The 144179-nt window shown below is 37.5% G+C and overlaps 1 long non-coding RNA gene across 2 annotated transcripts; it reads left to right on the top strand.

Moving 5' to 3' along the window:
- Window positions 1-27730: 27730 nt before the first annotated feature.
- Window positions 27731-137311, top strand: LOC144379666 (uncharacterized). 2 transcript variants are annotated; one of them, XR_013442995.1, is made up of 4 exons: window positions 27731-27841; window positions 32160-32211; window positions 65892-65963; window positions 136402-137311. It is a non-coding gene; the product is annotated as an uncharacterized LOC144379666 (long non-coding RNA). The 2 variants fall into 2 exon arrangements; XR_013442994.1 differs by lacking the exon at window positions 27731-27841 and having other exon boundaries at window positions 32059-32211.
- The last annotated feature ends 6868 nt before the right edge of the window (window positions 137312-144179 follow it).

Here is a 144179-nt window from a genome sequence, read left to right as displayed (position 1 = left end):
TCTGCTTGTACAGAAACTAGAGTAGATGGTTTCTAAGGAATCTTCCAGTTCTTCAGTCATGTACAGTTTATGATTCTTCTCAATGGAGGTGGGGATAAAGGGGAATAATATGTATTCAAGGCAATATACAATCAATATGAATGGTTGTGAATTGTGTAAAATTGTTGAATCATAGACCTATACCTCTGAAACAAATAATACATTATATGTTAAAAAAAAAAAAAAAAAGAAGAAGATAGTAGGAAGGGTAAAATGAAGGGGGGGAAATCGGAGGGGGAGATGAACCATGAGAGACTATGGACTCTGAGAAACAAACTGAGGGTTCTAGAGGGGAGGGGGTGGGGGGGATGGGTTAGCCTGGTGATGGGTATTAAAGAGGGCACGTACTGAATGGAGCACTGGGTGTTACACGCAAACAATGAATCATGGAACACTACATCAAAAACTAATGATGTAGGGGCACCTGGGTGGCTCAGTCGTTAAGCGTCTGCCTTCGGCTCAGGTCATGATCCCAGGGTCCTGGGATTGAGCCCCGCATCGGGCTCCCTGCTCAGCAGGAAGCCTGCTTCTCCCTCTCCCACTCCCCCTGATTGTGTTCCCTCTCTTGCTGTGTCTCTCTCTGTCAAATAAATAAATAAAATCTTTAAAAAAAAAAAAAAAACAACCAAACTAATGATGTAATGTATGGTGATTAACATAATAAAAAAAATTCCATCTTGATAGAGGTTTTGGTTACACAGGTGAATATATTTGTCAAAATTCATCAAACAGCACATTTAAGATCTGCATTTTATGGTATGGAAATTTTACCTCAAAAAAAAAAAAGAAACTATTGAACTCAGAGATATTAATGCTGAGGTGTTCAGTGGTAAAATGTACTAACTTTCTTTGAAATGCATCAACATAAAGATGGATTGATGAACAGATAGAGATTTAAAGATGGATAGGAATGAAATAATAAATATTTATTAGTCTCTGCCCCCTGGTTCCTGGCACAGAGCTCCTAAACCCTTGTAAACAGGGGTGCTAGGACAATCTTTTGTTCTAATATTTGGTCTCACCCCAGTTCCTCATACAGAAGCTCCAAGACCTTTGCAGTTTCATAAGTGATAAAAGTGTCTGACACAGAGCTCCTAAATCCCTTGCTATTCCCTGGGTGACAGAAGTATCTTTTGTTCTAATGAGGCAACTTTTGGTGGGCTCCTGGCTGGGGGCTGGTCATAAGAAAGACCAAGTCATGATCAGAAACTTGGAAGTTTCAGCTCCATGTCCCCCTCTCCCCTGCCTTGCCTTCACGATGAAGCCTCCATAAAAATCCCAAAACTCTGGGGTTCGGAGAACTTTTCCAGTTTGGTCAACACATCTACATGCTGGGAAGGTAACATACTCCAGTTCCACAGGGATAGAAGCTCCTGTGCTCCAGGACCCTCCCAGGCCTCACTCTGTATCTTCAACTGGGTATTCATCTGTATCCTTTGTCATATCCTTTATTATATAATAAACTTATAAACATAAAAAAAATGAATAGTTCTAACTTAATGTAGATGGATTATTTACTTTTGAAGTGGAAAGTGGATATTAATTTACTACTTGTGATATTCTTCTTCCTGTAAATTTTCTCCCTACTTGGTATGAGTGGTTGGGCTGAGCAAACAAAGGGTTTACCAGCTCATATCATCTCATAAAAGGCAGGGTAAGAAAGCTTCAAAATTCTTGGCATGTAGGAATATAGAATGTACAAATATAAACAATGAGATTATTATTTACCATTAGCATGAGAGAAATAATCCAAGGGGATACATATCATTTGAGACACCCAGTAATATCATTGTCACTTAAAACATTGTGTTGTATTATAAGAACATATTATGAGCAACTCTATGCCAGCAAATTAGATAACCTGGAAGAAATGGATGCATTCCTAGAGATGTATCAACTACCAAAACTGAACCAGGAAGAAATAGAACACCTGAACAGACCTATGACCACTAAGGTAATTGAAGCAGTCATCAAAAATCTCCCAAAAAACAAAAGCCCAGGGCCAGATGGCTTCCCAGGGGAATTCTACCAAACATTTAAAGAAGAATTAATACCTATTCTTCTGAAACTGTTCCAAAAAATAGAAATGGAAGGAAAACTTCCAAACTCATTTTATGAGGCCACCATCACCTTGATCCCCAAACCAGACAAAGACCCCATCAAAAAGGAGAATTACAGACCAATATCCCTGATGAACATGGATGCAAAAATTCTCACCAAAATACTAGCCAATAGGATCCAACAGTACATTAAAAGGATTATTCACCACGACCAAGTGGGATTTATCCCTGGGCTGCAAGGTTGGTTCAACATCCGCAAATCAATCAACCTGATACAATACATTAACAAAAGAAAGAACAAGAACCATATGATCCTCTCAATAGATGCAGAAAAAGCATTTGACAAAGTACAGCATCCTTTCTTGATCAAAACTCTTCAGAGTATAGGCATAGAGGGTACATACCTCAATATCATAAAAGCCATCTATGAAAAACCTACAGCGAATATCATTCTCAATGGGGAAAAACTGAGAGCTTTCCCCCTAAGGTCAGGAACGCGGCAGGGATGTCCACTATCACCAGTGCTATTCAACATAGTATTAGAAGTCCTAGCCACAGCAATCAGACAACAAAAAGAAATCAAAGGCATCCAAATCGGCAAAGAAGAAGTCAAACTCTCACTCTTTGCAGATGATATGATACTTTATGTGGAAAACCCAAAAGACTCCACCCCAAAACTGCTAGAACTCATACAGGAATTCAGTAAAGTGGCAGGATATAAAATCAATGCACAGAAATCAGTGGCATTCCTATACACCAACAACAAGACAGAAGAAAGAGAAATTAAGGAGTCGATCCCATTTACAATTGCACCCAAAACCATAAGATACCTAGGCATAAATCTAACCAAAGAGGCAAAGGATCTGTACTCAGAAAACTATAAAATACTCATGAAAGAAATTGAGGAAGACACAAAGAAATGGAAAAACGTTCCATGCTCATGGATTGGAAGAACAAATATTGTGAAGATGTCAATGCTACCTAGAGCAATCTACACATTCAATGCAATCCCCATCAAAATACCATCCACTTTCTTCAAAGAAATGGAACAAATAATCCTAAAATTTGTATGGAACCAGAAAAGACCCTGAATAGCCAGAGGAATGTTGAAAAAGAAAAGCAAAGCTGGTGGCATCACAATTCCGGACTTCCAGCTCTATTACAAAGCTGTCATCATCAAGACAGTATGGTACTGGCACAAAAACAGACACATAGATCAATGGAACAGAATAGAGAGCCCAGAAATGGACCCTCAACTCTATGGTCAACTAATCTTTGACAAAGCAGGAAAGAATGTCCAATGGAAAAAAGACAGTCTCTTCAACAAATGGTGTTGGGAAAATTGGATAGCCACATGCAGAAGAATGAAACTGGACCATTTCCTTACACCACACACAAAAATAGACTCCAAATGGTTGAAAGACCTCAATGTGAGACAGGAGTCCATCAAAATCCTAAAGGAGAACACAGGCAGCAACCTCTTCGACCTCAGCCACAGCAACTTCTTCCTAGAAACATCGCCAAAGGCAAGGGAAGCAAGGGCAAAAATGAACTATTGGGACTTCATCAAGATAAAAAGCTTCTGCAAAGCAAATGAAACAGTCCACAAAACCAAAAGACAACCGACAGAATGGGAGAAGATATTTGCAAATGACATATCAGATAAAGGGCTAGTATCCAAAATCTATAAAGAACTTATCAAACTCAACACCCAAAGAACAAATGATCCAATCAAGAAATGGGCAGAAGACATGAACAGACATTTTTCTAAAGAAGACATCCAAATGGCCAACAGACACATGAAAAAGTGCTCAATATCGCTCGGCATCAGGGAAATCCAAATCAAAACCTCAATGAGATACCACCTCACACCAGTCAGAATGGCTAAAATTAACAAGTCAGGAAATGACAGAAGTTGGTGGGGATGCGGAGAAAGGGGAACCCTCCTACACTGTTGGTGGGAATGCAAGCTGGTGCAGCCACTCTGGAAAACAGTATGGAGGTTCCTCAAAAAGTTGAAAATAGAGCTACCATATGATCCAGCAATTGCACTACTGGGTATTTACCCCAAAGATACAAAAGTAGGGATCCGAAAGGGTACGTGCACCCCGATGTTTATAGCAGCAATGTCCACAATAGCCAAACTGTGGAAAGAGCCAAGATGTCCATCGACAGATGAATGGATAAAGAAGTGGTATATATATACAATGGAATGAGATCTTGCCATTTGCAACGACGTGGATGGAACTGGAGGGTATTATGCTGAGCGAAATAAGTCAAACAGAGAAAGACATGTATCATATGACCTCACTGATATGAGGAATTCTTAATCTCAGGAAACAAACTGAGGGTTGCTGGAGTGGGGGGTGGGGTGGGAGGGATGGGGTGACTGGGTGATACACACTGGGGAGGGTATGTGCTCTGGTAAGCGCTGTGAATTGTGCAAGACTGTTGAATCTCAGATCTGTACCTCTGAAACAAATAATGCAATATATGTTAAGAAAAAAAAAAAGAAGATAGCAGGAGGGGAAGAATGAAGGGGGGGAAATCGGAGGGGTAGACGAACCATGAGAGACGATGGACTCTGAAAAACAAACTGAGGGTTCTAGAGGGGAGGGGGGTGGGAGGATGGGTTAGCCTGGTGATGGGTATTAAAGAGGGCACGTTCTGCATGGAGCACTGGGTGTTATGCACAAACAATGAATCATGGAAGACTACATCTAAAACTAATGATGTAATGTATGGGGATTAACATAACAAAAAAAATAAAAAAAAACATTGTGTTGTGAGATAATCATTTGATTGACCATTTTTTCTAGAATGTTGTAGAGAGAATTGATACATTAAGTAGAGGATTGGAATAGAGAAACTTGTATGTCCTTCCAGCTCTTACTATTTATGTTTTTATGATCTTGTCTTCAGAACACTGAATCTGGATTTACTCACAGTGCGATGTCCTCATTTGAGATTAGGTGAGTCATTTCATCATGGGACTGGGGGTCAGGGCCAGCCCCAAACATGGGCAGCAGACTTCTCCCTCTGTATCCTAAGTTAATCCCTCTGAGGCCAACTGTAACTGTAACTGTTACTTTAAAATTTGGCTCTAAATATGTGTTCTTTCAGATCATAGCATGATTCTTTTCTTCTATATATGTAGCTTTATTAGAAAAAGGTTATCAAAACCTGGCTAAAGGTTGAGTAGGTTAGGTGTACTTTTGCATGAAATCAGGGATTTTTTTTTTCCCATTTTGTATCTAGCTTGGCACAAAAAAGAGTTATACCAGAGGGATTTTTTTTTTTTATCTCAAGTATCAGGAATTAGCTGGCTGCCACCCAAGGCTTTGAATCAGGCTGGGGTCTCCTTAAAAGATTTGATGCTTCATTTGTACTGTTATGATTATGTGGGTGTATGCTTGAAGTTAAAGGCATGAGTGTGAGTGGGGGAGGGTTATCTAGAGGCTAAGGAATGGGCGTTAGGAGCAGCTCTTTTTTACCCTGAACCTGCCAGAATGAAACTCAGTCATTTTGAAAGGGCTAGGATACTGTAAATTTACCATTGATTGATTAAGAAATAGGATTTGGTTCCAACCATTAATAAATGATTAAGGACAACAATTTAGGTGATATAATAAACTTTATTTAACAGTTCATGAAATGAACAGTCTCTATTCAGAGAACTACAAAATGGGGTGGAAGGCAAGAAGCTTTTAAAGGATAAAGAATAAAGAAACAAAGAAAAATAGAAAATATCTGGTTGTCTGGGGCCATATAGTCAACCTTGTTTGGACTGAGAAGGAACAAAAAAATAAGTATAGAGCCCAGAGTTGGTTTGGCGTTTGGGGATTGGTTGGCTGGATATTCTGCATTTCTGGTCAAGCAGAGCATTTACAGAGACACAAAAGTTATCTAAGTTTTAGTTTGGTGATGTGGCCTCCCAGGCAGGAGTGGCTAATTTGGGTCCAGAAAGTTATTTTGACATATTTGATGCATTAAAAATTGGAGTGTTGGGTTCTATTTCTTTATATTATTCTAGGTGCTCTAAAAATTGAAAGGTGTGGAATTGGGTGGCACTTTTCCCCCAGTGAAGGGTTAGTGTGTCCAAATGGGGAGGGGTATGGGAAAGGGCAAGAATCAGAGAAGAGGCCCAGGATTGGAGAGGGGGCTTGCTTCTCAGGGCCTGGCACATTGTCTACCTGCTATATGGTGGCCTCTTGGTAGAGGTTTGTTGATGAATGAATGAATGTATGAAATCTGAATTAATCTGGACAGACAAGTTGGGTTCACTCCAAATCTTTCCTCTCTTTCTTGGGAAAGCTGAATTAAATCCAGCTGTTCTTTAGATTGCCAAGCCACTTTTGAGCAAGTTCCTTTCTATTTCTTCCATTTCTATTTATTTTCCCCTTGGGTGCTGAAGAAATAAATGCTTCACCAATTATTTATTTTTTATAAGGGTTGGCCCTTTGTACTTGACATTTTCTTAATTGTTCACATTCTGCACATTTCCTTGTTTTTCCTATTGCTGTTCCATTCCCAGTAACATCTCCTGATGAGACTCTAGTGATGACATGCAAAGGGATTTCCTATCTGAGCCTTCTTATGTCCTTTCCATGTGTCTCTGCTCCACATTTTTCCTAATAGCAATTTCCTTATCGAAGGCTGACCACACCGCTGACTATAAATGTGACTTTGAAGTTTCAAATGACTCGAGGTGTTTTATCTCCTGCAGAACAAAATTTTTCAAAAACAGAGATGTGCAATTTAGCTCTTTCTCAGAAATACTACGAGGCTTTTAGAATGTGTGCATATCAGCCAGATTCACTGACCTGATATGACACTTGACCAACTGGGTGAGAACATATTTCAAATTTATACAACACAAGCAGCAACAACATGAGCAGCCTCCTGGCACCACTAGGACATGATTATAGGAACTAATATGGAGGAACTCAGAATGGGAGCAGCCCCAGGCAGTACAACCTTTAGTCAGCGTAACTTAAAAAGAAAATCCATTAGCATGAGTCAATTTTAAGAAAAAGAATAAAACTCCCCATTGTAGATTACTCTAGAATGCTATTTTATCATTTCTTCCAGTTCTTGTTCACATACTACTATTTTAAAAATACTAATGATTATAAGATACATGCAACTTTATATTCCATTATGTTTTTTTCCCAAGTTTGTTTAAATTCCAGTTAGTTAACACCGTGTAATATTAGTTTCAGGAGTAGAATTTAGTGATTTATCACTTATATATAATCCCTGGTGTCATCATAAGTGCACTGCTTAATCCCCATCACCTATTTAACCCATCCCCCCACCGACTTCCCCTCCAGTAACCCTCAGTTTGTTCCCCATAGTTAAGAGTCTGTTTTTTGGTTTTTCTTTTTTCCCCGCCCTATGTTCATTTGTTTTGTTTCTTAAATTCTGCATATGAGTGAAATCATATGGCATTTGTCTTTCTCTGACTTATTTTGCATAGCGTAATACTCTCTAGTTCCCTCCATGTCATTGCAAATGGCAGGATTTCATTCTTTTTCATGGCTGAGTAATATTCCTGTGTGTGTGTGTGTGTGTGTGTGTGTGTGTGTGTGTGTGTGTGTGTGTGTGTGTATACCACATCTTCTCTATCTATTCATCAGTTGATGGACATTTGGGTGCTCTCCATAGTTTGGCTATTGTTGATAATGCTGCTTTAAATATTGAGATGCATGTACTCCTTCAAATCTATATTTTTGTATCCTTTGGGTAAATACCTAGTAGTGTAATTGCTGGATTATAGGGTATTCTTTTCTTTTCTTGACCTTTATACCATTACATTTTCTTTGTTGTTATAGTTTACCTTGTTTTTGCCCTCATTTACCATATCTTCACCTTTCTTCTTAAATATACTAGCTAATATCATTATTACTACAGCCTAACTTCTGAATCACTGTGCAATACAATGGACAAAACCAACCAAAGCACAGCCATAGGCAAACTTCTGCTATTGGTCCTTCTCTTCCTTGTTCTTCTTTGTCCTCCTCCCCACCACTGCACCACTAGACACCACTAGTGCATTTTACTGTCTCCCTTTTTCTTTCTGGTGCACAGACTTGGATTGATTTAATGAGCCACACTCCTCAGTTTCTAATAAAATATCATAATTCATCTAGGCATGGCCCTATTTTATGACCTTTCTTTACCTTGTCCTGACACTTGGGTCCCATTCACAAAATATCTTTACATTCAGGTGGTCATTTTGTGTATTCCTTGACTAATCAGATATTTCAATGTTTCTCAGGCAAGTCTTTCCTCTTTTTGGGAAAGAAAATTTCCTCATATTTTCCATTTCCATGGGATTGGGCTAGTTAGTGATTAATACAGTAGAACAATGGTTCTGAAATTTTAGTGTGCTTGCTGTCACCTGAAGGGCTTGTTAAAACAGGTTGCTGGGCCGCACCCTCAGAATCTCTCATTTAGTAGGTCTTGGGTGGGACACAACGACCAGCATTCCAGGTCATATGGATAGTGATGATCGACTACTCTTTGAGAACTGCTTCATTAGAGAATTTCTGACTTTTTAATCAAGGCACAGGTGAAAGAGAATTAGAGATAATTTAAGGAAAAGTGATATTCCTGGGGTAAAAAACACAAGGATTTACTCAGTATATATATACTGTTCTAAAGCTGGAAGTCACCGCTGCTATCAGCCATATTCCATCCATCCAGGGAGGAAGTATGTGCTTTCATTGTTTATTAGCCATGACGCCAGGTTTTTCCTTTCATTTGAGTTATAAGTAAAATCCTACCTAATCCTATAAGAAAGTCCAAAAACTTAATTGCATAATGTCTAGAATTTTACTATTTCCATGTTAATGAGAGCTGTGGAGAGCTAAATGGTAGGATAAGAGTGTGTAGCCAATGGCCTCATAGCTAGATGTGTGTTAATTGCAGGCCAATTATCTGTGGGCTCCACTGTAGCATTTAGTTATATTTAATCCTGGGGCCCTTCAGACTGGGGCAATCAAAAACTAAAACTTTTTAGATGTGGCATGCAAAAATCAGCTGATTTGGGCTAGCCCTGAAAAACAGAGGGAGGGGCAGTATCTCTGTAAGATGCTGTTTGGGGAAAGTTAAAGAGATCTTCACTTACCTCTCTTCTGCTTTTTGTAGTTCTTTCTTGCTATAGATATTTATTGCAAAGATGAAAAGTGCACCTAAAGTTAGCCCAGGGCCAGGTACATAGCAGATGTTCAGTAAGTATTTGCTGCATAAGTGAAAAAACGAACAAAAAAGAGGTAGATGCGAAGCTCTGTGGGACTGGAGAGTGGGGTGATGACATCACTCCTGAGTGTCTTTGTCAACACCCGAGGGGTCCTCGGGCAGTGACATCCTGCCTCGGATATCACTGCAGTCACCATTTCCCCCAACCCAGACATGGGCAGTGATTAGATCTAAGTGTACAATGCAAATCTGCCTGAGAGCATGACGTAGTAAGGTAAGCTGTTAACAATCGTTAACATCTTGGTGGGAATTTGAGTTCCCCACCAAATGGGGTCAGAGCATTTTATGGCAAAAGGGAGATTTGGGGCCTGATGCACTTCCTAGGCAGGCTGCCACCCATAGACCCCCAGTGTCCAGGCTCCTGGAGGAAAGATGGGATGCTCAGAGAGGGTGCCCTGGTTGGGGCGGGAGCAATAAAATTTGCCCACTTCTCAGGGATCAGCCCTGCTGTTAGGATTCTTTATGCAGGAGTCCTCAAATCACCTAGAGGGCTTTTGTTAAAACACAGATTACCGGCCTCCATCCTCAGGGATTTTGATTCAGTACATGTGGGTGGAATCCCTGAATTTGTTTTTCTAACAAGTTCCCAGGTGATGTTGATGCTCCCAGTCTGGGGACCACAATTTGAGGCCGATCAATTTAGTCATTTCTGAGTGAAATGCAAACTTTTCAGTTAACATTTTATCTTTAGTGATGAGGGTAAAAAGATTAGAAGTTGCTGCAATATTGTATTTTAAAGAATGGGTTTAATTGATTCAAATTTACTAAAAATGTGTTAAAGACCTCCTGTTCCTTCCTGCAAGGCATATAATTAAATTTTTAAAATTATGATCAGGTCCAAATAACAAATTAAAAACTAGAGTTGTTTTAATTAAGAAAGAAGATTAACATTTGTTACATAGTTGGGGGGCAGAGAATCCGTGGCTGTGTATTTTGGAGCTTTATTATCTTTCAGGTTTAGTATATAATGATTTTCTCACTCCATTGAATTTCATTAGAAAAGGAAAACCAGTCTCCCTAATCATAGCTAAAAACATAATGTGGCCAGTCCATTTGTGTGTGTGTGTGTGTGTGTGTGTGCGCACACATGTGTGCACACATAATCACAGAGGCAAAGGAGACCTGTTGTAATATTTGAATAGCACAGATGTTTTAGATAAGTGTGAGTCAAGGTAAATATTTAAAATTTCCATCTTAGCTTGGGAAATCCAGCACACAATAACCAGAAGTTTTCTGTAATAGTAAGCATCTTATCGTTTACATCCCTTTTATGTTTTAACGACAGTTGCTTTAATGTACGTTGACCCTGATTTTAATCTAAGTAGACTCGGTCTTATATTTATTTTCCTTTTGATAAACAGCTATGAGGAGAGGATGCTTTACATGAGTTTTATGACAGTGATAGTAACAGTAGTCATAATTTATATTAGCTATCTATTTGTTCAGGATATAGTTTTGTACAAAACTATTGTTTTTTTCTGAGTACTATAAATAAATCAAGTGCTGCTATCAGCTCACTAAAGTTATAAAGTCACTTTGAAGTACTCACAGAACAAATATTATTATTTCTATGTTATGTATTGGATCCAGGGATCCTGGACAATAAAGCTGGTTCCCTATATTCACTCAGGCTGGATTAATTATAAATCCAAGAAGAGTTGATCCAATAATTTTAGCCAGTTTCATGACCAAAACACATTGGCTGCATGGGTGATCAATATGCAGAAGTAGGTAAGAAACGGCCTAAGAAGCCAAATCAATTGAACACTATTCTAAGCAAAAAGATCAGTTCAAGCCAAATTAATTGAACATTATTGTGGAAAAAGTAAAAATCAACTTAGGGTATTATAAAGTCATCCTAAGTCTCTCTCTGGTATACTCTTCACTACACAAATACTTAGATATGTTAAGGGCTACAGGTTTTTTAGGATCATATTTACTTTTCAAAAAGGGAATTGTGGAATTACTTAATTGGGGAATTTCCCTAATGGTATATGTTTTAATACAGAATACAGTCATTCAGCTGCTTCTGTTGTGGAAGGAACATAAGAGAGTTGAACTTATCATAGATTTGAAAGATTAAATAACACCCATTGATAAAAATAAACTTCCAGATTTTTAAATTTGTATGTTTTATGTATTTTATTTTTATTTTCAGAAATGAAGCAAAATCTAAGATAGAAAACCAACTCAATGCTAACTTATTTGAAACAGACTAGGAATTTTAGAGAAGTTTAGCGATGAGGGAAGGAAGCGAGAAGGTTGTGGGGTGGGGTGGGGAGTGAGCTATCCACCTGGCTTTAGAGGAAGGTACTTTTTGGATCAGTGTTGAGGAGGGAAGAATATTTCTACAACTGTCCCCCAGGATAGGCACACACCCGAAGACCTCCACAGTCTCTTCGGCCCCTGTGGACAATTGTGAGATTGTGAGGTCATTATTATTATTGCCATTGTTGCTGTTCCTTTGGTTGTTACTGTTCTTCGTCTGCCTAGCAAGCTCTCCCGCTGTCTTGTCTCTAGCTACAAGAGTATGTGAGCCAGCCACTTACATTACCCCAGCCCCGGGCTCAACACCAGTCTCAGTGGAATGTGTGATACAAGGGAAGTTCAAGAGCATCCTGCCCTGTTGCCAATGGGCACGTGAAGCTAGGGCTGCTACTAGCCACACCTCCTGCCAACACAGACCACCAACTTCCAGAAAAAGAGAGTGAAGCCAGCATATGAGAAGTAGTAATGAGCAGATATGAGAGATGAATGGAGAGAGAATCCAGGAGACAAAGAGTCCTTGGTGTGTTGTTTTTCCTCAATCTTGAGCCTACCCCAGTAAACATCAACAACTTCCTTTTTTGCTTAAGTTAGAGTTGGGTCTCTGTCACTTAAATGAAAACAGGTCCTAACCCAGGTGTCCTTCCTAACTCATACCTCTCACCTGTCATTTCAACTACCAAACTGGTACTGGAAAATAGGTTTTAAATGCTAGTTTCTGAATATTCTTTCTTTTCACAAAAATTTCTTTGGCACTATTTTCTCCTGTATTGAGCCTATATTTCTTTGGCTTAATTTTAAATCAAAAAGAATATTACTGGTTAGCTTCCAGACTTTCAAAACACCAAATGATCCAGGGCATAACCTAGGAATAACTAAACGTTGAGTGCCCTAATCCATTTTGAAAGCTGTAAAGAGTTAGTCTTTGAGAGTGACAGAATTCTTAATGTTGTCTAGTAGGAGGTGATTACCATCATTCATGACATCTGGGCTGAATCTAAATTTAAATTTTGGACTCATATGAGCTCAACCTGTAGGACTTTTCTTGGGGAGAATGGGGGCTTTCAGAAAAACTGAAAGTTTTTCAACTTTAAGCTGTTGCAGACCAGAAAATGGACTAATTTGATAAATGCCAGAGTTTACTGTTTTGACATTTCCCAGGTGGTTCAGGTAGCTCTTTTGGAGAACTTTGCTATTCCCTGGATTTCTTTAGAGCAGTTTCCAAATCTTCATCTGGTTTTCAGGGGCTTGGTTGGTGAGCACTCATGGAAATGCCTTCTTTAAAGAATAGAGATAGACCGATCCAGCATGTGTTGGGCTATCATGATTTATTGCTTAAGTATCTGGGAGTTGGTAGAGTGCTTTCTGCTAAGCAGATTTTCCTTTTTTTTGAACCAATTAGTTTCATTTGAATATATTCAAATTCATGTGTTTTTCATTAATTTGCAATTAACTCATATCAAGATGTTATTTTACAAGAGCAATTTAACATCCATCAAACCATCTGAGTATTGTTTTTTTAATATGCTCAAAGATCGGGCACCTGGGTGGCTCAGTCGTTAAGCATCTGCCTTCGGCTCAGGTCATGATCCCAGGGTCCTGGGATCGAGTCCCACATCAGGCTCCCTGCTCAGCGGGAAGCCTGCTTCTTCCTCTCCCACTCCCCCTGATTGTGTTCCCTCTCTCGCTGTCTCTCTCTCTCTGTTGAAAAATAAATAAAATCTTAAAAAAAAAAAAATATGCTCAAAGATCCTTTCTGACCTTAGAAGACATTAGGCATGTTATCAAAGGCAGGGATGCACAGGTGAAGACGTTGATTTGGCTCAAAGATGAGAGTGGAAGATCACAGTAAGCACTGAATGAAGAGCCACTAAAGTTTAACCGAAGAAGTAGTGAACTAGAAATGAAAACCTGGGATCCAATTTAGCTAGTTGTGAGATGATGAGCTTTCTTTGCCTTGATTTTCTTTTCTATATAATGGGAGTCACAGGGTTTTTTTCAGAATATAAAATTATAAAAACCTCTTGAAAGGTGGGACATAGTTCAGTAACAGTAAACATGATGATTCTTGGTCCATCAAACCTTTCTTCTTCAATGGTGATGGCAGCCTTACATGAAGTTGACAAGATTGCTTGCCCCTACCATGTACTCCCCAAGTTACAAGCTAACATGGGTCATGTTTCCCACTTCCCAGTACCTTTTTTTTATATGGCCATTAATGCACATTTTGTGGTTCAATTGGATAAGTACAAGATTTTGAGTCAAAGAATTGCATATGTTTGAGACCTAGAATTGAAGGCAGGCAAGTCAGTTATCGTGTTCATTTGATGCTTGTAGGAACCTTCTTGGAGGAACATGGGGGCAGATAGGGGGTGATATGAACATGTGGGGAATTTGCTTATGACGCATAGCTATTACCTGTCAGAATCAGAAAAATGGGAATATTTTTCTTTTCAGAGCCATATATTCAATATATAAATATTGACATATATTGAAATATATGAATATTTAAATCTAACAAATGCATTGAGATAATTTTTACTGGATATTGTTAGAGCAGTCATCATTTATCCTACTTTGGTTTTATCCTTATTACTCGGTTGAAAAAGAGCATCCTTTTTCTTATTAAACTAGGAAGAGTCTCATGATGTCTTTTTACCCAGAAGAATCTTGAGAGTGGAGGAGAAGGTGTGTGCGGCTGCAGGGAAGCCTAGGCCTTCCTAACCTAGGGACCCCCACAGGGTTACACCTCACTGTTTTTCACTTGGGCTCCTACATGAGCCTCGAATTTTCCTGGCCTTCCTCTCCTTGTTCCCAATGAGCCTACAGGCTGCCTCCAGAATTTTCCTTCTAAATTACAACTTTGATTATGTAATTCTACAGAACATAAATTTTCATGACTCCACAGTGACTATTCAATTAAATAGGAATGTATCAAACTGACATTCTGAATTCTCTAAAATATGATTTAAACTTTTTTAGACGTTTGATAAGATGCTTTAGTTTTTTTATGCTCTGTCAAATTAGATTACTTGCTCTTCCCCATATATTGTCAGCTTTCTTTCTTCCGAAAGCCATTTTACTCAAATACTTCCTATTGAATATATTATATAAGTCTTATCTCAAAAAGCCACTGCCTTCATTAGTCTGCCATGTTCTCCTAACAGCTTTCAGTGTAAATGAGGAAGAGCCGGGCTCTGGTGTGATGTAGTATGAGCCTTTCAGAGACAGGTCTGGGGCCTGTCATCTTTGTTATTGATAACTTCAGCCTTGATCATGTAGTAGGCCTACAATGAATATTTCTTGAACTGAAAATTGAGCGTTAATGCTCTCTTCACCTTTTCTTTACTCACATCATTATTGCTATTCCCTAGGATCGACCTCAGTCCTCCACAAATTCTTCATTAAGCTCAGCCAATAGCTTCCCTCCTGGAAGTTGAAGTTTGACTTCAGACTCTTATATCCTGCCTTTTGTTCCTCTTACCTGTTTTCTCATATGTTCACTCCACTCCTCAAATTGCATTTTAAATTTCCTAAAAACACAGACTAGGTTGAATTCGAAGCACCTGGAGAGTACCTTGTTATAACAGGTGCTCAATTACTGGTTATTGATTGATTCATCCCAATGGTAGGAGAAATGTCCTAAAAGGAAGAGACCAATTTTGTCACTTGCTATGGCTGGATCTCCCAGAAAGTACAGATGCTGTAGACCGTTGGTAAAGAAGCACTAATGACCTGAAGACCAGAGTGTAGGCTTGATTAATTTATAACAAATCATTATTGAGCAAATTCTATTTCTCATTTTTGGAAAGATTCAGGATACATTTAGGCTACTTAATTTAAACTAATGTGAGTTAAAATTGTCTGGGCTAATTTGCCAGAGATTAGTAAGTGAAACAATGGAAAGTTCTCAGCTTTATCAGGAGTGAAGGATTATACTGTTGGATTAATTCTTCCTTGGTGGATGGTGCCTACAATTTGGGTAGCTGCCACCAGTTGAATGGTGATGGCTGGTAGTTAGAATGGGAGGTGCATATCAGTATCCCTGGGGACTTAACATGTTCTAATACACATTCCTGGGCCCTACCCACTCTTGAAGTTTCTAATTCATATGGTTTGAATCGGGAAACAAACATGAGCTTGTGTGGAAAAGTTCCCAGCTGATTTTGATGTACATCTTCAGAGGGTATTATGCTAAGCAAACTAAGTCAATCAGAGAAAGACAAGTATCCTATGATCTCACTGATATGAGGAATTCTTAATCTCGGGAAACAAACTGAGGGTTGCCGGAGTGGTGGGGAGGGGGTGGGAGGGATGGGGTGGCTGGGTGATAGACATTGGGGAGGGTATGTGCTATGATGAGCCCTGTGAATTCTGTAAGACTGATGAATCACAGACCTGTACTTCTGAAACAAATAACACAGTATATGTTAAAAAAAAAAAAAAAAAGGAAGATAGTAGGATGGGAAAAATAAAGGGGGGGGGGAATCAGAGGGGAAGATGAACCATGAGAAACTAACTCTGAAAAAGAAACTGAGGGTTTTAGAGGGGAGGGGGTGGGGGGATGGGTTAGCCCAGTGATGGGTATTAGAGTGCATGTACTGCATGGAGCACTGGGTGTTATATGCAAACAATGAATCATGGAACACTACATCAAAAACTAATGATGTAATATATGGGGATTAACATAACAATAAAAAATTTAAATAAAAAAAACTAATGATGTAATGTATGATGACTAACAACATAATAAAATAAAATTTAAAAAAAAGCCATTGATTTGGAGCGTTGGTGCACAAGGATAGGTTTTCTTCAGGTAAGGATACCTGGAACCAAAGATAGAAAGCAAGAAGCACTTGATTTTGCTATTTCTATATAGTTATTTATGAAGAAATTATAGGTATATTGATGAGCTTCTTTTGCTTTCTTATAATACCTAAGTTAAAGTCAAAGAAATGCACATTCCTAAGTATAGAACATAGGAAATATTTTGTAAGTAATAACGGATGTAAGTTCTGAGTATTTAAGAGTTTTTCTTTTATCCTAAATGAAGGTCTTTAGTATTTGTTTTCAGTTATTGGAGACTTTTATGGCTTCAAGGTGCCTTTCCAGCTATTCCTAACTTCTATTCAAAGGAGAGGTGTGATTTTTCTTCCAGAAGGCTCCCTGTTGCTCTGCAACCCTTAATCATTCTTGCTGTGGCCTGCTGCATGGTTCCTAAGCCCTTGGATTCATTCTCTCTCTCTCTCCCCCCACCTCCAGCTCTGAATTGCCTTCTAAAAAGAAAAGTGGTAGTTTTGGACCTAGACTTGTTACTAATTCCCTCATTCAGGCCCCATTCAGTTTATTTTACTGTCTTCTTTAAATGGGCTACACATTTTTAAATCTGAATGCTTAAGAATCATCAAACAAAGCTGTTTTTAAACAACATTATATAGATGATATATGGCTGTTATTAGTATGAACTGTGCTTAAAATTTTCTCAGGAAACCACAAGCATTCATCTGGAGGGAGGTACGGCACTGAGTATTCTCCACATCTGTGCCATATGGATGCTTCTCTGTGAAACAGTCTTTCACTCAAGTCCTTTCGGTTCTTATGCCCACTTAAATGGGAGCTTCTGAGTAGAGTTTTATTCTACGAGTGTTTTATCAAGACTGAAATTCCATGAACATTGATTGAGTGGGTCATATGCCAGCCATTGTGGGTGGATGTCATTCAAATATTTTCATATCTTCATATGTTGCGGGAGATCAGCATCACTGCTTGGTGAGCATTTCCTCTCTCATTCAGCTAAGTCAGCATCTGTTTGGCTTGCTAGTCCATGGCACTGTGGCTTACACCACAGACCCTGTAAAGGAGCCAGATTCAGGGCATCTGTCCATAATTCCTTCATTCGCTGTGCAGGGTGCTACGATGGCACACCAATGCTGTTGCTACATTTACTAAATAACACCAACTGCTGTGACATTTGGTAAACATACCCATTTACTTGCACACAAATGCACTGCCTCTGGAAACATCGGCATGCGCTTGCAAATCCAACAGGTGTAGTTAGGAGTCAAAACTCAGTTGAGAAGTCATATGATTTTTTTTTTTCTTTCAATTCTGCCTTCACCTTTGTTGATTGGAAGACTTTTGACTTCAACCAACATCCTGGGTGGATTCTATACATTTCTGGTCCATTTTGATTATTGTAACTCAGCCCACTTTTCCAATTTTCAAGCTCACATCTAAGCCAAACTCCACATTTTTTTTGTTCCATCTCTCAGGCCAGAGGACCCCCAGTGTCCTAGAACAGGAGGAGGGAGAGGGGAAGGGACCCTATTTTAGATTTCTCCCACTTGGTTGATGATGTTTCTGTACTGGCCTTTGGTGCCCTTTGGAGTAGCATCTCACGGGCAGCCTTCTCCTGGGGCACAGGCGTGTGGTCTCCTCACTACCTCACTCTCTGATGTTGGAATCCCATCTTTTCCAGCTCCCCTATTCCCCCACCCCCTACCCAGCAGTCTAGCCCCAGTCACCTGCTGCGATAATCCAGCCTTCAGCCAGGACTTGGTAAACAGCTTTCTTGGAAGTTTCCATGAAAGACAGCTGGAGCACAGCTAATATCTGCATGGTCCATTTGGCGCTGAGGAAATCAAGTATCTTTTTTACTTCAACAGTGTCCTCCTTCCACCATAATGCCATTCTCATTTTTTTTTTCCTTGCTCAAATAGGCAGAGGCTAAGCTTACCTACAAATAGCCATCCCTTCTTGTAGGAAAGTCCTCTTGGAGTTGTTCCTAACCACCTTCTTAACCTTCAGAGAAGAAAAGCAACCTCCACTTGGAAGAGGGGCATTCCTTCTCACTTTGTATTCAAGGCCAATGTCTTCACCTCCTCCTTTGTTTCTTGTTCTTGTTCCAACCTTGCCTGCAATTAGAACCACACGGGGAGCTTAAAAAAAAGCCAATTGCCTAGGGTGTTGCCACAGCCCAATAAGTAATTTTCTCTATGGGAGGCATCCAGGCACCAGATTTGCAAGCTTCCAGGTGATTCTAATGTGTAGCCAATGTTGAGCACCCCGGTGCACAGACTAGAAGTGGGGGTGAGCCTGAGTGTTCTAAGCCTGGTTTTGCCACCTCTTCATAAGACCTGGCAAGGGTTGCGGGTGTTGCAGGAGTCTGGAGGTGTTGATGTTCCTTTTAGAATGTGGCTAACTTCTCTTCTGTTTCTGGCTGTGGAGCCTAGCAAACCACTCTGGAAAAAATTCCCCTCAACTTCTTGTTGAGCAGGATGAAATGACATCCTTGAGTATAGAAAGTGAAATGGAAAAGGGCCTTGCTCCTTTCTTCAGCTCTGGCCCCTATAAGGGAGGGGACCAGAACCTGAAAGGGCACCAAGTATTTGTGCTGTGAGTGAGTTATACGGACGGGTGTGGGCAGCTTGCTTTCTCCTCCTTCATTTCCAGGACAAATAAAAGCAGACACTGCATGTGGCTATTTTTGCTTGTTTAAGGAATGCACAACACTGAGGCTTTTTTGTTGTGGCTTTAACTAGGCATTGTTTGCTTGTAGTGAGAGGCAGAGTGCGTGTGGCTGAGGAGAGGGAAAATTCCATCTGTGAAAATGAGGAACACAATCAACTCTAAGATTTGTGGAGCAAAGGAAGCATTTTGATACAGAGATAGCAAAAAACCTCAGTGACTGGGATCTGGAAAACCTGTCTTGGCTGTGTAAGAATAGAAATTTTAAAGTGGAAAGGAAATGGGACTGAGAGTCAGCAATCGCCTTGACCCTGCCGCTGTGGTTAGTAACCTAACATGTAGAGTCTACCTGAGCCAGCCTGGAAACTGATTTTGGCTTTGTCGCTGAAAAGGAGAAGTCTCTGAACTTCTCTGTGCCTCAGTTTCCTCATCTGTAAAATGGGGATCACAGTGGCACCTACGTCAAGTTTGTTATGAGGATTAAATGAATGGATATTCTAAAATGTTCTATGTAAGCAGTTGTTAAGTAAAAAAGAATAATTAAATTTGAGCAACTGATTGGATCTTTCCATTTCCTTATCTCTAAAATGCAAAGCTGACTGTCTCTGAGTTCCATCCTTCCAATACAATCCAATGATCCTATACAAGTTTGGTGCTTTTCCCTTTCCTAGGTTTTTTAAAAATGCAATTGCAGTGGATTAAATGTTTGTGTCCCCTAAAATTCATGTGTTGAAATTCTACTCCCCAGTGATGGTATTGGGAGGTGGGGCCTTTGGGGGGTAATTAGGTCATGAAGGTATAATCTCATGAATGGAATTAGTGCCCCCTGGTAATGAGACCCCAGAGAGCTCTTTGGTCCTCTTGCTGCTATGTGAGAACTCAGCAGTCCACAGCCTGGAAGAGGACATCACCAGAGCATCCTGGCCCCAATCTCAAACTTCCATCCTCCAGAACCGTGAGAAATAAATTTCTGACTAAGACAACAATTAACAGGCAAAAATAGCTTTGAAACTAAATAGGGCAAAAGCCTCACCAATGGGATTAATAATAATATACCAGAACTTTGATTTATTTAAGAAAGTATTATGATAATTATCACATAACACTGATTTGCTATTCAGGGAAATTGGTTTTTGAGATAGAAACAGTTTATTATAATGGATATACCATGCAGTGATAGAATTGGATGCTGATGAGGACAGGTCCCCGGTGTGTCCTCCACATCTAACCGTCAGCTCAGGCCATTTGGCCTCATGTGGTTGTTCTCAACGTTCTTCCTGCCTGGAATGTCCTTTGTCTCCAACAGCACTTAAGAGAGAGGACTATCCTTCTCTGACGAGCTCCCATGCCTGCTTTGCCACATAGTTGCCTTGATTTCTTTAGTTGGCAATGACAGCTACCCTTTCTGAGCTCCTTCTGTCACATGTATTGACCTCTCTTGTGGAAATCTGCAGATTGTAGGGCTGCATGGTACATGCGTGGTGACTACATCATAACAGATGGACTTCAAATGAAAGAATTTGGGAGGAACAATTTGTATTCTTTCAACTTACATTGAGTAACAGTGGCTTTTTTCTTGGTAATGAAGATGCTCCTTTTCTACTGATTGTGGTGTTCCTGCTTTATAAGTAGGTACTTCAGAATGTTCAAAATTATTTGATTGCAGGTTCTGTGGTAAATAGTTTTTACAAGTAGTTCAACTCGTTTGAAGTACCTTGTATAATATACCTAACAAAATATAATACCCCTGTAGTATATGTATATTATATATTTTAATGATATCTGGTAGAGTATGATTTTTACATGCTTTTCCCCTCTCATTTTCCTTACAAATTAGAAAATATATTTATGCTTGGGTCAGGAAGTTGTAGCAAATTTCTTATGTTTACAAAAAAACATTCTGTCTTTAAAAAAAATTTTGACCACATTGGTTTTGTTATTTGATCCAATTTTTCTAGTATGCCAAAGTGATGTCAGTTGAATCATGCACAAAGTTATTTTTTGTCTTATTAGTCATAGACACCAGGATGAAACTTTTTTTTTTTAATCAATAGAGTTCTATTGCAAGGGAGAGTGAATGTAGACACCAAAAAATTTTGGAGATTCTGAAAAAAGCACAGACCTTTTTTTTCTGCTGCTGAGTTACTTATAGATCTTTGGGGAAGCAGGGAGAAAATTCTATAACATTGATCCTCCAAGTAGTTCCAATCTTAGGTGTGAAGATTCAGTTTCTGGCTGTGAAGAATCATTTATCTGTCCAGGAACAATAAATAGTTATTTTTTTCCTCTGTAATTCATTGTTGCGAAGATGACTTTAGGACCCTGAGCTCAATAGCTTGGCAAGCCCTTTGGATTCTGTTACATTTTCCAGAATGCCTATGTTTAATATGTATTTCTTAATTTAACTTGGCTTTTTTTTTTTTACATTTGTAAAAAAGATTTATTTATTCCAGAGAGAAAGAGAGAGAGAGCAAGAGAGAACATGAGAGTGAGTGAGGTAAGGGGGGAGAGGGACAGAGAGAGTCCTAAGCAGACTCCTTGCTGAGCTCGGAGCCCTATCTGGGGCTTCATCTCAGGACCCTGAGATCATGACCTGAGCAGAAACCAAAAGTCAGATGTTTAACCAACTGTGCCACCCAGGTGCCCCTTAATTTGCCTTACTAAAAGAAAAATTTATCTAGACATATGGCAAATATTTAAACACTATATAATAGGATACACAATAAAATATGTCTGTTGTCCTCCTGGGTTGTCATTTACCCCTAAGCTCCTAGTCCCTCCTTGTACCTTCTCCCATCCCAGCGGACAACTGCTGTTACTGATGCCTCAGGACTCGATTTAAATTAGAGGATTTTCTGGCTACCTGACTTAAAGTGCTCCCCCAAGTCACTCTGTCTTTAGAACACATTATTTTATTATGACACTTTTCACTACCTGACATTTTCTTGTTTATTTTGAGTATTTGTTTATAATCTGCTCCCACTTCTCTAAAATGTGAATTCCATGAGAGGAGGGACTTTCTCTGCTTAGTGCTGCATGTTTTTCTCCTAGAAGTTCACAGGGATCATGGATGCCAGGGAAACTTCTCTTTCCTAAAGAGAGACCATTCCCATGATTTCTGCAGGTCAGAGAAAAATCATAAAGCTGGGGAAATTTGCAGAGAGCTATTTGGGACCTTGTTCCTGACAAGATGGTAAGATGAACACAGGATACTAACCCCCTCAGTGATTTGCTCATCATAGACACTCAGTAAATATCCACATGCTTCTTTAATAAAGGAATAAAAAATTACTGTTGGCCCTCACACTCACACACACACACACACATACACACACACACACACACACACACACACGAAGTGTGCCTAAAAAAATAAGTGTGCCTGTTAAGTGTTTGCTGAACATTAATATCCTTTTTGTAAGCTTTATTAAGGTGTAATTGATGTACAGTTATAATCACCACCACAGGGTATGATTTGATGAATTTTGACAAAAGTATATAGTTATGTAACACCTATGATGGTGATAAACACCATTTCCATCACCCTGAAAACTGTGCCCCTTAGCAGTCAGTCCTCCTGGTGACCACTCCTCTGCTTTTCCTCACTGTATTACCTTGTGTGAATTCACCTAGATAGAATTACATAGTATGTATTCTGTTCTGTTTTCCTGTCACTTAGCATATATGCTTTTAACATTCATCCACGTTGGTACATGTATCAGTTTGCTCTATTTTATCATCAACTAAGATTACATTTCATGGATATACCACATTTTGGTAGCTATTTGGGTTGTTTCTAAGGTCAAGAGTTGTGAATGGTTAACCCTCCCCGTCAAGCTAACCAGTTGCTGCCACAGTTTCATGAATCCTTTATTTATAGTAAAAACATGAGATTCCTGGTCCACCAAACAAGGGCAATGTATTCTGGCAACAGCACAGTCAGAATCTTAACATTTATGCCTGTTTCCTGAGCCGCTATTTGCAGAGGTTGAGATGTAGAGGGCCCGGCGATGGTTGCTTCACAGAAGAGAACTGAGCTTAGGGAACTCGAGTCTTTTCTTTTATGGGCAGTAAGCCTGTCTTTTGATGCAGAGGCAGACATTATCTTTATTGTATTGTGTAGCAAAATATACCCATCCTTTCCTTAGAGGGGGAAACTCTATCTTCCAAGCCTGTTTGTTCTATATGAGTCTATATGTGTCTTATATGTTTGTTCTACATGTTCTAGAGATCACTGGAAACAAAGGCAGTCACTGCCTCAATTTGCAAGAACACAGGAGGTTCCAGGGGGAATTTAGTGCCCAACATCCTGGTTTTGTCTACTATGAATAAAGCTGCTGTAGACTTTAGCATATACATTTGGTTTGAAGGTGGCAAAAACAGAGGCACAAAGGCCGGTTCTGTTTGTAGCCCAGGAAAACCTGTGTCCCCTACTCCAGCATTTAAAAAAAAAAAAAGCCTGGGGCTTCACTGTTGAGTCAGCTGGTCCACAGGCAAGGACTGCACTATCATTGGCAAACAGATGAAATAATGAGTTGGAAGGACTCATGGCATTTGTGTGGACATACATTTGTATTTATCTTGGTGAGATAGCTGGGAGTGAAATTGAATCGAGTGGTCAGGATGTGTTTGACTTTATAAGAAAATGCCAGGTTATTTTCCAAAGTATCATCTTGCATTACTAACAGCAGTGTTTGAGATTTCCAGTTGCCCCATGTCCTCACCAGTGCTTGCTATTTAAAACTTTTAGCTCTTCTAAAAGGTGGGTTGGGATTTTGCATTTTGAGTTTTAATGTATATTTTTCTAATGACTAATGATGTTGAATAGTTTTCATATGCTTTTTTCCCCATCTATATATCTTTTGAGTGAAGTGTCTGTTCAATTATTTTGCTAAAATTGTGAGTTGTTGGTCTTATTATTGAATTTTGAGAACTCTTTATATGCTCTGGACATACTTTCTTCATTGGATACTGTTGGGAGAGAATTCTCTTTGGAATTCTCATGTTTCTGCAGATTTTATCAGCAGAGACACTGACGCCTATTATTCCAGACTCTCTTTTTAAAGGTGGTTGTATAGCAAAAAAGCCTTGGACAATTGAGATAGTGTCTTCCTTTGGGGAAGGGAAAATGTGTTTGCTAAGGTAACAAAGAGTATCTCCCAGGTTTGCTTGCTGCTCTTGAAAAAAATGGGCTTTTCTAAGCTTGGAGTTACTGAGGGGTGATGCAAATCCTCTCCATGTGCAGTGTCTGCTGGGGCTCAGCTGCACGTCACCACTATAGGTTTTGTTCTGCTGTGAGTAATGAAGTCCTTTTTTATGATGCAGGAGTCTCAGGTCCTCTGTTAGAATCGTTTTGCTGTGAGTATAAAATCTCAGACCCCTTCATAGCTCTTGACAGATACAGGTTTTCCCAAACATTTTTCTCTCCATCTATGGCTTGCATTTACATTTTCTTAACAGTGGCTTTTAAATATTTAAATTTTGATGAAATCAAATTCATTCTTTTTTTTTTTTTTTCTGTTATAGTTCTTGTTTCTTGTGCCCTGTAAGAATAAATCTTTGTTTAACTCAAGGACAGAAAGAACTTTTTCCTCTGTTTTCTTCTCGAAGTTTTATAACTTTAGGCTTTACATGTAGGCCTGTGAGTTACTTTAAGTTAATTTTTATGTATGTTGTGAGGTTTGTTATTATTTTTGCATAGGGAGTCAATTGTTCCAGCACCATTTGTTGAGAAGATTATCCCCTCTCTATTGAATTTCCCTGACATCTTTATAAAAATGAATTGGCCAAATATGACCTACCTGTATTTATGTATTTTCTGTTCTGTTTCATTCATGCGTATGTATATATTTAAGTCATACTATCTTGATTATTGAAGCTTTGTAATAAAGTCTTGAAATCAGGTAGTATAAGTTCTACAACTTTGATCTTTTTGAAAAATATATGTTCTAGATCATTTGCATTTCTATAGAAATTTGAGAATCTGCTTAATAGTTTCTATAAAAAAAAAGGTTTCTGGAGTTTTAATTGGGATTGTGTTGAATCTTTAGATCTACTTGAGAAGAAATGCTATTGTGAAATTCAGTTCACAATACTGAATCTTTTGCTTTATTAACACAATATATTTCTTAATTTCTTTAGGTCTTTAATTTCTCTCAGCAGCAATGTTTTATATTTGCCACTTATATATCTTATACATATTTAAGGTTATCCCTAAATATTTAATATTTTCTGGTGCTATGGTAAGTGGTAATGCTTTATCTTAAATTTTAATTCCCAATTGTTTGTTGCTAGCATAGAGAAATACAATGGATTTTTATAGATTGACCCTATATCTTGCAATCTTGGTAAACTCACTGATTTTAATAACATTTCTTTATGAGTAGATCCCACAGGTTTTTCTACATAGACTATCATATTTTCTGGGAATAAAAAGAAGTATAATTTCCCCCCTATACATATACATTTGATTTATTTTTCTTGCCTTATTATCCTGGATAGGACCTCCACAACAGTGTTGAATAGAAATAGAGTGGACATCCTTGTCTTGTTTCTGAACTTAGGAGGAATGCACTCAGTCTGTCAGTATTTAGTGTGATATTAGTAGTAAGTTTTTCATAGATGCTCTTTCTTAGTTTCAAGAAGTTCTCTTTGTAGTTTGCTGAGAGTTTTTAAAATGAAGGGATGTTAAATTTGGTCAAGGTCCTTTTTTGTATCTGTTGATTTAATTATATGGTCTTTCCTTTTGTAGGCTCTAGAATTAATGAATTGCATTGATTGATTTTTGAACGTTAAAACAGCCTTGTGTTTCTGGAGTAAAACCAAAATATACAGTGTTTTATTCTTTTTATATATAGTTGGATTAAATTTGCTAAAACTTTGCTGAAGAATTTTATGTCTTTGTTCATGAGATATATTGGTCTTTACTTTTTTTAATGGGATGTCTTTATCTGGTTTTGGTATTAGGGTAATGATGCCCTCATAGAATGAATGGGGATGTGCCTACAGTGAGTGCCCCTCCCCCCACTTTATTTTTTTCCATGAGAATTTGTGTATACATGGCATTTTTTTCTTTCTTAAGTGTTTGATAAAATCAACAAGTAAAACTATCTGGGTCCGGGCTTTTCTTTTGTAGGAAGTTTTGAAACTATAAATTCATTTTCCATGATATAGGACTATTTGGGTTATCTCTTTTTAGTGAGTTTTGGTAGATCATATTTTTCAAGGAATTTAACCATTTCATTAAAGTTGTCAAATTATTATCATAAAGTTGTTTATAATTTTTCCTTGTTGTCCTTTTACTGTCTCTAGGTTATATTCCCCACTCATACTGATTTGGTAGTTTGTGTTTCTTTCTTTCTTCCTTCCTCCCTAACTTCTTCACCCCTTTCCTCTGTCTCTCTATATTATTTCCTGTGTTCCTCATTCTTTTTTTTTTTATTTTTTTAGATTTATTTATTTGAGAGAGAGAGAATGCAGGGGGTAGGGCAGAGGGAGAGAGAGAATCTCAAGCAGATTCCCACTGAGCATGGAGCCTGACCCAGGGCTTGATCTCAAGACTCTGAGATCATAACCTGAGCCAAAATCAAGAGTTGGAAGCTTAACAGACTCTTAGGTGACCTGGAAAGAAACATTTTAATACACTGTTATGTGCATTACTTTAAAATTTACTGGCAATTTCCTCAACATCTTATGAGGTATTGGTAATTTCCTTAACATTTTATGTGTAAACAGCAAGAATTATTATTATGTATATTTAGTATTTAGGGCATTAAGAATTTAGGTAATTTTCCAAGTCTGTGCAAGTAATCAGGATTAGAAGATAGCTTTTGGGTTTTCCAGGTAAATTCATTCTCTCAATCCTGATCTCTGATGAGTTACATGGGTGAAAAACTGTGTTTAAGAGATCTTTACTCTCTTGTGCTAGTCTGTGGGTATCTCATTTTGGTTAATTTGGAACTAAGTTTGCTCACACCTCCTTAATTTGAACACAGTTGATTTAAATGGTCAGTTTACTGTTCCTTAAAAAAAAAAAAAAAAAGCAAGGGCATTGGGCTAGTCATGGGAATTAAAGTATGTTAGAATAATCTCCTATGCAGTCAAAAAACCCTATTGCTCACATTATCATCACTTTTCCAAACATTCAAAACTATGTTTTAAAGAGAATGGAATTATTCAGAGAAGTTGAGTATATATTATGTGTATATTATGAACACATATATATTTGAGAGAGATGGAAAGACAAGCTGTTGATATGGCAGTAAGGACTGTAGTGGTCTGAGGTAATAGAGTTTGTTTTTAATGCCAGGGGTCTGGAAGGAAAATGAGGGCAACCGTGAAATTGGGTTTGAAATGTCTTTCCTAATGATTGATTTGTTATGAAAAACTATTTCTCACTCACAGATGAAATGTTACTATCTTATGAATTTTATAGGGAGAAGATATTATGCTTCATAATATTTCATACATGGAAATTGTGGTTTTCTTCTAAGTAATTTTTCACATATAATAAAAAGTCTGCAATAGGTGTTTGCTGGCATTGATTCATCTCCTGATGATTCCATCAAAGATCCAGGATCTTTTTATCTTTCAGCTCCATGGTTCTTATTTTGTTATCTTTTGTTCTTAGGATTGCTGCCTTATGGTCACAAGATGGCTTCTGAAGCTTCAGTCAACTAAGGATACCTTATTCAAATCAGAAAGCTGGAGGAAAGAGCCATGCCTCAGTGTCTGTTCCTTTTTAACAGGTACACAAAAATGTCAGAAGTCTACTGGCAGACTTCCCTCTACATTTCATGGCCAGAATTAGATCATGTGACTATTCCTAGTTGTAAGGAAGGCTGGGAAATAAAGGAACAAAATTGTTACGATTGACTCAGTCTAATCATAAACTATCACTTGAGTCTTGGCACATTTCGACCCTAAGGAATAAAGTGTAGGAACTAAATATTGGGTAGCAACTAACAGTTTCTGTCACATAGGGTCATACTTTTATCCTTTATTACTATGATTTAAGGAGTGCTCTTCTATAAAATGCAGCATTTTATTTATTCACTAAGAAAGAATTACCCTGGGGGGCACCTGGGTGGCTCAGTCAGTTAAGTGTCTGCCTTTGGCTCAGGTCATGATCTTGGGGTCCCGGGACCGAGCCCCATGTCAGACTTTCTGCTCAGTGGGGAGTGTGCTTCTGCTTCTCCCCTGCTCTCTGTGCTCTCTCTCTCTCTCTCGCTCTCGCTCTCGCCAAGAAAGAATTACCCTGTACTCTAAAATTCTTTACAAATGACAAAATGCCTCTGTGAAGTATCTTTATTTGTTGGCTTTCTGTTTCTTCTACATTCATGGAAGAAAATCTCACTAATTTGTCAAAGATTTGATTACAGATCCAGAATAGAAAGGAAATAAAATCTACCCCTCAAAATATAGAAATACAGATTTTCATAAAACTTTCATGAAAGCAAAAAAATACTCTGAAATGTAAGCTATATGGTAGCACAGGAAATATTGGTGCTTTCACTTGCTTGATTCTAGAATCTTTGACAGTGAGCAGATACCAAGGGTTGGGGTCATATGTCTGTGTTTCATCATTTAATCATTGGGATACTGAAGTAAGTCTTTGGAAATAAATTTAACAGATATATAGTAAACATCCACTTTATTTGAGGAACTGTGGTAGCACAATGGAGATAAAAGAGATGCAAATTCAATTCTTCCTTCAACCTTACAACAAAATGACATGAATTTCTTAGTAATACAGGGTACACAGTATTTGAAGTCTAAACAGTAAGTCGGAGTTTTTTTGTTACCAAGACTACCAACTTTGATATAAAGCCATAAGTATAGGGCTAGCTGGTCGGTTTTAAACAAAATAGATAAAATTAACAAACATCACATCAAAAACATTTTTTTCTAATTTGGGAATATAGAGACAGAACAAATATTAGGTGATAGTATTTTCCCACTTTCAAGCCAGTAATTTGGGTATTCTAAAGCCATAATTTAAGTTACAGAGGCAAAAGGGAGCCTGGGTGGCTCAGTCGGTTAAGCGACTGCCTTCGGCTCAGGTCATGATCCCAGGGTCCTGGGATCGAGTCCCACATCGGGCTCCCGGCTCTGCGGGGAGCCTGCTTCTCCCTCTCCCACTCCCCCTGCTGTGTTCCCTCTCTCGCTGTGTCTCTCTCTGTCAAATAAATAAATAAAATCTTTAAAAAAAAAAAAAAAGAAATAATGTTGTTACATCTAAGAGATAATGTTCACATACAAGTTATATTCTCTGTTCATTCTGGAGGCATATGATTGAAGAAAAATAAAGTGTCTAGGCTCATAGACATTTATTTTGAAAATATGATGATCTGAGCCCCATGCTAAAGCACATGCCTGAAAGCTCTTCTCCTCTCCATTTTAGAGATGTGGCAACTGCGTCTCAGGCGTCACTTGGCCAACTACTCCCAGGTGATAGTCATGATGGCAGTTCTGGCAGCCCTAAGGGGTGGGGATAAACTTTCTAAATTCATTTTGTACTGTTAGTATAGTAGGGCTCAACCCTGGCTCACAATGAGTCACCTAGAAAGCTTTACAAAAATATCAGAGCCTGGCCCCCGCCCTATACCAATTAATCCAAATGTCTGGTGTTGGAGCCCAGGTATCAGTGTTGTTTAAAAACAAAAAAACCTCTTCAGGTGATTCTGTTGTGTGGCTCAAGTAGAGAACCACAGATTATGCTGTAGAGCTGAAGATAGGATTAATTGAGTTGTTGAATCCGGGTGATCCAGAGCCAGCTGGTTCTCAAACATTCAGCTCATGTGGTATTTCCTGACCTGAATGTGAATATAGACAAGTTTTTGTGTCTTATTTGAAGTATTCTTGTCCTGAAGCATTACCTTTTCTAGCCATTCTTCTTCTTTCTGTTTGCAAATGACTCACGCTGAACAGTATACTTATTTCATGTTGCAACATAGTCCTTCACATGGTTGTCCCAATGCCCCATTTATCTTTGTGGTCTTGGGCACAGCTTGGAAACTTAGAACAATGCAAGTCATTTAGACATTGAAAACATGATATCTGGTAACGCTTCAGGAAGTATTTTAAAGTTAATTTTCATTTTCACAGTGCCCTGGACTCCTTTATGAAATAGACTGGTTATTGGCAAGGAGAGAGGAAAACTAGGTGGAAGGGACTCGGGCTAATACTGAACTCTGTGTGATTGGTCTTGATTTAAATGCTGGAAATGACAATTGTGTCACTTACGGCTTTTCTAATTCTGAATCTTTCTTTCCTGGAATATTTATTTTAACAGTATCTGGGTAAAAACTTGTAAGAGAGTTTAACTCATTCTTTTTCAAGGAAGTAAGAGTCTAGTGTCCGTCCGTCCTTCCTTCCTTCCTTCCTTCCTTCCTTCCTTCCTTTCTCTCTCTCTCTCACACACACACACACACACACTTCTTCCTTTTAGATAAAATGGGGAAAAGGGCAGAGAGTAATTCTATTAGATATAGTCTGACTTAGGATAAATTGTCCAAATATTATGGTCATTTCCAGGCTGTCTTTACTCAAATCTTAGGTAGACTGCTTTTCATGGTCTGCGATTCATCACCCCTAGTCCTCACTAGTTTGAGCTTTTGTGCTAAAATGACTTATTTGAATACCAAACATACTATTTACCAGGCATGGGACTTTGGACAAACTTCTTAATTCCTCTGAGACTTAGTTCATTCATCTCTAAAGTGAAGGTAGTGTTATCTATAGCTTACCATGGCTGCAGGAATGAAAATGAAACAATTTATGTAAAGCACCTAGTACAAAGTTTGGGACATGATATTTCCTTAATAAGTGTAATTTATCCTCTCTTCATTCCCCTTCCCTCTATCAAAACATATTTTCAGGAAGAATCTGATGCCATTCATTTTTACATGAGTAATAATTTTTTCATTTCCTACAGTATTGTATAGAGTCATTTTTTTTCATTTCCTAGAGTATTTTATAGAAGTAGAATTCTAATAATAATAATAATAGTAATAATAAATAGATAGTTACCATGCTTACCACGTACTTTGCTATGAGAGTTTTTGGTGAAATGACTTACCCTCTATATAGAAATTTAGTACCAGTAAGTGGGGAAAGGTTACTTGTGTGTGTGGCTGGTTGGAGAAGTCACTCCATGTAGGCAGCTTTCTACTCCGTATACAAGACCAATGTACCCCAAGTCCCGTTCAGTGATGTGTTTGTGCAGGTGGCAGTTAATGACCATCACAGGATGACCTATCATCAGAGTTCTATTCCAGCTAATTCAGGGTAAGATTAATCATGAAAATCAGGATCTATACGACACAGTCTCTGGGAAAGAAATTAGGCTGGACTTCTATGAAGATTGTTACAAAGAAGTAAGGATAATCAGAAAAATGGAAAACACGATCTTCAGCCATGGGTGCCCTGATAGATGTACGACAACACAGGCTAGAGGATATGGGAAAATGTGTGCAAAGGAGCCTTAAACTGTCATTGAAATATTTCTCAAAGACATTCCTGCTGGGGTACTTGTCAGAAGTGCCCGAAGTCTATTTTTCTGGAGACATGAAACCCTTTATTCAAGGACCTGTAGAGAGAATGCAGACAAGGCTTTAGATTCTGCACTCTCATCCTCTTGAGGGCATACCTTATTTACAAAAGGAGATTTAGATTACACGATCCCATAAAACTTGGCATAGAGAAATCGAAAACAAATATTTATTCTACCAAGGACGGGTTAGCAGTGTTAAGGTAGTGAGACTTACCTTGCACAACCTTAAAGAAGTTTATTGAGTTGTTAATGGAATGATGTTATCTGTGATTAACAAATGTTAAGAAACGGCTGTCAGATTTCTGGTAAATATTTAACAGCACTTGTGAATCAGACAACAGAAATGGAATAAATTCCTCCCCACTTTGCTTCCCCACCCTCTGCTCCCCCCCTCCCCCCCCAGCCCAAAGCCACATTTTTCTTTTGGCTCAAAGTCAGTTATAATAAGATGTTATTCAAAATAAGACTTTTGCCCCATGGAATTGGTTTCTTTGTTACTGTGTATCCTCCAGGTTTTTGGGTCAGCACGATGGGGAAAGTGACAGAACCTCAAAGTACCCTCAGGTAAGTTTGCTCTATTTTGTTGATTCCTATAAAGAAATATAATATCCAGTTTTTACTGAGAATATCCTAAATAATGCTTTAATCCTGATTTGGACTACGGAAAACTGAAAGTCTTTTTGTTTCTTCCTTTTTCTCTCTCTATAATGTGTATGTATATATAGGTGTCTGTGTGTGTGTTTGTATACATTTAAAAAAAATATTTGCAACTTTATTGAGCTTCCTGAACACCTAGACAAATCTTCCGTCAACACATGAGTGTGTTGTACTGAAACTTCTCTTGGTGTCAATTCTACCTGGTTAGTTTCAGCTCTTTAATAGCCTGCAGGTGGTGATAGTTGATGTCACAGGGGTCCAAAATATTGGCACATGACTTCAAACAAGAGATCAAAGCAGATTTCCAGAGAAGTTCCAAGTGTGTTCTGTAACTGCTGGCAAAGAGTATCACACATTCATGATTCATTAACTGTATCTACACCGCATAAAACAAAGTAGAGATTTCGTACTTGCCTAGTCATTAATTTGTTACCTACCTACATTGAGAGAAAACATTAATTAGACTAATTGGTTAATTGACAGATGTCTACTTTGCTTTTTGTTTTATAGATGGTCCTAGTATGTAGATGCCAAAAGGGTTGTTCTATCCATGTGCACAATTCTTAGGGTGACTTTTGGCTTGTCTAAACATTGCCTAGGAATTGTTTATCATGGATGATTTAATACTCCTGAAGCATGTATACTATTAATTTCTGCTTAAGAATCTCCAACAAAGCAAACATTTACACAAAGAGGGTGATTCCCTTCTGGATGGGGGGATAGACCAAGCCAGCAGTACCAAAATAGATATGACTCTGTCTGGGTCCCTAAGACTTTAATCACTTTTAATGACTGTACAAGTTGTGTCAGGAGGAAGGAAGATGTGATGTCCCCCTGTGGCTATGCAATATATCTTGCTTTTTATTTACATGGCTACAATAGAGGGACTATACTGTGGCTTTTCCCCTAACTCCATTTACCAGCTCTTAGTAGAAAGCCATATCTGGTGTATTTAAAAACATTGAGAATAGGGCAAGGCAAAGGAAGAGGAAGGATGTTTGGACAAAAGAAAATTTCCCACAGGAATTACCAAGAATTCGTTCCAGAGAGGAAGTCTTTCTCATTTGCTTCTTGCTCATGGAAATCTTTTTACCTGCCTTGCCAAGTTCTTGATCCTGATATCTGGGAGGTATTAAGCAATACAGAAAATTTATTTATCAGCTGTGATTCATCTTAATTATGAAAGAGCAGAGAAATCAAAGTTATTTTCCTCTCCTGAAGGTTCAGGATATGTAATGCTTAATGGCCTGTTCCCTACTTAGAGCAAACACATCTATCAAATGTGATATACTAATTGATAAATCACACACTAGGGCCAAACATATTCTGAGAAATTAAGATTCTCTCTTGACACTATAACTTGGCTCTGATTTGAACCAGATAGACATCAGTTTTTGCTTAAATGCCACATTTGGAAAGTAAATAGAAATATACAGGCAATAAGTGATCTCTTCGACTCTCACAGATATCACTGGATTTAGGGTAAGAAGCCTTGTGCATTTGGGGCCCCTCTCTAAAATCAGTGCCCTTCCAAAGGGCTTCTGACCCAGTGAGTTTGAATTTGATGGTGGGGTATCTGGCTGTTGCAAGGAAACAAGAGAAAGGCATGGAGTCTGCCTTCCAGAGGTAGCTCCTAGTCCAGTGTGAGGCATCCTTGCTGCATGGAATTAAACCTACACCCTAACACCTCAGAGACCACCACACTTGAACTGTTGGAACTAAACCTTAAGAGCCAGGATAAATATAATACACACGATCCGCAGTCATGTTATTTATTTTAGTAACCATGAATCAGCAATGATAGAAATACTCTTTTTTTAACCTCTTTGAGATCTGAAGAAAGAGCTAACAGCTGACTCATGTCGCTAATGGAAGGCTTCAAACAAGTTACCTAATGAAGACAATGTATTGCGTGGTTTTCTATAGGAAAAACAAAACATCTGGTACTTTTTAATTAATAATAAACTAAATTTAAAAGCAGAGTTTTCTTTTTTTAATTTAAATTCAATTAGCCAACATATAGTACATCATTAGTTTCAGATGTAGAGTTCAATAATTCATCAGTTGCGTATAACACCCAGTGCTCATCACATCACGTGCCCTCCTTAATGCCCACCACCCAGTTACCCCAACCCCCAAACACCTCCCCTTCTGCAACCCTGAGTTTGTTTCCCAGAGTTAAGAGTCTCTCATGGTTTGTCTGTCCCTGATTTCTTCCCATTCAGTTTTCTCTCCTGTCCCTTATGATCCTCTGCCCTGTTTCTTATATTCCACATATGGGTGAAACCATATGATAATTGTCTTTCTCTGATTGACTTATTTCATTTAGCATAATACCTTCCAGTTCCATCCATGTCGATTTAAATGTAAGTATTCATCCTTCCTGATGGCTGAGTAACAGTCCATTGTATATATGAACCACATCTTCTTTATCCATTCATCTATTGAAGGACATCTCGGCTCCTTCCACGGTTTGGCTAAAAGTAGAGTTTTCTTTCTCTCCAAATCCTTGAAGTTATGAGGATATTGTATTAATCTCATTTCTTTGTGGGAATTTAAGATTTTAGCTATCTTTAAAGATAGCTTTTGATATATTTATAGAGTTTTTCTAAATAGAAATATTTCCAACTTTTGTAAATGTCAAAGCCACACTCAGCTGTCTCCTACGTCCTTAGAGGTGCTTGTCCCTTGCTTACCACCTCATTTTTCCTACAGGGTCTGGCTGACCTTTGTGTGATGAAACCAATGAAAGCCAGACCCTGGTTAAGAGCAGCTAGACCCTGTGAGCAGTTAGCATGTGATAGCAGACCATGCTTGCCAGGGATAGGAAGCAAGAACTTAGGGATTATGGCCATACATTTGATGAAGCTGATTAAATCTGGAAATCAATGAATAATGTATCTATTGAGTAATTCAATTTTTTTTTAGCATGAGCATCTACTATGTGTCAAGCACAGTTCTATGCTATCTCTTAGTGCCCTTGACCTCATACACTATAATATACCCTGAGTCCTTCCTTTATCACCTATATTGACAAGAGCATAGTCTTAATGAAAATAGGAGGACTTTAAGGCAAGAGTTCCAAGTTCATATTTGAACACTGGTCCTCGCTTGTGTGACCTTTTGCTACTCATGTTACCTGAATCTCAGAATCCTGATTGATTGATTGATTGATTGATTGATTTAAAAGATTTTATTTATTTATTTGACAGAGAGAGACACAGCGAGAGAGGGAACACAAGCAGGGGGAGTGGGAGAGGGAGAAGCAGGCTTCCCGCTGAGCAGGGAGCCCGATGCGGGGCTTGATCCCTGGACCCTGGGATCATGACCGGAGCCAAAGGCAGACGCTTAACGACTGAGCCACCCAGGTGCCCCTCAGAGTCCTGATTTATAACAAAAGAATAAAAATCTCATATTTAAATAGTTGGCAAGCTCAGTAACTTTTTCTGGAGTTCTCATTTTATACATGAGGAAAGTAAGGGAAATGGGAAATGGCAGAGTAAAAAAGAAAGAAAGAAATGGAGGTAAGTCTAGAAAATACTATTTATGAGGGGGAACGAAAGCTTGATTATGACAACTGTGGCTTATGAACCAAGGTGGGATGGCTCACCTGGGAAAGGACTTTGAAGGCAGACTGCTAAATGAGCCAGTTGTAGCCCAGCACTGGGGTCCAGACTTTCCTGACAGTGTGTGTGGTCTGATTGATAATAAAAGGGCCATTCTATTTGCCAGAACCATCTGTCACAGGACAGAGCTCGTCCTTTGTGTATCTGGAAGAGTAGGCCTGTGTTCTTGGTGAGAGAACAGGTCGTTGGTACAGAACGTTGCCCTATGCCAAGTAGGGAGTTTTATATCTACGGTCTGTGGGACCTGAATCATAGTTGGGAAGTATGCTGCAAAATAGTCTTGGGCATGACCTTTCCTTTCTGCCAAGGCCACATGAGTTTATATAAAACTGAGAGAAACAGAAGGTGCTAGATAGGCAGGTTCTTGGAAGGGGAAGAGATCACTTGTTAAATGCTTTTTGTTTTTCCAGTTTTTATCTCTCTTCATGTGACATAATGCTTCTTAATTTGTTTTGAAAAGTGGACATACTCTGCTTAGCTGTCACAGGGTTAGCACTGATCTGGCAGGAGTCCAGCCAAGGATGAACAATAGCAGTGAGTCAAGTCAGGGCACTGTTGGTTAAAGCAGAGTGAGTGTGGTAGTCTCTGGGGTCCACGGAGATGGTTAGGGCCCAGAGTTTCTGAGGTCAGAATGCCTGCTTCATAAATGGGGTTAAATAATGATCCCAGCACAGAATCTGTTCATATTCTACCGCTTTGTTATGGCCCTTAGGGATGGATGCCGAGATGCAGCCTGCAGCCAGAAAGTTAAATATCTACAGGTGCAATTTAACCCTGATCACCAAAACACTAAAATTGCTTCCATTGGCAGGCCAGGGAGGAGTGGAAACTATGGGGAGGGAGATGGTCCGAATGAAGAGAAGGAATGCATAAAGTGTGTAATCTATGCAGAGGAAATTGAAAATTGATTATGTTCAGATGGTTCATGAAATGTTGATTAATTCCAACAATGATAGTAGCCAGTTGCAAGAATGATGTCCTTCAGCACATGCTAAAAACTAGTTCCCATGCCCTGTGCTAAAAACTAATTGAACTAGTTTCAACTGGAGGGGTGGGCTTAGAATAGTAGATTATCTGGAAGAACAGCAGGGAAGGGAGAGTACACAGGCAAAGACAGAGTTAGGTGGGTAGACCAGTGGTTGGAGAATAAGGAAGTTCTTTTCCGATTGTTTCTAATTTTAGTGAAATAGGAAACCAGGTCATCAACTGATGGTGAGAGGGGGAAGGGTCATGGGAAGTATGACCAGGAAATGAGTGGCAGAGAGAACAAGATCATTGGAGGTGAGGTGGTCAAGGAACTGCAACTTTTTTGGTCCTGAAATCAGGCAGTGTGAGCACTCGCTCAGTATTTGGTATTCCATTACCTGAATATGGTATATATCTCCATTTATTTAGGTCTTATTTCATTTCCTTCATCAGATCTTGTAATTTTTAACATATAGACATTGATCATCTTTTGTTAGATGTATACACCATAATTTCATGCTTTTTGGTTCTATTCTCAATGTACTTTAGAAAAAATTTTACCATAGTAATTTAATTTCCAGTTGTTTATTGTAAATATATCAAAATGAAATTGAATTTATATATTGGCCTAGATCTGTGACACTCCACTAGAGTTTTTGTAGACTCTTACAGGATTTTCTTTGTTTTCTCCAAATAGTAGCTTTGTTTATTTTTTTTCTGTTCTAATTCTTATACCTTTTATTCATTTATTTTTCCTTATTTCACTAACTACAACTTCCAGTATGGTGTTAAATAGAAGTGGTGAGAGTAGTTACTTTTGACTTTTTCATGATCTCTTTTTTTTAAAGATTTTATTTATTTATTTGACAGAGAGACAGCGAGAGAGGGAACACAAGCAGGGGGAGTGGGAGAGGGAGAAGCAGGTTTCCCGCTGAGCAGGGAGCCCGATGCTGGGCTCGATCCCAGGACCCTGGGATCATGACCTGAGCCGAAGGCAGACGCTTGACCACTGAGCCACCCAGGCGCCCCGACTTTTTCATGATCTTAGGGGGAAAACATTCAGTCTTTCTATATTAAGTATCATTTAGCTGTACTCTTTTCATGGGTGTACTTTGTCAGACTCAGGAATTCTCTTTTATTCCCAGATGTCTGAGAATTTTCATGATTAATGGATGATTAATTTTATCAAATTATTTTTCTGCATCAATTAAGATAGTCGTATGGTTTTCTTCTTAAGTCTGTTCACGTAATGAATCACACTGATTGATTTTCTAATGTTGAACCAGCTCTGTATTCCCAGAATCACCTCACTTGGTCATGATACATTATCATGATACATTATCATCGTTTGTATATAGTCCTGAATTTTATTAGCTAAGATTTTGTTGAGGATTTTTATGTCTATGTTGATGAAAGATAATGGTTTGTAGTTTTTGACTCATTTCAATTTCTTCATCTGCTTTTGGTATCAAGATAATGCTGGGCTCATAACATGAATTAGAAAATGCCCTTCTTCTCTAGTGTTTGGGAGATTTGGGGTATAATTCATATTATTTCTTCCTTAAGTATTTGGCAGAACTGATTGCCAATCAGTTCATCTGGTCCTAGAGTTTTTCTTGTTGGAAACTTTTAACTACAAATTTAATTTCTGTAAGAGATGTATAATTATTTAGATTGTCTGTTCTTGAATAAATGTTGGCAGTTGGTCTTTCAAAGAATTTGTCCCTTCCTTTTCAGTTGTTGAATTACTGCTATTTATATCTTCTCCCTGACTTGCTATTACTTTCTCCCTCTTTTTTTTTTTTTGGTCAATCTGCTTAGAGATTTATTAATTTTATTCATCTTTTTAAAAACCCAGTCTCATTGATTCTATTATTTTCCTTTCAATATTTAATTGATTTTTCTCTTTTTTTAAAAAAGATTTATTTATTTGAGACAGAGACAGAGAGCATGAGCAGAGGCAGACGGAAAGGGAGAAGCAGGCTCCCCACTGATCCAGGAGCCCAATGTGGGGCTCAATCCCAGGACCCTGGGATCACGACCTGAGCCGTAGGCAGACGCTTAACCATCTGAGCCACCCAGGTGCCACTGATTTTTTTCTTCTAATTTTTATAATTTTCTTCTACTTACTTTGGGTTTAATTTGTACTCTTTCTAGTTTCTTTTTTTTAAAGGACTTTATTTATTTATTTGAGACAGAGAGATACAGAGAGAGAGAGCATGAGTGGGGGAGAGGCAGAGGGAGAGGGAGAAGCAGACTCCCCGCTGAGCTGGGAGCCTGAGGACACTGGGATCATGACCTGAGCAGATGCTTAAGCATCTGAGCCACCCAGGCACCCCACTTTCTAGTTTCTTAAGGTAAAAGCTAAATAACTGATTTGAGCCCTTTTTTTCTTTTCTAATATAAATATTTAATGCTGTAAATTCTCTTATGATGTTCTCTTTGACCCATGAGTTATTTATAATATTTATGTCTGTTTAATTTCCAAATGTGTGGGAATTTTCAATATCTTTTCATTACTGATATCTAGATTAATTACTTTAGTATCATAGAACAGACTTTGTATGATTTTAGTTGTTATTAATTGGTTGAGATTTGTTTCATGAGCCCAAATATGGTCTATTTTGTTGAACGTTCCTTATGAACTTGAAAAGAATGGATATTGTGCTGTTGTTGGATACTTTGTTTTATAAATACTGATTACCTCAAGTAGGGTGCTAGTTTTGTCCAGGTCCCATATTCTCACTGATTTTCTTGCTACTCATTTTATCAATTACAGAGACAGAGGAACATTTAAATTTCCAGCTCTAATTGTGGATTTGTCCATTTCTGCTCTCAGGTCTATCAGTTTTTGCGCTTGCATTTTGAATCTTTGTTTTTAGGCACAAATACTTTCAGGATTGTAATGTCACTCTTTAACCCTAGAAATGTTCCTTGTTCTGAAATCCATTTTGTCTGACATTAATAGAGTCACTATATCTTTCTTTTGGTTGGTGTTTTTATGGTATATCTTTCCCATACTTCTGCTTTTAACCTATTTGAGTCTTTAAATTTAAACTGGTTTTATTGTAATCAGCATATATTTACATCTAGCTTTTTTTCTCTTTTAATCTAAGAATCTGATTTTTATTTAGTTTGTTTTGACCACTTCCCTTTAATATGATTATTGGCGTGGTTGGATTAAAATCTACCATCTTGCTTTTGTTTCCTTTTTCCTTTTTTCTTTGTTTCCTTTTTCTTCTTTTTCTGCGTGTTTTTGGATTATTACTATTATTATTTTTTTTAGAGAGAGAGAGAGAGAGAGCGCACCTGCACACAAGCAGGGTGGGGAGGGTGGGTGTTGCACAGAGGGGCAGAGGAAGAAGGAGAGAGAGAATCTCAAGCAGGCTCCAAGCTCAGTGTGGAGCCTGAAGCAGGGCTTGATATCATGACCCTGAGAATTTTTAAAATTTCCATTTTACTTATCTCCATTATTGAATTACTATTTTTGCTACTTTTTATCTCGTTCCATAGCATTGGCAATATACCTCTCTAATTAATTGCAGTCTATATTCATGTAATGTTATACCTCTTAATGTATAGGTTTGAGAACCTTACCAACAATAGTATACTTTCACTTCTATCCTCCCAGCCTTTGAGTCATTGTTGCCATAGATTTTACTTTCATATATTTTATAAACACACAATAAATTTGTACTATTTTTGCTTTAGACAGTCAATTTTCTTTTAGTGGCATTAAAGATAAGAAAAATCTGAGGCGCCTGGGTGGCTCAATTGGTTAAGTGGCTGCCTTCGGCTCAGGTCGTGATCCTGGGGTCCTGGGATCGAGCCCCACATTGGGCTCCTTGCTCAGGGGGGGAGCCTACTTCTTCCTCTTTCTCTGCCTGCAGCTCCCCCTGCTTGTGCTCTCTTTCTCACTATCTCTATCTCTCTCTGTCAAATAAATAAATAAAATCTTTAAAAAAAAAGATAAGAAAAATCTTTTGTATTTACTTTCATTTTAACCATTTCCATTTCTGTCTTACACTTATTCTGCCTGAAGAACTTCTTTTTACATTTGATAATGCTTTGTGTACTGGTAATTAATTTGCTTATCTTCATCTGAAAAACTCTTTAATTTGGCTTCATTTTTGAAGGATATTTTCATTGTGTATAGAATTCTCAGTTGCAATTTTTTTCTTTCAACATGTCTTCTTGTTCTCATACTTTCAGATGAGAAATCTGTTGGCAGTTTTACCTTTGTTCCTCTATATGTAATGTGGCATTTTCATTCTTGTTTCATGATTTTCTTTTTCTTTTTGTTTTTGGTTTTTTTTTTAAAGATTTTATTTATTTATTTGACAGAGACAGCGAGAGCAGGAACACAAGCAGGGGGAGTGGGAGAGGGAGAAGCAGGCTTCCTGCTGAGCAGGGAGCCCGATGTGGGACTCGATCCCAGGACTCTGGGATCATGACCTGAGCCGAAGGCAGCCGCTTAACGACTGAGCCACCCAGGCGCCCATTTTCTTTTTGGTTTTTAACACCTTGTATATATGTCTGGCTTTTTAAAAAATTGTGTTTATTCTGCTTGGAGGCCTCTGAACTTCTGGGATCTGCACATTGGATATTCTTCATTATTTTTGGAAAATTCTTGACCATGATCTCTTCAAATATTTATTCTGTCCCAGTCTCTCTTGTCTTCTTCTGGGATTTCAGTTGGTTTTGTTAGACCATTTGATAACATCTTGTAGCCTGGGATGCTCTCACTGGTTTTATTCATTCTCTATCTCTTTGTGTTTCGGTTTATGTAATTTCTAATGAATTATCTTAACACTTGCCGAGTTTTTTCTTCAGCTGCAAGATGTCTATGTCAGTGACAGTGGAGGACTTTCTTCATTTCTGTTTCTGTGAATTTGTTTCTAGCATTTCTATTTGACTCCTCTAGTTTTCATTATCTCCATTGAAATTCAGTATCTGTTCATGCATGTTGACCACCTTTCCTGATAGAGTCTTTAATATGTTTATTACAGTGATTTTAAATTCACTATATTATGGTCCAACATATAGGTCATCTCTGGTTCTGTCACTTGCTTTTCCTCATATCAGTGGGTTGTTTTGTCCTTGTTTTTTGTATGTCTCATAAGTTTTCATTGAATAGTGGGTATCGTGTGAAGACTAGAGAGTGAGATAACTAGTATTTATTCTTGGAAATGGGCTTATCTGTGTTCTGCTAGGCTGTTATTGTGGGGTGGTAGGTCAGCCTACTCAGAAGTGAGCTGGGTGTGAGTTTGGTTGTTGCTATGGGTTCACTGACTGTGTCAATGGCTCCAAATTCCTCTTGCATTACCTTGTGTTTAGGGTGGGGTCCTGTTTGCCCGTGAGTTCTTAATGTTACTGTTCCACCCTTAGCAATAGACCTTCTCTGTGTACCTAGACTTCAGAGAGGGTTTCTCTTCATTCTTGACAATCCCACAGTGGTAGACTGCTGTTGCTGTTTATTTGGTTCTTGCTACCCTTGGCAAGAAAGGTATTCTTTGTTTTATTAGTAGAGAATCACAGAGTCATGGAGAAGAATAACTGAGATGGTATAAATTCTCCTTACATCTGTAATTTCCAGGGGTTCCATATTTTCATATGGCCCACTCTTGGATTTTAGGAATTTATTAAAAATTTTAACTGGATGTTTCTTACCCACTTGTATGGCAGTCCTGGCTTTTTCTCTTCTCACTAGTAAGCCCATACTTATATTCCCTCTCTCCTTAAAGATATCTTTCTCTTCTTAGGCTTTAGACTAGCTGGATACCATGTAAACTTACTTCTTTAGGCTCAAGAAAAATCAAGATCTGTAGTTTATCCAGCTTCTTCTATTTGATAGAGAAGTGACACTCTCCACATTTCTATATCCAAGGCAGAAGCCAAAGGTCAGTTATATAAGCCTTTAAGTAAAGGATTTTTTTAGCATTCGTACCAGAAAGGATGTTGAAATGTTTTGAACTTGATTATTTTGAATTTATACTGATAAAAAAATAGAGTTTAGCTTATGAAACTCTGAGCCCAGGCTGTACAGTTTCAAAAAGGAGACAACTGTACATTCTACAAAAGGTGATTACACATGAAAGAACCACATCCTTGGGTAATGAGTTGTCTCCATAGCCACTGGGATAATCTGCCTCTATTTACTGCCAAATTATGGGCATAATGAGTCACAGGCGCATTTCTAAATATATCAACAGCCCTGCAAAGTGTTTCAGGGGCACATCCATCAATTATGGTCATGAGAAAGGTCATAATAGTACAGGCTTTCATCATAATTCAGCTTTCCCTACCCAGTTTGCCTTGGGTATGTTGAAATACTGTGATTGTTCAGTTAGAAGCAGTGTTCATTTTTTAGGAGGATTTACTGGAAATGAGCAAAATATCTGAGAGAGGCCATCCCATTTAAAGGCCTACTTCCTCATTCAAAAGCTTTTTGTGTAATAAAAGTTTCTCAAAAACTCTTCTGTGAGATTCACCAATCTCATTCCTTCTGAGCCACTGATTAGAATCCACAACTTCAACTGAAGAAAAGATTAGCTGTATACTTGGATGCCAGCCATTTTCACTGAATTCCCCTCTTATATATTCCTGTTAATAACAAAAGTATTGTTAATAACACTGCTGTGTCCCTTCTTCCCACCATGGTGGGTATTTCTGTATCTTTGGCATCATTGGGCAATCCATAAAGTCCGTTGACATTTTAATGTGACTACAAAATAGGATGGAACTTTATAGAAAGCTACCCAAAAAATTAACCTTGGATAAAAGAAAATTGTTCTAAATTCTATTACTTTGAATAGTGTTCCCTTCCTACCAAAAACAATTATCCTGGCAATTCCCCACAGCCTGTATAAACAAACTCAGGTAACAGGAATCAGGAAATCAGAAAACATTTCACAATTAAATATTAAAGGATCTTCTAGAGCCAGTACACTTAACCCAGCATTTTTTTCATCTTACTGTCTTCTGGTAAACTGTAACGTAAAGCAGTTCATGCTTTGCTTTGCTAACTTTTAGTCCAAAATCAGATGGATTTGTCAAACCTCAGGAGATTATACATCAGAGTGGTTAATTTCAATAACCTGTTTCCATGTTTTGCTCACGTTATGGCCTATCAGTTTCCCCCTGAAGATGGAGGGTCATATTTTCCATGGACTATTTAGATAAAGAATTCCAAAAAGAAGTCACACTTCTTTCTTGTCTGCTTATCATTTGCAATGCATACATTTTCCCTTCCAATTAATTTGGAGTTCTGTTCTTTTCTTTCTTTCTTTCTTTCTTTCTTTCTTTCTTTCTTTCTTTCTTTCTTTCTTTCTTCTCTCTCTCTTTTTTTTCAGTACTTCATCACTTATAGTTATTCATTCTCAATGTATTTACACTAACAATGAATGGTGAAGTTCTTAAACCACTAAGTTTGTGATCATGCACAACTCTGTAAAGGTCTGGAACCACATCAGAAGTCTTTTGACACAAAAGTAGAACCTATTTATTTTGGAAGGGAAGCAACATCAGTGAAGAACAAACCATTTGGACATATTTTTGTTTGTGCTAGAACTAAATTAATCAAACCAGAAAAAATCGCCTAGCAACATCTGACATTAAAAAGATTCCATAATAAAAACTAAACCACATGGAGGATAAGATAGAAGACAGCCCACGCCTCTTCTAGATAACTGTCACAGTCTATAAATGGAGCTGATTTAACCTTAAAAAGAGAAGATAGAAAAGAAATTAGAATTAGATACAGAAGAAGAACTATGTTAATGTAAGTTAGCATATCTTGAGTGCTTGCTAGATTTCATATCCTGTGTGAGGAGTATTAGATAATTCTCATTTAATTCTCACAAAACTGATTATCTTCATTTACAAAGAAGCAGACCAGTTTAGTTAAAGACTGATTAACTCTTAAAGACCAACATCTATCTGTTTAGATTCTTGCTACATTGTCGTCACTTATAAAGGAAACTAGGCAAATTAATTATCTTCATATTGTAGCCAGAAAGTAGTATTTTTTTTTTGAAATACATTTAAAGGATTAAAGTAGAAAGAGTTACTCAGAAAGTTAACTAGAACGTCCAACTTTTCAAACTTTCTAATTGAGTTCTTTCTATTGAAACAGACACATTGGTGGTGGGCCATATTTAGGCAGACTGCCACAGAAGTAGCACTGATGCACAAAGCTGGCCATGGCTACTGTCTCACTTAGTAGGGAGGGTGATTTTGAGAGTGAGAACTAAGAAGTGATATTTAGTGCCAGGATTGGAGAGTCTTGCCAACCATAAACTTTAAATCTTGTAAATAACAGAATTAAAGTTATTTTTTTTTTTTTGTATTGAAAAAAGCATAGAGAGAGATCAATGTAATGTTGTAGCAGAGGAAGGAAGATAGCAACTGAAAATAAATGAAGGGATTTTTAAGATGCAGCATTCTACTAGGGCAGGGGGTGGGGAACATATATGGACTAACATGAAGGCAGTGTCAGTAGTAGATAGAAACTCAGCAGGGATCAATACTTGGTGGCATAGATGACCTGGTTTCTGGGACATCTGCCTATAGGACATTGATTTCTCTTCCATTTTGTGTGAGCCATGGGGAAAGTAGGCATAAGTGAAAAATGGGAATTTTGTGAGAATTGTGCAGTGCTGGGTAATCTTCATATTCAATATTTGTCACTTTATTGTTAATGAATCCTTTGTTATTTTGCTTCAAGAATGATTTGGCAAGCTGTATGGTGTTGTCCATATGGCAACATTTCTGAGAATGCTAATAGAATATGCCAGAGAAGGAAGTACTAACCTGTTTAGGACTTTCTGAATCTTTGACTATGATTGGCTTTTAACATATGATCTACCATGTTGTGGTTCGCATAATTTTGATATTTACATGGCTTTCTTGGTTAGTTACACTTTTGGTTAGTGGATGCATGTATTTGTGTGTGTGTAGTTGTTTTTTTTTTTTTCCCCTCTGTGCCATGATCTAAGCCACCAGCACCCGATACATTTTTACCTTGCTGGTCTCAAGGAATTATGAGGCTCTGAACAAATTAAGAAGGAGTAGACAGCTCTACAAAGTTACAGCCTTCCTGGTATACTTGGTTCTTCTCTATCACCCCCAACCTCTCTCCTAACAGGTTACCGTATTTTCCATGGAGTAAAACTAGGCTTCCCTTCAAACTCTTTATCCAATGTACATGGAGCTGTCAAGAAGGTCATTTTATCCAGGCAAGGAAGCAAAGTCAGAAGGAGAGAGGAGTGGGATCTTAGAAATGCTTAATGAGTTTAATTCTGTTCTTCAAACTTGGCAGGGGAAATATTTTGTCTCTTTTGGCAAATGAGGAGAACATTCTCTGTTCATCTTCATACTGAATTCATCAAGAATGAACAGACTAATGAATTGGCTCCCCTGAGAAACACTTGGCCTCACTTCTAACAGTATTATGAAAAAAATCTATTCTTTCTACTAAGTCTCCTCAGCTTTGGTCTTTCCTCATCCTGCTTTGCACTTTCTCTCCTCTCAAAACATACCCAAAGACATATCCCTCATAGGTAAAACATTTCACGCTGGGTCAGTGGACCTAGGGACGCAATTCTCCCCTCCCTATATCACTCAGAATTATCTAGAAGTACCCCCGGCAAGCTTCCTAGATGCTTTGTTTGGAACTAGCCTCAAGGAGTCTGTAATTCTCAAATCCACCCTAAGAATATTACACAGCAGTCTTCAAGGTTTATCAAGATTTGCCTTCCAAGAGAAATCTAGTAGTTATGATAGTCTTCTAGCACGTTTTCTAAAAATTACACAGGATTTAAAACACACATATTATCCTCATGGGTAAAAAATATTTTTACTTTTATATGCATAAGTAAAAATTGTTTTCTGCAATCAGAGATCCAGAGAAAGTTTGCCTTTAAAAAGGAAAAAACGACAACACTGGAAAATGTTCAGTCATGTTGTATAAATCCTGGATTGTTTCTTTTTCTCCCACTTTATTTATTTGTTTATATTATTTTGTGATAATAACACTTAACATAAGATCTATAGTTAGCAACATTTTGAACGTACAATACAGTATTGCTAACTATGGGCACTAGGCTGTACAGTAGGTCTCTAGAACTTGTTCATCTTTTATAACTGAAACTTTATACCTTTGACTAGTACTTCCTATTTGTCCTTCCCTCCAGGCCCTGGCAACCTTTCTTATTCACACCCACCTCTTCCACCTCTGGTAATAAGTGGCCTTATTACCAAGTAAAGATTTCTCTGGAACTGTGTTTGTGTGTGTCTGTGCACACATGTGTGCATACAAATGAGAAAATTGAAGCATGGGAAATGTGAGGAAATGGACTGGTGCCTGTGATCTTCACACCCGAATGTTTCATAAGTGACTATGACTTCCTTTCTTCTCGCATTCTTCACACACAAACACTCATGGAGAGTAAATTTGTTAAGCACAGCATCATAGGAATGTTGGTTTTCTGTTTACTTATTGCAAATTGATTTAGGGGCTAATTCTACTTGGAATCCTAAATTTTCAAACAGCATTGAGCAGGTAGGCTGATGGCTTGGTTTGGTGAGGAGGACATGCCCAACAAGGAAGACCCATTCTCCCTGTCTCCAGACCTTCCTTAATCCTTGCAGCTGAGGACTCTTTTGGAAAATGTTTCAATAATTACATTGCATTCCTTCATCATTGACAATCCTTTGTTTTGGAAACAGACACACTGTCATGTTTAAAGAGATGCTTATAAAGGCTACTCATTTTATTCTTTGTTATAAAAAGGAATAAAACTCAACTCCAAAAATTTAGATAACACTGAAGAATGGAAAGAGAGACAGACAGATAGACAGACTATAATCTCACCATGCAGAAATAATTTTTATTAATACTTTGGTGACTATCCTTCCAGTCCTTTTTTTTTTTTTTTTTTTGGAAAAATAAAAAGGGTCTCTCTTTTTCTTCCTTTCTGTGTGTGTGTGTGTGTGTGTGTGTGTGTGTTTGTGTATGTATGTGTGTGTAAAGAGAAATATTTGTGACAGTGCTTTATAGACTCCTTCTTTCATCTTTAGCTCATTATGGATATTTTCCCATGACCATAAATATTGCTCTATAACAGTGATTCCCAGCCAGGCAGTTTTTACCCCCTGAGGACATTTGGTAGCATCTGAAAACAATTTTTGCTTCTAGCATCTACTGGGTAGAAGATAGGGATGCTGCTGAATGTACTACAGTACACAGGACAGCCCCCACAACAAAGAATTATGCAGTCCAAAACGTTGGTAATTCTGAGATTTAGAAACCCTCCTTTATAATATTATTTAAAGTAGCTACCTATTATTCTATCCTAAGATAGAATTATCCGTTGCTTCTATTGTTGGAAATTTAGCTGTTTCCATATTTTTTTTTGCTGTTCTAAAAAAATCTGTCGAATATTCCTGGTCACACATATTTGTGTCTACTTCTGTTTAGATTGAACTAGAAAAAACTCTTAGACATGAAAATTGGTGGATCAAAGGAAATGTACTTTTTGCACCTTTAACCACTGTTTTCAAACTTTTTGTAGAAAGGTGATTTCAATTATTATTCCCACCAATATGATATTGCTATCTTTATGCCTCTTTTGTTAATAAAGTCCACCATCTTAGAATGTGTCCTAGGTTATTTGAAGGGACTTTCTAGCTTTTGCTCCATTTTTACAAGATCCATCAGAGCAGGACAGGAAAAGTCAAGTAGCATCTCTAAGGCCCTGGCTTCACTCTGTCCACTCACTGGGAGATCTGGAGAACAAAGAAGGTATACATAGAGGTTTGTGACAATCTCATTAATTTCTGATCCATCTTTTGACTCAGAGGATTGAGTGTCTAGACCTTGCTTTGGTCAGTGGGCAGGAAGCAAAAATGGTTTGACCAGAATTTACATACAGGCATTTATCAGACCAAAATCTAAATCATCAGTTTAAAATGGAATGACATATATCAAGTGCTTGGCATAGAGCTCAAAACATAGTTAGAGCTCAGTACATTTTGGCTCTTATTACTATTTAAGGCTTAGAACAATAAAGTCCTCTAACTGACCCAAATTTTCTGTTAGGTCCTACAGCAAGTCCATACTGGACTTCATTATTTCCTTGGTCATTATTGATTATTTCCTTGGTCATTGATTATCCTTTGAAGCATGACAGCTCTCTTAATCAAAGCCACCATTGCTAAACTCAGATTCAAATCACTGATAGGTTCATCTGAGCTTGAAAAATGTTGATCATAAAACAAAATTTCTAGCTTTTAAAAAATATTCTTCTATGACAGCACAACATATATTTACAAAAAGACCAAGTGAATATAGGTAAATTTCTCTACTACAAATTAGTTATTTAAAAATTATTTCTTTATATTATTAATTATTAATTTATTTTTCTTTATGTTTATCTTCATTAGGCACCAGGCATAGGTATATCGTATCAATATTCACTGAAAATTCATTTTGGTGTTAAGCTTTTATACATAAAGTATTCTCACAGTATTTTTCAAAGTGTCTCTTGACCTGCACTCAGATGAATGTAAAATGCCTTTTTAGTTGCCTAGAGGGCAGTATGTTTCCAATTTCCTCTAAATTCAAAACCTCTTCAGAGAATGGTTCTTGCCTTTTCATCTCTATACCCAGTGCCCAGGATTGTGCCTGAAGTGTCATAGGTGTCAGTTGCTATTTGCATCTCTGATAAAGTATATTAACATTGGGATTTTGAACCCCACTAAATTCTCTATCCATTGCCTAAATGCAAAGTATGTAGAAACTCTGCTTGGTGCAAGATAAACACTGTGCAGTTGTTAACCTCTGTGGGATGATAGCAGGTGTACTGTCCTATTGTTGCTTTTATGAAAGGAGTGCATTCACGTTTTGCCATCAAGCACCATATTGGCCATTGCTTCTGTAGACACACTTTGTCAGGTTCTTTCCTATTCTAATGTGCTTACAATTTTTCAAAATCATGGATGCCATTAAATTTCATCTAATGCTTTTTCTGCACCTATCGGAATGATTAAGTGATTTCTCTCCTATAATCTGTCAATGTATTGAATCATTGATTTTCTTATATTATGCTAACCTTCCATTTCAATCCAAATTGGTCATGATATTCAGACTTTTATATTCATTGCTGGATTTGGTTTGCTAGTATTTTATTTAGGTGCCTATGGGCATAGTATCTATGTTCAAGAGTGAATTTGGCCTCCAATTTTCCTTTCATTTAGAGACCTTCTCTTATTTTGATATCAAATTTTTACAAGTTTCACAGATTAGTTGGGTAGTATTCTTTGTTTTTCTGTTTTCTGGACTACTGTTTGTTGGATTCATATATAAGGATCTTAAAATGATTGGTAGACCTTGCCTGTCACATCATTTAGTCTTGGTGTTTTCCTTCTGGGATGACTGTAAACCCTGATCACTTAGTTTTAATTTTAGTGTTTTAGTATTTTTAGTATTTCTCCTTGAATTGATTGTGTTGAATTTTTTAAAAAAAAATTTATTCATTTTAGCTAAGTTTTGAAATTTAGTTATATAAGGTTGTTCAGGATATCCTCTTAAACCTTTTAACCTCTGTCATTATGCCCCCCCTTTTCATTTCTAATATTTGTGAATTTCCCTTTGTTTTCTTGATATCTTATCAGTGTTTTTCTATTTATTAGTCATTTATTAAAAAAATTTCTAGACATTTGATTATTGTATATTTTTCTGTTTAATTTTTATTCATTTCTGTCCTCATTTTTTTGGGGGTTTGTCTGTTATGTTGTATTGTTGCTTAGTTTATTAATTTTCAAATTTTATATTATAAAATTTCTTAAGGCAATCACTGTCTAAGTACTGCTTTAGCTATTTTCTACAAGATTTGATATGCGCTACTACTATATTTTATCTTTTAGCTCTAAATATTTTTAATTTCCATTATGATTTTTTTTATTTATTGGAAGTTTGTTTTTAATTTCCAAATATCTAATTATTTCTGATTTATTGTGTTGAAGTCAGGTAATGTGGTCTGCATGATATAAATCCTTTGAATTTTTTGAGGCTTGTGTTCTAGCAACTTTTATAAGTTTATCTTTATATATGAAACATTTATTAGGTATAATGGATTTTGTGCATCATTGGATTAAAATAAGTAAATATGCGTTCAAATCTTCTATAGCTTGATATTTTTGTCTGCCTAATCTAATAATTACTGAGGACATTTAAAAAATCTCCCACAGTGGTGATAGATTTATTAAATATAATTTTGTAGTTCTGTAGATTCTTGATGTATTTTTACCTATATTATTAGTTACATAAAAATCTAGAAATTTTGCATCTACATAGTGATTTAAATTTTTTATTATTATATCATCACTTGATCTATTTCTGGTAATGTTTAATACTTAAAATCTGTCTTATCTTTCATTACTTTAGCTAATCCACTTTTCTTTAGGCTTATGTTTGGCTGATATATATACCATTTGTAATTAAAATCTCCATCTCCACGCACAACAGATATGTGTTTTCCCTGTACAAATATGACATATAGACATTTTATATAAATGCAGTCATATACTATGCAGTTTTTTACATCTGGTTTTTTAAATATCTGGTTTCTTTAACTCAGCATAATTTTTTGACATTTATCCATTTTGTAGCAAGTTTGCTTTTTTTCATTAATGAATATTACTCTGTTTCTGGCTGTGTTTAAGATCTTTTCTTTGCTTCAATATACTATGACAGTATTATTTCTCCTGCTTGAGGTTCACAGGGATTTGTAAATCTAAAATTCTCCAACTTCTGCAGAATTCTCAGTCATCATCTTTTTGAATACTAACTTCCACCCTATTCTCTCTTTTTTGTATTACTGGAACTCTGATATAGATTGATATTAGGCCTTCTTATTTTATCCCTCACATCCTTTAACTTCTCACCATATTTTCTATCCCATTCTATTTTCCCGACAATTTCTTTAGATTTTTCTATGAATTCAATTATGTTCTCATTTTCCATTTTTAATTTGTTGTTAAATCTATACATTGAGTTTTCATATCCAAACATATATTTTTTTTTCCATTGGTAGAAATGCTGTATTTCTTTGTCAGAACTGCCTTGTTATTTTCTTATTTATACATTATTTCCATTTTCTTATTTGTACATTATTTCTATACACTTTCTTTATATTTGGTGTCAGATAATTCCAATGTTTGAAATTTTTGCACATCTAAATCTGCTATCTGGTAATTGTTGTTTCTGATAATTCCCACTCATGCTGCCCCATTTCCTCGTATGCATGGTGATTTTTTTACTTTGAAGTCATGATCCTTGATTTAATGAATTCTTTGAAGTCTAACTGTAAATGTATTGATTCAGAGCATGCTTGCTTTTGTTTGTTCTTGGCAAATTTGGTTTATAACTCACTCAACTGGTAGAGGCAGATAACGGTACAGAGAAATGATATTACCCCTATCAGACATGTATTTTTTTGTGACTGCTTTCTTTCTTCTGTCGTTTTCATGTTATGTAAATATAGTGTAGCAAAGCTAACATCATATCCAAAATTTTGCCTTATATGAACTTTGGTAACTTTTTCATTTCTTTCTTTCTTTTTTTTTTTTTAAATTTTATTATGTTATGCTAATCACCATACATTACATCATTAGTTTTTGATGTAGTGCTCCATGATTCATTGTTTGCGTATAACATCCAGTGCTCCATTCAATACGTGCCCTCTTTAATACCCATCACCAGGATAACTCCCTCACCCCGAACCCTCAGTTTGTTTCTCAGAGTCCATAGTCTCTCATGGTTTGTCTCCCCCTCTGATCTACCCCCCTTCATTTTTCCCTTCCTACTATCTTCTTTTTTTTTTTTTTTTTTTAACATATACTGTATTATTTGTTTCAGAGGTACAGGTCTGTGATTCATCAGTCTTACACAATTCACAGCGCTCACCATAGCACATACCCTTCCAAGTGTCTATCACCCAGTCACCCCATCCCTCCCACCCCCCACCACTCCGGCAACCCTCAGTTTGTTTCCTGAGATTAAGAATTCCTCATATCAGTGAGATCATATAATACATGTCTTTCTCTGATTGACTTATTTTGCTTAGCATAATACCCTCTAGTTCCATCCACGTCATTGCAAATGGCAAGATTTCAGGTTTTTTTGATGGCTACATAATATTCCATTGTATATATATATATATATATATATATATATATATATATACACCACATCTTCTTTATCCATTCATCTGTTGATGGACATCTTGGCTCTTTCCATAGTTTGGCTATTGTGGACATTGCTGCTATAAACATTGGGGTGCCCGTGCCCTTTCAGATCCCTACATTTGTATCTTTGGGGTAAATACCCAGTAGTGCGATTGCTGGGTTGTACGGTAGCTCTATTTTCAACTTTTTGAGGAACCTCCATACTGTTTTCCAGAGTGGCTGCATCAGCTTGCATTCCCACCAACAGTGTAGGAGGGTTCCCTTTTCTCTGCATCCCCGCCAACATCTGTCATTTCCTGACTTGTAAATTTTAGCCATTCTGACTAGTGTGAGGTGGTATCTCATTGAGGTTTTGATTTGGATTTCCCTGATGCTGAGCGATATTGAGCACTTTTTCATGTGTCTGTTGGTCATTTGGAAGTCTTCTTGGAAAAATGTCTGTTCATGTCTTCTGCCCATTTCTTGATTGGATCATTTGTTCTTTGGGTGTTGAGTTTGATAAGTTCTTTATGGATTTTGGATACTAGCCCTTTATCTGATATGTCATTTGCAAATATCTTCTCCCATTCGTCAGTTGTCCGTTGTCTTTTGGTTTTGTTGACTGTTTCTTTTGCTGTGCAAAAGCTTTTTATCTTGATGAAGTCCCAATAGTTCATTTTTGCCCTTGCTTCCCTTGCCTTTGGCAATGTTTCTAGGAAGAAGTTGCTGCGGCTGAGGTCGAAGAGGTTGCTGCCTGGGTTCTCCTTTAGGATTTTGATGGACTCCTGTCTCACATTTAGGTCTTTCATCCATTTTGAGTCTATTTCTGTGTGTGGTGTAAGGAAATGGTCCAATTTCATTCTTCTGCATGTGGCTATCCAATTTTCCCAACACCATTTGTTGAAGAGACTGTCTTTTTTCCATTGGACATTCTTTCCTGCTTTGTTGAAGATTACTTGACCATAGAGTTGAGGGTCCATATCTGTGCTCTCTATTTTGTTCCATTGATCTATGTGTCTGTTTTTGTGCCAGTACCAAACTGTCCTGATGATTACAGCTTTGTAATAGAGCTTGAAGTCCAGAATTGTGATGCCACCAGCTTTGCTTTTCTTTTTCAACATTCCTCTGGCTATTTGGGGTCTTTTCTGGTTCCATACAAATTTTAGGATTATCTGTTCCATTTCTTTGAAAAAAGTTGATGGTATTTTGATAGGGATTGCATTAAATGTGTAGGTAGCATTGACATCTTCACAATATTTGTTCTTCCAATCCATGAGCATGGAACGTTTTTCCATTTCTTTGTGTCTTCCTCAATTTCTTTCATGAGTATTTTATAGTTTTCTGAGTACAGATTCTTTGCCTCTTTGGTTAGATTTATTCCTAGGTATCTTATGGTTTTGGGTGCAATTGTAAATGGGATCGACTCCTTAATTTCTCTTTCTTCTGTCTTGTTGTTGGTGTATAGGAATGCCACTGATTTCTGTGCATTGATTTTATATCCTGCCACTTTACTGAATTCCTGTATAAGTTCTAGCAGTTTTGGGGTGGAGTCTTTGGGGTTTTCCACATAAAGTATCATATCATCTGCAAAGAGTGAGAGTTTGACTTCTTCTTTGCCGAATTGGATGCCTTTTATTTCTTTTTGTTGTCAGATTGCTGTGGCTAGGACTTCTAGTACTTTGTTGAATAGCAGTGGTGATAGTGGACATCCCTGCCGTGTTCCTGACCTTAGGGGGAAAGCTCTCAGTTTTTCCCCATTGAGAATGATATTCGCTGTGGGTTTTTCATAGATGGCTTTTATGATATTGAGGTATGTACCTTCTATCCCTACACTCTGAAGAGTTTTAATCAAGAAAGGATGCTATACTTTGTCAAATGCTTTTTCTGCATCTATTGAGAGGATCATATGGTTCTTGTTCTTTCTTTTATGAATATATTGTATCACATTGATTGATTTGCAGATATTGAACCAACCTTGCAGCCCAGGAATAAATCCCATTTGGTCATGGTGAATAATCCTTTTAATGTACTATTGGATCCTATTGGCTAGTATTTTGGTGAGAATTTTTGCATCCATGTTCATCAGGGATATTGGTCTGTAATTCTCCTTTTTGATGGGGTCTTTGTCTGACTTTGGGATCAAGGTAATGCTGGTCTCATAAAATGAGTTTGGAAGTTTTCCTTCCATTTCTATTTTTTGGAACAGTTTCAGAAGAATAAGTATTAATTCTTCTTTAAGTGTTTGGTAGAATTCCCCTGGGAAGCCATCTGGCCCTGGGCTCTTGTTTGTTGGGAGATTTTTGATTACTGCTTCAATTTCCTTAGTGGTTATGGGTCTGTTCAGGTTTTCTGTTTCTTCCTGGTTCAGTTTTGGTAGGTTATACATCTCTAGGAATGCATCCATTTCTTCCAGATTATCTAATTTGCTGGCATAGAGTTGCTCATAATATGTTTTTATAATTGTTTGTATTTCTTTGGTGTTCGTTGTGATCCCTTGTCTTTCATTCATGATTTTATTTATTTGGGTCATTTCTCTTTTCTTTTTGGTAAGTCTGGCCAGGGGTTTATCAATCTTATTAATTCTTTCAAAGAACCGGCTCCTAGTTTCGTTGATCTGTTCTACCGTTCTTTTGGTTTCTGTTTCATTGATTTCTGCTCTGATCTTTATTATTTCTCTTCTCCTGCTGGGCTTAGGCTTTATTTGCTGTTCTTTCTCCAGCTCCTTTAGGTGTAGGGTTAGGTTGTGTATTTAAGACCTTTCTTGTTTCTTGAGAAAGGCTTGTATTGTTATATACTTTCCTCTTAGGACCGCCTTTGCTGCATCCCAGAGATTTTGAACAGTTGTGTTTTCATTTTCATTTGTTTCTATGAATTTTTTTTATTCTTCTTTAATTTCCTGGTTGACCCATTCATTCTTCAGTAGGATGCTCTTTAGCCTCCATGTATTTGAGGTCTTTCCGACTTTCCTTTTGTGATTGAGTTCTAGTTTCAAAGCATTGTGGTCTGAAAATATGCAGGGAATGATCCCAATCTTTTGGTACCATTTGAGACCTGATTTGTGACCTAGGATGTGATCTATTCTGGAGAATGTTCCATGGGCACTAGAGAAGAATGAGTATTCTTTTGCTTTGGGATGGAATGTTCTGAATATATCAGTGAAGTCCATTTGGCCAGTGTGTCATTTAAAGTCTTTATTTCCTTGTTGATCTTTTGCTTAGATGATCTGTCCATTTCAGTGAGGGGGGTGTTAAAGTCCCCTACTATTATTGTATTGTTGTCAATGTGTTTCTTTGATTTTGTTATTAATTGGCTTATATAATTGGCTGCTCCCATGTTAGGGGCATAGATATTTACAATTGTTAGATCTTCTTGTTGGATAGATGCTTTAAGTATGATATAGTGTCCTTCCTCGTCTCTTATTATAGTCTTTGGTTTAAAATCTAATTTGTCTGATATAAGGATTGTCACCCCAGCTTTCTTTTGATGCCCATTAGCATGGTAAATGGTTTTCCACCTCCTCACTTTCAATCTGGAGGTGTCTTTGGGTCTAAAATGAGTCTCTTGCAGACAACATATCGATGGGTCTTGTTTTTTTATCCAGTCCGATAGCCTGTGTCTTTTGATTGGGGCATTTAGCCCATTTACATTCAGGGTAACTATTGAAAGATAGGAATTTAGTGCCATTGTATTGCCTGTAAGGTGACTGTTACTGTATATTGTCTCTGTTCCTTTCTGGTCTATGTTATTTTTAGGATCTATCTTTGCTTAGAGGACCCCTTTCAATATTTCTTGTAGGGCTGGTTTTGTGTTTGCAAATTCTTTTAGTTTTTGTTTGTCCTGGAAGCTTTTTATCTCTCCTTCTATTTTCAATGACAGCCTAGCTGGATATAGTATTCTTGGCTGCATATTTTTCTCATTTAGTGCTCTGAAGATATCATGCCAGTCCTTTCTGGCCTGGCAGGTCTCTGTGGATAGGTCTGTTGCCCTTCTAATGTTTCTACCATTGTAGGTTACAGACCTCTTGTCCCGAGCTGCTTTCAGGATTTTCTCTTTGTCTCTGAGACTCTTAAGTTTTACTATTAGATGTTGGGGTGTTGACCTATTTTTATTGATTTTGAGAGGGGTTCTCTGTGCCTCCTGGATTTTGATGCCTGTTTCCTCCCCCAAATTAGGGAAGTTCTCTGCTATAATTTGCTCCAATATACCTTCTGCCCTTCTCTCTCTTTTTTCTTCTTCTGGGATCCCAATTATTCTAATGTTGTTTCGTCTTATGGTATTGCTTATCTCTCGAATTCTGCCCTCACGATCCAGTAGTTGTTTATCTCTCTTTTTCTCAGCTTCTTTATTCTCCATCATTTGGTCTTCTATATCACTAATTTCTCTTCTGCCTCATTTTTCCTAGCAGTTAGAGCCTCCATTTTTGATTGCACCTCATTATTTCGACTTGGTTAGATTTTAGTTCTTTTATTTCTCCAGAAAGGGTTTCTCTAGTATCTTCCATGCTTTTTTCAAGCCCAGCTAGTGTCTTTATAATCATCATTCTGAACTCTAGTTCCGACATCTTACTAATGTCCGTATTGATTAGGTCCCTGGCAGTCGGTACTGCCTCTTGTTCTTTTTTTTGAAGTGAGTTTTCCTGTCTTGTCATTTTGTCCAGCAGAGAATAGATCAATGAAAGAACAGAATGCCAACAGGGTAACAACAACCCCAGAAAAATATACACTAAACAAATCAGAAGAGACCTGAAACCGAGGGAAAAGAAAGGGGAAAAAAGAAAAAGAAAAAAAAAAAAAGAATATGATCAAATATGATCAGGCTGGTGAATAGATCAATGCCACACACTAGATTTTGGGCATATTTTGGTCTGTTAGAAGAAAGTGCCTCCCAAAATTTTAAAGAAAGAAAAACTTATATATGTACAAAAATAAGGGTAAATACAATGAAGGGATAGAATATGACTGTAAAGATGAAAATTATAAATGATTTTATAAAAGGAATTGATAAGAAGTTGGTTGAAAAAAGAAAGAAGAGAAATTAAAAAAAAAGGAGAGAATGTGATCACGCAGGAGACTAGAACAAAGCCATACACTAGAGATTTAGGGTATATTTTGGTCTGTTAGAAGACACTGTATCCCAAAATTTTAAAGAGAGAACAACTTATATATATACCAAAAATAAGGTTAACTACAATGAAGGGATAGAATATGACTCTAAACATGAAAAATAAAAAAGATTTTTAAAAAAAGGATTGATAAGTTATTGGTTGAAAAAGGGAAAAAGAAAAATTAAAAAAAATAGAAAAAGGAAAAAAAAAGAAAATTAAAAAATTAACTTTGAAAGGCTAAAGAATCAGGGGAAAAAAAAGCCATGAATTCTATATGCAGTATTCCCCTAGCGCTGGAGTTCTGCCGTTCTCATTGATCGGTAAACTTGGATTTGGCTGGCTTTTCTTGCTGATCTTCTGGGGGAGGGGCCTGTTGCCGTGGTTCCCAAATGTCTTTGCCTGAGGCGGAATTGCCCTGCCCTTGCCGGTCTGGGCTAAGTAATCTGCTCGGGTTTGCTCTCCGGAACTTTTGTTCCCTGCAAGCTTTCCGTACAGCTTTGGAGGATGAGAGTGAAAATGGCGGCCTCTCAATCTCCGCCCCGGAGGAGCCGAGAACTTGGGACCCCACCCCTCAGTGCGCCCCCAGAGAAAACAGTCAGTCTCTCCCGTCTCCCTGGTCTCCGGCCGCACTCCGTGCTCACCCGACCGAGCGTTTCTATCTCTGGTGCACGACCCCGTGTGGAGTCTCCAAACCCAGCAGATCCCTGCGGTGCACTCCCGCACCACTCCTCCTGGGGGAGGAAGGGGAGTTTCCCCGGATCTGCCGCTTGTTGGGTCCCTGCTGGAGGAGCAGCGGCCAGACTGTGTCTCAGATCACAGTTTATGGCAACCCCGAGCTGAGAGCCCGTGCCGCGGCTCTGTCTTTGCAGCCGGCTTTCCCACTCTGATACCTGAGAACTCTGCCGCACTCAGGCACCCCTGGTCTTTATGTGACCCCGAGGGTCCTGAGACCACACTGTCCCGGGAGGGTTCCACCCCCTGCTTAGCCACTGGAGTGACGTCCCTCAGTGGAGCAGACTTCTACAAGTTCCGATTTTGTGCTCCGCGGCTCTATCACTTGCCAGAAGCGGCTGACGGAGGCCCCCTCCCCTGCCGTCTATCCTCCCGAATATCTCCTCGGATTCACTTCTCCGCACGTCCTACCTTCCAGAAAGTGGTTGCTTTTCTGTTCAGAGAGTTGCTGTTATTCTTTTCTTTGATCTCCTGTTGAGTTCATAGGTGTTCAGAATGGTTTGATACCTATCTAGCTGAATTCCTGGGACCAGATGAAATTTAGGTCTCCTACTCCTCTGCCATCTTGCTCCTCCTCCCATCAACTTTTTCATTTCTTATTTAATGTTTTTAGTTGCCAGAAAGAAGAAATTTAAGATTTTAAGCCAAGTGAGGAGGTTTGAGGCCAAGTATGTACTGGTGAATGCCTTAAATAGCCAATGTCGAACATCTTTAACTAAAGGCCAAAACTTGATGATGAGCTAATGAAGCAGACACTTTTCTCTCTACTTTATAGGGCATGGCTAATGACTACAGTGTCCTCTTTATATCCTGCATGTTGTAATGGATGATGTCATCAGAAAATCATCTCTTTCTGCAAGGAGAGGTATTAGCCCTTGGATGTTACTCAACCCACAAGCTAATTAAATCCTTATCTTCTGTGTCTTTTCTTCTCTCTCCAAAATTATATAAACCATTTAAATATAGTATATAAACATTTTATAGGCTTTATTGTTAGGGACATCATATGACCAAGTGGTTTCTTCTGTCCACTTGTCCATATATAACAAAAGCATTATTTTATATATGATTGTAAATTGTATTTTACAAAAAGAAGCAGAAGGACAGCATTAAATCTAAGTCAGATTCACAACATTTCCTATTAATTGCTTACATAAGACTTGTATTTTAGTACTTTTCCAGTATATTTCATATTTTCTTCTAGAGGAAAACATTTCTATGTTTAAGGCGCTATCATTATCTGTGGATTAGGGACTACTAAAATTAGTACATTGAAAGCCAGTGCTGTCATATATTATAGTTCTGATTTTAAAAACAACTAACACAAGTGATTTTCTTTCACTAAAATCTTCCTTCCAAATAACCTTAAATTCTTTTCATGAATATGGAGGCTTTTCTTTCCAGGGGGGAAAAAAAAGAAAAGAAAAAAAAAAAGAAGAAGAAAAAAGAAAAAGCCTGGCCCATTGTAGGTGTTGAGTAGACTTTTGTAGTGTGAATTAAATAAGTGTCCCATTTTTGATCTGGGAATTCATGTTACATATCCAGTGCCATAAATTTTGGAGGCATAATTTCAAATTCTGTGGTCTCAGGAAAAATATTTTATAATGCAAATAGTTATTCTTCACAATACCTGTAGTAGTAGGTGGTGGGGTTGAGGTGTGGAGGACCAAACTAGTACTGAGGCTCTGTGTAGAAATTGGATGTAGTCCTAGTCCAAATTATTTTCCCCCAGACCAAAAGAATATGTCCATTTAAATATGTGTTTACATTTATTCATGTACCTGATATAAAAAGGAGGAAGTATTTCAGATTCTTAAAGTTGTCCATTTTGTATCATTTTTGAATGGATGATCCTTACACAGTAGCAGCATAAATGTTTCTTTAAGCATGGCTTTAATTCTTTAATCTTACTCTATGTAGCAGGGTACCTATTGAAAAGGGATTTATTTCTCTTTTTATCCATTTAGCAATATCTTTGCCATCTTTTTTGGCAGGATGGGGCAAGGCAGGATACAGGGTTTTGGTCATTCAACCCCTAAAAATGAAAGCCTAGAGGCCAAACCATTTTCAACCCCTAGAAATGAAAGCCTAGAGGCCAAACCATTTTAGGTTGGAGACAGTCACCAAGATTGAGGCTTGATTTACACAAATGGTCAGGCATCCACCACCAGCCCCAGATCTTAAATAAAACTGAAGCAATCCTCTGTCTGAATGTAGATACTGGGTCCTGGTATGTTATGGTTTCAGTTTAGCAATATGAGTGGAGGTAGTTTAATGATGACTTGAATAGGAGAAGAAATGGTTTTCTGAAAAGAGAAAATTATGTTAGATTGTCCTGGACAGAGGATTATTTAAAATGGATTAAGCAATACTTTGAGGAATATACGAACCACCTGTGATAGGCCAAGTTCCTTCATTTAATCTTCTAGTTTTGCGGCTGTATCTTTCATAATAGTCAACGAATCTATTAAGTTATTAAAAAAAATCTTTTATTTTTCATAGTAGCATCTTCACTTTTTTATGACTCCCTCTCCCATCCCCTCACCCCAGTCCTCCTGTGTCTGGTTTCCAGGATCCTCTCTGTCTCTTTGAGGATATTTTATATGCTTACTTTCAAATCTTGTGTGTGTTCTATTAATTCTGCTTTCATAAATGTTATACATAATTTGCTTGTAATGATTATACTCCTAAGATGCCACATTGCTCTTCTTTTTGAGTTCATATTTCCCAGAGCATATTCGCTCCCTTAGACAGTGATGTGTGAGGGGACCCCCTTGATGAGTTTACCTGCTAGGGTGGTAGTAGTTGTTTATTTTTCTTTAGGAGAGCTTTTTTAGGAAAGCCCTTGGAATGTGGAGGAGGACAAAGTAGGAGGATGGGAGGAGGAAATGCTTAGGGGTGGAGAGATTTGCTTATTCATGTTGTTAATACTTGACTTCACAGGCCAGCTAGAGCTGTGCCCTAATCACACTCCAGCACCTCCCCAGCAGGCACTGGACTGGCTCCTGCTTTCTTGACTTATGGTGGTGTTGGGTAGGGCAATAATCTGCCTGGAGAAAAGGAGGCAAGAGAAAAAGGCACACAAAAATCCTTCTCTGCCCTCTGTACTGTGTCCTTGAGTCTCAAGGGTTGTCTGAGTTCTAATGGAAGAAGCTGGGAAGATGGGAGATTGTGAGAGATAGGAGAGTGGCTGCTATTAGATGACTCAGTGGTGTGGCTGGACCTCTGGTGCAGCAAGGAACAAGGAAGTGCGTATTCGTGCAACACACACCACTACTTCCTGGTTTTTGTTATCAGTAAATTGGTTTTTGAAAGGACTCCCTCCCCTATTTCTCTGTTTCAGTATCCTTACCCTTCTGTGTAATCCATCCTGCCTGGAATGAAAAAACAATTCCAGAAAACTTTCCTTGGACCCTTACCTTCATTGTCCCATGGTCCACAGGGGGTTATGTAATTACTAGTGGATCTTTTGTCTTTCATCATCTGTGTTCCTGTCTGATGAGTAATCCATTTTATTTCTGAGGCAGCTGATGTGGCATTTGTATCAACAGGCATTTATAAAAACCAAGCATCTGTAAATCCTTCTGATAAATATTTGTGAAGTTTCAAAATCCTCAGGTCTGATCAGTCTAAGTCAGTCTGCAAGACTGTCTCCTAGAAAAGCCATCTGGAGACACAGTAGTACTTTCTAGCCATGGGAACTTCCCCCTGGGGGTGAGGGGTAGGGAACTCAAAAGAATCTTCAGCAAAGATAAATTAACCTTCCAAGAAGGCATAGAGTTTCAGACACTGATAGTAAACTTGATGGAGATCAGATAATAAAAGCCTCATTTTTGGGAGTGGGAGAGTTGGGGGATCAAAAGTCTGGTTTAGGGATGCCTGGGTGGCTCAGTCGGTTAAGCATCTGCCTTCAGCTCAGGTCATGATTCCAGGGGCCTGGGATCAAGTCCTGCATCAGGCTCCCTGCTCACCGGGGAGTCTGCTTCTCCCTCTGCTACTCCCCCTGCTTATGCTCTCTGTCTCTCTCTCTCTCTCTGACAAATAAATAAATAAAATATTGAAAAAAAAAAAAAAGTCTGGTTTAAGTCCCGCTAAACAAGTCCTGAAGAGAAGTCCCTGAGGTTTGCTCTCCTATTCTCATAGAACAGAGGCAAAACTCTATATAAAGTAGTATTATGAGGAGGAAAAATTTAAATGAAGGTTATATAAATTTAAAACCATAAATATGTAAAATATACCTTAAAATAACTATAACTTTTGGAATATTTTCCTGAGTTTTGAACATGGACAAGAATATCCCCCTTTTTTATTCAATCTCTCTCTAAAACTAGCTGACTTATTATCTAAAAAGAAAATATAGTAGAAAGTAAAATTCCGACTGGATCAACTAAATGGTCAGGACTCAGTAATATAAGATTAGAAAATAGCTTTATTTTTTTCCTACCATTTTTGAAAACTTCTCTGTCAGATATTCCTTCCTCATGCCTAGATGATATTTTCTGGTCACTTTCAGTTTCATTTTTCAGGTATTAAAAGAGCAGTCTGATCTAAACTGAACTTGTCATATCCACTTTAGAGCTTTTCCCTTTCCCTTGGGCCTGACCCAGAACGTTGGGAAGGGGTGTGTTGACTCTTCTCTCTTTTTTGCTTCATATCTTCCTGACTTGCCATTCTTTGCTGTTGGATCCTTCAGAGTTGGATGGGACAGAGGAGTAAGACATGTGGGGCAAAAAAAAAAGAGAGAGAGTCTTTATTTAGCTGGTGCTTTTGGGAGACCTTACTCAGGGGTCACGTGCTCTCTGGCATGGCAGGCTCCTAATGCTGGCTCTTTCTTTAATAGGGCACCATTGTGGTGTTTTTATCATCAGCACCCTGCCCCTCCCCCATCTCTGACACTGTGCAGTCTCTTGCTGTGAGAGATGTTCTCTCTGGCTAACCCATTTCATCTTGTTCTCTTTGCCTGATCTGGTACCCACTATTCCACAGCTTTACTCGTACTGGGGTCACTCAGATGTGGCAAGTGACAGGTAGTCTTGGGCAAAGCTCCTCAAGGTTATTCAATCCAGTGGACTCCTACAAGCTTCGAACTCTGGTAATCCAGCCCCTCCTCCTCCAAAAACTTTATTACCCTTTCCATTAGTAGTATCCTGAAACAGGAGCACAAGTTTCTACAGTGTAGGAAGTAGGGAGGGTAGCAGGGGTGTGTGTATGAGAACTCAGCAGTCTCCCCTATCCAGTCAAATCCCATAAAAGGTACAATTTATGTGAGTGGAACAAAGCATACACAAACAAATGGGAGACATTCACATTGTTTTAGTACAGTATTAAGCCCAAGCTGTAACATGAAGTTTTTATTGAACAAATATGGATGGGATGGGAGTGTGGGAAATCAAGTTGACTAAACATTTGATGAAGATTAGTTGTGGAGACAAATGGATGCACTTAAGACTCAACTGAAACTACAGTAAGGTCTGCCTTCTATGCATGACTATAATGAAGACTACTGCTCATCCGTCTGAATCTATACAGGCATTCCTGATTAGGTCAATGCCAAGTGCAGTTACAAGAATTGAGAATGTTTTTCTCTGAAAGTGCCTGTAGATGTCACTAAAGCAAATGATTCTTTTATCCTTGATTTGATAGTGGGGTGCAAAAAAGCCCACAAAAACAGTAAAAAAGAGTAAAAAAACCCGCTATTTTGTAAAGACCATCTGTACTGTTACATTAACGTACATCGTACAACCACTACAGTGCACAGTAAGTTTGCAGATTTTCCTTCCATTTTACAGTTGTGATTTATCTTCAACGAAAGTATACTCAGCAATACTCTTTAGTCTATAGCAGGGAGGGAAAATTCCCTCCTCCATTCTTTCATCACCCCACAGACACCTCTTTCAGGGCTAGAGGCACATCTTTTCTCCTTTACCATAAGAGACCCTGTCCTCAAGCTAAGAATATTGATGCCTTGTGAAAGAAAAAAAAAAAATCATACAGGCATTGACTCTGAAAGAACAAAAGTGGAGAAAACATTTTAAAATGTGCTCGGGGCAGCATTCAATTCTAAAAGCATTATTTATTTATTTTTTTTCCTGCACTGGTTTTAAAGACAACTATAAATTTAAGTCATGTAGAAATTTTGATCCCTCTCCTTTTAGCCAAGGAAACTCAGTGCAAAATGATGAATTAGGAACTCATCTTTGAATAGCCAGGGAGAGTATTTAATAACATGATTTAATAACATTACCCAGGAAGCATGTGGCACCTCTACTTTCATACAGTGGACAGTATGCTTTCAGCTGGGACCATATTCTGCATGTCATTCTTCTCATCAAGAGGCTATCAATTTCATCACAGGATGGCCAAGAATGAGACCTAATGAAAGAAGAATGCTCAAAGAAGAGGAGTTGACGAGCTTCGGGGCCATGTTAATAGAGTGTGACCAGCCTTTCTTATATTAGCAAGAATTTTGTAGGACCCTCCCTCCCCGGAAAAAGAATCCTCTTTAGAAAATCATGGTACTTAAAATGAAATCCAAGCAAGTATAAAAGTAGACATGGAGAATAAGTCCTCTGAAAATAAGTCATGTGTTAATGAAAAATAGCTCAGGGCAGGAGAGACATAAAACACTGAAAGTTATCAGTAGGACCTAGAAGAAAAAAAAAGTCCAGACGGAACAGAGACTACTCTTGTCATTATTCTAGAATAAGTATTATTACCCATTCCATGTGGGGAAGAATTGAAGATTGAAAATTGTATATTTCTTATATGTTGTGATGAATAAGCATACGCAAATGGTAAAACATGATATATGTTTCCAAGTAATATATTCAGAGTCTAATTCTAAATAAGGATTTAAGCTTTTTTTACTGATTCTATTTTTGTCCTCAGAAAGTCCTATGCTAAAGAACTCTTTCTGGTATACTTACTTATAGATATTTGAAGAGAATGGACCTACTGGCAGAGCCTCATCATGATTCTCGTGTTCAGATTGGAGAAAAAAACAAGTAAACATTTTCATTTGCAAAATTCTTTCTTAATGAGATTAATGCTTATAATTATTTTCTCTTTGGTAATACTACAAAAAATTATTCCATTTATTCGATATAGTGAAATATAAAAAATACGTGTTAGAGGTTTCTCCAAAAGTTAAACATAGAATTATCACATGGCCCCACAAGTGTACTGCTAGGTATATATCCAAGAAAACATGGATCCACAAAAAAAGTTACACGTGGGTGTTTATAGCAGCATTATTCATAATAATCAAAAAGTAGAAACAACCCAAATGTCCATCAATTGATGAATGGATAAAATGTGGTATATCCATACAATGAAATATTATTTGACAATATAAAGGAATATAGTACTCATACCTGCTATAAGATGGGTGAGCCTTGAAAACATTATAGTAAGTGAAATAAGCCATTCGAAAAAGACAACTATTGAATGATTCCATTTAGATGAAATGTTCACAATAGGCAGGTCTATAGAGATAGAAAGTAGATTAGTAGTTGCCAGGGTGGGGGTAGGGAGGAGTATGTGGGTATCTAGGAAGTCACTGCTTGTAGGAATAGGGGCTACTTTTGGGAGTAATGAAAATGTTTTGGAGTTAGCAATGACTGCACAACTATGCGAATATACTAAAAAAAAAATATCCCTGAATTGTACACTTCAGCAGGGTAAATTTTATGATATGTGAATTATATCTTCATTTGAGACAGAGAAAGAGAGATGGATTGTTTGCTGGGCATCATGAAATCAGTTTGAGTTTCCTTAATGCTCCCAGGAAGGGAAAGTTTCTCATTTGCTCAACTCACGAGTAAAATGATAATTGATAAGATTCTACCTCTCCTTTTTTCTTGCAGGGGTAGAAAAAATGTCTGGGAGACATACAGTATATTTGGGTAGAAAGAGGGATGTAGTCTTTAGTCACTCTGAAGAGGACCATTTTTCCCAGTACAGGCTAATCCATAAATACAAATGAGTCACTGCCCAAAGTAGAGAAGAGTCTCATTAAATTTGGGGGATGGAGGGAATCCCAAAATAGACAGTGGACTCATACTAAACAATAACACAACTCCAAGGTTGTATATGTAAATGCATAGAAATTATATGGGAAACCAATGAAATAATTGTTTCTGTTTTTGTTCCTTCTGGGCAGAATACAAAATACCCCAAAATGTCTGGATAAATCACTCTTAAAAACCACAAGTATTTTAAGGACAATAACATTTTAGTAAAAATCAAGTTTAAATGGTCTGTGCAGTAAACTCTTCCAAACAATATGAAGAAATTACATTCAGGTCAAGACAATCCTCTTCATTACATATTATACTCCAGTGGCTTTGGATAAAAATGTGCTTCTGAAAATCCAGTGGATTTTTATAAGTAGCAAAGCCCAAAATATGTTCCTAACTATACCATGTGAGGTTTAATCTAGACTGATATTCTGAAGTATTTTCATATAGACCTGGAACTTCCTTTGCTATTGCTCCTCAGGCTCTGGATGGAGTCACATGATTTGGCTTTTAGGCATCAGGAGCCACTGAATTAGTAACTATACATGTGATGATACTTATTTTCATGTTTCTTTCACTTAGTATTTTTTAAAAGTACACTTAAAGGGTGCTTAAGCATTTTTTTTCCCTTCAGGAACAAAATGATAAATTCAATAACAAAATTTTTACATAATTAGTTGTACCAAAATTCATTTAAAAATATTAACTGAGTTATCATCCCTCCTGTTTCCCAAGGACTTAAAGTAGCTGCAAGTTATTTCACTGTGCTAATATCAAAAGATAAAACAGACATCATACAACAAATAAAGGCATAAAAAATAAATACATAAATGCATATATATGCAAAGAAATGAAATAGAAAAGAAATATTAAAATTTTAATCCAGTAATGAATGATTTTGATAGATGTTTATCAGACATGTAAGATTTTTTTTTCCATTTTTATTTAACACTGAACAATATTTCTGGTTTAAGGTGGTAGATTTAGCACAAGCATGTCTATTCCCTTACCTCCTGAAATCCCAATATATGATAGCATAGAAATCAACTCATAAACTGGAAAGAGTGGGAGGAGAAAAATTATTGAAAAAGATTCCAGTAAATTTCTTTTTTTTTTAAAGATTTTATTTATTTATTTGACAGAGAGAGAGCACAAGCAGGGGGAGTGGGAGGGAGAGGCAGAAGCAGGCTCCTGCTGAGTGGGAAGCCTGACGTGGGGCCCATCCCAGGACCCTGGGATCATGACCTGAGCTGAAGGCAGACGCTTAACTAAGCCACCCAGGTGCCAGTAAATTTCTAGAAGACTCAAGGAAGATAAAACCCTGTCGACAGATTTTTTAAAAGTAAATCATTGCAGCCCAGAATACACAAGAGGGAATGCCATACTAAAGGGAAGGCTGAACTATATAGCAGAGCTAACAGAGATGATCCTGGCCCAGGAGTGATAAAAACACAAATGAGAAGGAAAGCCAAATTGGGAGATTAACTGAAAGGCTGACCATTGAATGAAGAGTAGGATTGCAACACTCCTTCTTCTCTGCCCTTTCTCATCCCAAGATGGGTTGAGCTCAGGCATTTCTAAGCAGCCTAATATATAACTTGAAGGCAAAAACAAAGACAAAACAGTAACAACAAAGCAACCCTAAAGCCATTTCTCTAAAGAAATCAAATGAACTACAAGTATAAAATTAAATCTTCCAGTATAAAACCCTCCTCATTGCATTTGGAGGCTCTATCCTCGCCCCAGCCTAAATGCCTTCTCCATTACTGCCCATCCTAATGTGAAGCCTGCCAGTAGACTAGTTCTGCCTATATGCACTGAGCTTTGAGCCAGGCATCATCATTGTGTGAGAGACCTAGCCATAAAATTAAATATACAAACAACAACCTAGGAGACTCATAGTTTTTATCTTAGAAATTCAACCTTCCAATGTTTTTCTTTATAAAACATCAGCCAGAGATCATAAAAAATTATGAATAAAACCAGCAGCATGAAAGAACAACTCAAACAAAAACATTTGCTTTAGAAGAAACACAGATTATTAGGGAAAAAGAACTTTAAAAGAAGCTAATTGTCGTCCTGAAAATTTCAGAGGATGTTGCATCTAGAAGTAAGGAAACTATAAAACAAGGAACAATGGAAAACAAAAATGAATTATTTTTTTGAATATATGCCTGCAAAAATTCAATAGTTATGAAGATGAAATTAAGAAAATCAGAAAAAGAGAAGAAAGATCTTAAAAATGGTAAGAATGAGAAAAAAGAACATGGATGATCAATGCAGGAAGCCTGACATCGACCCAGTAGGATTTCTGAGGGGAGAGGAGGGGATGGAGAAAAATGGAGGGGAGGGTTAGCAATGAAAAAAAATCAAAGAGAACTTTTCAGTACTTAAACACAAGAATACTTTAGATTATAAATACCCAATGAATTTCCAGGATGATATAAAAAAAAAAAAAATCCATACCTGAATTTTCAGAACACAAGGAATTAAAAAAAAAACTTAAAAGTTGGGATGCAGAGGACATGTCATATTTATGATTCATGAAAATGAATCACATTGACGCCAGACATCTCACCAACACTTGGTCCTAGATGCCGTGAAACAATGCCTCTGGAGTTCTGAGGAAAAATTCTAGGCTTAGTCACAGTGGCAATTGAGTGTGATGGTAAAATAGAGCTATTTTCAGACTTTCAGAAACTTCTAAGGAGGTTACTTTTGAACTTTGCCAAATTTATAAACTTTTATGAACTTTTCTATGGAGGTTACTTGAAGATTTGCTCCAGAAAAACAAGGATGGAAACTAAGCCAAGGAAAGACACCAGGTGGGGGTGGGGGGTGAGGAAGGACTGAAGAATTAACCAGGAATAATTTGAAAACAAATCCTAGTACATCAGTTATATGGAAAATCTAAAAAGCTATTGGTCCCAGTTGCAGTCAGGCAGAGTCATGACAGACTGGCAAGCCTATTACCAGAGTAAATGCCTAGGGTGAGAGGAAAGATACAGAAAGAACTAAGGACAATAGCAAGAAACAAGGCTGCAGAGTTGTAGGACATAAGTTAAATTCATTCAGATTGTGTAAATCTAAGAGTGAATGCAGGCTAAATATAAGAAATGAAAATTATTGACAGGTAAAGACAATGTGTTAACACGAATTCGACTTGAAAGCATATGACAGCAAAAATCCAAAATTAACTGTGGCTTAAAAAGACGTTTTTGTTTTGTTCTACAAACCAAGTTCAGTAGTCAGAGTCCTACTAAAGAATTTCCATGAATTCATCAAAGCCCCAGATTCCATACAGCCTTTTTCTCTGCTCTATTGAGAATATGACCCTTGCCAGTACTGTGTCCATTCCACCAGGCAGGAAGGATAAAGATGGAGATGAAGTGCATAGCCCTTCCTTGGTGGAGATTGCTCATACTGTTTCTGTGTATCTCATTGACTAAAACTTGGTCACATGACTATACCTAAGGGCAATTTGTGGGGGGTATACATGCTAATATTTGGGGAGGCTGGGGGAGGCTATTTTTGAAGGAAGAATGGAGAACAGATAATTGGGGACTATAGAGAGCCTCTTCCATAGACCCCAAGGAAAAATCCTTATAGGCCTTACTGGCCATAGTTTATTACCCACTACATTTCCTTCAAAACTTCTATCGTATTTGGACACAAATTCTAATTCGAAGGTATACACGCACCCCGATGTTTATAGCAGCATTATCTACAATAGCCAAATTATGGAAAGAGCCCAGATGTCCATCAACTGATGAATGGATAAAGAAGATGTGTGTGTGTGTGTGTGTGTGTGTGTGTGTGTACATATGTGGGTGTGTACATACACACGCATATGGTATATGGTGTATATGGTATATATGTACAATGGAATATTACTCAGCCATAAAAAAGAATGGAATCTTGCCATTTGCAATGACATGGATGGACTTAGAGAGTATAATGCTAAATGAAATAAGTCTGAAAAAAACAAGTACCATATGATTTCACTCATGTGGAATTTAAGAAACAAAACAAATGATCATAGGGGAAAAAAAGAAAGGGGCAGACCAAGAAACAGACTCTTAAGTATAGAGAACAAACTGATGATTAGTGGACGGGGAGGTGGGTAGAGGATGAGTTAGATGGGGATTAAGGAGGGCACTTGCTGTGATAAGTACCGAGTGTTGTATGTAAGTGTTGAATCACTAAATTCTATACCTGAAACAAATATTACACTGTAGGTGAACTGGAATTTAAATAAGAATTAAAAAGAGAATAAGAAAAAAAAATAAAAGTTCATTGTATTTGGGGAGATATGGAATGCAAAGATCTTTAGAAAATGAATAGATTTGCTAAGTCAGGGCATTAGACGTTTTATTTTTTTTTTTTATTTTTATTTTTTTTAAAGATTTTATTTATTTATTTGAGAGAGAATGAGAGACAGAGAGCATGAGAGGGAGGAGGGTCAGAGGGAGAAGCAGACTCCCTGCTGAGCAGGGAGCCCGATGCGGGACTCGATCCAGGGACTCCAGGATCATGACCTGAGCCGAAGGCAGTCGCTCAACCAACTGAGCCACCCAGGTGCCCCAGGGCATTAGACTTTTTAGAAAGGTCCATGAATTGATTTGAGTATCAAATATTTTCATTAGATTAAATGATATCTTACACATTTAGGTATTAACACTTTTCATGTGAATATATTTCTGACTTATAAAATAGAATTTCACTTAACTGAATTCATTGTAGTTTATTGTATAATTCATCAGTGGATACTTGTACAATTACTGTTATCATGGTTGTAGGGGGGTGGATTACAGTTTAAAGGTATGAAAATTTCTAATTTTAGAAAAATCAATCTCATCCTTAAAAAGCCTGGGAACCATTCATACCAGATTTTATTGTAAAAATGTATTTGTGTGTTATTCATTTTTGGTTTTATTTCATAAACTCTACCTTATTTTCTTTTTGCCAGAATTCTTTCACTTTCTTCTAATTTTTATTGTCATGTTACAATGTTTCTATTTTATATTTTTTATGATTTTTTATATTGTTTTTGGAACAAGGTGGGTATAAACACAAAATCTGATAATAGCTTCCCCTCTCTCCACAGCCAGGTTCTGGCTACTGGAGTCAAGGACTTTCCTATCTAGGAATTGCGAAAGGCTTCTCATGAAGTGTAAAATTGCAAAAGACTTCTCCAAGGGTGTAAAAGAAGTTAGTTCCAAGTTGGATTGGCAGTGGACTTTGGATATTTAATTGTAATTTGAATCCATATTCATTTTTGCTCTCTTCTTTGAAATGGCTTGAAACTTGTCATGAGTTTCCAGCTGATTTCTGGTTTTTAGTTTTCTGGAATTAAGGTTTCCTTCAGAGTCTCTCTTGGTGCTCATTGTCCCCAGAATTGTGCAGCGCCTTAGGTCCTTCACCACCTTACTGACCATCTCTTTTGAGTATTTAATTTCCCTTCCTCATTTCTTCATTTTTGTTTTCTGGATATTTAACATCACTGTCATATTTGGTCAACATTGTGTGAATCCTGCGTAGTTCTTTTTGAATGGTACTGTGTCCTGTTGTCTCCCTTTTCTTCTGCTATGATAGGTGTGAGATACTAAGTTGTCCCTCCCCCACCCCCCACAAGGGATTGTCAGTTCTCTGTTACATTTATTTTTAGCCTGCTCCGGGGCTATTAAATCCAGATTTCCTCTCAGTTAATCCTGTGTTTCTATGGATTATCTCATCATCATAACCAAACATAACTGCCAAATACACAGTCTTCATCCTGGCCTGGGTAAATCCTCCTGAACTTTTGTGAGCTGCACTGAGACCTTTGAAGTACTAGTCCCTCTCCCCACTGATGGCTGCTGGCAGAGATCCAGGCTTGCCGGAGAGTGATTGGGGCGGGGGGATGGGCAGGCGTCACTGCCGAAGAGCTGTGGCATCATAAACAGTGTAGATGACCTTGCCATAGACTACACATTGACCTTGTTTGGCTCCCAGAGTGATGTGGTAAGCCTAGTGAAGTAAGTTGAGATTGCGAAAGATTCGACTACCATCAAATACTTAAGATAATCTTTCTTAGCAGAGGATGGCAGGAAATTTTAAAGGGAGAAGTGGTTGTCATTCTGTACAAACTGCAGGTTTCCTTTTGGCTTGAAGAATTTGACATTGTAGCGATTTACCAGATCCGTGTTGGTGGACTCAAGCTGAATATAACCTGAACTAATTGTGTAGTAATTCCAGTCATTTCCATAGATAAGAATACAGGATATATAGAAGACACAATAATAAGAGGAGGGGTCATATGGAAAGAGACATTTAATGTGGTGTTAAATGTCTATAATTTACTTTATGTAGGGTGGGGGGAGCAGGTTTTGTTAGGTTAAGTGATAACCCAGCTGCTTATCAACAGTACAAAAGTCCAAAGAAAGCCTGCTGATCAGGAAGTCCATGCTCCATCAGTGGCTAATACAAGTGTTTCTGTTTTTTACGTCTCAGTTAATAACTAATATGGGAATTAACATAATATTTGTTAGAAATTAGCTTTTTTGGTGAAATTGGTAGCTCGTTAATTAGGATAATTAAACTGCTTAGTGAATTAAAAGTTTTCAGGGAAAATGATTTAGTTAAAACATTCTAGGGACACTCTGTATACTTATATGAATGTAGAATAAGAAATCAGCAAGGCCTCTACTCTTTACCCCTAAAATGATGCCTAATCCTTGATCCCAAAATGGTCCTGTGGCCAACCATTGGTTAAAGATTTTAAGTTGTGTGCAGTTGACTGCTAGGGTACTAGGTCCTGCTTCTGGGAGGTTGTCCGATCTGGCTTCAGTTAATTTTTCACATAGGTGGTGGTCTGACCAGTTAAAAAGTACAGAAGTGGCATTTTAGTGAAAATTTGGTACAGGTTTTTTTGTTTCTGTTTTTGTTGTTGTTGTTTTGTCTGCTTGTTAATGAATGTTTGTTTAATAATTCTAAGTGTGAAAAAATGTTATATGAAACTTGCTTTCATTCATTGTAACCTAGTAGATCACTTTGCTAAATGATTAACTTCCAAACTGACTTCAATAAATATAAGAAAGTATTCAGTATTGGCTATTCTTACCATTGAAAATATCTCCTGTTTTGAAAAATAAACGTTATTTTCTTAAATTTTTTTTTTACTTCCTTGATTTTTAGTAAGGGAGAACATTAAGTGTTAGCTATGTGTATTTCCAGTTTTGCCAATGCTAAGTTCATGTTCTTTGTTGATTTATCTTGCAAATATTTTATCTAGTTGTTTATTACTATTAAGGTTTATGGGCTTTTGTTTTTTGATTGGCAGAATTTGGAGCATTTTAGATCTTTAAATCTAGTAAATTGGTCCTTTGTTTTTAAACTTTGGGTTCTTTTCATCCCACAATTGGAGAATTTGCTTACATAACTTTTATTATTTTTTTATGATGTAATTTATTATCAGGTTTTTTCTTTTTTTTTTGCATTTGACTTTCATCGTTCTAGATGTGTTTCAGAACTATTTATCAAAAAAATCTTCCTTTTTTTTCATTTTGAATGCCTTATTTATTACACATTTAATTCTTACATATTTGACACTACCATGCTCTTCACATTATTAAAACTTTATTATATAATATTTCAATATTGGTAGAGTTAAAGTCCCTTCACTCGTTACTCTTCTTTTTTTTTAAATTTTCTTGACTCTTTCATCATTCATTCTTTTTTATATTAAATCTAAAAATATTTTTCTAGTTCCAAAAGAAGCTCCTCTTGAAATTTTGATATAATTGTTTCATATGTATAAATTCATCTTAAAAGGACTAACATTTTAATGATCTGTTTTCTCATCCATGAACATGGGATATTTCACTATATATTCAAGTTTTTGTTTATATGAATAATCCAGACAGATGTCCATGTGTTTAAAGGCTATCTGCACATGTTCTATGTTCTTTTCTGTTATTGTGGTTTTTCCATCTTATTTTCTAATGGCCTCCTGCTGATATGCCAAGGAGTCATTGCTTTTCCTATTTTATCTTGTATCTATCTGATTTACTGAACTTTCTTATGAAATCTAGTAACTTTTCAATTGATTATCTTGGATTTCCTGGGTAGAATATTATCTCTCTTTTCCATTCTGGAAACTTCAAGTTCTTCCACATATTCTATGTTATTATCTGGAATACCTAGGAAAATTCTAAATGTTATTGGAAATTGTGAGCATTCTTTGTCTGTTCTGGATTTTAATGTATGAGGACCCCAATAGAGTTTCTCTATTAAGAAAATGGCTGTTAATTTTAAGTAGGTTGATATTTTTGCACATAAACTATTTTTCATCCCAGTTTTTAAAAAAGATTGAAAAACAAGAATGGGGCTGACATCTACCAAAATGACTTTTAACAGCTGTGTTGAGATCATCAAACATTTTGTGTGTTTGTTTTGGGTCTTTTGATAGGATATGTCACATGAAACCATTCCCAGTTATCAAACTCCATTTATTCAAAGGGATGTTTGCAAAGTTAAAACTCAATGAATCCCAGAATACACAACAATTTATTAAATCTCTTGCATAGAGATCATAATATCATATATTTTAAAAGTGAATTTTACCTAATGTTTCTTTTCAGTTTTATTAAACAGCTCCTCAGTCATATTATAAATGTAGAAAACAAGCAGTTTTTATTCTTTTTAATATTAAGACTGAGCTTTCCCCTTTCATTTATTTATTTATTTCTTGCCTCAGGCTCCGAAATTGATATTTAGTTTGGAAATATTTTTCTCTTTTCAATTATATTTGGAAATTTTACTGTTTTACAAAATGACTTGCTAATGTTTTTCTTTCACATTGCTATTCCTTCTCATACTGGTTTCAGGAAATTATCTGTGGCCAGGGCTGTTTTGTTATTTTGGTTAGTATGTGACTCACGTCCTTCTATCTTCCTTCCTTCATTTAGTTTTAAACAAGCTTAAAAGGAAAGATCAAGGGATTGAGTTTATGTAGCAACGAAAACAATTAAAAAAATAAATGTATAAACTTTGATAATAAAAGAATCATTTAGCTAATAATTTTTTTTAAATGTATTACATGTAACCAAGGTATTTTGTAAGCAATCAGGGACTTAAAGATTGTAATCTTTTAAAGTTGAAATTTGTGGGTTGAGGTTGTTAATACCACCTTTCTAGGGGCAGCCCAAATTCGTCACATTTTTCTTGGGGATCAGCTTTTGTGTCCCTTGGTGGGCATTCTGTACACATTCAGTATAAGTAAATGAGAGGGAATATATGTTTTAGAAAGTCTCTTCACTAGACAGTAAACCTTTGATAACCTGAAGACTCCATATATTTCTATAGAATATAAAATACAACTCTTTAATATAGACATTTGTACCATTATACATGACCAAATTATCTAGAAGACATTCATTCCATAGGTGAACTGTATCTATTAGTAGCTGGCATTGAACATGATACTGATTAAATCTATTAGAACTCTGGGGCTATGAAGCAGTTAGGAGACTGAACAGTTACTTAAAAATGGGAAGTTAGTCGTATCATGAGGAAAAGAAATTCAACATTGTTATTTATTTATTTTTTACCAGATTAAAGTTTATACATTGAAAATAAGAATAATAACAACTTCAGAGATACTGTGTCATCCAATAGAAAGAGTAAGAGAAGAAGACAAATATCTGCCACTTATATATGTAGTTGGACAAGTTAACTTCACTCAAATTCATTTTTCTCATAGATAAAATAGAGATAAGAACCATCTCATAGAATTGTTTTAATTATTTCATGAGTATGTGTGTGTGTGTTTTCTAGTCCTTTGGTGTTCAGAGAAGTTCTAGACCAGTGGTATAGGCATTACATGGAACTGGGTTAGAAATACAAAATCTCAGTCCCACCTAGATTTACTGAATTAGACTCTGCATTTTAACAAGGCCTCCTAGAAAGTTCCTTTGTACATTAAGTATAAAAACACTGCCTAGTCTAGCATAGTCCATGCATGGGGTTGTGCTCCATTAATATAGTTTTCTTCATTTCAAATTAAATGAGTTTTACACATGAACTTGCCTCCCCTCCTACATTTAACAACAACAACAACAACTATAATCACAAAAGATGAGATTGGTATATTCTGTCATTTGATCTTATTTCTCGTCATCCTTTCATACTGAATATGTGTGATTCCCTTCTCTTTTTCATGATTTATGTTTCTTGAATCAGGATCCTCAAATTGAGTTTTGAAGAAGACACCAAGACAAAATAAATGTGAACTGTAAAAGATCATAAATGCAGAATTGACCACTTCTACAACTCTTGGGCCCACTACCAGCTGGAGGATAAAAACCTGAGTGTAGTTTAGAAGAGTGTAGATTTAGGGCAGAAGGTATCTTTGGAGAAAGCTGTGTTGTGAACCATACTCCCTTAGAGGTAGAGTGCCTGCTCCCCTTCATCAAACCTGATGGTGAGGAGACTTCCAAGGGTACCTTTGAAGCTTGGTACATGACTCGTACATTGGGGCTTTCTGTGGTCTGGCTCCAACCAGGTATATTTAGAGAGCAAAATCATGCCAGCTGCTGTGTTAGTGAGGGAGCAAATAGAAGACGCAGTGTTGGGATTTTCCCATCAATACATAAATAGTTTGCTGGGGGCAAATGATTTAAGTGTCTAAGGGTTTTAAGTGTTTCCCATGGACCCAGAATTGTGCTGCAAAAGTGATTCTCCAAAAACAAAAACAAAAATAAAAGCAATGCTCCTGTATCTCCTAATTTGTAACATTTGTCTATTTCTATGGTGTAAATATAACCATTATGACTGATTTCAAACTATCCACATGGCATCATTGAATGTGGAGCTGAAAGAATATGAGCACAGTCTGCTCTTGCAAGCTTGTAGGAGCTGGCTCTCCAACATACCCACTGAAGATAAAGTGAGAGAGGTGGTGGTGAGGCGGACCAACTGGGGATTGCAGCATCAGTAAGATGGAGAATTCACAACCATTTGGAGTAATGGTATACCTTCTCAGAGCAAAGAAACTACAGTTGAAGCAGCTAATCAGAGACTCTATAGAGACTCCATCAAAATGCATTTTAAGAGAGTCAGCTTTAAAATTTTGCCAGTCCTGATGGTGTGAAGCCTGATAACAACAAGAGGGTCCAGTATAATCTTACCTGTTCTCTTTCCTTATCACCAACCACTGGAAGAAGCAAAAACAGGCCAGTGAACTGGGGGAGACAGGCTCACGCTGGTGGAGGAAGGAAGAATTATTGTTAAATCCAGTTCAAAATTTTGATTACTATCTTGGACTAGACATTCTAATTACTAAATTGAATTTTTGTTTGTGTTAAAGTGACCATAGGACTGTTTATTATCTAAGAGTGAGCCCATGAATTCTCATCTGGTGCTAGAGGAAACCACCAGTACTGAATAAAGTTTAGAGGATAATTGTGGGAATAAAAACAAATTTCTATTTCAATTAAGTCATGAATTATGCTAGTTCAATAAACCAGCTACACATATATACCTTCAAGTTCTACCTTCTAGATCAAGACTTAACCCATAGGTCAAACTTCATGTAATACTGAATATTCCCTGACATTGCCTTAACTATCCAGCTGTGTTTTGTAGCATATTGTATAGTAAATCTTTAATATGCTCTTCTGAACTCTTGATTTTTTACAATTTCTGAATGAATGTTGTCCTCCTAAGATTAAATACTCATTTCTTCTTTGTAACTTTCCCTCCTCTAGTAAAACCTTCTAACGCTCCTTTCCTGGTAAAGGGTGTGTGGTTGGCTAACTGCTTGTTAAAAGAATGGAATTAAATTTTACTTTCCATGACTTTTTTTTTGGTTATTAAAGCAAAAATGATTAAAAATTCACATAAAAAGGAAAAATATAAATTGGGTTACATAAAAAGCAGCATTTGGCCCTTAACATGGGGCATATTATAGGGAAAAAAATAAGCCCTTTTAAAATTCTCTTTTTGTGTTCTTGTAAAATGGCATATTTGCAATGGACATGGCTACTGAAAATATAATTTAGAAATTAATACTTTTTAGGTTTATAAATTTTAACGTTTGATTTGAATGATATCTGGTTTCATCCTGTCCTCCAAGTGAACAAGGAAGTTTTAGGTCTATAATGGTGGGAAGTAAGGTGTATAGTAAAAAGACATTTTATGCTATGTCCCAAATATATTTAACAATATTTAATATTAGAGATTTAATATTCTTTTACCAAATTTGATTTATTTTATTTTTTTAAAAGAGTTTATTTATTTATTTGACAGAGAGAGAGAGAGCAAGCCGGGGGGAGTGGCAGGCAGAGGGAGAGGGAGAAGCAGACTTCCCACTGAGCCAAGGAGCCTGATGTGGGGCTCAATCTCAGGGCTCTGGGATTATGACCTGAGCCGAAAGCAGCCGCCCAACTGACTGAGCCACCCAGGTGCCCCAATTTGTATTTATTTTAAATATTATGATATAAAATGTTAGAGTTTCTTAAAGGTATGACAGGTCAATTTGTGTTCACCATAGTACTAAGAGTAGTGCTCCGTGCCTAGCCTTCCATAGTAGGTGCTCTACAATGTTGAATATTCTCTTACATTTTCCATAAATTTAATAAAATGAATTTTATATATTATATATAATTTATAATAGATATAATATCTATATTTCTCTATATATCTATACCTCCCAACATCAACATAATGCCTGTCTCCAAAATTCTTACAGAACTAGAAATGTTACTTCAATGCTTTGTGAGTAGGAGGTTAGATCCCAAGAACTTTGTTCAGGGAAATTTACTTGTACCATAGTTCAGGGAAAAAGGCAGACAATGACTGTACTGAAGGGAGAGCAGGAAAGAATTTGTTACTCCTTCAGAGAAGGAAAGAGGAGACAAGAGCCCATATACAATGAAGGATAGAGGGAACCAACAAGTTGAAGAGAATCGAGATTACATAAAGTGCAAAGTCATTGCAATCCCTGGTGGAGATAAAATCAAAGAGAATTTTAATGCAGGTGACACTTACTTAATTTCAAGTTGATTTTGTGGCTGGAACATAAATCCTTGTCTGCTCTCTATTTCAGAAATCATTTAGCAGGCTATTATGCCTTCGAATTCTTATTGTGTTGGATTATTTACTTTTGTAGAAATTAAAGATGTACTTCAAGTTTGGGTTGGGACTAAAGAGAAATAGGAAGTGTAAAAGCAGAATTCTAGATCTACAAAATGAAGATCTTCATCCTCTCTCCCCATGGCTTATTTATTTTGAGAATATGGGGAAGATTTTTTATTGCCAAAATACATGGACTTGTTTGGACTGAAGTGGTAAATCAAATTGATGGGGCGTTGTGCAGCAGACAATCTCCTATTATTTCTTATGTTTATATTTTGGTTTGTGTTTTCACAGTTCTTCCCTTTGAGGGAGAATCTAACAGACTTGTAAATCCCATGCATACATCACAGCAACCTTTTTCTTAACCATTTTTGAGGTCAAAGCATTAGGAATTAGGAAACAGTTTTCTTGGGAAAAGCTTAGGCCAGATATCTTGAGTCTTCAATTAGAATGAGAAAATCTGTGAGTAGCAAATTAATGGCAATAAATAACTATAAATCAGAGGCCATGTTAGCAGTGTGACACAGTACCTACATCTGGATCTGTACTGTGCAGCATCAGTATCTTCACACATACAAAAATTAGGAATCAATGAGCTGGAAAACTCTAGTGCTATTATGCAAGTCCAACAAAGTTAAGTTGCTCTGAAATATTAAAATTATGTACTATGAGGGGCGCCTGGGTGGCTCAGTCGTTAAGCATCTGCCTTCAGCTCAGGTCATGATCCCAGGGTCCTGGGATCGAGCCCCGCATCGGGCTCCCTGCTCCGCGGGAAGCCTGCTTCTCCCTCTCCCACTCCCCCTGCTTGTGTTCCCTCTCTCACTGTGTCTCTCTCTGTCAAATAAATAAATAAAATCTTTAAGGAAAAAAAAAATTACGTACTATGAAGGAGAAAAGACAGTATTTTTTTTCTTGTAGTATTTTATTTTAAGTACTTTATTTTAAACCTCAGTATTTTAAGGCTAAAAAATGAAGTTCCTAGATTAAGTTTGCTTCTTTTCTACCATCCTCAAAACTTCTTTTTTTTCTTTTACATATATCTGTATTTTCACTTTGACATAGTCAATGCCATCCAGTAGAGGTCAGAAGAAATAAGTTAACTGGAAATAAGGTATGGATAATTGCATCTCTCAGGTGTTTAGTGACTATACTTATGAAAGAATAATAATTTGAGTACTTATATAGTAAAGAAATCTCAACTCACAAAATTATAAAAAAATGTTAAAATCCCTCTACATGGAAAAAGATAAAAAGAGTCCACAAAAGAGAAGCAGAGCAGTAAATTAGTTACCTTAAATTTGGGGTGGAATTACCCTCGAACTCTCTTAATTTGGTTTTCAGGAAGTCAAACTTAAATCAAGGAAACCACATGTGTTATATAAGGAAGTTTTAAGTAGGTCAAAAATTAACTAGTACTGTACAATTCATTTATTCCTTATTCTGTTTTGCTGCATTTTTACAGTATTAAAATTGGAATCAACATTTTTCTTTTGAACAAGAGTTAAATTTTAATCTTTTATATTTGACTTTGGAATTTTTAAATAAAAAGATCAGGTAAATTTCCTATATTACTTTTAGAGTCTATTACTTTTTAAAAATATTTTAATACTCCTTTTCTGGTAATTGATATCAGTAAGGATGTAGAAAAATTGATTGGCATTAACAGCCAGCTAGACTTAATTAACATTTATAGAGCATTCCATCAGACAGCAGCAGAGTATATATACTTTTCATGTGCCCATGCATCATTTACCAAGATGTACTGTATGTTGGATTATAAAATATGTCCTGACATATATATAAAATAATTGGAAAAAATATGCAAGGGTTGAAATCATGCAGTTTGTTCTCTGATTACAGCAATTCAATTGAAACAAAAAGCCAAAAGATAAACTGAAATATCTTCAAATATTTGGAAATTAAACAATATTTTTCATAAAAAACACAAGACCAATGGAAAAAAATCACTAGTAGCTTTAGAAAGTTCTTGAAATGAGATGAAACAAAAACCAACATATTGAAGTGTGGAATATAGCTAAAGCAGTGATTAGAAGAAAATTTATAGTTTTAAATGCTTATTAGAATTAGAAGGAATTATAAATTAAATTCTCTGCCCCCCCTGTAATAGTCTATAAAGGGAAGAGCTACTTAAACTCAAAGTAAGTAAAAGAAGGAAATAATAAAGAGCAAAATCAGTTCATTTGAAATCAGGAAAACAAGAGAGAAAATGAAACAAAGCATATTCTTTTTAGAGATCAATAAATTAAAAATTTCTGGGAAGTTGGATAAACAAAACAATAAAAGTACATAAACTACTAATATCAGACATTTTAAAAAAGAGAATCACTACAGAGCCTACAGATATATGAAAGAAAAATGAGAGAAAGCATTATCTTTATACCATAACCAAAGAGATAGAAGAAAAAAAAAACCCATAAAACAATAAGCCAATAGTCCTTATGAATATAAATGCAAAAACTCTTAGAGAATCCAGCAATATATAGATGGTATAATACTTTTTGACCACATAGGCTTTATCTCAGAACCAATATTGGTTTCACATTTGAAAATCAATCAAAGCAGTTCACATAATTAACAGAATAATGATGAAAAAACCCCTAAGACCATCTCAATAGATGCAGAGAAGGCACTTGATAAAATTTAACACTTATTTGTTATAAAAACATACAGCAAATTAGCAATTAAAGGAAACTTCATCACCTGATAAAAGCGGAAAACCTATAGTTAACATAACTTTTAAAGGTGAAAGGCCAAATGCTTAACCTTCATGATCATAAAAAAGGCAAACATGCCAACCCTGAACGCTTCAAAATTTTTCTGAAGGTCTTATGCAATGTAATAAGGCAAAACTAACAAAACAAAACAAAACAAAAACAGCTTGAAAAAAAAAGTAAGACTTTTCATTTGTTAATAATATCACCAACTATGTAGAAAATCCAGTGCAATGTACAAAACTGCTAATACCAGTAAACGAGTTTAGCTACCTATAAACCACAGTGGCAACTTACAGAACCGTGATTTCAAAATAGAAATACCAGAGTTGAGTTTATTTGGATGTTGGTTATCCGAATGCTACTTGTCCTTCAACTGAGTATTTATTTTTGACTATTTGGCCATATCCCATGAGCACACCACAATTAAATTAATTTTATCTCTGTATAAAAGCTAAACAGGCCGACTTACATCCATGTGTAGATTGTTATCTGACAAAAATATTTGGTAAGTGAGATGATAAATACATTTTGGATTTATGAAATTTAGTCCATGTAATACTTCTAATCCCAGACCTGGTTGTTAATTTATATTTATATTTTGAGGGAGACTGCAAAGGAGATATTATTCATTTAGGTAGAATTATTTTCTGATAGTGAAGGCTATCATTTTCTTGCTTTTTGAAATATAGTACAAGGATTATCTTATACCTAAGAATCAACATATTGGTATTATTTTTCACTAAGTGCATTGGTACTTACTATTTTGGCCAATATCCCATCTTGAAGTTAATAATACATTTCAAACATACAATTTGGGGAACATAGCATGGTATTAACATAACCAACAGAAAAATGCCTTAATTGCTTGGTTGCACTGATATTTGTTTATTTCCATCATAACTCAAATCTGACATTTTCAAAGAGACTAAACTCCAAACATCTGTGGACATTCCCTACATCTATTTCTGAAAATAATCATTGTGCATCTATAGTTTACAACTATTGGCATAGAATCTGATTCTTCCAGTATTTATATATTGTAGTTCTGCCAAGCTGCCTCAGAGTACATGAATCGTCAGTATTTGAAGGGATAAAGAACTAAAGGAGAGAGTTAATGGTTAGAAATTGGTAGAAAGTTAAAAGCTTTCTTGTTGGAATGAGATGAAGGATTTTAGAACCTAGCAACAAAAAATGAGTCAGGTTGGTGCTATGTCATTTAATTGTTACTATCCTGTTGTAGAATGTGTACCCATAAAAATATGAATCCAGCTTAAAGGTGAAGAATGGAGAGTATGGTGGCAGTTTATAAATATTCAAAGAGTATACATGTCATGAAAAGGTGGTCTTTAACAGAAAACATGAAAAAAATGCGGAACTTGAAGCAGAGCCATACATTTAAGGTAAATGAAAGTGTAGTTCAAGTATTTAGAAGAAAAGTTGTTTCATGAATAATCATGTCTTAATCATTTTGATTTGAAATGCAACAACAATATATGAAAGAATATGGTGTTTTCCCTTGTGTACACTCCACATCTCTTCTTACTCTTTAAATTTTAAAAAGCTCTGGCCCATTTAGAGGTGTAACAGCAAAGTGAAAGACATTTGAGTCGCACAAAGCTACACGGTAACAATCACAAAATATTCCCTATGAATAGAAAAAGTTGGAAACAATTCTAGCACTGTTGTCGATAAAACACTGGGATATTTATGGAAGGGGAGAGTGGCATTTTAAAAAGCTTCATAAGTAGATAAAGCTGCCTGTCATTTCTCCTCTGACATGGCTTATCTCAAAAAACCATGGAGCAAGCAAATGAGCTGCCAAAGTAAAAATACTGCAAGATCTTACATGTGTCTCCCTAGAAGCTGTTTTGTCCTTCCCACAGTTATGTCACATTGGAAATCATCATAACAGCCAATGGTGGTTCCAAGCTCCATTAGCTGTTCTAACCTGAGCAGTCAGATAAAAGAGGAAGCCCCCATCATTCATTGTCAATTCAGCCATATCTGGATTTTGTAGCTGTATTCAAACTACTTTCTTGAACAACTGCTCTTTAACTACTTTCCTGAACTTGAAGTTAAAATGCACCTGATATGCAAAAAACATTTTGTACATTACTTTAGAAGAATGTCTATGCCCTGAATTTATTAACTATGAAGGGGTAGGCCTCTTTTTTCAACATCATCTTCTATAATTTCTTTCTTATGAAATCATCTGGTTTGCAGTGTGTTTCAGATACCATGAAATGATAATCGTGCCAGTACATGGAGTCTAGAGAGTTTAGAGTTAATATTTTAAACTCTTTAATATTTTGGTGACAAATAATTACAAGTCACCCAATATTTCTGAATCACAAATCTATCTGATCATAAAATCATACAAAGCAATTTTGTAACTGGAGGGTAAAGACACAGTTTTTCCAAAGTAGGGACACACAAATGACTGCTGGCAAGTCCAATCTGGTCTGCAAGGTTGGTAATAAAATTCTCCTGGCACACAGCCATGCCCATTCATCTAGGTATTGTCTAGGGCTGCTTTCATGCTACAATGGTGAAATTGAGTAGTTGCAACAGAGACTGTATTGTCTGCAAAGCCTAAAATATTATGTGCCCTTTTACAGAGAAAAAATTTGCCAACTTCTGCTCCAAAACAACATTAGAGTATTAGTTCTTTAAGTTATAAGCTGAAGAGGAAAGTGAATTTAAAGCGATCTTTAAAATTTGCTGTCTGGATTCCATTGTTGCCTGGGGACCCATTCTTCCGTTGGTTTTAAAATGCAAATTTTGCAGCTGTATAAAGAGTTGGATCTTACATTAAGCTCTCATAACTTATTCCATATTCAAATTCTGTTCTCGTAATCAAGGCTAAAGGTGGTTAAGTGAAAGCCGAAGGCAGTCTTATCAGAGTTCTTATGGTTAAGAGTATAGTCACAGGGGAATTGAACCTAAAATGTGCTGGATGCTAAACATTGATGAGAGGGCAGAAACCTCTCTCAACAAGTCTCAAGGGAATCCACCAAACATCCAAAGGTAGTTTGTTGAGAGTGTTTTGATCTATCACAGCCATCCCAACCCTTAAAACCTAGGCATTCTAGTTATGTTCATAAACTTGGAGGTGGCTTTAGGGCTGTTCAGACTGAGTGAGAAATAGTCACTTTAACTGTGGCCTGAGAAACCTATCAATGGTGACAGTAAGCAAAGACAAGTTCACTATAAAGCCATCTGTGACCCATTTTTCTTGATTGAAAATATAAATGAGGTTTCTATTAGTTATCATTCAAATTGTTATAGTTCTAAGTCTCACTGGTTAAATGTTTTTCTAGTTAATTCACAGTAACCCCTAGGAAAATGGCCCATAATAGAACAACCCTCTAAAACCCCAATCATTTGTGTAGTTTTGGGAAATAGCGTTAAAAATTCTATTCTGATTTTTTAAAGAAGTCGTGTTTAGGTTGGTGCCTAATATACACAGAATTTATAAGATTTTTGAATTGATATCAGACATCAAAATAATCTTCATACACTTTTTAAGAGGACTATGACTGTGAGGACCCACAGAGACCAAAAAATAGGAACCAAAGTAGAAAATTCGGTTTCAAAATGAATGGGAGCTTAGTAACTTGCAGCACTTTCTGCAAGACATTTTGTAGTGAAGTACATGACCCAACTACAGCAAGCTCATAGAACCCTCTGATATACAGGTTTTTTATTTGTATGATTCATGATTTTATTTTATCCTTTCAATTGTTGCTTTTTTATTAAAAAAAACTTCTATATATACTTTTTGCTATTGTATTTCATACACTTTCTTAAGCTGCCTATAATTTTGGAGAAAGGGTGAGAAATAAATTCTTAAATGAAGTAAAAATCATTTTAAAAATAGCTATCCCAATTGGCCAGGTTTTTCACTCATAAAGCCAGGAAAGTAAAGAAACTCAAAACTAAGATATAAAAGAATTAATTTTCTACTGGCAAATGGTTTTAGGTAGGTTAATATGATAGGCCTTTGCATCACAAATTTCTCTATGGTATAGACAATGGAAGATGCCATGTAAGAATACTGAGCACTCATCATACACCAAACATGTAATAGATGCCTCACATATATGATCTTAGTGAATTGTTCCAAGAACACGATTATTATTCCAATATTACAGTGGAGAAATTGAGGCTTGCCGCAGTTAAGTAATACCATAAAAAGCTGAGGAGTAGGGTCCACTTTCCAAAGTTTTTAGAGAGGTTGTAGCTCTATATTGGTAGCTATGGCTTAAATTCCTCCACATTCACTCCAGCATTCAGGAGATCTGGGTTTCTTAAAATCATGGTAAGATATCCTGACAAATTCCTAGTGGGAGCATCCCTTGCTTCCTAAACCAACAGGTTTATTATGGACATTATAATTATTTTACTTAAAAGTTTTGCATATAAATTTATAAGTGAGATAGAGCTACAGTTTTTATTAATTTCTAACAGGTTTAGTATTAAAATAATGTCTTTATCAAATGACTAGGGAATATTTCATTTTTTATGGTCTGTAGTGATATAAACATAGATATTGAATTCTGTTTTTATTTTTTTTACTTTTTAAAAATTTTTTAAAAATTTTATTTATTTGAGAGAGAATGAGAGAGTGATTTGAGAGAGTGAGAGCGAGCGCCTGTGGAGGAGAGCAGGGGAAGGGGCAAAGAGGGAGGGAGAGGGAGAAGGAGAGAATCCTAAGACTCTGCCCTGGGCCTGACTCAGGGCTCAATCTCATGACCCTGAGATCATTACCTGAGCTGAATCCAAGAGCTGGATGCTCAACGGACTGAGCCGCCCCATGTTTGGAACTAAATCGTAAAACCAAGTATTCCTGATATATTTTTAGTAAAGGAACTTTAACAAGTATTGCAACATCTTCTTTGGTAATGGTATATTTGTATGTTCTACTCTTGGGTTCAAATTTGTAATTTATATTTTTTGGGAGATATATTGAAAATAATACAATATGACTAAATAACTTTCATTCCAATAATTTTCATATCAGGAAGCCTCTCAATATAGTTCTTGCATTAAGCAATTTAAAGAATAAAAATCCAGATGTCATGGAGTAAATAATTGTGAAAGTAGCTGTCAGTTGTACTTTAATACCTGTTCTCCACATGTTTAATGGTAATAAAAATCCCAATTTTAGCTGAATATGTGGCCCAGAATAAAGAATATATTTCTGACTTCCGATTTCTGGTTTCACATGTGAGGAACTTGGCAGTTGCTACTCCATCCTGACAAATAACAGGCTGAAAAATTAATAACTGTACTTGAATCCATAAGAGACAGGAGGCCACAGGGTACACCGGGGCCCCTGAGATTGGAGAGACAGGTGAGTAAGGGTGCTGCCACTTGCCTGAGCAGACTCACAAGCAGAACGGCTGTAGGAACCAGTGCTGAGCTGTAGTAGAAGAATTGCTAGAGGTTCAGTGAGGACAAATGTGAGAGTTAAAAACCTCTGGTGAACTGAGTTACAGCTGCCCGGCGCCCCCCACTCCCACCAATATTGTGAGATCTACTTCCAGGAGCTACACCAGGTACCCAGAGTAAATATCAGAGAAAAATTCCCTTGTGCTTTTGGCAGGGGGAAGAGAGTAGGAACCACTTTGAAATTGGCCAAAGCACTCTGTTCTTTTTATTTTTTTAAATATTTATTTATTTGAGAGTGAGAGAGTACGTGTGCATGTGCACATGTGCACAAGGCGGGGTGGGGAATGAATGGGGGGGCAGGGGAAGAACAAGAGAATCCTTAAAGCAGACTCCCCACTGAGCATGGAGCCTGAGATGGGGCTCCATCCCATGAGATCATGACCTGAAACCAAGGGTCAGTTGCCCAACCGATGGAGCCACCCAGGTGGCCCAAGAGCACTCTGTTCTTAACAAAGACTGCACCCAAGGAAACTAGTTAGCCAGAGCCTAACTGGTCTGGTAGTGAGGGAAATATCTAACTCCAGCCCACTCTAGCCATCCTGCCCCACCTAAGCAGAAAAAAACTAAGTGAAGTTCACAGTCCAGAGGCACAAGCTCACTAGGAGAGACCTACTCACGGGACTGTAGAACACTCCCCCCCGCCCATTTCTAAAAGCCTATTTACAGTAGTTCCTTTTACTCAGTACATCATGTCTGGCTATCAGGAAAAAATTACAAGGCATTCCAAAAGGCAAACAAAAACCAAAACCACCTGCAATTAGAAAAGACAGAGCAAGCATCAAAACCAGACATGGGGGACGCTTGGGTGGCTCAGTCATTAAGCATCTGCCTTCAGCTCAGGTCATGATCCTGGGGTCCTGGGATCGAGCCCCACATCGGGCTCACTGCTCCGTGGGAAGCCTGCTTCTCCCTCTCCCACTCCCCCCCTGCGTGTGTTCCCTCTCTCGCTGTGTCTCTCCCTGTCAAATAAATGAATAAAATCTTAAAAAAAAAAACCCGACATGGCAGGTAGGTATGTTGAAATCATCAGGCTAGGAATTTAAAATAATTATGATTAATATGCTAAGCATTCTATTGGACGGGTAGACAGCATGTAAGAACAGGTGAACAATGTAAGCAGAAAGATGGAAACTGTATTCTAGAGATAAAAAAACCCTAATTGGAATGAAGAATGCCTTTAATGGGCTTATTAGTAGACTGGGCACAGCTCAAGAAAGAATCCCTGTGCTTGAGGTTATATTAATAGGAAAGCAAAGAGAAGAAAGACTGAAAAACAGAACAGAATAGGTGAGAACTGTGGCACAATTAGAAAAGGTGTAACATAATAGGAATACCAGAGGAGAAGAAAGAAAAAAAGGAATAAGAGAAACATGTTAAATAATAATGACTAAGATTTTCCCTAAATGAATGCCAGGGGCCAAACCACAGATCCAGGAAGCTCAGAGAACATCAAGCAGGATAAATGCCAAAAACTACACCTAGGCTTATCATTGCAACCTAGGCTTATCATTGCAACCTAGAGAAAATCAAAGAGAAAGAAAAATCCCAAAATAAGCTAGGGAGAGAAAAAAATACCTTATCTATGGAGGAACAAAGATAAGAATAATATCCAATTTCTTCTCAGAAACAAGGAGAGAGTGCAAACAAGAAGAGAGCTAAGTGAAATATTTAAAGTGTTGAGAGAGGAAAACAAGCAAAACAAAAAACTACCAGCCTAGAATTCTGTGAAATTATCATTTACAAGTGAAGGACAAATAGAGACTTTCTCAGACACAAAAATGAAGGGAGTTTGTTGCCCGTAGACCTATCTTGCAAGAAATGCTAAAAGTTTTTTAGAGAAAGAATAATAGAAGTCAAAACTCATATCTACATAAAGGATGAGCATTGAAGAAGAAATACATGGAGGTAAAATAAAACCTTTTATTTTTAATTGATCTAACATAAGTTTGTTCAAAATAATAATATCAGCAATGTATTTGTGCATGCTTATGTAGATATCTTTTGTGTGTATATATATGTATATACATATATTTATATGATTCTGTAGTACTATATATAAGTGAAATGAATGATAGCAATGATACAAGGAACAGACAGGAAGAATTAGGATTATTTTCTAATCATAAGGACTCACAGTACCTGCAAAGTGGCACAGTGCTATTTGAAAGTAGACTTGGCTTAGTTCACAAACTGCAGGGTCACCACCAAAACAAGTAAAAAAAGAAAAATAATTGATATACTAAGAAAGGAGAGAAAATGGAATCCTATAAAATACTCATTTAAAACCACAGAAGGCAGAAAAAATAGAGTGAAAGACTGTATTTTCCAGCCTCCTAGCATTTAGGGCATGGCCATAAGACTAAGTTCTGAACAGTGTAATGCAAGCAAAAGTAGTGTGTGCGTCTTTGAACAAGGCTTATCAAAAGAGGGGAACTTGCCCTTTTCTTTTGAATCTTCATCTTCCTGTTGACTGGAATTAAAACATGGTGGTTGAGCCCAAGGCAACCCTGCACCACAAGTCGAGGTGGCAGAATAATAGGATAGAAGGAGGGAAGTCCCAATGATTGTGGGTTTTACCAGTCCTTGACTTTCCACATTTATCCAACACAGGAAAATCAACTTTATGTTTTAAGTCACTGCTACTTTTAGTTATCTGCTCCTCAGAGCTGAACTTGACCCTATATAATACAATGCAGAAAAAAGAACTGTATTAACCAGAAAGGGACTAAGTTCAGCAACTATTAAAAAGAATACTCAAGGGTCACCTGGGTGGCTCAGTCGTTACGCGTCTGCCTTCGGCTCAGGTCATGATCCCGGAGTCCTGGGATCCAGCCCTTCATCGGGCTCCCTGCTCAGCGGGAAGCCTGCTTCTCCCTCTCCCACCCCCCCACTTGTGTTCCCTCTCTTCACTGTGTCTCTCGTTGTCAAATAAATAAAATCTTTAAAAAAAAATATTCAAAGTAGAGAAAGAATAAAAATAATTTGAGTGACATAAAGATCATTCACCAGAAACCAACAGCTAACACCTGTCTGTGTGGTGAAATTCTAAAATATATTTCAATTAAAGTCACTGACTAGTTTGACAGCTATTGCCATTGTACTGATGGCCCTAATAAATGTAATAAAACAAGAAAATGTAAAAAAATGTTTTCTTTATGGGAGCAATAAAAATGTGGAAATGAAATGGAAAATATTTCATTCACAATAGTAATGAAAACTATAAAAATACTTAGTAAATTTAACTAGAAAGATTCAGAGCCAGTTGTATAGAATTTTATTAAAGTTCAGAAAAAAATTAATCTTAGTGGAAGGCATACTTAATCTTGGATGGGCTTACTGATAACATAAAAATATCAGTGTTATGTAAGTATATAAATATAATATAATTCCTATTAGAATCTCAACAGAGTTTTCTGTAATGGATTGCATAAAGTGATTTTTAAAAATTATGTGGAAAAATTAATACCCAAGAATAGCTAATAATATTTTGGAAAAAGAAAAAAATTATTAATGAGAGGGGAGTTGCCATACTACATATTAGAATACAGAATATGAAATCATTGTGGTTTTGGCATACACACAGAAAAATAGATCAGTAGAAGAGAATAGAGAATCAAGAGGTGATCCCCGTTATATGTAAAAAAGTATATTTTAACTCAGAGAAATATACAGTTTATTAAGTTGGACTACACACTGTCCTCCTGAAACAAAATAAAGTAGGGCTCTAAATTTCCATCTGTGTCATATCATGAGGGACTTGAGCTCATTTCTGTGAATACTCCAGCCCATATTTTCAAGCTCCATCATTCCCCACAAACATCTAACTCTTGGCTACCTCTTGAGCTAAGGGGTATATGCTCCTACAATCTTGTCTGCCCTCAGAGGGATGAACTCAGGGAAGAGGCCCTCACGGAGCCCATTTGGGCAGGAATTCTTGGATCCTAGAATCTGCAGCACAGTCCAGATTGGTGTGGGGGGAGCCACAGGGACATAGAGGGGGCATGGCCCTTTGGCCCTTCAGACTGCTCCATTAGAAGGCACATGCCAGGAAGGGCCAGATCAGTGTTTCCTAAAGAGCATGGACTAGGACAGGGTACCTCTTGTCTACATCTTAGCTCAATGGCATCACCATATTATTTTTCCTTCTGCCACCACAACTGCAACACACCCTCTCCATCAGCCAGGATCTAGGAGGAAAGATAACTGGGAGCAGGACAGCAGCCGACCTAAAATGGAAATATATCATGATCAAGAAATAAATCACTGCTGTTTATATTTTGGGGTCATTTTTTATAACAGCATGACCTAGCCTTTCCTGAGGTGTATGTATGTCTATGTGTATGCACACGTGTGTTTATATGTTTATGAGCATATATGTAAACATACAAGTTTTAAACAAGTTTGTTAACATGGGTTGCTGGTCAGGAATGTGTATAGAGGTTGGGAGACTAGAATGAAACGGGAAAGGGTAAGACAAGGTAAAACATAAAAGAAGGAAATAGTAAGAAAACAGACAACATGTTTTAAAAACATGTAAGATATAATATCGTTTATCTAAAATGCCATATGTCCATGGGTATTTGTGCATAAGGAGACATGAAAAGATCGCCACTAAACATTAATGGTGATTATTTCAGGGTTGTGGGAAATCAAGTGAGTTTTCACTTTCTTGCTTAGAACTTTATGTCATTTGAATTTTCTAAATGATCCTGTTATTGAAGTAGCAAGAGAAAAACAACAAAGCCAGTGTGCTTACAGAGGGAAACAGGGATAAAGTCTGGAGAATGTGAGCCAGTTTCTTTCCTTGACTGGAACTGCCTGACTTCCTTCTGGTCCCAACTCCTGTGACCGTCTTTCTCCTGATTAAACTGTGGTTTTCCCCCAGAATTTACCCAGAATCCAACAGTTTTATAGAATAGAAATCATGGAGTTTTCTCAGTTTCCTTAAATGGATTGGCTGATTTGTGAGGGAAGAAGACCACTGTAATTTGGTTTTTCATGTGTGCTGTCCACAGGGTCATATTATCCTGATGCCGAGGGGATATTTTTGGCTTGTAGGCTGGTTGGGTTCCTTAGCATAAAGTGTTCACGATGGTAGTCAAACTCTCTTTTCAGACTGATTTCACAATCAAAAGATTTATGTTGGGTGGGAATTCAGGAATTAATTGTGGGGATCTGGAAGAGATGTAAAGCCCATAAGAGGGAAAAATATCTCTCACCATTCCTTGCTTAGGGCCTAGATCGACCTCCCAGATGCATCCTTTTAGCCAATATTTCTGCTTGCCATTTATAAAAATTGGGTAATATTTAAAAGAAAACAAGAATGGTATCTTAAAATAGATGATAAAAATAACCAAGATAACATAATGAAATGAAACAGTAAGCTAAAGTGGCATAAAATAAGCACTACAAAGTGGCAAAAATAGAAGTCAGGAATTAATAAAATATAGTGAAAGTTAGAGATGAGACAGTAAAGAAAAGAGAAAGAAAATAAAACTTAGAGTTAAAAAGAAAATAATTTACCACAGAAACAAACTAAACTCATAATACAGAATATATAAATTAGCTTAGAGAATATAGTAAGAAGGGTTAGAATAATACATGAGGACAGAACCCAGGGATTAATTGGGACCCTTTGGGCTGAGGCTGCTTTATAGAGTCTCTAACCTTCTGCCCCATTCTTCCTTTTAGACTGGGAGTGTGTTGGTGGGATTTCTGGGCTTTGAGACTCCCAGATGGATAATTTCAAAGAGCAGGGCCCTGAGTTTTTGGCCATGAAGCTCCCTTCTTGTATTCTCCCTATCATGACCCCAGTCGGCACTTCCAGTCAGGCGAAGGTAAGCCCGATAGCTCCTCAAACATATGACTGATGCAATTTTTATTTTGACAGATACTCAAAAATTTGCTAGTTTCTTTGCACGTAGTATAGTTTCTTTGGGCAAAGGGAAAGAATACAATGAAACTTCAATTTAGCAAAACCCCTAAAGTTTACAATTAGCCCTTACTTCCTTTTCAAAAGAGAAATCACTCTACATATTAGATCCTTCCAGTTTGTACAGTAGGTTTAAATTACTTCTGTGCCATTACTAGTTCATATTACAAAGTTATGCTGTTTACTTCACATATGTGAATTTCTTAAAAATCTGATTTCTCTCCCAGTATCTACTGTGTGTAATCCAAGTGGCATAGACTGATTTGGGTCTCAGAAATCTATGACTAATTTTAAGGCTTGAAGTCAGCCGTTTTGTTTTAGCTCTTTTAGCAAAAAATACCCCAAACTTTTCTTAAGTGGAATTGATATTACTGAGATATGAGCAATGGTCAAGCTTTTTCTTGCTTGGAATAGCTTGAGATCATTTTATTTGATCAACCTGCAATGATTATGTCACAAGCAAAATGATTGGAAATGAACAAATGTCCTTGAATAAAATTTCACCTTGACTTGATTCCCATTTGATGAAATCTGTTTTAGTAAGCTTACATGTTGCATATAAGCAGTGCCACATGCATGCATTTCCTATAAACAGACAACAGATGGTAAACATTATACTGAAAGTGATATACAAGAACAACTGTGGTTTAGAAAGATCTTGAAATTTGGGCAAATTCGATAAAGCAATAGCAATGCTGCTATTTGGAGAATTATGCATTAACTACAGTCCCTGATTCATTCATTTCTGAATTAATGACCTTCTTTAAGGTAAGAGTTCAGCAATATAATCTATAATACCTCTTCAGAAGCAGTCATTTATTTAAGAACAACAGACCTAGGATCGTCTTTTAAGAACTTAGCTACAGTTAATATTTTAGTTCACTATTTCAAACCTTGGAAGAGCTTATCTCAATATAGTCCTAACTGATTTAAACAGGTTTTGAGGTCTTTGTTCTTTTTTTTTAAGATTTATTTATTTATTTCAGAGAGAGAGAGTGCACACGCGAGCGAGCACAAGGAAGAGGTGCAGAAGGAGAGGGAAAGAGAGACCCAAGCAGACTCCCTGCTGAGCACGGAGCCCCACATGGGGCCTGATCTCAAGATCCTGCGATCAGACCTGAGCCAAAACCAAGAGTCTAATGCATAACAGACTGTGCCACCCAGGCACCCCTTGAGATCTTTGTTCTAAGGCAAGCCTATATATTGGTGGCCCTTTGGGAAGCTTAGGAAACAACAGGCATGGTGGTGCCATCACACAGACCCCGTGACAACACCGCCTGGCAGAGCTCTGGAGCTGCCCTGAAAGCTGCAAAACTCAACATATAGTGAAGAGTCTCCCATGCTACCAGGGACGTTGGCACTCTTCTATGTCACTTCCCACTTTGCTGAACCGGGTTAACATGGATCTCAGATGCTTCTGAATCACCACATGCATTCCTGATTCCTAAGTGCTTTGGGGAATGATATAGTTAGAATTTATTTTTAATTCCCTTCCATCGAAAGTTCTTGACACCATCATTGTCATGGTGGTAGACTGACCATGACGGTCCAGTTTACCCTTTCATAGGACATTATTGATCTCAGACAAAACAGCACACTTCCAGGAAGCATTTAGCTGTACAGCATACTCAAAATTGTTGTTTAAACCCTGGGCTCCTCATCATGTCTTCATTTCAGAGGAAGTACTTGGAAGAGTTTGCATAATTATTTGCAAAGTTTTCTATACCCTGGAACAGAACAGCCCCTTCCCCTGGAGTTCTAGGTGTCACAGGTGTCACCTGTAACTTCCCTGCTTTGCTGCATGAACCTGGAGGGTGTGCAGGGCTTAGAAAAGTTTCATACAATCTCTGGTTTCCTGACTTGACTCTTGGTCCCCAAATTCTGATCATCTCTTGCATTTCATATAATCTCTCTACAAAATGATAACTAATATTGACCTCCTCCCCCTTTTTATATCATCTCTATACTTCCATGCCTTGTTCCATTCTTGTAGACAGTGCATTGTCTTATATGACAGGCAGGCATTGGACAAGGCTAAGATCATGAGAATATTGTTGAAAATGGTTCAGTCCAACATAAATTAATTCAGTGCAGTTCTGAATTTAACAAACTGGATTCAAAAGGATTCAAATTAGATTGAAGTAGTTAAAACTTACCTTTTAAGCTCCTATCACACTTCAAATTAGAGATCCAAGTCCTCTTCATCTAGTTTCAGTTCTGGTCAGTAGCCTGTTTAACATGTAATAGGAATAAATCAAAAGAGCAATGTTTTCTTCTTTTGGCACCTTAAGACCTTGTAGTTGTGAAAGAATTATTTACTCAAAGATTTATCAAAGATATTTATATCATCAATTTTGAGCCTAAGAGAGTAATTTCATTTCAAGAAACACCAGATGAGATAATTTGATCACTCAAATAGGAAGAGGTGATCTGAAATCTTAGAAAAATGTAGATTAGAAAATACATACCTCTTCCAACATTATTTCTTTGTATTTCTCAATTTAAAGGTAAAATCATCCATGTCTGAGACTATGAAGACAAAAAGCAGCATAACTTTAAAATCCAATATTATTAAGGGAAATGGGAAAAGAAAAGAGAATGTGGAAACTATGCAAACTATTTCCATGTGAAATGTAGTTCTTAAACTTCTAAGCTTTGACCTACACTTCTCAAAATATCTCATCAACAGCAAAAAAATATATTTTTAGGTATCAAGCTGTTCCAAAGTCTAAAAAAAAAAGGAGTCTTTTTCTATTAAAAGGATAAAGTATGGTGCAAAAGTCACTTTCCTATCAAGCAATGGTAGTATCCAGGTTTTGTTTTTTGTTTTTTTTAAACCTACCTAAACATCTTCTCATGCACCATGTTTTTCCAATCAGTTTTTGGCAACCTATCTTAAATTGAGAATTGAAACTGTTCCATTGAAGCCTCCCAGAGAAGAGAAAATGAAAAATTAAGTGCTGATTTCAGGCTTATTGAAGTCTCTGCCTAAATCTGCTTTTGAGAATTAATAGTGCCAAAGTCATTTCATTTGTGACTTATTTACCATTTGGCCAAAATGAAAGAATAGAAATCATTATCTTATCACATCTTTGCCTCCAGGGCCAGTAATTTCCCTTCAGTGAATGCCTCCTAATAATTTTTTTTACAGAAAAGTGATGTTTATATTAGAAAGCAGATATTCTCTTGGTCTCTACTGGAGATGTCTCTTCACACCTGATGGATGGATGACACTTTGTGCTGTCTTTTGTGAAAAGCTTTGTACTTTTGGTACTTCTTTTATACCATGCAAAAATGATCAAGTTACTGTTTAACTCATGGCCATTAATATGTGGCCTAAGTAGTGAAAAAAAAATGGTATCACCATATGAATCTAAGTGATTTGAGGGCACATGCCTTGGCAAGGGGGAGAAAACTGTATATATTTTTGAATTGGAACATTAAGAGATGGAAAAGATCTTTGAGATCATTCAGTCCAAACTTATTTTAGTTAGAGTCAACAAAATTAAAATCTAGTTTTCGGTTGTGCTCCAAATCCCACAGATTGTTTAAAGCAAGAATCAAGCCCAGCTTTCAGAGTCCTGTTCTTCAAATGAATAAAATAAATGTCCGCAGTGTACTTTCAAGCAAAAAGGAATCTCTAAAGTTGTTCACTTGCCCACAAGCACTGTCAGTCAAGCTGTATATTGTGAATATCATGATTCAGTTAGAAAAAAAAAAAAACACTTCTGTTTTCATTTGAAGTTGGGCCACAAATACTTAAACATGTGGTTGGCAAAAAGCTAAATTTCCATCAAAGAATTATGTTTTGTTGAGCTGATTTTTCCCATCTGATCCAATGGCCAAGCCAGCCAATTCTGAACAGTATTGGATAGCCCTAGATGATAGTGATAATAATTACTACACGTGATTTGTGAAGCTTATTACAATTCTTTGTGTTGAGTTTCATTCTTGGAATATGGCTAAGCCAATAGTTCTCTTCACCTTGGGTGAACATTGTAATCACCTAGGGGGCTTTGAAAATACAAATGTCTGCGTCCCAATCACAGAAATTTTTATTTCATTGGTTGGGGATTCAAGACGGGCATCAGATTTTATTTTGAAAGCTCTCTGGGTGATTCTAATGTAGAACTAAGAACCACTGGGTAAGAAAATGTGGTGAATGACATTGTAGCTGGTTGGAGGCCCTTAGAAATCTCAGCTGTTGCTCCAATCTTCTTAAGAATCTCTGCTTTTTTATATAAGACTGATGAATCACCGACCTCTACCTCTGAAACTAAACAAACAAAAAAGAATGGATGGCTCAGTTGGAAGAACGTGAGACTCTTGATCTCTGGGTCATGAGTTTGAACCCCATGTTAGGTGTAGAAATTACATAAATAAATTAATTAATTAAAAAAAAGAAAAAAAAAGAATCTGCTTCTGCTCTTGTGGTCTCAAGGCTAATGTGGTCAGCTACTGTGTTAGAGATCTCGAAAGTAGGAGATGATTCCATTTCTTCTTTTAACCCTTAAGGATTCTGTTCCTGAGGAGTTCCTACTTGGATTCTAGTATTCTCCTGCCCTAACATAGCCAAGGTGTGGGGGAAATTAAGTGCAAACCTAGTGCATTGCTATGGTGGGTCAGAGTTCCTCATGTTCTGCTGGCTGGCCATTAGCAGGGACATGTATTGATATTTTGCAAGTACTCAAAGTCAACAAAACAGTGCTGTGACACATCCTTTTTAAATTTCTTTTAGGTGTGCCTAGGTGGCTGAGCATCTGACTCTTGGTTTCTGCTCAGGTCATAATCTCATGGGTCATGGGATTGAGCTCCACACTCAGTGGGGAGTCGGCTTGAAGATTCTATCCCTCTGCCCCTCTTCCTGCTTGTGCCCTTTCTCTCTCTCTAAAATAAAAAAAAAAATTCTTTTAGACTTTGAGCACAGTTTGCTATTGTTTTACATATTGTTGTTATTTTGCATGATTAAGGTACTTAATTACATGTGTGACAAAAAGAAAAAAGATAATGTGACAATGTGAAAGTACCTCCCAGTTCCCAAAATTACTTAAGGGGCTTGTTAAAATTTTCCCTATTCTGAACTAACTCTAGAGTAGTATTTCTGGTCCACTTGTAAAGTATACCTCTCCAGACTACTCTAATTTTATACCAGCTCACCTCCATATTAACTATAGTGAATAAATAATATCCCTAAGCTTAAAGCTCTCTGGATAAAGTTACCCATGTGAGAAGGGGCCCAGCTGTGTGTCAAAAGCTACCCCTGTGACTTTTAAGTTGGAGTTGTACTGAAATCATGTTGTGGTTGTTTGTGGGGTGTTTTTTGGCTCATAACATTTTATATTAATGCCACTTCTCTACAGCTTGGCTGTCCCCAAACCTCTGGAGCTGTCTCAGTTTTGGTTTCCAACACTATTATACATGTCACGTGAACTGGTTTTCGAGTATCTCAAACATATTTTCCAAATTTGGGATAAAACTAACATTGTTTGTTGTTGTATTGAGGTAATGACAATGAAGTTGCTATGCAGGTAATTACATTGATGATAAGGTAATTAATCAGTTTCACAGGTTCTAACAAACCCAATGACCTTTTCTAAAACTATTTTGTAATCTTTTACTCGTCTGAAATGAAATTCATGGAATATACAAATCTATTTATACATATAATTTTTTTTGTTTTTTTGGTTTTCTTTTTTAAATTTTATTTTATTATGTTATGTTAGTCGTCACACAATACATCACCAGTTTTCAATGCAGTGATCCACGATTCATTGTTTTCGTACAACCCCCAGTGCTCCGTGCAGTACATGCCCTCCTTAATATCCATCACCGGGCTAACCCATCCCCCTACCCCCCTCTCCTCTAAAACCCTCAGTTTGTTTCTCAGAGTCCATAGTCTCATGGTTCATCTCTCCTTCCGATTTCCCCCCCTTCATGGAGCACTGGGTGTTATTGCACAAACAATGAATCATGGAACACTACATCAAAAACTAATGATGTAATGTATGGTGATTAACATAACATAATTAAAAAAAAACAAACCACACTGAGATACCACCTTACACCAGTTAGAATGGCAAAAATTGACAAGGCAAGAAACAACAAATGTTGGAGAGGTTGTGGAGAAAGGGGAACCCTCTTACACTGTTGGTGGGAATGCAAGTTGGTACAGCCACTTTGGAAAACAGTGTGGAGGTGCCTCAAAAAATTAAAAATAAAGCTACCTTATGACCCAGCAATTGCACTCCTGGGTATTTATCCCAAAGACACAGATGTAGTGAAAAGAAGGGCCATATGCACCCCAATGTTCATAGCAGCAATGTCCGCAATAGCCAAACTGTGGAAAGAACCGAGATGCCCTTCAACAGACAAATGGATAAAGAAGATGTGGTCCATATATACAATGGGATATTACTCAGCCATCAGAAAGGATGAATACCCAACTTTTACATCAACATGGATGGGACTGGAGGAGATTATGCTAAGTGAAATAAGTCAAGCAGAGAAAGTCAATTATCATATGGTTTCACTTATTTGTGGAATATACATATAATTTAAACTAATACAGATTACCATGATATAAAGAAACATGAAGAAGTATAAGAAAAGTGCCTTACAGCAAAACCATATGTATGCCAATATGTAAATGCACAGCCACTATTTCCCTAAAATATAAACACAGCCTTGAGCATTTTCCGAAGGCCCCAGAATAACCGGTCTCACCTCTTTGAGAGGCATTGCCTGTGACATGTCCTTCTTCCTATAATGCCCAATCCTGACTCTCCAAAATTCTCCATCTTTTGGTTCTCAAACTATCTTACTTTCCACCACTGTGCTTGGTTTTTCTCTTTGCGCCGAAGCAATAGATTTGTTGCTCCAGCTGCCTCTTCCAATGCTGATAGGTAGGCTGGTTTTTTTTCACGCTGGAGTTTGATACCGTAACAGTCTTATAGAGAAAGAGCCACTGAAAAATTTATGTTCTTAGCTTTCCCTGGTCTGGCTGAGGATGAAGGAGCCAGGGAATCTCAGTTTCTATGTGAAAGTTCCCATTTCTTTTCCTGGGCTTCTGATTGTAGCAGTTCTAGGCCGCCCGGTTTGTTAAAATGTTAACAGTCTGCTTTCCCCTACAGAAAATAAGCTATCTGTTATAGATTGAAAGAGAATACATTTGAGACCCATGTGAATTACTGTTTTTCCAAACTATTTACTCATTATATCTTTAAAGGTCACCAGTACACATAAGTGTTTCAACTTTCTGGGAATTTATTCACTGCTGGTAACTTAAATGAGGCCACCCTGTTTCTCATTACTGGCTGGTATTTTTAAGTCTGTGAGTTCTGAACTTCTAACGTAGTAGCAGAACAGAATAGCTTGGTTTCAACATCCTGAATCGTGGCGAGGAGGTTTCATATTCCCAAGATGACCGTAGGAACCGGATGTGATGTCATCCCCTTTAGTCACCGACATTCTCCTAAACAAGAGCTTCATATTTTTGCCACATTGGGCAAGGTCTGAGGGGTCTAAGTTGCAGTTAAAACATCGCCAAATTTCTGTTTGAGCAGGATAAAATGATGATCTCTTACGATAATTTATTTATTTATTTTTTAAGATTTTATCTATTTATTTGACAGAGAGAGAGAGAGAGGGAGAGAGCACAAGCAGGGGGGAGTGGCAGGCAGAGGGGGAGGGAGAAGCAGGCTTCCTGCTGAACGAGGAGCCTGATGTGAGACTCGATCCCAGGACCCTGGGATCACGACCTGAGCTGAAGGCAGATGCTTAACCAACTGAGCCACCCAGGTGCCCGATAATTTATTTTTATTCTCTCTTTAGAAACACTGTTATTTGATGGAGGAATAAACAGTTTTTAATAGTTTTTTCCACATGGTAGGATCACGTGTGGTTTCCATTTGTTTGATTAGGCTTTGCCAGATTTTAAAACTTGTCACTATAAACAAGATTCTTTTTATAATTAAAAAGAAACCTGCTACATACTATCACAGTTATAATCAATATTGTTAATTTTTTTTCAAATGAATGTTTTATCACTGTTCTGGGTAAGGGTCTTGAGGAAATTTGCCAAGGTTCTTGTGCTTCTTACACTTTCATGTGCATAGAAATCACCTGGCATGTTATTAAAATGTAGATTCTGGGGGCGCCTGGGTGGCACAGTTGGTTGAGTATCTGACTCTTGGTTTGGGCTCAGGTCCTGATCTCAGGGACTTGAGATCCAGCCCCGTGTTGGGCAAAGGGCTCAGCGTGGAGTTTGCTTGAGTTTCTCTCTCCCTCTCTCTCCACCTGCCCCTCCCGCTCATGCTCTCTCTCTCTCTCTAAAATAAACTAATAAAATTTTTTTAAAAATGTAGATTCTGATACAGGAAGTCTGAAATCCTGCATTGACCTTAGAAAGTCCTTGGTGATCCTCCTGCTGATGCTGCTGGTCAGATAACCACACTTTGAATGGCAACTTCTGACCAGCAGTTTCAAACTTCAGCTCACATGAAAACTGAGGGCTTGTTAAAAGTGCAGATTGCTGCTCATCCCAACCCCACCCTGCTCTTTCTGGTTCAACAGGTCTGGGGTTGGGCCCGAGGATTTGTATTTCTAAGTAAACTCGCAAGTGAAGTGGATGCTGCTTCAGGAATTTAGTGATGGCAGCTCTGGGACCCTGTTAATCCCAGTCTGGTTCCCGGACCACATAAACCTCAGCATCCCCTGGGAGCTTGTTAGAAATGCAGAATCCGAGGCCCCACCCCAGACCTACTAAATGAAAAGCCATATTTTAACAAGATCCACGGGCGATTCACGTGTTAAAATTTGAGAAGCACTGTCTAGACAGTCTCTTAGTTCCTGTAAATCAGTGACTCTCAACTTTAGCCACCTGTTATAACCAACTGTGGATTTTTTAAAAATCCTGATGCCTAGGCCGAACCTCAGAATAATTCCATCAGAATCTCTGTCACTGGGACCAAGACATTAGTTTCTAAAACTCCACAGGGGATTCAATGTGTGCCCAAATTTGAGAACCACGTTGTAGATGACACTGGAGAATGGAAAGGTAGACATCAAACAAATGAAGACTTCCAGGCATTCCTTTTCCCTCTTGCTACCCTGTTAGACAATGTGGCATCAGCCATTGGGCAAACAGGAAACAGCTTGGGTCAGGACATTAAGTTGCTTTGCTATACTGGATTTTAGGAATCTACATACACATTTTGGCTCTGTTGCCTGGCCTCACTTTGCTCTAGCTTTCTCATATGCAAACAGAAGTTAACTGATCTTGTGTTCTGCCCTCTCCGGGCTGAGACCTTAGAAATATAGCCCCCTGCCATTTAGGTTGTTGTGTTCCTACTTTAATTCAAAAGTGTTATATTCTGTTCTCTATTTAGATTTTAATGGGAACAGAAAGAGCTTCTGCATGGATAGAATATACCAGGATGCAGATTAAGCTACTTTAGAGAGATAAAGATCACATAATTTAGGAGACACAAGAGGTGATTTATGTGATAGATTAAATAGAATAAAATGCTATCCTCTACCATATGTAGGACATTTTCCCGAAAAGTATAGAGTGGTCTTGTGTGGGCATGTGAGTTGCAACACTTGCTATTATAAGTCTCTCCTAATATTCTCAAAGCCTTTAAACCTTTTCTAGGCCAGCCAAAGGTTTGTGGTTGATTGTTGATTTTGGAAGAAATTCATGCATTACTCAGCTATGAAGAAGTGTTAGATTTGTTATTTCCAAGGGTAATAAAAACTGCTTTTAATTCTGGATAATGTTTCTTAATTTTATGTTCCAGGAAAGGGAAAACTCCATTACTATGTACATACCATGGGAATTTCTGTATGCATAAGGGCCATGATCTAGTTTGTTCTGAAAAGAGAAGCATAGTTTATGAAGAGAATGAAATTTATTCTAAATTCCTCCTCAGAAGTGAGGAATATCTTTGAGAGTTTTCCACCTTTGTATCTTTGTCAACTTTCAAATTTATTTAAATCTTTTTGATTAAACTTCTGTCACCTCACAGGCTAAAAATTCCCATAAATTTGTCACCTATTATTTGCCACATATTCCTTTCACTTTTCCTACATTTCCTTGCCCTAGTGAGGCAGGAGTTGTTGATCTTGACTCCTTCCTGTCTTCCTGATTCCAGTCCACAGGGGAGACTTTTCCCAACACCTCCCATATCTTCTTCATTGTGTGGACTGTCCCTGTCGGGATGCTCTCTGTCCTGTGCTAGCTTTCCTAAGGGCAGCAGCTTAACTACACACCGTGCCAGATATTGTCTTCATTGAGGCCAGGACACAGTTCCTAACATCTTTCTGAATGTGCCCAGGATTGTGTTGACTTTTGTTTAGAGTTTTGTTTTCATGGGGTTCATTCTGTTGTACATTTTGGATATCTTAGGAACAAATTGATTCCTCCTGGGTCCCCTTCCCAGCTGTAGCTGAGAGTCCAATGTCATCACCCTATAAGGACAAGAGGGATTATTCTTCCCTAACTCTATTACCTAGATTAGTCAAATTAACCAAATAATTACCAGATGGTCCTTTCCCTGTGGCTGGTGGGACACAGTCACAGTTTCCCAAGGAGGGGGATGAAGTTGAGTGGTTGTGTAAGAGAATGGATGTACACAATACCATTTCATCATCACCTATGTGTACTGTGTTGTACAGTAGATCTCTAGAACATATTCATCTAGCATAACTGAAACTTTATACCCATTGAACAAAAATTCCCCATTTTCCCCAACCCCCAACCCCTGGAAATCACTATTGTATTTTCTGCTTCTATGAGTGACTATTTTAGATTCTTCATATAAATACAATCATGCAGTATTTGTCCTTCTGTGACTGGCTTATTTCATTTAGTGTGATGTCCTCCAGGTTCATCCATATCACAAATGGTAGAATTTCCTTCCTTTTAGAGACTGAATAATATTCCATTTTGTGTATTTACCATGTTTTTAAAACCCATTCATCAATTGGGGGACACTTGGGTTGTTTTCATATCTTGTGAATTATTGTGAATCATGCTGCATGAACATGGGAGAGAAGATATCTCTTCAAGAGCCTAATTTTAGTTCTTTTGGTTAGATATCCTGAGGTGGGATTCCTGGATCATAGAGTAGCCCTACTTTTAATCTTTGGAGGGAACTCCATACTATTTTCCATAGTTACTTCAGGGTAGTTCTCATGTTAAGGCTTCTCAGCACAAACAAACCACAAAAAAACACAAAAAACAAACAAAAGGGACACAAGGAAACTTCGGGAGGTATTGGATAGGTTTATTACCTTAGTGGTGATGGTATCATGGGTATTTGCATATGTCTAAATTGTACATACCAAGTATGTGCAGTTCTTCATATGTCAATTATATCTCAATAAGCCTGTTAAAAGATATATATATCTTTAACTGACTCTGATGCATGGCTTTGTGGCTAAGGATGAGAGAAGAGATACAGTGAATCTCAAAGGGAAAGGGTCAAGAGGTTGAGGGAGATTGGGCACATGAGTATTGCCATCACATTTCAGTGAATATGGAACTGCTGCTGGGGAACCCTGCCAGTATTAAAAGCTGAGAGCATGGAACCAGCTGGTAAGTACCTGGTTAAACATTCTTACCTCATATTACCTAAGACCTTTCTCTGCCAGGCATTGAAATATAGATCCAAGATCCAACTTAAACCATCACAAAACATTGCAGGGACACCATTTTAATCAGGTTGAAAACAAAATCCCCACCATAAACATTATGGAGAACCTTACTAAATAAAACGGTAAACCATGGCACTCTTACTACATGGAAGACTCAAAAATAAAGGTCCTTAGGCAATCCTCCTTGCCTCCTCCATAAATGTTAGTAAATGTGGAACAATCATGATTGGAGGTGGGGGTGAGGGGATTGATTTGTAGCATTTGTCATTTCTGTCCAATAACGACTCCTATCATGACTGATTTCAAGCTATTGGGTAGGGATGTTCACAACAGACTCTTGCAAGTTAGTATGAGCCGGCCCAGGCCCAGCACACCACCATATACCAGCTACCAAAACGTTTGTGATTTTTCAGGCTTCCAGAGCTCATTTTCCTTTCACTTTCAAATATTCCAGAGACTTACTACTCATAGGGTATCTCAAAGATATATTTTCCCTGGCAGATGTTATCTTCAAAATTTACTGCTGTACTGCTGTTTATTTCAGGAGGGTTTTAGAATCATCTCAGGAATCTCCAGTGAAGTGTATTTTCCAATCTGACCAATGTTCCTAGAATTCCTGCAAAACTCTGATGGTAAAATAAAGAAAAAAAAAAAAAAAGGCAGTGCAGTTGGCATCCAATAATATATTCAGGAGTCAAGGTACAAAGCCTAAACCATAAGTCACAGTACTAAGAATATTCAGGGCTGATTTAAAAATCATCTCAAGCCATGTTTCTCAAAAAATTTGTTTCTTCTTGCTATGTATGTCCGTAGCTATGAAAACTAAACAAAAATGTAATAGCCTCTAGAAATGTTATGTCTTCCCCCGCCCCAGTTGAAACCACAAAATCTGTGAATATTGACCTAAGTCGAGTTTTTGCCCATTTTTGCAATCTGTAATTTCATTCTAAGAATTGTTTATTTTAAAAAATTTCAATATGCATTCTTTTTAAAAGATTTTTCACTTATTTATTTGAGAGAGAGTGAGAGAGAGAGAGAGCATGAGTGGGGTGAAGGGCAGAGGGAGAAGCAGACTGCCTGCTGAGCAGGGAACCTGATGAAGGGCTCGATCCCAGGACCATGATCTGAGCCGAGGGCAGATGCTTAACCACCTGAGCCACCCAGATACCCCTCAATATGCCTTCTTAAAAATATATACCCTGCTCTCTCCAGTCATTAGATCCAAAATGTTTGGGAAGGAATGGAGAGCAATTTGACAGATCTCTACTTCTCATTGAGAAACTGATCTAAAGAATGAGCACATTGCCAGTGGTTATCTACTATAATAGGTGGAAGGGGCAGCCCTTTCCTAATTGTAGCAACAAATAGAACACCACCCTCTGGTAAACTAGACTTCATATTAAAAATTGATGTGTATCGGGCGCCTGGGTGGCTCAGTTGGTTAAGCGACTGCCTTCGGCTCGGGTCATGATCCTGGAGTCCCGGGATTGAGTCCCGCATCGGGCTCCCTGCTCAGCAGGGAATCTGCTTCTCCCTCTGACCCTCCCCCCTCTCATGTGCTCTCTCTCTCTAATAAATAAATAAAATCTTTAAAAAAAAAAATTGATGTGTACCTTTAATGATGAAGGAAATTGAAGAGGACATAAAGAAATGAAAAGCCATTCCATGTTCATGGACTGGAAGGACAAATATTTTTAAAATGTCTATACTACCCAAAGCAATCTACACATTCAATGCAATCCCTATCAAAATACTAACAGCATTTTTCACAGACCTAGAACAAACAGTCCTAAAATTTGTATGGAGCCACAAAAGATCCTGAACAGCCAAAGCAACCTTGAAAAAGAAAAACAAACCTGGAGGCATCACAATTCTGGAGTGCAAGTTATATTACAAAGCTGTAGTAATAGAAACAATATGGTACTGGCATAAAAATAAATACCTAGATCAACAGAACAGAATAGAAAACCCAGAAATGAACCCACAACTAAATGGTCAACTAGTCTTTGAAAAAACAAGAAAGAATATCCAATGGGAAAAAGAATGTCTCCTCAACAAATGGTGTGGAAAACTAGACAGCAACGTGCAAAAGAATGAAACTAGACCACTTTCTTACCATACACAAAAATGAATTCAAAATGGATTAAAGATCTAAATGTGAGACCTGAAACCATAAAAATCCTAGAAAAGAACATAGGCAGTAACTTCTTTGACATCAGCCATAGCAACTTCTTTCTAGATATGCCTCCTGGGCAAGGGAAACAAAAATGAACTTTTGGGACTACATCAAAGTAAAAACCTTCTGCACAGTGAAGGAAACAATTAACAAAACTAAAAGGCAACCTATGGAATGGGAGAAGATATTTGCAAATGACATATCTGATAAAGGGTTAATATTCAAAATATATAAAGAACTTAAAATACTTAACACCCAGAAAACCAAATAATCTAATTGAAAAATAGGCAGAAGTCATGATTAATAGACATTTTTCCAAAGAAAACATACAAATGGCCAACAGATACGTGAAAAGATGCTCAACATCACTTATCATCAGGGAAATACAAATCAAAACTACAATGAGATACATCTGTCGGAAGGACTAAAATCAACAATACAAGAAACAACAGGGATTGGCAAGGATGTGGAGAAAGGAGAACTCTCTTGCACTGTTGGTGGGAATGCAAACTGGTGCAGCCTCTGTGGAAAACAGTATGGAGGTTCCTCAAAAAGTTAAAAATAGAACTACCCTAGGATCCAGCAATCACACTACTAGGTATTTACCCAAGAATATAAACATACTAATTCGAAGGGATACATGCACCCTGATATTTATAGCAGCAGCATCTACAATAGCCAAATTATGGAAACAGCTCAAATATCCATCGATTGATGAATGGATAAAAAAGATGTGAGATATATATATATATATATATATATAGAATATTACTCAGTCATAAAAAGAATGAAATCTTGCAATTTGCAACAATATGGATGGTGCTAGAGAGTATAATGCTAAGTGAAATAAGTCAGTCAGAGAAAGATAAATACCATATGATTTCACTCATATGTGGACTTTAAGAAACAAAAGAGCAAAGGAGAAAAAAGAGAGAGAGACAAAAGAAACAGACTCTTAACTATAGAGAACAAACTGATGGTTACCAGATGGGGGTGTGTAGGGGGATGGGTGAAGTAGGTGATGGGGATTAAGGAGTATGCTTGCAGTGATGAGCACCAGGTGATGCATGGAGGTGCTGAATCACTGTATTGTACACCTGAAAATGATATTACACTGTATGTTAACTAACTGGATTTTAAATTAAAACTTTAAAAATATTAAAAAATTATATTTAATTAAAAAAATTGATATGTACCTTTGTAATATTTTATTCTTCTGAAAGGCAAAATCCTTTGAAAACTAGTTCAATAATTTAGAAAGTAAAGCATTCAACTTAAAAAAAATCTTATGTTCTGGGGCACCTGGGTGGCTCAGTTGTTAAGCGTCTGCCTTTGGCTCAGGTCATGATCCCGGGGTCCTGGGATCGAGCCCTGCATTGGGCTCCCTGCTCAGCCAGGAGCCTGCTTCTCCCTCTACCGCTCCCCCTGCTTGTGTTCCCTCTCTAGCTGTCTCTCTCTCTGTGTCAAATAAATAAATAAAATCTTAAAAAAAAAAATCTTATGTTCTAATACAATGTTTATGGCTAGGTAAATCTCTGTCAATAGCCTATACAAATAAAATTGCAAGAATATTAAATACATTAGATATTCTGTGGAATATATTAATTGTGGATTAGACTAACATTAACATTGCATTGAATTCTCTGACCCCACAATAAATACCCATACTTACCTGAGCAGGACAGTATGGAAGTCTTAAGTTGTCAATAAAATATTACATAGCAAAATTCAAATCTGCTCATTGTTAACTTAATGGCATTGTTTGGATATCTCTAGATTCTTGGGGAATATCAGCTAAATGAAGTGAATGAGACACAATTACCTAAAGTAATCCACTAATTTTAAATATATATGTGTGTATATAGTTAATAAATATCTGTATTTCAGAATAACAAAAAAACAATGTATGCATGCTACTTCACATAAGACCTAGATGTTGCCATTGTTTTCATGCATTGGAATTTGAACATGTGAAATGGTAAATGCTCTCATTTTTGCTAAAGAAAGTACAGGATGGGTGAACTGTCATAAGAAGGCTGTGGTTAATACTTGTCTAGATGTTAGTTTTCCATTACACCACAGTTGTTTTGTTAGTTAAAACATTCTTGTTACTGAGGAGAAAAATTATTACCAGGTAAGCAATATATTGTATGTTGTTTTCTAACGAATTCTGGTTAGTCTTGCCTTAACAGAGATGCCTTCTCTATCAGCATAAGGATGGTAGTGTTTCAATGCAATATTTTAGGAGCAAATTTATGCCTCCAGTTGTATAAACTGGAGTTTCAATTCTAGCTCTGTCACTTTCTTACTGCTGACTTTGGGCAAATTATATTCTATTTCTAAACACTATGTTTTGAATCTGGAAAATGGACCTAACAATGTCCGCCTTGTAGGCTTGTTGTGAGGATTATATGTAAAAATGTATATAGAACATTTAATTCAGCCCTGGCACTCAGCATATAATAAATTACATATACATAGGAACATAAAGGCATAGAGCTGTGCATGGGGTGGTACCAAGACATACATGTTACAGGGAAAAATAGTTGTAAACATATGGGATTAAAGCCTCTTGCATGTTCCTGTACAAGTTGACGTATTTCCCTGGGAATCTCTTGATAGCTTTTATAGCCTGTCATCAGAGATGATGTGAACTGTGGAGGACAAGAAGGAGAACACATTAATTCTTTCATGATCAGAAAAGAATACCTATTGCCTCTCGGCATAACAACATGTTGTAGGACAGTGACTTTTTAAAAATTTGGTTCTGGCAAATTGTAGATTGTACGTGTCCAGTGAGCAAACAAGCTGTGTTTGCAAGGTGATCATCTAGTCCAGCCTCATTTATGCAGGTGGAAACTGAAACTTAGAGAACTAGAAAATTTACATTTGAGGTTTCACACATTGAAACTGAATACAGAATCACTTGCCTTTTAGGTTGACAATGCTGAAGAACTCATTTCTTGTTAGGGCTTAGATGATCATAACCCAAAAACATTTTGAAGACAATGCAAACCACCCAATTTGGCGACAAATGGAACACGTTTCTGAAGATGAAATATCTTCCAACCTACTTAATATTTAATTGGAAGCATGGAAGCATAGCAGAAGTAGTGCAAGATTTAACTACTTTGTTTCAAAGGTCATATGTGGTGGTTGATTAATTAGAATAAACTTTGTGAAGGTAGGAACAGTAAATGTTTTGAACCCTGGCCAATAGGAAGCAACTCAGAAATTTATAAAAAGCACCTAGAATACTATAGGTTCCCAATTACTGTTTGAAGCACTTAGCATTAACTGAATAAATGTTTGTGAAATTAAATTTGGGGCTTGTAGTCATGCCAGGCCACTTAGCACAGCGGTAGTGATTTTTGCAACATCCATGGTCATAAGTTCACTAACACGGAAGCAAAGAAAGGAAACAATGAAAAGGATAAGGAAAAATTTATCTCACCTCTGCCTTATTCTATAAAGTACAATTTACATACAAATATAGAAAATAGAAATAACACAAGCAAAGGAATCACATTTGAAATGTCATTTCAGAAAAATGTGTTTGTAATGTGTTTGAGTTCAGGTTTTACTCTTGGCAAAATAAAAGTTCTTGTTTGAAAGATAAAAGCCTTATTTTTCTAATGACTTCAACTGTAGTGCGTCTCTACAGAGCCGTTGGTGCCTAATAACTGTTGAATGGCTTAATATAAGTGCATACGAAATACATGAACTTGAGTCTTCCGAATTCCCATTTGATTCAAAATGAATGGAAGAAGATAATTTCATAAATATATTTTTTTATTTCTTTATGGACTCAAACAATTTTGTAAGTAGCCTGCTGTGTGAAGGATCAAAAATATGTCTAAATTTGCATATCCTTGGTCAAACATTCGTTCATTGCTTCTACACACATTCACTGAGAGCCTACAGTGTGCCAAGGCAGCAAGCAGTTGTTATCTAGGAACTGACACAAGTTCCTTTGAAGGACTTTGAAGGGCTGAAATCCAAATTAAGAAAAGGTTCTCTTAATTCTTCGTATCTTCTTGTCCCTATACTTCGTGCAGACATGATTGGCTATTGTATGCCAAGATGCTAGAGTGATAGCTCAATTAAGCATCATTGTGCAAGCAAGACAATGATGTAGTTTATCTTCCATCAGCTATTTGGATAACTCTTTGATATATTTGCTGCATTTGCAATTACATATACTTTGTTTTTCTTCCTGTTTTGGTTGTAGTCTTAAGGCCCTTATGTTAAATAATCGTATTTTGTTTGTTTTGTGCATTATATGGAATTACAGTAGATGTCTCATAAATCTGTGTTGGCTTTCTGTGACGCTTAGCTTCTCAGGTGGAAGAGACCGCATAAACTCTAATGAAAACTTGCAAAAGATTGAGCGCCAATATAAACATTAGCAAAAACTAGAGGTCGCTGTTGCTATGAGTCATTCTAAGAATCACAGATACTTTTTATGCTAAGTGTGCTGAAAGACCTCAAGTGTTAGAAGAGTTGAAGCATGGCTCTTTTAGAAATAGGAAAACTAGATTGATATTCCCCAGCTCCTAATACAAGAATACAGGCTGACCCTACCCTATGATCACAGAACCCTAGAAATGATCAAGTCAAATCCTTCAAAGGAACACCTGTAGGAATATTGTCTTAAGAAAGTAAACAATGTTTTATAATAAAAAGAACGAAGGTAGGGGCGCCTGGATGGCTCAGTTGGTTAAGCGGCTGCCTTTGGCTCAAGTTATGATCCCAGGATCCTGGGATCAAGCCCCACATCAGGCTCCTTACTCAGTGGGGAGCCTGCTTCTCCCCTGCCTGCCACTCCCCCTGCTTGTGCTTGCTCTCTCCCTCTAAAAAAAAAAAAAAGAATGAAGGTAAGCTATTACATATGCCTGAGAAGTTTGTCCATGTGTCAAAATGATGGAGTCTATCATTTTGAACAAATTTAGACTTTGGGAATCATTATAGCACATACATAGACTCATTGTAGCTAATTTATGCTAGATATTCTATAAGCTTATATAAGCTAAATTTGCAGATAAAATTTAGTAGATAGCTAGTGTGGTAGGTAGAAGGTGAGAAACCTGGATTGAGAGGGATAAGCTTGGAGCAAAGAACAAAACTTTTTCTCCCAAAAATTATTGGACCACAATCCACAGTAAGTATTACATTTTATCTCATGACCCAGTATTACACATACAGACACACATATTTATATGTATAGCTGAAACAAGTAACAATACTTTTTTAAAAAAGATTTTTATTTATTTTTTGACAGAGAGAGAGCGAGAGAGGGAACACAAGCAGGGGGAGTGAGAGAGGGAGAAGCAGGCTTTTCTGCTGAGCAAGGACCCCCCCCCTGATGTGGGGTTCGATCCCAGGACCCTGGGATCATGACCTGAGCCGAAGGCAGACGCTAAATGACTGAGCCACCCAGGTGCCCACAAGTAACTACACTTAACACTTACTATGTAAGACATGCTTTCTATGTAATGGATTCTTTTCAGTGTTTTCTATTCTGTTGTATATCACCTTTGAAAATATCATATCCATTACAGGGATTTCAGGAAAGAATAGTGGTGATAAATTGTAGTTTGATAAACACTAAAATTGAAGGTTAGATCAATCTCAAAAGCTGATAGTGGGGGCAGGGCTGGAGAAGTTGTGGGGGGGAAGGGCCACGGGAATGGGGCTACTGAGGCAAGTATTAAGGAGGTATTTACTCTAACATACTGACCCTTTGCTTGCATGAATTGTTAAGTGCCACCTAAAATTTTGCACTATGGCACGTCACTGCATGTCCTAGTCCCAGCCCTGAGGGCCAAAAGAGCTTCGTTAAGGGGATGCAAACATTCTGATTGAAGAAAGGTATCAGAACTAGGGAAGTAAATGAGAAAGTAAGGGGGGAAAATGAAGAAAGGAAAATGGAGCAAAGATTTTAGGACAAACGGTAGATCAGATCACCCAACAGGCTACAATTTGGAGAATATCCCAGAAGGCAGATTCAAGTTAGGTCCAAGCAAAGAGCAAAACTACAAAGTCAAGAAGTTTAATCTGGAGAGTCTGGATCTTGCTACTGTTAGCGATCTCCTGTTTGGGATGAAGCACTTCTGGTTTGGGTAAGAATTATGCGTATACTGCAAAACTCTAATAACAGTGGTTTAACACATAGGAGGCTTATTTTCATCATGTAGCAACAAGGTGGACAGTCCAAGATTGGTGGAGCTGCTTTAAAGACCCTATCAAAGACCCAGGCTTCCTATTCAATCACCCTCAGCCTGGACCTTCATCTTCATGAAAGCAGGCGGTCCACCTCCACTCACAGACCTCTACCTCCAGGCTCACAAACACATTCCAGTTAGTAGAATGAGTATTCAGAGAAGTAAGGAGAAAAGGGAGGAGGAAAAATGCAGAGGAGGGAAAAGGAAGAAAGGGAAGCAATACTTTCCTAGAAATCCTCAACTGAATTCATGTTGAGTCTTATTGACCAGAACTGTGTTGTCACACAGCTACTCCTAACTGCAAGAGTGAGGAAAGCTGCTCTTTCCCTGGGTACATTTGCTGCCCTTGCCAAATGATGAGATTCTGTTAGCAAGCAGGAAAGGGGGGGGCATTGGGGTGCCTGGGTGGCTCAGTTGGTTAAGCGTCTGCCTTCAGCTCAGGTCATGATCTCAGGGTCCTGAGACCAAGCTCAGGGTCAGGTTCCCTGCTCAGCAGGGAGTCTGCCTCTCTCTCTCTCCCTCTGCCCCTCCCCCTTGCTTGTGCTCTCTTTCTCTCTCAAATAAATAAATAAAATCTTTTTAAAAAAAGGCAAGAAGGGAAGAATGCATAGGTATTGTCTGCTACATAGAAGAGGGGCTAATCCCAGAATGACCAACCCATGCAGAATAGGTAATTGAGAACACCTGTTAATGGAAGAGGTACATGTTTTCCTTCCTATTTTACAGCTGAGGGTACTGAGGCTCAGAGAGCAAGCAAAGGGCAGGCCTAAGAATGAAACTCCGGTCTGACTCTAAAGTCAGATTTTTTTTCCATGGCTCCATGATGCTCTCCAAGGGTAAGTCAGCATATGTTACTTTTCCTCTCCTCCACGTTTTTATTTATAGCCCCATCTGGCCAAATGCTTTCTTTCTTTTATAGAATAAGAGTTGGAAACATCAGTGAGTTGGGCTTTCAGGGAAGTGGGCGTAAGATTGGGTTAAGTAAAACTCTTCAGGTTAATTATCCCAGAATTTAAATTCTAGAGAAAAGGCAAGAAGGAGTATCAGATTTGCCTTTTCTCTGAAGTTTAAAAAAAATCAGAGGATCTGGCTCAGAATATTTGGGGACATTCAATGCCAACCCCTGGGCAGCAGCATTTCTCAGCATGTGGGCCACAGACCATGTAGATCAGAATCACCTTGTCTCTTCTAAAAATTTCAGATTCTAGATACAATTCCTGCCATAGGAGATCGGAACCTCTGGGGATGGGGCCTGGGAATGTGAATTTAATAACTTCCCAGGTTAATTACGATGCACAATATAGTTTGGGATCCATTGCTATTAAGTATTAATAATAGCATTTTTTGAGCACCTACTTCAGTAAACACTGCATCAGACACAGATATATATTGTTTATTCTGAACACTTTTACAAAATCCACCTTTTTATTCTCATTTTACTACTGAAGGATTTAGGTTCAGGGAGGTTCAGTATCTTTTCAAACTCAATTGGCCCTTAAGTGGTACACCTGGGATTCCTTCCTGGCTTTTGTTCCAGCCATGTTTCTCCTGGGCACCAGACTCAGTAATTACGGATAGTGGGAATATTCTAGGTTATTCCCCCATCCTACTAGATAACCCACTGAAGTGGTTTTCTGGATGCATAAGAAAAGTGAGTGTGTAGTTGAGGAGAAAGACACAACAAATACTATGGTGGTGTGAATAGAGAGAATCACAGATGGAGACTGCCCTCTCAGACCGATATTCTAACTTTGGGGTTACATTAGTGTTTCTCAACCTTCGCACTAGGCATCTAGGGCCTGATAATTTCTTGTTGTGGAGGCTATCCTGTGCATTGTAGGATATTTAGCAGCATCCCTGGGCTCTACCCAGTAGATTCCAACAGACCCCCTTCCCCAATTCCCCAAGGCTCCTTCTTTTAATTGGAGGGCTAGTATTAGGGAAGGGAGAAGAGCAGGAAAATAGCAGATAGGCCAGAATCTGCCCTCGGATCAGGGCTGACACAGAGCAAGAGAGCAGCAGAAGCACCAGAGGAGAACTCGCACGTGGCTTGAGATTGTCTGCTATTCCCTGGGAGTCACTTTTTTTTTTTTTAACATAATCATTTCATCTGCGTTGGTAAAGCAGTAAATAATTAAGCTAATTTATTTGTGACTGTAGTTTTCAAAGAAGCCTCCAGAAACCGTGGTCCCATAATTCTAAAGCAGCAAAGCTAGGCACAAGGGCGAAGCCTCATCAGTGTAATGTGCCCGATGAGGGGCTGGGGTAGGACTGAAGTGAATTATTCATCCCTGACATCTGGAAGGTCCATTCGGCTTTTTCAATTTGATTATATTTTGGATTAGTGTACACTTTGTTGTCAACTGTTTCTAAGGCCATGTTTAACTATTTAAACACTCTGCAAATTACTTAAACCCTAGCTAACAAGTCTATCCATTTGGGCTGTGGACAGTGGCTACAGATGGACCCATATTTCTTACATGGTCTCTCTGCCCAAACCAAGTTTGCCTTTTTTGTCTTTTTTCCATTTATTTCTTTTGTTTTAGTTATTTTTAAACTCCTTTGATCATCCACCTCCTGCTCTCTTTATTCTTGTTTTTTTTTCCCCCATTGAAGTTCACTGTTCCTCACTCATGATGCTGTACTGTTCTAGGGGTTCCTAGCCATTGGTCTGTGAAGTCCCAGGGAAGTGTGGAAGGTCTTCCCTGGGGTACTCGAAAGCCATGAAATCATGTGCCACATTTGTGAGGATACACCTGCTTTTGTCTGCACGGTGGGTCCTTAGACCTCCTCAGATTCCCAAAGGGTCTTGACCTAAACATGGGAAGGGTCACTGAGGAGCCTGTGCTCCAAGCTTTCAGCCTAGAAGGGGAAGGGCTCACGGAGGGAAGAGCCTGCCACTTGGTAGGCCCTGTGCCCTGTTTCTCATTTAAGCCACACAGCCTCTAGATGAGATGAGTGTTGTTATTTCCTTAGTTGAAGATGTGAAGACTTGGAGAGACTGGATAATTGCCAAGATGACCCAGCTTTCAAAGTGGCTCACGGGTCAGAATTCAAGTGGCTATCTTCCAGACTGACTCGAAAGCCTCTTTCCAGGGCTTGAGTAAGATTAGGCAATTGAGAATCAAGCTCTAGTAGAGAAGAGGAAAGAAATGAAGAGAGGACACATATTCTCTCTGCCATCCCCGAAGGATGTGATAAGCAGGATGCAAGTGGGCCGTGGTCAATTTCCTAGAAAGAAAAATGATCAGAACAAAAATACTCTCCATTACATTAATACAGTATTTTAATAGTCTGCACTATAAATATCCTCTGTACTTCTGAATGCTGTGCTAACAAAAAGTGCTGTGCCTACCACAAAAGGCTGATTTCAACAGATACTACAAGAAGGGATTCATAACTCAGTTTCACTAATTTGTAGAAAACTTGTTTTTTAAAAACTCAGTTTTTAACATTCTTAAATTTATTACAAAATGTATTAGGCAAACTCTTAAAAATATTTAATACCAACTAACTGCCCCGTACAAGGTAAAGGCAGGTTTTTAAATAGTGAGCCTTAAAATTGTAATCTCAGTGAATGATCTCATAGTTCACAGGTGGTTCAGTTGGATATTAATGCCATCACTGGAGAGGAAGAAAGAGAAAGAAGAGAAGAGAAGGGAGGAGTCTCTGCTCTCCTGCCGTGTCTGTCTCTCCTTCTTGGTCCAGAGCACATCCTCTGCCTGCAGGAAGGAATGAGCAATTCAGGAGGGTCTAAAAGTTTGGGAGAAGCCCCTTAGACGTCACTGATGGAGGGCAGTAGCCCAGTTACCTGCTGAAGGCTCTTGAGATCTCACCTGAGACCCTGAGTGGTAACCTTAGGCAAGTTACTCAGCTTCTTCTCAGCCCCTTTCCTCAGTAAGAAACTGGATTGACAATAGCTCCTACTTTTGAAATTGTGTTAAGTTATAATTCATTTAAGGCACATCATACAGTGCTCCATTAACTTTAGCTATGATTGTTACTAGCCCTACTGGTGATGGTGTGGTTGGAATCTGAAAGTTTTCCTGACACCAACATGCATCAGTGTTGGCTTCGTTATAACTTACTGCCAATTACATTTCTGTTAAAGGCAGAACCAGTGCAAAAAGAACTGATTGGGGAAATGCATTTCCTATATTTAAATCATAAATATTATTATATTATTAAATATTATATATTATATTATACCATATTATGTGTAATATATTATAAATAATAGAATTGTATCATAATCTATAATATAATGAATATATTATAAATATTATTATATATAATATAAAATCAAACAGATGAAACTGGAGACACTAGATTCCTCATAACAGTTTTTAAGTTTCACTCATGGTGGGAGACAGTTGAAAGATAATCTAGTATAGTTCAGGCATTGTTTCTTACTGTTAGAAATATCTGGATGTACTAAAAATTAGTAAAATAGAGGTAATTCCATGGAGGAGAGCTTCTGGTTCTGGAACTAGACATTAGGGTGGGAATTGTGTAAAACATAAACATTTGGGATTTTAGTGCCACATGCAGCACAGGGAGATAGAAGTGACTTCTCTAGGAACCAGGAAACTGACTTCTCTTTTGAAAAGAACCGTGGTATGACTAAATTCTTCCCTCTTCATCTGTCAAAGGAGTAAGTCCCAAGAAATCTGTAAGCACTCCCCATTCCAGAATTCTATGATTTTGGTATTCTAATTTGGGTAATTACTTTAACAACGAGGATATAATTCTCTAGAAGAAGCATTGAATACATTAAAATGGGCCTGCTGACAGAAATGCAAAGCTCTCGTGTTGCATAACACCCTCCGAACTATTGATCCATAACTGGCACAGTTGTCTACCATCACTCCTTTTTTTTCTACCATCAGTCTTGCTGGGACTAATAATTTGTAAATACCAACATCAGTTTTTGGTGGGAGACAGAGGAGCTGACAAGTAGAGAGACCATACTTCCACACTAGGCTGCAGTAGGAACTTCCCACTTACCCATTTGTCCCCTGTGCTCTGAAGGTAAACACGGTAAGCTGGTATAGCATTCAATTTAGAGAGGTATTCAGATAACAACAGCTTGATTATGACAAAGATCGTGACTTTTCATTGCCTGTACAATCTTTCATCTGAAAGAATTTAAAAGGATTCTTTCATAAGAGGAAAAAAAAAAAATCTATCCAGAGAATTAGTCAAATCTATTAGGTGTTAACCCAACATTTTTAGAGATTGCAGTGTAATTCACATACCACAAAGTCGCCCTTTTAAGTGTACCATTTAGTGGTGTACATAACCTTTTAAAATGAAGTAATTTAAATTGGGTCAGGTACACAATAGCCACTTCATAAATATTTGTTCCCTTTACCTGTTCCTACATCACTACATTTTGAACTTGAAACAAATGAAATGAGGACACAAGAGACATTTGGGGGTGGTTCTGTTCTGCCTTGCCCCCCTGCCTTGGCGTGGGGGTGCTCAGGAGAGCAGATTGTGTCCGTTTCTCCCCAGCTCTGTATTTACTGAAGTCACCTTGGTGATTTGAAATGGCCGCGGAAGCAATTATACTGTGGAAACTGACCAGTTCTACAGATCAGTTACGTTGTGTTGTTTGAGAGCTGATTGTTAAACATTCACCAGCTCACTCTGCTAATGTCTCTGAATGTCTTCAACACTAAATGTTACCATTATTCAGGGACACATTAAGTGCCTCATCTCTTTGCCATGGCCTAGAAAGTTAACTAAGTTCTCATCAATTGGAAACAGAGAATCTCAACTGGATAAATACTACATTCTTAACTAGCAAGTTAATTTCTGCGTGACTCTGGGGATGGGTAAAAAACATTACATACAATTTACCATCTTAACCATTTATAAGTGTACAGTTCAGTAGTGTTACATGTGACCTGCTTTTTTTTGTCTTCTGTACCATGGTGTGGTGAAGGTTGGGTGTGATTATAAAATGTCTAAATGGTTCATGATTTCATCTGTAAGGAGATGGTTAAGTGTTCTGTTTTGATCAGGCTTATGCTTTCATGATTAGTTTTTGATTGATTTATATCTGGCTGGTCTTTCAGAATCCCTTACAGCTATTTTCACATCAGGCTAACCCGTGGTTACTGGGGATCCTGGACCTCCTTCCTGGAGCATTGCAGTTATGTGATTCAGCTTTAATGGTCCCTGCAGTCTCTTTGACTCTCAAATCCAAATGTCAGATTTCTAGAGTAGGACTGGAATTCACCAAACTTGGGTCCAAAAGGTAGTTGCATGGTTCCAATCCTGACTCCATGACAATCATTTTGAATGATGTGCTGGTGGAGGCAGAGTTGAGGAACTGCTCCTTCATGCAGAGAGATTCTGGGCAGTTAAAGAATCCAGTCTAGTACCGTGTGCTTTATATATCAGGTTATGATAAATGATAGCTTTCAATAAAATATTTAATAAAGATAGTTGGTATTTTAGCTAAGAATGTCTAGAATATTAAAATACAGTGTAGATAAAATTAGCGTGAAATTTCTGTAATCTTTAGAAGACAGAAGAAGGGGGTTAATTAACATAATTCATTTGAGACTACATGTGGCTAAAATTTTAGTTGTATAATTATAAAACTAATTCCTTGGATTTAAACAGGGACTGTTCTTTTTGATAGTTGCTGGTGTAAGTTAAGCATTAATACATATACTCTCATATTGTTCAAATGAGAAGAGGGTTTCAGGTTTTTTTTTTTTTTTTTTAAGTCTACCTCACCCAAGTTTATTTTATTTTATTTTTTAAGTAATCTCTATACCCAACATGGGGCTCAAACTCATGACCCCAAAATCAAGAGTCAGCCAGGCACCCCTTTCAGATGCTCTAACTAACTGAGCCAGCCAGGCACCCCTTTCGGATATTTTTTAACCCCACCAAAGGGGACAAATTGTGATAGAAACAGTTGAAGTGAATGGTTTCTAGGCATGCAGTGATTTATAGTGAAGTCTGTAGTCTTAAGACCTGTGCAGGCATTTCCTCAAAAGGCAGTTATGATATGGGCATCAAAGAATATAATTTGGCACCAAGATTTGGACTCTGAATCACTCCTAACATTTTTACACCACTCACTAGCTGTGTGATCTTGGGCATGTCACTGAGCCTTCATTTCCTGTCCATGAAACAGAGAGAATAATATCTCTTTGATAGAGTTGTGTTGAAAATTGAGTTAAATAATGTATGAATATCCTCGTAAACTATACTGTTTTCAAAAAGGTAAAGCATTAATAGTTATACTCAGTTTTTACTTAAAGCATATCTCTTTTTATGTATAACCAAACATTTATACATACCCAATGTTTACTTATTACTTCATCAACCATTTTTGGCATCCTCCGTCTGGCAGATACTGTACCAGACCGTTTGGATACCAACAGCCATCTAAAATGACCCCTGCCCTCAAGTAGCCAAATCCAAAGCTACTTGTTATTTAATCTAAGCAATTACCCCAGGGCTCATGTTATAAAACCGTGCCTAAAAAGCACTAACCCCAAATCCATAAACACCAGGTATTTGCATAGGATCTTCAGATTCAGTGGGCTACAGATTATGCTAGTCCTGGTGAAGCATGTAACAAATAGCTACCTTGGGGGATGGCCTTTCCTGGAAGGATATTCCTGGAGGAGGAGGGTTCTTTGCAACATTGAGTTTGGGTACACATATCTTCACTCCTGACTAGATATCTTCTGTATAATACATGTAGATTTTAGCTCATCAGAAACCATGTTTTTCTAAAACATGGATTTATTTGTATGACTACAAATGTCAGGCATTGAAGTGGACCCTTGGTTCACTGTGATATACCACCAGAGCTCCCCAAAGGATTGAAAGACTTCTATCTCCAACTGTTTGGAGTGCCATAAAGTGTCACAAACTGGGTGGCTTAAACAATGGAAATTTGTTCTCTCTTAGTTCTAGAGGCTGGAAGTCCAAAATCAAGGTGTTGGGAGGGTCATGGTCCCTCCAAAGCCTCTAGAGAAGGATCCGTTCTTGCCTCTTGCAGCTCTGGGAGCCCTAGGCATTCTTTGGCCTCTGGCAGTGTAATTATCATCTCTGTTTCTGTCTTCACATGGTAATCTCCCCTCGTGTCTCTGTTTCTATATTTCTGACCTATTTTCCTCCTCTTATAAAAACACCAGTCATATTGTACTAGAGCCCACCCAAATTTAGTATGTTCTCATCTGAACTTAGTTACATTTGCAAAGACTCTATTTCCAAATAAGATCTCATTCATGGGTACCAAGGGTTAGGACTTGAATATATCTTTGAGGGGATGCAGCAATTTATAACACCTGATTATTTATTTATATTATTCTTATTAATAGGATGTTACACTTTTGGCACATGGTTCAGGAAAATTCAGTTTTGCGTCATCATATTCTCCTGATTGAATATATGGTCAAGAAGAAGGCAGTGAGCTTACTCTTGGCTTATAGAACAACTCAGAAAATGATAACCTTAATTAAACTCACTGAACTGTAGAGTACAAACAGAATATGTTTTTTCTCCTAAGGACCAAGAACATATCTTGAGCCCTCTGCAACTATTGCCTCTCAAAATAAACAAAAACAAACAAGTGGACCTACAACAAACTAAAAAGCTCTGCACAGCATAGGAAAACATCAACTCAATGAAAAGGCAACCTATAAAATGGGAAAAAATATTTGCAAATACATATTGGATATTGGATAAGGAGTAAATATCCAAAACATACAAGGAACTCATATATTTCAATAGCAAAACAAACAACCCCCCCCACCACAATTTAAAAATAGGCATTCTTAAATAGAAATTTTTCCAAAGAATGTATTCTGATAGGTAAAAGAAAATGTGCTGAATGTCACTAGTCATCAGAGAAATGTAAATCAAACCACAGCAAGCTACCACCTCACACCTGTTAGAATGGCTAGTCTCAAAAAGACAAGAAAGAACAAACGCTGGGGAGGGTGTGAAGAAAAAGGAACCCTGTGCACTGTTGGAGGGAATGTAAGCCACCATGGAAAACAGTATGTAGGTTCCACGGGAAATTAAAAATAGAACTACCATATGATACAAAAATCCCACTTTGGGGTGTATATCCAGAGGAAATGAAATCATTATCTTGAAGATATAGCTGTATTTCCATGTTCATGAAAGCATTATGCATAATGCTCAACATACGGAAACAGGCTAAGTGTCTGCTGATAAATGAATGGATTGAGAAAATGTGGTATATCTATACAATGGAATATCATTCAGCCTTAAAAAAAAAAAAAAGGAAGTCCTGTCATGTGCAATAACATGAATGAACCTGGATGGCATTATGCTAAGTGAAATAAGTCAGACAGAGAAAACAAATACTCATGGTGCTGCTTACATACGGAATCCTAAAGAAGGAAAAAAAAAAAAAAAGAAGAAAGAAAAGCTGAACTCAGAAAAAGAGAGTAGAAAAGTGGTTGCCAGGACTGGGAGGTGGGGGAAAGAGAAAGAGATTGGTAAAAGGGTATAAACTTTTAGTTAGAAGGTGAATAAGGTCTGAAGATCTAACGTATAACATGGTATCTATAGTTGATAACACTGTATTGTATAATTGAAATTTGCTAAGAAGAGTAGAACTTAAATGTTCTCACAAAAAAAAGGATGTAAATGTCCTTATTGTTATAAATGTTACAAGGCACATTCTAGAGCTATTTCATAGTGTGGTCTTTTGAACTATGGCATACAAAAACAAGTGTCAACACCAGTCGGCTACCGCCAAAAGAGGCATTTGGTATGGTAGAGGATGAATTACAAAGCTACCACAGAGCCAGCCGCAGTAGAAGCTTCCCCTCTTAGGGTTACAGGAGCCTCTTGCATCTCGACTCTCATCTCAGACAATGTGCCACTGTGTCTCTGGGACCTCTGCCTCGTGAGAGCAAAAGCTGTGACATCTGGCTTCCAGTGCTTCGATGTGCTCTTTCTTCTCCTTTTTTCTCTTTGCCTTTTCCCCCACAAAAAGCAGCAATGAAGATGTCCATTGAAGGGGAAAATGACATAAATCATCACTAGTGGAAATAAATCAGTTAATGGACAAGAGAAGCTGATCTGGAAACCAAGGCATACTATTGTATGTAAAGTGAAATCTTATGCTCATGAAAAGTAAAATTTTGTGTTTTTGTTTTATGTTGTTTTGTTTTATATTTTGTTTGAATTTTTTTTAGGGCCTGTGATAATGTTCCCTGTATTTGGTGAAAATAAAAATTACTTTACAAAAACTAAATGAGGTATAAAAGAAGAACTTCTAAATCTGGAGTGTCCTAAGGTAGATACAATCAAGTGTGCTGAACCTTGAAATAGGGAGCCAAATAGAAATTATTGTTATTATATGATTATTTTGTCATGGCAAATAATGGTCATTAATAGTGACAGAAAAGGCAAGGACTTGACCTTTAATAGTGTCAGATGGTTGTAAAACTTAGAACATTTTCTCATATGTCAAAAGAGTATCTGTATTCTAGACTAAGAGTCTATGATATGAATTGACAACTTTGGACTATAATTTAGTGTGAAATTTTTTTTAATCAAGAAAAGATCCATTTTCTGGGGCGCCTGGGTGGCTCAGTTGTTAAGCATCTGCCTTCGGCTCAGGTCATGATCCCGGGGTCCTGGGATCGAGCCCCGCATCGGGCTCCTTGCTCTGCAGGAAGCCTGCTTCTCCCTCTCCCACTCCCCCTGCTTGTGTTCCTTCTCTCGCTGTGTCTCTCGCTGTCAAATAAATAAATAAAATCTTTAAAAAAAAAAAAAAGAAAAGAAAAGATCCATTTTCAACAGAAATAACTGACTCATGGAGCATGAATATATGATTTGAACCCCATTTTAATACAAGTGTAAATGAATGAAAAACATATGGATTACATCTTTCTCCAAATATCCAACTCAAAAACAAAACAAAAAAAGAATATGTGCTTGACAAAATGATTGAGTGTATTTCAAGTTACAAATACATATACCCGCACATTCTGGTTGGTTTAACCATTCCAAATGGATTTCATGCTTCTATTTGTGGAGTTTGTTTTCTGTCTTTTATATACTATAAAACTTGTCTTTATTTTAGAAGCACTACAAACATCATTTCATGATAGTTAAATGAATTCAAATGTCTCCTTGCATTCCATTTTTTCAATGCTATGCTAAACCTAAAAGGAATGGAAATAGCCTATTGAAGATATAAGGGTTTTTGGAGTGTTTTAACCAACACAACTCCTTATGCCTATTCTCCTTCAAAGTCCACTTGCCTTAGGTAAATGTATTTATGGGTTTTTTTTGCCTGGTAATTCCAACTCCAGCTTCAGATACTTTTCTCAGGTTTCATCTGTGCTGAGAGCAATTTTTTTTCTTCATGTCTTTCTTTGGCCTTCCAATTTGAAAAGCATTCTCTACTCACTTCCTAAAATATTACTTCCTCCAGTAGAGTTTTTTAAAGCTATGTAGGAAAGCAGATTTTACTGTTGCAAGGTTACTTTCTTTATAGGGGATGGCAGGGGTATCTCAGGGAGATTACCTAACTAATGCTGATCAGGAGATTCCTGATTGGTTTAAGACTCCATTTCTGGGAGGGCTGAAACTTTAATTAAGTTAAGCTTCAGTTTCATGATATGGGGCTTAGCATAAGTGACTCCATTTTGGGATGTTGTCTTGTTTTTAACACTTGTTTAGTTGCTTTTAACCAAGAAATTAGGTTAATAATTATTTCAATGTGATTAATACATTTCTGTTCTCTATATCATTGCCTATGTGTTATTTATGCTATATTAGATAAGCTAGTAGTACTTCTTATATTTAAATTTAGTAAGAACTATGTGAATATAACTTCTAACAAAAATAGTCATTGTTTATCTCATATATTTATATTTATAACAAAACTATCATTAGTGATCAGTAAATGTTTTTCTTTTTATTCATTATCACATAACTTGTAAACTCAAAACCATAAGGAGTCCAAGTTTTGACTGAAAGTCAGCTGTGATTTTACCTTGGACAGCAACTAGGAATTTGCTTCAGGGCAATCAGAAAATGGAGTTAGTTGCCCAAAGAGCACCCACCGGAAGGAGGGAGAGAGGGAGTCAGGGCACAGGTGAGAGGGAAAGGTGGGATACAGCAGAGTCACAGGAGGAGAGGGGCCCTGCTTCCTGCAGGACGTATGAAGTGCTCCTAAATAGTGAGTTAACTTTAGAGCAATACTCGGTATCTCAATGTTTGGGCTGTATGCCCTTGATCAGGAGGAAGCCCAGGCTTTCTTCTGAATCTTTCTCCCCAGGGGTCTGGTGTGTGTGCATCGGAGAGGTGGAGGGGGAAGAGGTTAGTCTAGGTCCTTAGCACTAGTCTGCACTTGACTCAGCATGCCTCTGGGAAGGGGTGCTCCCCAACACGTGAGTGGGAGTGAATCAGGCTATAACTAAGGAGTGGGTGAGAGTTCAAGGTGTTTCTGCCAGATAAAACAGCATAGAGGGGGAAGTGGTGGAGTTCACTGGGACATCTGCATTTTTTATTGTCTAGAGCTAACTGACACAATCTCATTCCACAAGTCACTTTATAATTGGAGAACTAGGACATACATGCAGAAGAAAAATCCAGAATAATACAGAATAATTTGTGACAGATATTAAATAAGGGGAACTAATGAAGGGTGTTGAGGGAAGGCAGGGAACAATTTGGTTATGATGTAAGAGAAAATGGATTATGTTTCGTTCAATGAATATTTATTGAGAACTTTTTCTCATCTTGGCATTCAGCTAGACAATGTGCCTGTTTTCATGGAGTTTACTTTCTTTGGGGGAGATAGACATAGTAAAAATAAATATAATTTCAAATAATAACGGGTTTCATTAAAAAGTATGAGATAGGAAAAGGCAGACTGAGGGATCTAGGTACTAATTAATCGGGGAGGCTCTCTGAGGAGGAAACATTTTAGCTGAGACTGAATATCCAGAAGGAGCCAGCCATGATCTATGGAGAGAGAATTCCAAGCTGGTGCCCCTGCTAGCACCAGCTCATCTGAGATAAGTGCAGGGTGTTCAAAGTTCAGAACAGAGGTAGTGTGGCTGGAAAGAAGGCAAAGAGCAAGGAGAGTAGGGTAGAAAATAAGGTTGGATGTGTCTAGATCATGAAGGATGATGGAACTCAAGAAGATTTTTAGTTTGTTATAAATGTCATGGAAAGCCATTTCAGGATTTTATGCAGGGGAGTGAAAGAATATGTTTATCTATTAAAAAGACAATTTGGCTGGCGAATGGAGAAAGGGGAAAAATGAGCTGTAAGTACAACGAGGTCAAAGAAGTGACCATTGGTCTTAGCAATGTGAAAATCACTGTGACCTTGGCAAGAGCCATTTCCCTGGAGAAGCAACAAATGAACTTCCACAGTCTTTGGTCAAAGAGAAAATACAAGATGAGGAAGTAGAATCCGGGAAATACATTTTTGTGTAAGTAAGTGCTTTAGAATATGGTCTGTTAAAATAGTATCACCTTCCACTTAAAAACTTGGCAGCATATATAGCATACTTCGCAAACAACATGTTTTAAAGCAATATGTTTTTAAAGTTGGAACTTTAGAGGTGATCTTGCCCAACTCTTTCACTTTATAGATGGCTTAAATGAGGTCTGGGGAATTTAACTAGTTGCAGACACAGAACCAGATGCCCGACTAGGGGTTTGCTGGGCTGTTTGTTTGTTTGTTTGTTTGTTTTAGTATTCCACACCACCACTAATAAAAACCAGCATTTATTGAGTGCTTACTAGGTGCCAGGTACTATTCCAAGAGCTTTACATATATTCATTAATTTAATCCTCATCCTAAGCTTATGAAGAAAGTTCTATTAAAATCTCCATTTTACAGCTGAGAAAACTAAGGCACAGAATACTCAAGTATCTTGTCCAAAGTCATCCAACTGTAACTTCTTTGGAGCAGAGTTCAAAACTGAGCTACTCAGATTCAGGAGGCCATGTTTTCAACTATCCTGGTCTATTTATTATTCCATTTAGTTCCAAGCCTTAAGACTCTATTTAAAATGAATATTTGCATAATTAACCATGTTACATTTTTGAGGTCTCATTACATATCTGATTTCATTTAACCTCAGTACATCCTACCATTACTCTTTGTAGAAAATACTATTTATGATTAAAGTTCTGATTGGGTTTTCTTAATTTTTATTCTTTTTGAAGCATCTCATGGTAAAAGTACAGTTGGTTCTTGATTTACAATTTTTCAACTTTATGATGTTGTGGAAGTGATACGCATACAGCAGAAATCATACATTTGATTTTGAATTTCCCGGGCTAGTGATAGGCTCTATGATCCTATGTCATGTTGCTGGGCAGCCCCAGCTCCCAGTCAGTCATGTGATCACAAGGGTGAACAAAGGTACACTTACAACCGTTCTGTTTTTCACTTTCAGTATAGTATTCAATAAATTACATGAGGTATTCAACACTTTATTATAACATAGGCTTTATGTGGGATGATTTTGCCTAATTGTAGGCTAAGTGTTCTAAGCACATTTAAGGTATGCTAAGCTAAGCTATGATGCTCGGTAGGTTATGTATATTAAATGCATTTTCAACTTAAGGTATTTTCAATTTATGATGGGTTTATCAGAATGTAGCCCCATCATAAATCAAGGAGGATCTGTAAATAACTTCCATATTGGCATAAAATCATTGCTCACTGAAACAAGCTTTCTATGAAATTGATTTGCTGTTAACTGACCACTGGAAGAAACCTATTTGAGAAGATAATAATGTAAGAAATCATTACTCATCTGTGCTTTTCTGCCTCTGAACTTTACCTCGATCAGATTGCTTATTAAATTGCATCTTTCTAACATTTTAATTATAAAAGAAATAAGATCTTCTTTTGGGGGGAACTTTAGAGCATCTACCATATGGTTCTAGGCAATAAGGATTCAACATTTTTCCTAAAAATAAAAATAAATAATGGGATTTTCTCCTTTTTTTTAAACCTCTTAAATAAAAACAGTGAAATTTCAGGAAACAATATTACTTTTCTCATATCCCTTGCTTTTTTAAGAACTGAACTTAAAGATTCAACTGGATTTTTATTGAAATTCACCATGCTCCCCTCATAGCTGTGGTCTCAAAATACCATTTCTGCATTTATTTTAGCCCATGGAATAACTGCTCAGAGAAACCACAGAGTCAATCAGACTCAAAATGCCCCAAATCCTTCCTGCTTTGGAGTTTTCCATCTTCACATCAAAGCATTTCATGCCCGTCAGCAACTTTAAATGCATTTGCTCCTCGTGTGCAGAACTTCCCTTTAAAGACTCTCCTTGGCTGACTTCTCTGATGAAGTTGTCTGCTTGCCAGGAGAGCAACATTAATAGACAAGTTAGAGAGGGGCCTTCAGGTCCTCTTTGAGGATGACCTGATGTTTTAGATACTGTCCAACTTCAGGTGTAGAGAAACCACTGGTCTTTGCACTGGGCCAAAGGACTTGGTTTTTAGCATGTGCAAGCTGTGAAGATAACAGAGACAAATATAAACTGCTTAAATGAGGAGGTCTTTTAAGAAGAGAATTAAGGACACACTAGAAGCCATTACTGGAATCTATCAAAATAATGTCATGTCAATACTGGATTTAAGAGTAGTTTTGTTTGAGCTGAAGCTTGCATTCATGCAGTGGGGTTGAAAAAACTTGGAAATTTTTTTTTTCTTTTTTTTCCTTACCATCTTTTTTTTTTAAACCCTGAGTTTATTTGAATAGTCTGGATTGCCTTCCTTTAATGAGAGGCAAAACAATGCATATAACAATAGATTTGGAAAAGAAGGACTGAAATTCCCATGGGCGGCGATCTTTTGGAAAAAGTTAATATTCATGAGTTACGGGAAAGTGATGAGAGCCAACACATCACTTTTCTTTGCTCCAAGTGTTCAACTCTGCCTACAGCCAAACCAGGCCTTATAATAAAGTCATTATTACTTTTAAAAGAGGGGGAGGGGAGGAAACACATGCTATTGAGCCTTTATAATCTCAACAATAACAAACCTTGGGTTTATATTTGTATACCTTAAGCTCATACTAAGTCTTCATGTAAAACTTCCATTTTTGAAAGCAGCATTTTTCATTCATCACAGTATTGCTGTACTAAAAAACGGGATTGAATGAAATTTGGCCCGAGTATCCTTCTTTCATTTTTGTTATTTGTCCTAAATCAATATGCCAAGGTTCAGATTCAACATTTGGTTGATAATGAGTGAACTTGCTCACTGACTCATTGAATGTTTGCTCTGTGCCAAATTGTATTTATAACTATATAGAAGGTAGAAATAATTTCCTGCTTTTGTCAGAAATTTCTATTCTAAGAGGGCTAGATGAAGCAGATTGAGGTCAGCCTTTTGCCCATCTTCATGTTTCCTTCCTTAGGAGGAGAGTGACAGTTTCTGAAAAGATGGGCACTTTTTGGGATGAGAACTTTATGAAGGAGGAGAGAATGAAGTGATTGCAAGGGAGAGCAGGGCTTTGCTTGGCAGCATGGCAACTCAGTATGTAGTGGAGAGAGAATCCCTCTCAATTTTATACACAGTTCTTCCAGGAATAGAATATAGCCTTGATTTTTTCTCTCTTGTTCTGACATAGCAAAGAAAAACAAATAGTATATTTACAGGACCACTTTTACAACATTTAATGTTCTCATAGAGGTATTTTTAAAAATTTTTTAATGGCCTTATAAGTCTGAAAAGTGTAAGAAGCTCAAGTCTACAAATAAAAGCTTAAAATTATGAGTGAGCCTCATTAACAGGTGAGAAAGCGATGTAGTGTATAAGACGTCATATGAGAGTGACCCCAAACTAATGGCTGATTAGTTAAATAGCATATATTTTCAGCAATAGTGAAGAGAGCAATAGAAAACATACATATTTAATTAGTCATATGGTTTGTTTTACTAGAATAGAAACTGCATGTCCCTTCCACTGTGTCTGCCTTTTAGGCTTCACAAGTTATTTCTATATACACACATATATTTCCTTCATTTTGATTATTCAGAAAAGTGAGACGAATTAGGAAAACATACAAATCGTTTTAGCTGCGTTGCAAGAAGAGCAATTGAAATATAGCAGAGGCGTTTCCATTCTTTAAGTAATAGGAAATCTGGAAACTCTATTGGTTGCAAGTGTGTAAAGTTCACTGTTTTCATTCCTTTACATGTTACACGTCATTTGTTAGAAACAAATAATTTCAAGAATGGTAGCAAGTTCAAACTTAATAGTTAACATTCTGTAGAGTTGACTTTCAATTTTATCGGAACTCTAAGGAATCTCGGGCATAAGGCATATCTTTTTCCCATGCTCCACAGAGGAAGCCATGGCCACAACAACTATTTAATACAAGTTCCCTCCTGAAGCCTCGTAATAAGGAATTGATTTTTCTATTCACGGAATATTAGTTGTGTCTATGCCAAAAGGCTACCTAGAAATGTGAAGAAGAGAAGTTGCGATTCTTTTTAAACCTAGCTATCTGCCTCTGCTCTATCTGGCAGGGCTCCTGGTAGGTCTCTAGCAGGCAAATCCATCACAGACCAACTTTGTCTGGATTACCGAAGCAGAGATGGTCTATTGGTATAGTTAGGTGGTCCTTCCTTTCAATTATTTTATCCCTGTTCCTGAAATTTTCTCCTCTTTCACTAAATATTGTAATTACTAATCACAATATTTAGTCCTTACATTTTTAGGAGAATACTGTGAAATGGTGTTTCTCAGGCAAGAAAACCTGAATATCACAATTCAGATTTCATTAGTCACTTTTATGTAGCAAAATCATTGACACCTTCTCTATCAAATCAATAATGTTCAGTCAGGCATTTTTTTCAGGATGAAAGTGAAATCTGTTTGGAGATGAAGGTGAAGTCCTATGATTCAAAATAACAATGAGGCTCATGAGCATTTGACCAAGAACTCACTGTTGACACTAGGACAGTTTATTTGAATTGCGCTGTCTTTGATTAACCTAAGAACTCATGGTGCCTTTTTTTTTTTTTTTTAGCTTCTTCAATAACTGTAATTAATCACAGAATTTTGGCATTAATCTTTCCACTGAGGCCATGAATACTCTTTGAATGAATGACGATTATTTCTTTGTGTTAAGTTTCTCTGCCCCAAGGCTATCAAAATTTCATAGTCAAGTTTCTCCACATTCTTCAAAGCTTTCTCTTTCAACTTTTGGCTAAATAAAAAACATGACAGAACAAGATTCATTATCTGGGTCTATGAGTTAATCTGCATTCAAATGCTTGGTGATTATAGCACTTAACCTGTTAATCAAAGCACTTGGCTTTTAGAGAGAGTATCTTTGAAAATTGTGCTTATAGGAAGAGTTGAAAAGACTGACTTGATCTGAGCATTTAGACCAGGCAGCCATCCAACCACGTAGACTGCTGGGCTCGGGTTAGCCCCCAGCAGAGCAGCTGAGTTTATGAAATGGGCAAAAGGAGCCAAAAGATCAAAAATAGTATTTGTTGTTTATTTTACTGTTCTGGGATTGTGTTTCTACATTACTGTAGGATAAAGGGGGTTTTTAATCTCTTTCTGCACTGATACCTAGAACTTACTTTCCAGTAGGATTTATCCGGTGAAGATTAAACATTTTATGTCAGGCTCTTAGTTAAAGATCTTTTTTTTTAAAAAAAAGATTTTATTTATTTATTTGACAGAGAGAGACACAGTGAGAGAGGGAACACAAGCACGGGGAGTGGGAGAGGGAGAAGCAGGCTTCCCGTGGAGCAGGGAGCCCAATGCGGGGCTCCATCCCAGGACCCTGGGATCATGACCTGAGCCCAAGGCAGACGCTTAATGACTGAGCCACCCAGGCGCCCCTTAGTTAAATATCTTTGTGAAAACTGGGTCTCTATTCCCCCCTACCCCATTTCATCCTCTTGAAATGGAAACCAGCCAAAACTCTCTCCTGATCTTAATCTCTTTGTCTTTGGCAACTAATCATCACAATTATTACTCTTTTCCACTCTTCTGTTCTCCAACTTTACTTAACCACTCCTCAATTCCTTTCTCCCTCCTTGGTCATGTCTCCTATCTACCTGCACTGTTTCCATAGTTCTAAATTCTCTTTAAAAGGCCTGATCACTTTCCATGCCTATCCTAGTCTTTGTCAGTTGGCACAGGGACTCCCTGCTTCCCCAAAGACTTCTCAACATAGAGAAGTATATGATAGAAGAGAAAGGGAAATACAGTCAAGCAATTTAGGGACTGGAGAAAGTTCAAAAGGAAGTTGCAAAGCCTATGGGAAAGCTTTAGAGGAAATAAGGTAGTTTTACTGAGATAGAGCCAATGGGAGCTAAAGATTATTATCCAGTACATTGCTGAATTACAATGTCATGCAAGCAAAAACAGCAGACTAGTCCCTAAAATGATGATATGTGGGAAAATACACAGTCTAATTGTCATAAGTTCTATGTTGTCATGGTGAAACATGTTTTGGTGAATAGGAAGCAAGAGGTAAAACCAGATCCAAATTTAAAATGACTCAATCATACATGAAGATAAATGAATGGAAGCTCAAGCAGAATAAATCCTCTACAGGAATTGGTGTTCATTGTGTTTTAATATCACTAATTTGGACAATTGCTTCAGTGCCTAATTAATATGATTTTGCAAGGGTTTCTAGGTCCATGTTGCTCACCTTACCATGTGGATTATTCTTATTCATAATTTTTGTTGTTCATTCTATTATATGCCAGGTGCTGGGGACCTAAAGATAGTCTGAAAATTAAGTGAATACCTCCCTGTACCAGCCCCCATATCAAGATGTTTTATATTTGTTAATGTAATTAATCCCCACAACTACCCTGAGAAGTTAGTTATATTAGCCCTGTTTTACAAAGGTTAAAACTGAGGTTCCTGGTGGTAAACAACAAGGTCACATACTAATAAATGCTAAAACCTGAACTTCAATTCAAGCATGTCTGACTCCATTGATCAGACATTTCACCAACTGTGTGTATATATATATATATATATTTACCATTCTAAGTCCATTATTGAAAACCATGGTGTCCTGCCAAGAGATTTGGGGTTTTCAACATCAATTCCAGGAAGGCTCAGGAAACGAAGAGTTGTGATGTCTCAAATGATGTCACAGGGTCAACAAATTAGGGAATCTTTATTCATTTACCGTAAGCTGACCGTTTTGAATGTGATGACATGGCTAAACAGGGTCATCTTTCCTGGGACATGGTAGAGAACAGTGAAGCTTACTTTACTTATTAGCTATTTAAGGATCTATCTCCTTCACTTATGTACTTTAACACCTATGGGGAACCTACTATGACAGGCAATGGGGATATAAAATAAATAAGAAATGATCTCAGACCTCAGGGTCTTTTTAGTCTCAGGGAAGGAATCAACATGCAAATAAGTGCAAATAAATTTCATCAAACTTAAGAAACAATTGTTTTTTAGGTGCATTATTATTTTATCCATCACCAAGGAAAAAAAGATGTCAGATAAACTGTCATTCCATTGTAAGATTTGAATGTGCGTAGAGATCTTCCTTTACTTATGATGGGGTTATATTCCAATAAACTCATTGTAAGTTGAAAATACCATAAGGTGGAAATGCATTTGATACATCTAACCTACTAAATGGCTTAGCTTAGCCTAGTGTACCTTAAATGTGCTCAAAACACTTATATTAGCCTACACTTGAGCAAAAACATCACAACACAAAGCCTATGTTATAATAGTGTTGAATACCTCATATATTTTATTGAATACTGTACCAAAAGTGAAAAAGGGATCGCTGCATGGACACAGAATTGTTATAAGTGTATTGATTGTTTATTCCTCTAATGGTGTGGCTGAATGGAAGCTTTGGCTCACCACAGCTGACTAGGGTCACAAGAGGGGATCATGCTACCTACTGCTAGCCTGGAAAAAAAATCAAAATTCAAAACTTGAAGTATAATTTCTAGTGATTGCATATCACGTTCATACCATTGTGATGTTGAAAAATCATAAATTGAACTATTATAAGTCAAGGACCATCTATATTAGAATCAATTAAATAGAGTAAGTGACATGCTAGGTGTAAAAGCATTTACAGTGATGATATTAGGGCTGGGATAAGGATTCGCAAAGAGGAGAGTCAGAAAACCCTTTCCAACACATTATAATGGAATGTGTAAAGTTGAGTAGGTAGTATTGCAGATAAAAGATGTGCAGGATATTCCATGAGAGAGAGAGAATGAATGAAAAAGCGTGCCTGTCTAGCTGGCACACAGCCAGGTGTGCCCTGGGGCGATAAGTAGATGGGGTGGCTGGAGCCCTGGTTGTGGGCTAGGAAAGGGGGCCCTGAGGCAGCATGGTGCTTGGCAATGCAGTTCCCGAGGTGAAGACCATGCTAAGGGGTTTTGTAAACTGTGCTAAGGAGTTGGCCCATTGCCAAATAGGAAGCCACTGAAGAAATTCAAACAGGAAGTCAAATCTATCTTGACATTTTTCTCTTTCTTCCAGTCCTTCTGACAAGCAGCTTCACAGACAGCCACTTTTATAACAAATCCTTGCTGTCCCAAACTTCTGTTCTTCCCCAAGTATACAGCACCTCCCCATCATTATTGGAACCCCATTTGCTTTTTTGAGCTGTGTTATTGACCTTCTCTTGATTTATGTTATATGACATATTTTCTCTATTAGACTGAGTTCTTTGAGTGTAGTGGTGGAATCTTAATGTCTTATTAATTCTATATTAGGTTCTGTTTTGAGCTCAGTCTCGTGGGAATGATGTAACAAATAACAAGACAAAATTCTGCTTTATGTATACATGCTCCGACCTGCCTCTGAGGAGCAACAGGGAGACTGATGTGCCCCTATGTTTGTATGTGCCTCAGTGTGATAGCGAGCCCCCAAGGTGGCCCTCAGTGTCCCCTCACTCCTGGTATTCACAACCTTGTATGGTCTCCCCCAACACTGTATCGGGATTATAGTCTGTGTGACTACCACAATACAGAAAAAGTGCTCTGTCATTCTAAGATTAGGTTGTAAAAGACTGTGATTACCATGTGGAGCTCTCTCTCTCTCTTTTTTTTTTCCGATCACTTGCTCCGGGGGCGAAGGCGGCTGCCATGTCATGAGAACCATGACAACACTTGTGCAGCACATGGAGAGGTATGAGTGACAAGGAACAAAGATGGCCAGATAACAGCCTGGGACGCGAGTGATCCCGGAAGTGGACCTTCCAGCCCCAGGTGACTGCAGACCTGGCCAACAGCTTCACTGCAACCCCAAGAGAAACTTTTGAGTCAGAACCACCCAGCTAAATGGCTCCTGGATCCTTAAGACATAGTAAGATCTCAGTGATCTCCTGTGAGATATGGATTATTATTTTAGGCTTCTAAATTTAGGGGTAATTTGTTATGCAGCAATAGATAATTAATATACTTAGTAAATGGCATTCAAATTTCATCTGAGTGGAAGTCTTAGAAGAAAAGAGAGTAGAGTACTCAGGTTTAGAAAACAAAAGGAACTTGCAGTCAGATTTCTAATAATAAATGTGTACATTGTAATTCCTTTTTTAAATTAACGTATAATGTATTATTTGTTTCAGGGGAACAGGTCTTGTGATTCATTAGTCTTTTATAATACCCAGTGCTCATTACAACACATACATTGTAATTCTGCCTTAGCTTAATTTTAAGGTAGATCTGTGTCGCAGTTCAGACTTTGCTGTTCAGTGATTTGTTGCCTTAAATGTACAATGATGTATATCATCCCCTAGGAACCTGAAGAAAAGACCCGGCTGGTGAAAAGAGAGCTAAGATTCTCCCTTTGAGAAGTGAGTTTGGATACCAGCTCTGTCACTTACTGTTTGGTTACCAAATGGGGAATTTATTTAATCTCCTTTAAATTGTGGTTTCCACACCAGTCAAAGAAATATAATAATTCATACTCTGTATATCTTGAGGATTAAATGAATTAGTGTGTGTAAAAGAACTTGGTAAACTGCAAGACGCCACCCGAATAAAGGTTTTGTGCAAACTGTGGTGCTGATTGTACTGACTCAGCAGGCCCAATGTACGGAGTCAGTGGACGGACAGCTGTTCAGCAACGCAGAGATTCTCTCCTGAGGGGCATGTGGCTGCTGGTGACATGGGTGCCAGGCCAGTGCAGGCCAGTCACAGACTTCCTGGCCTACCCTCGCTCCTTCCAGGCTTCTCAGGCTCTAGCCCTCTGGAGCAAACGGGACTTGAAGAAGCCGCCGTGAGAGTTAAGAACAGCATATGCTCTGCTTGGGGTGAACTGGATGCCATCACTTACAAAGCTAGGAAAATTGGGGGCTTTACACTTGAGGCAAGAAAAGAAAAAAAAAATATCCCAAAAGAAAATTCCAAATATATTACTGAGACTGATTTCTAAGACTGAATTATAAAAACAAGGAGCAAATAAATTCACATTGCTATTAAGCTTCTAAATAAATACATTATCCATGGAATAGACCCCAACTTGTTTTATCATAACATTTTAAAAATGAACATTTTCTACCTTCAATTTTGAGTGTACATTTTGTAAATAATCATAATTTACAATGCACTTTTCCCCCCAGCTGTATTGAGATATAATTGACATATAACATTACATAAGTTTAAGGCATACAATATGATATATGTATATATTTCAAAATTATTACGACAATAAGGTTAGTTAACATCCATCACCTCACATAGTTATAGTTTTTTTCTTGTGATGAGGACATTTAAGATCTACTCTCTTAACAACCTACAAATATACCATACTGTATTGTTAACTGGTCCACATGGTGTACATTACATCCCCACAACTTACTCATAACTGGAAGTTCATACCTTTTGACCACCTTCATCCATTTTTCCCACTCTGTAACCCCCCCCATATGACAACCACCAATTTCTTCTCTGTTTCTATGAGTTTTTTTTTTTTAAGATTCTACATAAAAGTGGGATCATACAGTATTTGTTTTTCTCAGTCTGACTTGTTTCACTTAACATGATGTTCTCAAGTTTCATCCATGTTGTCACAAATGGCAGAATTTCCTTCTTTTTCATATTTGAATAATATTCCTGTGTGTGTGTGTAACATTTTCTTTATCCATTCATCCATTGACGAACACTTCAATTGTTTCCATGTCTTGACTATTATAAATAATGCTGCAATGAACATGGGGGTACTTGAGATAATGATTTTATTTCCTTCAGATACATACCCAAAAGTGTAATTGCTGAATCATACGGTAGTTTTATTTTTAATTTTTTAAGGGCCCTACACACTGTTTTTCATGGTGGCTGCACTCATTTACTTTCCCCCAACAGTGTACAAGGTATCCTTTTTTTCCTCATCCTCCTTGGTATTGGTTATCTCTTATTATCTCTTGTCTTTTTGATAATAGCCATTTTAACATGTGTGCAGTTGTATCTCATTGTGGTTTTGATTTGCATTTCCCTGATGATGTTGAATATCTTTTCATGTACCTGCTGAACATTTGAATATATTCTTTGGGAAAATGTCTATTTTGGGCCCTTTGCCCACTTTTAAATTAGATTATTTGTTCTTTGCTATTGAGTTATGTGCACTCTTTATATAATTTGGATACTAACTTTTTATCAGGTATGTGGTTTGCAAACACTTTCTTCAATTCTTTAGGTTGCCTCTTCATTTTAATGATCATTTCTTTCTGCTGTGCAGAAGCTTTGTAGTTTGATGTAGTCCCACTTATTTATTTTGGCTTTTGTTCCCTGTGTTTTAGGTGTCATATCTAAAATATCATTGCCAAGACCAATGTCAAGAAGTTGTTTCCTATGTTTCCTTTTAGGAGTTTTATGGTCTTAGGATTTACATTTAGGCCTTTAATCCATTTTTGAGGTAATTTTTGTGAGTGGTATAAAATGGGGTTCTAGTTTCATTATTTTGCATGTGAATATCCAATTTTCCCAGCACCATTTATTGAGACTATCTTTTCTCCAATGAGTATTCTTGGCTCCCTTGTCAGATACTGGTAGGTGCATGGATTCATTTCTGGGCTCTTGATTCTGTTCCCTTGGTCTGTGTTTGTTTTTATGCCAGTACCATACTATTTTGATTACTGTAACTTCCTAGTATAGTTTGAAATCAGGAAGTGTGATGCCTCCAGTTTGGTGTTCTTTCTTAGGATTGCTTTACCTATTCATGGTCTTTTGTGGTTCCAAGCAAAGTTTAGGATTTTTTTTCTATTTCTTTAAAAAATGCCATTTGAATTTTGATAGGGATTGCATTGGATTTATAGTTGGCTTTGGGCAGTATGGATATGTTAACAATATTAATTCTTTACAATTTAGTTTTTATAAATATTCAATGTTAAATATAAGTTCTTGATAAAATTCTTTCTTTGGAACCAAATAACAGCTTGCTTTTATTTATCAATGGCATTAGAATTTTTCTAGAGGCCTGGAATCTTAAAATTACAATAAATCTGACAATCACCTTTCCGTTTCTTAAAAGGAATGGATTTTAAGTATTCTTTCTATTTCTTTCCAAAGGCTTTAAGACAGGGGATTCCATGACTTCTTTAGCAGGTGCTGTTGGTGCCCCACTCTTTTTCCCTCAGTTCCCATATAGTTAGCTTCTTACTGCAAACCTTTGCGCCACTCTGCCTGTGAGCTTTCTCTGGCTGGAAGAGCAAGCTCAGCTCATACATGTGTGGGACGGAAGTGTGGAAGATCTGGGTAGTGAACATCCCTGGAAGCAGCCCTTAACAAACAAGTGATAGGAGTTGGTAGAGAAATACTCCAGCTTCCCCCTGTCTCAGGTGGGACAGCTCTGAGGTGTGTTTTACCCAGAGGGATTGCGCTCTACTTGCCTAGGAGCAGTAACCTGTTCGTTAATATATCCTCTACTGGCTTCCTTCCTTCCCCCTCTCCTACTAGGGCTGCTTAAGATCACTTCTCAAACTGTGGACTCAAATCATTGTCTCAGGGTCTGATTTTGGGGGGAATCCAACCTAAAAACTCCCTCAATTAAGTTTTTTTAGTTTTTTTTTAAAGATATTTAAAAAATTTTATTTGACACATACACACACACACACACAGAACAAGCAGGGGGAGCAGCAGGAGGGGGAGAAGCAGGCTCCCCACCAAGCAAAGAGCCCGATGTGGGACTCAATCCCAGGACCCTGGGATCATGACCTGAGCCAAAGGCAGATGCTTAACCGACTGAACCACCCAGGTGCCCCTCAATTAAGTTTTCTAAAAATATTTCCAGCCCCCTCCAAATTACACATTAGCATGTTCCTTCACCCGTGAGACTCACATGGGAAAATGTGCCTGGATGCCATTTCAGAAAACTTCTTCAAGAGTTATCCAAGCCAGAACAATTGATCAGAATCACATTTTTCATGGATAACAGTTGGCTGTATAATAAAACAGACAACTTATTCCAAAGAGAGGTTTTCAAATTAAATGAAATAGGCTTATTACAGGAATTTCTACATCTTGTTACATAATAAAAGGAATAACTTTCTCCAGGCATCTTTCATGAGTTAGTGTGCAATGCCTTTCCATTTCTCCTGATTCTGATGAATTATCACTTGCTTCCCAGACACAATTGGGGAAATCGTGGGAGAGAAGGAGATGTGGTGGTGGCAGGTCATGTATTTGTTAGTTTCTGCTGCCATTTAGTCTAGTGGTAACTTGACCACATTTCCCCCCCCTCCCCTTGCTGGGGGCTAGTGATGGAGAGCAGTAGCAGAAATTGATTCCTTTGCTACCCTCCTAATTTCGATCAAATAATTCTAACAAGAATAGAACTGAGGCAAGGATGGAGACGAGCTTTCATTTTAGAAATTTGTATCATATTAATTTTTGATAAGCCAAAATATGTATCTTTCATTGATCATTAGTTTGTTGCTTACTTCTTAAATATGTATTTTTTCATTTGTCTTAGGTTAAATTCCCCAGAACACAGACTCGGAGACAGAGGTCTACATGGGGTATATTCTGGGAACAAAACCACCAGGGAGTACAGGGAGCCACAGAGACTGAACTGCAGTGGAGAGGCTTACCAAAGGCTTCAGTATCATGGTGAGCTCTGGAGCTGATGGCCCTTCAGGGATATCTTGAACTGAGGCCAAGGGAACAGCTCTTCCAGCCTGTATAAACCAGTTGCTGGATGCTGATGCACCTGTGAGGGGGTAGAGCCTAAATGGGCTCCCTCCAACCCAGGGAAATTCCCAGAGGGGGCTGGCTCTGAGCCAGACTGCAAGTAGCTTGGGAAATTCGAGCCTCTGCCCCTAGTTGGGGGACTGGATGACACCTCGCAGCATCCACCATAATTACCAGTGAGTGTGCGTGTTGGTCAGAATGTGAGAACTGCTGTGAAAGAGAACACAGAATTTTGTTATGCAGATGTGCTGAGTGGTAGCAGACAAAGTAGTTTGATTATCAAGTTTCAAATCATTAGAACACCACAAATATACATAAAGCCAAAGCTATGTGAATTATAATTTCATTTTTTCCGACGGACTCAGAGGAAGAAATAATGCAAAATGTATATAGGCTTAATAACATTTCTTAGCAAGGAGAAGCATAGTGGTGCGCATTAATAATTTCCTGACTGACATGATAGATGACTGCTTTATCTTACAGGAGCATTTAAACATTCTAATAATATCACTGCACTGGCCTCTGTGTCATTTTTTTGTTTTTCGATTGCTGTTGTTTCTCTGGCTAATCCAAGATTGGTTATTGATGCCTCTGGGAGGCAGATATTTAGATGGTGGCTCTCTCATGGGGCTCCTGAGAGAGGAAGTCCTCCTGGATGAGTTCTTGGGTAGGTAGGTGGGTCTTCAAAGGAAGCCTGCCTTCTGAGTAGGCGGGGTCATCCGTTCTGCTTCCCTTTTGGCCCAGACTCTCTCAGTTCCTGTGATACATCACAGGGGATCTTGCTGCTGGTTTCTCTTACCCTCAGGTCAGCCCTTTTGGGTGGGGTATGTACAAAAGCACTCCCCACTGTGTGCATTCTCCCTATGGTGTTCTCAGGAAATTCACGCCTTCTTGAGTATCAGAAGAGGGAATGTGGAACATCCCACTGCTGCCTTCCCCACCTGGATGTCCATTTTTTCTCATTCTCTAATGCACATAGACCAAGTCTACTGCAAGGACAATTCTGGGACAAAGGGAGTTTCCCACTCCATACATCTATATCTATGTCTGCATGTGAATTATTACCTATAAATTAATCTTTAGCACTTAATACAGGATCTAAGGAATGGAATAAATATTGGTCGAATGAACAAAGATTTAGTTGTCTGACAACTCTTTACAAGAAAATTTTTGTTAACTCTTTAAAAAGATTCTTATCAAGTCAGAACCAAAGTCTCCCATTCCATCTCGTACCATTTTCACTGGGGAACAACATCTGCTTCCCGACCCCTTTATAAGGCATATTATATACAATAAGATTGCAGTGAAGTCACCCACAGCCCTCTCTTCTTTTTGGCCAACCAACATCATTTCCGTGATCCCTTCCCCTTAGGTTTGGGTTTCCAACCCTTTAATCATCTCTGTTCTCTTCTAGATCCAAATGTCCCACTTATTTTTAAACTTGTGGAGACCTAAATGGAAATCTACCCTAATGATGCTGTAAAAGTCTGGCAAATTTTAGGGGAAACCAACATCTGTTTGGTCCTTCCTCATTATCTTTTTGCTGCCTTTTCATTAAGGGATTCTTAGGAAAAGCTGTAAAATTTATTTTTAAAATTAATTCAACAATTTCCCTTTTATTTGTATGCATACTCTGTACAATAATGGATTCACAACTGGTGGATTTTTAAGCTCACAAACATAAGACTTTATGCAATATATTTAAATATCCTGCACATACATTCACAATCTAAATGCAGAATACTAGTCTTTTTAACTTTAACATTTTAAAAAAAAATTTTTAATTTAAATTCAATTTAGTTAACATATAGTGTATTATTAGTTTCAGATGTAGAGTTTAGTGATTTATCAGTTGCATACAATACCCAGGGCTCATTACATCAAGTGCTCTCCTTAATGCCCATCACCCAGTTACCCTATACCCCCACCGCCTCCCTTCCAGCAACCCTTGATTTGTTTGCTATAGTTAAGAGTCTCCTATGGTTTGCCTCCCTCTTTGTTTTTATCTTATTTTATTTTTTCTTCCCTCCCCCTAAAATTTTCATTTTTTTGTATTAACAGTGATATTGTTTTGGATGAATTATTTTTCAACTTAAAGATATTTTTGTTGTTTTTATTTGGACCTTTACTATGGTCTTGGCATAGACCCACTGAGTAAGAATGAAAATAACTAGTATCACATAGCGCTTACTGTGTGCCAGGTAGGTGTTTTAGATGTATTAACAGACTTAATCTTCATAACAACCCAATGAGCCAGGTACTATCTTCATCCATCCCCACTTTTTAGATGAAGAATTTGAGGACAGACAGACTAAAGACTTGGCCAGCATAGTATAGCAGTTGAGGTTCAGAGCTGGGGTTTGAACACAGGAAGCCTAGCCCTAGAGTCTACGTTCCTAAGACACACTGCCATATATTTATGAATATAGGGATGAACTGGAACTTTTGTAGAAGGTTCCTTTTTATCAGTGGTCTTTAATAAGCACAAGCAGAAGTTTTCTTTGTGTTTAAAGATGATTTCTCGTATACTTGAGTTCTGATGCTGGTTTGACTAAAGAAATGACTCCTGGTAGTATTTTTACTGGTACGCTCTCATTGCTCCCTTACATTAAGGAAGGTTTCATTTACTTTTTGCTTTGAGAATGTGACTCCTGTGGTTGCTAGATATTGGTAAATCTAACTTCCTGTAGGTTAAATGTTGAGCTCATCTTGCCATTACGAATCAC

The sequence above is a fragment of the Halichoerus grypus genome, chromosome 12, assembly GCF_964656455.1.
Source record: "Halichoerus grypus chromosome 12, mHalGry1.hap1.1, whole genome shotgun sequence".
Lineage (NCBI taxonomy): Eukaryota > Metazoa > Chordata > Mammalia > Carnivora > Phocidae > Halichoerus > Halichoerus grypus.
This window is presented reverse-complemented; position numbering and strand designations above follow the sequence as displayed.